Genomic DNA, 142,474 nt, shown 5'->3' on the forward strand with positions numbered 1-142,474 from the left:
TGGAGCTCCACCCCACAACTAAAGCCACATGGAGTAGGATAAGGCACCTCCAAGGCACTGAGGATAAATGCACATGCCCACACTGATGTCGATATCTGGACTGCACTGAACTTTTTTCCTTCTCTTGTTTTGGGTGGATGTCTTTTGATGCATGAATAATCTCTTATTGGTGGATTACTAGCAATTTTTTTCATCATGTTGCTCCGGTTGTTCCAGGAGAATTCCAGCTTCGGTAAGTGAAGGACAAAACATAACATTCTTTTTTTTTTTTTTTTTTTTTTTTTTTTTAGGAGAACAGATTAAAGAAACTGGCATGTTTACTAAAAAAAAGGATCGGAAAAACTAACTGTTGACTAGCCGGGGAGTCTCACTCAGATGCACTGTAAGGGTAAAGGTCAACGCATATTTGCATTAAAGAGCCGCCTCGATCATCGCATGAACACCTGATATATCCTCTGCTTTACTAACAAAGCTGCCGGACTGCGGGCTCTGAGTTTGCAGATTATAACACAGGGCTAACTGTGAGTGGTAAAAATAGCGAGCTCTTGGTCAGATGCTGTCAGGACCTGATGTCAACTGTTTGTCTCATGATGTAACAGGAGAGTTCAGCGGGGCAGACCGAAACGATGTCGGCCCCGGGGACACATTGTGAGCGCTTTGAAGAAGATTTATTTAGATCACAAAATGCGCACAAAACACAGAGAACGAGAGAGAGCGTCACCTACATAAGATGCAGTTTGTGGTTCTGTGCATTTTCTAACTTTGCTTCGTTGATGCTGCAACACTAGCGGGGCAGAGAGCAGTGACAGGGCAAGAAAAGGTCCTGCTCCGATTCCAAGTTATCAATGAAGCTTTAATCAGAAATAGCCAAAGAGGCCCGTAGAAGTTGATCAGACGCAGTGGAGTCTGATCACAATGCAAGGTTACTTCAACCTGACTCAGTTAGCTTCAGTTTGGTGGGACTAGTGGCCTAGTGGTTGGAGAGCTGGGTGTTTGTTGTCCTGGAGAGGAGCCTAGGTAGATGGTTCAAAACCCAGTCTGTCACTCTGAGCAAGACCCTTGACCACATATTGATCCCTAAGGGATGGGTTAAATGTGCAAACTTCCCCTCTATTGGACTATAAAGAGAAATATTCTCATTTCTGCTTTGTCCAGATATGAAATTAGTATGGATCCTCCTAAAATAATAACATCTGAGCCTATTTGGGAGCAAACATGTATCATTTGTGCACAATAACAAAATGCATTTCTTTAAAATGAAATGTGGAGAAATTATATAAGTTGTAGTATGAACTGCATAATCGTTTAAAAAGACAGTGCTGCGTTTAGGGCACGTCCCTCGTAAACATTAGCAACAGCTACTTTCATAAGATATTAGCTGCTATTATGTATTTGTGTATGTGGGAATGGTGTTTGCGTAAAGTGACATAAAGTTAAAACGCCACGACAGAAAGGACGGCCTACAAAGTCTGTCTCTGCCAATAAGAGACGCGCACCGGGCCTGTCGCACCATGCTCAGTCCGCATGCAGCTTCTCCATCGCAGAGCCCACCCCGGCCTGTGGAGCGGATCTGCATTCAGGGACACATGGACTCTCACATGGTCTGCCTGCGGATGCTGATGTAGACTGCTGCGGCTGTGATGCTGCCATGCCTGGCTGTACACGCCCACCCTGCCTGCCCATCCATTCACAGCATGCACAGTGCGAGTCTGGACCAGACGTCTCGATTAGGATCTTAAATGCGGATTATGATTATCAAAAAGTAGCTCCGGGATTTGTCTCTTGTTTGTGTTTTTTCTCTCCCTCTTTTCCTTTCGGATATATGATGTGAGATCCAGGGGACGGATCACCCAGCTCATCTCAGTGCCAGATGGGCTTTCCAAATCCGCAAACTGCATCGAAAGACACGGCCACGGGATTTTCTAACCGCGGTGCAAACGTAGCCTAATACTGCTAAAAAAAACAACAACAACATTAATTCATGTCAAACGCAAAAACAAACAGAGAGCTGAATGGGATATAAAGCGAGGGTGAAAACAACGGCTTAAGTGCGTCGAAAAGACAAACAAAAACAACTGCGTAACAATGTCAAACAGCAGTCAAAGTAACTGGATGACCCTTAGGTCTGTATCTTTCTTTTATTTTTTAATTTTTTTCAAACAATATGCTGGTATCCAGGAAAATGTTTAAAAATCACATGCACACAGCTTGAATGATTAACCATCAACCCTTTTTTTTCCTGCTGTGTCTGTGACTAACCACCGACTCTGGCTGTATGACTGCAGAAGTTGAAGGGAAAAAAAAAACCCCGCATATGTGTCAAAGTCGTGTTCACTGAACTGGATTTAAACCGTAGCTACCGGTGTCTCTTGTATTGAATGACATGTGATGCTTTCACGTACTGCTCGTAGCTGAAAGATCCACGAGTGGCTCCGCGTGGCCGCCCACGTAACATCCTGATGCAAGTGTCTGCACACTGGAGCATTCTGTGTCAATTTGCCAAATTAGTTCATGAAAAAAAAAATAAAATAAATACTCACACCATCCAAATAATGTGTTTTAATTTAGAAAATAAAATTAGAGATCGACACGTTGCAAAGACTGTGTGAAAAAGGTTCCTGGGTGCATAACAGTATGGTTGATAAATTAAAATTTTAGCTGGAATATTTTCACACCTAAATTAAGCTTATGAAAGTTTGTATGTTGAATTAAATTAAATTAAAAGAATATGCAATGGGAACGTTTTTTAATTATATTAAATATTATATTATATAATATTATAAATACTGTAAATTCATTTATTCACATATGTTAATATCAATTCAAGGCAAACAACTAATTTAATTCATTCACTTATTTTTTGAACGAATACAAATATTTTATTTGGCCTACTTTAACAGATCATAACACGATTTCACCATAATAGGAGTATTTTCGACAACCCCTGAACGTAGCCCCGTGACGTCACGCCTGCCTTTCATAGCCAGTCTAAATGGCGACTGCAGCAGATCCGCAGAGCCTGGGGAGCGAAGCGCACGCAAACCTCGTCCGGGTTTGGTTTTAACAACAACCCAGCTCATGCAACGAATAAAGACAGTAAGTAACGCTTCCCGTCGATCCTCCCCGTCGTCATTCGCCCTCCGGGTGGTTTCGCCGCGGGGTTTTCCATCGTTTTGAGCCGTTTTACCGAGCTCGGCTTTGTTGCTCAGCGCCGGACCACGTAGTCAAAAAGCCTTCGCCTGACAACGGCTCCTTTGTTCGCGCTATTACAGCGCCTCTTCTTTCTCCACGATGTCTTCCGTTACCTAATAAAAACGTCTCGAAATAAAACGCCTGCCGTTTAAGGCGGTGGGTGTTTGTTTTTTTCGCCTCTGTATACGGGCCGGTGATAAATTTACACCGAGCTGTGCGCCGTAGCGGCTCGTCGTTATGGTAGCATTCTTGTCGGGTTTTTTTTTTTTCCGCCACCCGCTAACCGACCCGCTCAAGGCCGACGGAGGCGCTGATAACTCCGCGTATGAGCTGTTGTATATTTTATCCGATATGTAAGGATTTCACGTCGCTCAAGTGTTTTAATTCACGTATAATGTCATGTATTTTTTTTATTTCCTGGAATGCAATGGAACAAGGAAACCGGACTGGCCAGCGGCTTTTTACCGGCTAGGGGAGGGGAAAGTCTTTTTTTTTTTCTTTTTTTTTTACGACACCAGTGATGGAAATTCTGTCTCTCTGACGAGTTCCACCTCGTATGGCTCCGATCAGCTAAAGGAACCGGTTCTTTTGGCTCCCAAAGTGCTTTCACATGCATTTAATCCCCCCCTCCCTCCCTCCTCTCTTTATTTTACTGCAGGCACCATACCGGGATACCTAAATAGTTTAATTAACCCGTGAGAATAAATAACAGCCTAAAGCAGCCTACCAGCACAAACCATGTCAATCAGGTTTGACAAAGGCATATCTGGAATAAAAATTAAAAGCATTGATAGGCAAGAATACTAATGAACTAGAACGCATCTATAAAATAAAGATATAACACAGTGGTTGAAATGAGACGTAGTGTGTTGTTGTGTATCTCTACGAATATCGTCTTCATTTATATGAACTTAAATATAAAGGAGAACTTATTTCAACGATTAAAGAGGTCCGTGAACTTTTTTCCACACAAACATTGGTTGAGTATTTGCAAAAATCTTAAAAAGATCCAACTTTTTTTTAGATGTTTCCAACTTTTTCTTCATATGTTGTCGGATTGTACGATCCCCCTTTTTTTTGTTGTCTTCAGCTAAACCATCTAATTAGACCTGCGGCCTAAAAGGTCAAATGATTGCCTGTCTCTGAAAATTAAAGGGACGTGTTTTATTTCCACTCACGACATTTGCTAAGCTTCTCAACTTTTCCTTACCTGACTCCGCCAGATAGATTTGCTCCGCATATCCATCTGGAAACCTTCCGTTGAAGTAATTTTGGGAAGGGGCGAAAATTCTGGTTAGCTGATTGGCCTATGTTGGTGATAGACGGGCCAAATGAACCAATCAGATTCGTCGTCGCTCGTAACAGAGCGACGACGAAAACACAACCACAAGCCAAGCTACTCTTGCTGCTGCAGGTAAAGGCTCGTTAGCTCAGCAAAGAAATACTCTGTAATTCCAATAAAACTTGCTCGATAGCCACGCTAACGCTAGTTTCATCGGCTGAAGCCGCCATGTTGTTTAGACTGAACTGTCGCGCTTCCCGTTGCGTCACACCTCAACCCGCCTCAAAGCCAACGCTGATTGGACGTTCGTTTGGTGAACGGCTCCAAATTTTCTTCAACGGAGAGTATCCAGACTGATCTGCGAGTGAAACCTTGAAAACTCGCGAGATCAGGATGGTCTCACGAGGCTAAACTTTTCCCCCTTTTTCCTTCCTTCTTGTCTTGCAGGTTACACCCAAGTAAAATGGAGGATAGTTTTGATTGTGACTGTGGCGAGCTTGAGCCACCTGATCACTGAGTGAGCGTTTATTCTGAAGACTTAAATAGGCCAGACGCATTTCATTTTTATATATATATATTATATATATATATCAGGAGACTCGACCAGATAAAATAATCGTAATAAAGGAAGAAAAATTGTGCTTTTCTCATGAAGCTGCTCAGGACCAGTCATACACTGAATGTAACTGCACTGTGAGGATGCAACTACAGGCTTTTATAGTTTAATATAATCCCCAGTGCTATTTTAGTTCTGATTTTCCTTTTCCAATTGGCCTCAAAGTCCATTCCATTTTAGTCTATAAGTTATAGAGCTGATCAGATAAAGATATCCTCATACCAAAAGGATTGGAGAAGGAATTTCTGTTTTTTTATTATTATTATTATTATCGCCACCATTAATAAACATGGCAAGAAAATATGATTATATAAAGTCCGATTTCTGAGAGTAACGGCTAGCCAGGGGGGACTTGGTAGTCGTCTGTACAGGGGTAACAGGGTTCAGCCTCTGGAGTGTAGGGGGGGATTCTCTGATAGTCCCTCTGGTGGGCTCGGGCTAGGAGCAGGTCAGAGCGTAGGCAGCAGCCACAGCCTCACAGCAGTCGTCATGGCGGAGAAGTTCGAGTCCCTGATGAACATCCACGGCTTCGACCTGGGCTCCCGCTACATGGACCTGAAGCCTCTGGGCTACGGGGGGAACGGCCTGGTGTTCTCGGCGGTGGACACCGACTGCGACAAGCGCGTGGCGGTGAAGAAAATCATCCTGACCGACCCCCAGAGCGTGAAGCACGCCCTGCGGGAGATCAAGATCATCAGAAGACTGGATCACGACAACATCGTCAAGGTGAGGCGGCTCGTTTCGCGGTCTGCGGCGTATCCGGTGGAGCGTCTTTTTTGTTTTGTTTTTATGTAGTTGAGCGGACGCTGACCTGGTTGGGTTTGCTTTTTATTTACCAACAGGTGTCTGAGACGTTAGGCCCCTGCGGTCGCAGCCTAATGGAGGACGTGGCGTCCCTCACAGAAGTCAACTCGGTCTACATCGTGCAGGAGTACATGGAGACGGACCTTTGTCAGCTGCTGGAGAGGGGCCCCATGTCCGAGGGCCATGCCCGGCTCTTCATGTACCAGCTCCTAAGGGGCCTTAAGTACATCCACTCGGCCAACGTGCTTCACCGTGACCTCAAGCCTGCCAACCTGTTTGTCAACACGGAGGACCTGGTGCTGAAGATCGGGGACTTCGGGTTGGCCCGCATCATGGATCCTCACTACTCTCACAAGGTAGCGCGGTCGTTCCGTGTGAGATACTCTAAGCCGCGTCGCGGTTTGGTTACGGTGCTGCAGGTTGTGCTTCTGCTCGTTCTGCTGTGAGACGAGGACGTTTGAGCTCTGACTGTGTTTTTAACTTGGTGCTCCCCCGGGTGACACGGGCGGAGAGAGAGCAGTCAGTAAATAAGACAGGATGTGGTTCCTTGAGGTGACGTTGCTTCTCAGCAGAGGTGAGGCTGGAAACCGAAAGCTCTGAGAAGGATCTTGGTTCCATTATGCGCTCAAGAGTGAATATAATTAGGTCTGAAACTGGTTTGGACTGGCACATGTGTGATACCTGTTTCTGCCAAAGGGTTTTCTGCAAATAATGAGCAGAATCCAGCATCTTTGGTAAAAAGCTGCCATTAAAAGCTAGATGTTTACACGCCACATGCTAAATGCTCTCTGTACAATCTTGTGTGTGTTGCTATTATCTCCTCTGAATATAAAGCTTAACGTTCACCGCAGCGATCGCAGCCAGGCGAAAGGCTCGCGTCGCCAACACTGTCAGAAAGAATGAGGATTTTCCTGTCGCCGGCCGCACGGCGGTGCGAGGCGAGGGAATCCAGGCCGGATCCGGACCTCCTCCTGGCCCAGATGAAGTCAGCTGCTTACACGTGTCTCAGATTAGTCACCGGCGGGTCTGGAGTGAGCTCACATGGCGCGATCCGTTTGGCTGCCGCGGCTTCGCCCTCAGCCAGGACCCCGCCACATCACACCAGGCGCCCGACACAGACCCGGTCACGCCCGTTTGCCACGACTGGAGACAAAAACGAGCGGCGCTACAGCTGTGCGCTCCGTGTCGTCAGTGCTGACTGGCGTGTTGTGAGTCATTTCCTCGGTGGAGACTGCGTGTCACCGAGCAGCAGGGAAGGAAAGGTGAAAGCTTCAGGCGCTGCACTCAGCCGTAGTGCAGGGCTGCCATTAGGGCGTTTTCTCTGCATAGGAGGGCCTCCTAATGAGAAACATGCATTATAAAGCTGTTCCACTGTAGCCTTTACTGTTTTAGTCCGACGCAGACAATGTGTTCAGAGGGTTGGAACGTCCTCTGTGAACCGCGCTCAGGCCGTTTGACTCACCGTCATCTGATAAGAGTTTGATGCCGAGCTTGTTTTTTCACAATACAGCCAGAGCCTTCACAACAACTCTCTGACACGGTGATTGTGGAGGGATTATAGAGCGTCGTTGCAGGATTCCTCGGAGCAAAAATGCTTTCACAAACACGCCACACACACGTCACGTCACGGTGAGGCGGCGGCTGGGCGCGTATTCAAATGACGCGTCTAAAAACAGAAGCGCTCCTTTTCTAGAGAACCTCGGTTCCTGGTGTCCTTTCTGCGGTTGTGTTCCTTTTGTTTGCCGTAATCCCGGCTGACTTTCAGCGCGAGTGTCGGTTCTGTTTTGAACTATTGTGGAAAGGCAGGCTTGTTGTTCCTGTGCGAGCTTTAAGGTGGGCCCATATATTGGCCCGGGCTCAAGAATGACACCAGTTGGTGTGCGTTCACCCAGTTTCCCCCGACCCCGCGGCCTCCTCCTCTCCCCGGCCGGCTCTTTGTCTGCTTATGGGAGTGAGGAGGGGTGGGTTGCTCAGGGCTTTATTTAAGATTTCCAGTTGTGGCCTGCCCTTCAACAAGAGACTTCAGAGTCCTCCGCCGGTTCTGCTTAGCCCAGCTTTTTGTTGTTTAGAGCTTTAAACGGCTGAAGTTCTGTATCAGCAGCTCTTTGTGCCCTTATAGCGAACAATGATTTGTTTTAACTAAGATCAAAAAGCCTTTAGAATTAAAAACTCCCTCCAGACCCAAAGATAATTTAATACTTTAAGTCAGAGTAGCTCTCCAAAGTAAGTCTGAGGAGTTCTTGGATATTGGGATCATGTGCTAGCTCGATGCTTGGGGGGGTAGAGATAGAAAAAAAGCCTGAGTAATTTGAGACGCTGTAGGAATGACTTCAGTTTTCAGCGTAGAGTTCAGCGAGGTCTCTTCTGCTGCACCAGCTTCCTGAAACTCCAAACCACAGGCCCAGTACAACTCCAACACATATTTGACCCATTTTCTGCGCCAGCAACAGGTTTGTCTGACAGACACGACGCGCCGGCTTTCTGCTCACGGCCTCCTTTACCTCGCTGCCGCAGGAAGGAGAGTAAGCCTGGCGTGTTGCGACGTTGTCCCCTAAAAGTCCCGCTGTGGAGCGGGGGAGTGCTTGGTGGGCTCAGCATAACGAGGCTGATGGAGTCGATAAGGAACTGAGTGGTTTTAGTCTGTGGTTACCGGCACGGTCCAGGAAATGAAGGCAGGCTTGCCAGGGATATTTCTAATTCCTCCGCTTCTACTGGCGTCTGGTTCAACCAGCTCCAGGAAGTCACCGCTCTGGTCTGGACCGGGTTGCTGAGTTCTTCACCAGAGCCACTTGAATGGTTAACAGGCTGAGCGTGTGTTTATGGTGCGTGACCCGCTTCATTACCACAGGCAAATGTTTACCTTAATGTACTTTATCCCTTCATTTATCGGCTAAACTTTAATCTGCTGCTCTCAGTTCAGAGTTCATCCTTGCACAACGGTGAATGAACCTGATCTGCATCCTTCCTGCTGCTCTGCCTGCAGGAGTTTGCAGGTCGGCAGCGGGTTGGTGATTAGGGGCGGCCTGGCCGTGCCTCATGACGCGCTCTAAATCTGGCCGGCCTCTTTCTCAAGCCGCTCCACGACAAACGGATTAGCCGCTTACCTGGAGGAAGGAGGCGCGGCTGCACCTTGTGCCGTTTATAGATGCGCCAGACAAGAGCTGGCCGCGTCCGTACCCTTCAGGATAAAGTGACTTCAGCCATCTGCAGCTAAATTAGGCGAGAAAGAGGAGCCTCGCTCAGCAGTGAGCTGACCAAGTTTGTCCCACCGTGAACTACAGCTGCAGGCGGGGGGGGCAGGTGTCCGTTTACCACGTCCCCCTCCCCCAAAGTAGATCCACTCTCACACACACACACACACACACACACACACACACACACACACACACACACACACACACACAGGGGGACGGTTCACTCTCCTTTGTGTTTAGTGGCTCATTGAACTGACTGTGTTGAGCAGTGTGTGTGTGTGTGTGGGGGGGCTCTCCTGCTCTCAGACTGCTGACATGGCCTCACACGTGCCCCCCCCCCCCCCCCCCCCCCCACCACCACCACCACATATTCCTGCATTTTCCTCTCTGGGTGTGTATCTGACCAGAACAGAGCAGCTCTATTAGGAAGTCGCTCCAAGCTGTTGAGTTCAGACCCGTCCAACAGGCCCAGCTCACACGCTTCCATCACCGTCGTGTTTCTGTCCCACAAGCCAGTGGGAAAGGAGATGACGTTCCTGCCGACGTGTTGGCAGTGATTCATGAACGCTTTCCAAACGAAGCAGAACCCGAGGGTCTAACGTTTCTCCTCTGCCGTCTCTGCACAGGGCCACCTCTCGGAAGGTCTCGTCACAAAGTGGTACCGGTCGCCTCGCCTGCTGCTCTCTCCCAACAACTACACCAAAGCCATCGACCTGTGGGCCGCGGGCTGCATCTTCTCCGAGATGCTGACGGGGAAAACCCTCTTTGCAGGTAACCGATCCGTCCAGCGTTGTGTAGCGCCTGGTGTGTCCAGGGCTGAGGGGGGTAAACGTGTAGAGCAGTTTCTGTTCCCGGGACACGAGCCGACGTTTGTCCGTCTGTTCCAGGAGCCCACGAGCTGGAGCAGATGCAGCTGATCCTGGAGTCCATTCCCGTGCTGCGAGAGGAGGACCGCCAGGAGCTGCACAGCGTCATCCCCGTCTTCCTGCGCAGCGACATGTCGACGCCTCACACGCCGCTGGCCAAGCTGATGCCCGGCGTCAGCCCACAGGGTGAGCGCCGCGCTAGGCACCGAGCCGCAGGCTTCCTCCTCTCGCCTGATTGGTTGGTCTAATTTTTCACCCGTCCTCCGCAGCCCTCGATTTCCTGGAGAAGATCCTCACCTTCAACCCCATGGATCGTCTCACTGCCGAGGAGGCGCTGGCCCACCCCTATATGGCCGACTACTCCTTCCCCCTGGATGAGCCGGTCTCTCTGCACCCCTTTCACATTGAAGACGAAGTAGATGACATCCTTCTCATGGACCAGAGCCACAGCCACACCTGGGACAGGTGTGTTGGCAGACGATGAAAAAAACTCAGTAAATGTGTTTCTAGTCTTGGCACTGATTGAGTGTTGTGCCGCTCCAGGTACCATGAGAGCCAGTTCTCTGAGACCGACTGGCAGTTGCACAGCAACCACGACCCGGATGAGGTTCAGGTCGACCCGAGGGGACTCTCTGACGTCACGGACGAGGAGGAGGTCCAGGTATGTATCTTCACTCTGAGGTGTTTGACGGTGAGAGGCTGTGGGGGGGCGTGGCCTGTGGTTCTGACCGTTTCCCGTCCGTCACCAGGTCGATCCTCGGAAATACGCCGACGGAGACCGGGAGAAGTTCCGGGACGAGCCGTCCTCCTTCGACTACTCGGCGCTGCTCCCCTCGGAGCAGGAGGACCACCACGAGAACAAGTACTGCGACGTCCAGTGCGGCCACACCTGCAACTACAAGGCCGTGTCGCCCTCCTACCTGGACAACCTGATCTGGAGGGACAGCGAGGTGAACCACTACCACGAGCCCAAGCTCATCATCGACCTGTCCAACTGGAAGGAGCAGCAGAGCAAGGAGAAGGCCGACCGCAAGGCCAAGAGCAAGTGCGAGAAGAACGGCCTCATGAAGGCCCAGATCGCGCTGAAGGAGGCCGAGAAGATCATGGGCCCCGCCGAGAAGATCATGGGTCCCGCGGAGAAGGACAGCGAGCAGGAGAAACACCGGGCGGAGCGGCAGCAGAACCAGGGCTTCGACTTCGACTCCTTCATCGCCAGCACCATCAAGCTGAGCCTGCAGCCGGAGCCCTGCCAGGAGGTGGCGCTACTCAGCGAGGTGGGCCTCCTCAACGAGCTCAACTTCTCCGTCTCCCAGCTGGAGGCGCCGCGCTCCGCCTCCATGTCCAAGACCATCAGTCAGGAGAAGGAGGAGAAGTGCCTGGTGAACCTGGCCCAGCTGGGCGGCGGGGGGCTGGGGGTGGTGGCCGGGGACCGCGTCTGGCCCGCCGAGCCCTGGGAGGGCTTCGGCGACGCCGACAGCGGCTGCTTGATAGACGAGGCGTGCTGGGACATCCGCAAGGCCGACCACCTCCAGAAGGAGAGCTCCTACACCAGCTACCTGGACCGCTTCTTCAGCCGCAAAGACGACGGGGGCGGCGAGACCCCGTCGGAGGCGGAGCCCCCGGTGGTCAGAGAGCTGGACGACGGCTTCCTGGACAGTAACTCTGAGATCGTGCTCAATATGCAGCTGGACTCTCTGGCCTTGCCCGTGTTTGACGGCCCCGACGACTTGCCTCTAAAATCCATCCAGGCCTCCCTCTCGCCCTGCCCCGTCAAGTGCTCGCCCCAGATCGCCCACAAGACCTACAGCAGCATCTTCAAGCATCTCAATTAGAGGAGGACCCGCATCTCCCCCCCCGCAGGGCCAGCCCAGGCCCTTCTCTTTCTACTTTTTATTTTAATACGGTGTCATTGTACTTGAATCATTTCATAACGTTTGTTTTTTTTTTATTTTTTTTTGTCTAGTTTTTATTATTTTGTGGCGCTGAGGGGGTGATTTATTACATTTGAAGAGTTTCATCATCACTCTGAGCCTTGATGACTGGGCCTTCCCGGGTCAAAGTCTACGCCCTCGTTGCTAAACTGGCATGTCGTTGCACATGTAAGTACTGTAGGTGGAAGGAAGGGAGGGAGGAGAGAAGTGAAGAAGTGGGAGGAAAGGAGGCTTTGAAGGAAAGACCAGCCGCGGGCTTCAGGCGGCCTGTCCTGGTTGGGCTGCGTAGATCAGGGGGGAAAGGAAAGCAGGTCGGGTGGGTTATCCTTTTTTTGTTTTTATTTTTCTGTTTTTGAGTTGAACGTGTTTCCCTGACATGAAACCTTCCTTAACAATCCTTTCATACTGTAAATCTGACACATGATGCCAGCAAGCAACCATTATCGTAGGCGTTTTAAAATGTAACCGCGTTATCTACCTCAAGGTAACAGCAGTGAGAAGACACTCGGAGCCACACTAGTGCTTTACACACATGACCATCCTCATACCAGGAAACGAAGCGCTCGCCAAGATGAACGCTGTCTCACTTCGGCAGTTCGCACAGTGAGGTGTTTCAGTGGTCACTATTTATTTCTAGCAGACGTGCGATATTTATTTTATGAAACTTTGTTATGTCAAATGTGATTCTTGAAGGTTTGAAGAGCCGAGCAAGACTTCCATTTTCATTTCGGCACTATAAGGATGTGCAAGTGTTGCTTTTTTTTTGTTTTCTAACGTAGGATGCAAATTCACGTGTTTCTGTTCCAAGAGAAGTTTCCTTTTTGTTTTTTATTTCCCCCCCCCCTACCATCTATTCTTCTGGGTATCGTTCTTGTTTTGTTTGTTTTTTTACATATTGGTGCATTCTGTCTTTTGTGGAAAAAACAAACAAACTCCTGTATCATTTTGAAGAAGCGCCTAAAAGTCTTACTATTTTTATTTTTAAAGAAGAAAATCTAAGTGTTAAAAAAAAAAAACATGGAGACAACAGAGAGGTACATTAAAAGCGAAGCCAACGGTGGGTATAAAGTGCGTCAGTTTTAACTGTATGTTCTGTTTGGGTTTTGTTAAATTTTTATGTACTTTTTTTTCCAGGCAAAGCATGACGAATTAGGTTACGGTGTAGCATGTAGAACATTTACGGGCTTTTTTTGTAATTATCGGTTCCCCTGTTCTACAAAATATCTCAAAAATAAAAATTACCGGCAACGGATCGTCTCTTCATTTCCGGACGGGCTCTTCCATTAAAAACGATCTTTATTTTTCAGAAGTGGCGGCATACGGTTTACATGAAAAAGTTACAACACAATCACATCAAACCAGAGTTAAAATAAAGCCATTCACCATAAAGTCATAACCTGGGTTCTGTTTTACTGCAGAGGTAAAATCGGTTCTTATTTACCTCCTGGGTTTACTGACTGGACCAAATGGAAGGACCTGCAACGCTTGTTCTACCTGGAGCAACCGGCTGAAGTTGGTCTCCAGTCATCCTGCTGCGCTCATCCCAGATGCTGCCAAACGAACACTGGAAGCTCGACTACCGTGTTTCTGCTGGATCTAAAAAAAAAAAAAAAAAAATCAATTTCAGGCTGCAGTTTCCATCATAGGGGCTGAATGTCGTTTATTCTTCTGCAGATGTTCTCTTTTGTCTTTGGAGGTTAATACTCAAAATGTGGTAACGACGGTTAATGTAAGGCAAGTTTATTTATAAAGCATTTTCCTTTAATAACTGATGTGGGTCTAAAACTTAAATGTATTAAATCCAATCTACTGAAACTTGCAAGAAACACTGATTTCCTCCATGCACAGAGGAATTCACATTTGCAATTTCATCAACCTTGCATCATATTTGTACAGAAGTAAATAATTGTCCAGAAGCCTGGGGGAGCATAACTGAGTCTTCAAACGCTGTGAGCGTTCGGCGCGATAAAGAAGATGGGACGATGCCAGACTATGTGGTAACATCATCACGCTCTCACGGGCTGTGCTGGCAGTCAGGGTTCACTAACGGTACTGATGTGGAGCTGCTGATAGGGTTTGACCAAATGGGTTTCCACAGGAAGACTAGCCATTTTCACCCTCACAGTAATAGCAGGATTTTATATCCAATTGTGTCCTGAAATGATTTAAACCTAACTTCCACCTGCATTTATGAAACAAAAACCAAAGGTGCAACCTCGCAGCTTCCGTCAGGTGGATGGAAAACCAGGAGATGCTGGTTCACAAGTAGGAAGCAGTGCCTTATGGAGACAAGTCGCAGTAATCCCTTCACAGCAAAATGGGATGCTGGTAAAGTCAAACAGAGGAGGAATATTTTAAGGTGTTGCTGCTAAATAACACAACTGTGGTTTTCTGCTGTCCTGTTTCTTTCTTTCTTTGCTGTATTAGTGTGGAATCTGTGGAGCGTTTTCATACCCTGAGTCTAGATTGAGACGTTTTCAGAGCTTTGCAACCCGGGGCGGCTGAACCTTTCTGCTTCACAGACATCCACAGGGCCTAGTCTGTGCTTCAGTGTGACCTCCGCAGGAAAACTCCAGCCGCCGCACAAAGGGATCTGGATCTGGGTTTCTCCCTGTATAATCAGCCGCAGCTGGCTTTTTGCTCTGCTGCCACTTCCTGCAGGGAGAAATCAGGCCAAAAGACGGCCTGTAATTTTTTCTCGGTGATTTAGCCCTCCCAGAGACTGAGGAGGAGGAGGAGGACTGAGGCGCAACATTCGGGCCTAATGGCAGACTGAGCGACCGAATTACAAATGTAGGTCAGACGCGTCGCTTTCTCTGTAACCAGCACACGTGTCATCTGGCCCCGTCGCTTGCCTCCACAGGTTACCTTGTTCTCTGCTAATTATTAAGACAAGAGCAGGTAGCATGGAATTTATTTGAATTTATTGTACTTTTTCTCTGATCTCTCTTTAATATTTCAATAACTGGTGTTTTTAAGTTTCCAGGGCGCATTTTATCTTGAAAAGGCCAATGCCCCATGAACCGCTCATCTCTAATAAAGGGCTTTCTGCGGCTGGACGTTTCACCTTCCCAGCAGAAGATGGATCTGACATCCGACACTCACCGGACTGACCGATGCTAAAAAGCCAGTGAAAGTGGCAGGAACTCAGCGAAGATCCAAGGAGAACTGTAGATTTAGATTGTAGACGTTTGGGGAACTCTTTTGGGGCTATTTCTAAACAGCTGCAGATTCCGAGACTGCCGCTTCAAGCTATTCTATGGAAGGATGTAGTTATATTTTACTTTTATATTTCACTTCTTTGCTTAGTTTTGGAAGAAAGCTCCTGAAACAATGAGGCTCAGGTCTGCCATGAGCTTGACACTGCTGGAGCGACAGTGCCTCTATCCACAGAGAGGAGAGCTAAATATGCCCACGGACAGTAAGGGTGCTGCTGACAAAGAAAAGCGTCCTCTGCACCAAAATCCTGGAGCAAGCTGAATGCCTTCTGGAGAAAAGTTTTCTGTTTAGATGAGACAGAATTCTTAAAGTGGAGATCAGCAAAGCAAAGGTTGGTGTCCACCATCATGGAAGGGATCACTTCCCAGCTGTCACAGACAAGGGAAGGTGCAGCCTTTGCCCTGAAGGACAGACAACAATCTGCTGCACAGAAATGGGTGCTTGTCTGTGCATGGTCACTGTGGAAAAAAAACGCTCAACAAGCGTTCCAAAAAAAAAATAAAAATAAATAATAGACTGAGGAAAGTTCCCACCATTACAGAAAACCTGGGCCTATAAAACCTTCTCCAGTGTTCAGCTGTGTATGCATCATTTGATCAAATGAAATTGCTGTGTTGTTTTGTTTTCATGTAATCTTTGGTGCACAGACAGTCCCATATATTCACCATGTTCATCATGAAATGTTGCCTTTTTGCGTCACTTTTTCATGAGATTGCTTCGTTGGGAGATTACTAAACTGGATTGGTAAAAAGGAATAAAAGCAAGTCATATATATATATATATATATATATATATATATATATATATATATATATATATATATATATATGTATGCATATATATATATATATATTATATATATATATATATATATATATATATATATATATATATATATATATATATATATATATATATATATATATGCATATATATATATATATATATATATATATATATATATATAGATATATATATATATATATATATATATATATATATATCATATATATATATATATATATATATATATATATATATATATATATATATGCATATATATATATATATATATATATATATATATATATATATATATATATGTATATATATATATATATATATATATATATATATATATATATATATATATATATATATATATATATATATATATATATATATATATATATACTATATATATATATATATATCTATATATAATATATATATATATATATATATATATATATATATATATATATATATATATATATATATATATAATATATATATATATATATACCTGCGACAGGACTGGCGACCTGTCCAGAGTGTACCCCGCCTCCTCGCCAGTGAACGCTGGAGATAGGCACCAGCACCCCCCGCGACCTCATGAGGGATATAAGCGGTTCGGAAAATGGATGGATGGATGGATATATATATATATATATATATATATATATATATATATATATATATATATAAATCGAAGGTGGGAATGGTTTTCTTAGGGTCTAAAGCAGTGGCCCGGGGGCCATTTGTGGTCCATGTGCTGATTTTGTGTGGCCCTCCAACTGAATTTCAAGAAACATTTTATCGACCAGCGCTGGTGGTTTTTTGCAGATAGTTTTAACTAGAGTAAATCTATTATAGACAAATTAAATCTTACAATTGAATGTTTAAATGAATGTTGGGTACAACACAAAACATTTCTCTTTTAATTAGCACACTTTTTACATTCTCTTTAACTTCATAGTAAATAGGGCAACTTTTACTCAAATGCAGACTTTGGTGCATTAAAATCTGATTGGAATTCATTTAAGAATATAGGCTAAATACAGTTTAATATCTTTTCGTAAAATTATCATATTTCTTTGGGCAGGCTTAGTATTTTTGGTTATATTATTTATTTTTATTCATTTTATGGCCCTCAAGCACTTGCGATTTAACAATTTTGGCCCACTGGCTGAAAAGTTTGGATACAGCTTGTCTAAAGAGATGAGGTGATAACAAAAAATTCATTTTTTGCAACCTATTTTCCACTCCTGTCACTCTTAGGGTTAAAGGCCAGGCCTGGAAACTAGCTGAAATGAGCTCTACCAAGTTCACAGCGGAAAGCGCTCAAACATCCTGCAGGAATTATGCCAGACGCTTGTTGACGACTAAAACCTGGATGAGACGCGCCGTGTTAAGGGACACTTACCGTTTGATATCAGAGCCTGTATCTATCATTTTGGAAGTTAGAATGAGAGAAGAAAAACTGCAATAAAGTAGAACAAGTTTACCCAGCTCTTATTTTACATTTTTTATTGAATTAACTGATGCCGTTTGTTGTGTAATCCTTTCATCTTGGGGGGCAAACAGTTTAAATAAGTTACTAAAAGCCCCAAATTAATATGGCATCCCACATCTTTGTCAGTGAACGCACTTCTTCTGAGCAGAACTGTGCTGCAAAAGGGAAAAGCCGTCGCTGTTCTGAAAAGTTTACCTCAGCATCCATCAGCTATCGGCATCCTATCTCATCACTTGTTTGACTGAAGGTCATGAAGGCTATTACATTTGAAGAAAAGCAAAAAAATATCAAAATATGTTATGAAATAATGATTAAAAAAAAAAAAAAGACTTTTGTTCAAGCAAATGCGTGCCACGCTGGGCGGATGGGCCGAAAGTGAAGACAACTCGGTTCTTCGCCAAAACCTGACATGGCTCCTCAGTGTCAGAACATGCGTCCATATTCAGGCCAGAGCTCCAGGTGCTAAAGTTAGAACACAAAGTGCCTTCATAAATAGAGCTCAGCCCTCGGGGTCCTGCTCTTTAACAGCTTTGGCCCCTGCCAGAGCGACACGGCGTCCTGACCACGCTTATATGTCAGGTCCGTGTATCACTTTTTACACCCCTAAGCAGCCCGCGTTTTAACTTCAGCTTCAGGAGTCCATCAGGGCTTCCCAGACTGGGAGGAACCATTAAGGCAGAAGATCTGTCAGAGAGAGCTGAAGCTACAAGGGCTCATATTCTGAACTCCCAACAGCGTACGGATTCAAAAAGAGCAGTAATCAACAACCCCCCAAAAAAATGAGTCAGCTCTTGATTAGGCTCAAGTGCTCTGGAGCCGACGTGACAAACAGCAGCGCCGGCAGTAATTTGTGCCCTCGCTCAATAAAAACATCATAAGAGCTTGTTAATATTCACCATCCCCGTAATAACGCCATGTTCCCCTCCACCTGAAGTGGCCGCAGCTGTTCCTGATCATGCACATTTATTGCTCAGGGGCGTGCAGTTTGCCTGCAGTGTTTTTTTTTTTTTTTGCCAGAACAGGAACATCTTTTCGTTTGTGTGCATAACAAATGGAAGCCACAAAAATATGACATTTGGCTGCGGCGGCCCCGACTGTGCAGCTTGCTCGCACAGTTACTGCTGCTTCGTGTAAACAAGTCATTTAGGTTTTTTTTTGTTTTTTTCTTTTTTTTTCAGAGAGAAACCAAAAAAATAAGAGTACCGACTGAGCAGCTAATCTGAGAACAATACTAGACTTATGTAATTACATAGGTGTTACAGTTTTGTTGCACTACTTTTTATATTCAAACTGTGTGATCAGATCTTGTTTTATATTTATTTCTTACAGTTTTTTTAGTCAGTTTAACGTATTTGGATGGCTCTGAGGCATCCTTAATAGCATTCTTGACTCCACTCTGACTGATTCTGTGGTTTTCCAGTGAAACCAACCAGTTGTTCCAAGATTTAGAAAAAGCGGTGTGAAATATGACAAATGCATGAAGAAATCATAGAATCGGCTTTTGGAAAAGGCTCCGGGAATCTTGTTGGTAATATGGTTGAGCATGAAGAGCTCGCTGAGAAAAGAAAGATGGCTTCTATTTTCAATAATCAATAATCTTTACTGTCCTCATGTTCTACCGTAATGACATTTTGACACCGGCTGGGAATGCACATAGATTACAGAACGCGCAGACACAACAAGACATCAGATTATTTGATTGCACCAAACTTCCTGCGAAGCTTAAAACACGCAAATAGTCCTTAGCATCCAATAAGATTCATGTTTGAGTGCCCCAAAGTGAGACAGCCATCCTTTTACAGACGATGTGGGCTACTACGCAGCTGCATCAGAGACTGAGAACTTAAGAAAACATGCAAATATTATCAAAAATGTAACCTCTGCAGTAAATTGTTGCTGGAGACAAAGACACATGTAGCAGTCAGTTTACAGTGTGCAATTTATTTCAATCTTCCAGTTACTAAAGTGCAATTTGCTCGGATGCCCAAACAAACACTCCCCGAGAAACCAAAGTATGCAAACACACATCAGCATGTGAGAGACGGCGTAAATAAGTCTTAAAATAATAATAATATAGTATTATATTAATAATTTGGAAGCTGCTTGTAATCAAAGTTCTATCTCACAGGCCTAATGCATTTAGGAATATCTGGACCAAGGGTTGAAAGCAAAGCTGTTTTCTAATTGTTGTATTTTTCTAGTTTAGATTTCACTGAGAAAAAAAAATACTTCCAACAAAACCAAGCATCCTTCTTTGGGTCTAACATTATTCAAAAGGATATTCTGGATTTTACCAATAGTGGGGTCACGAGCAGGAAGCGTTTTTACCTGCAGTCGGAAACATCTTCCCTTTGATGAAACAGTGATTCATTTTCCACGTTGAATATATGACTGAATGAAATGTTCTGTTCATATTATAAAAAAAAAACTGTGTAATATTTTAGGAAAAACAGCAACTTGTCTGGTCAACGTGATGCTGTCCCAGTCACAGCTAGACTGGACTCATAATACTGATGATCTATACCAGAAAGGACAGAGCAGACTCTTCCTCCTGAGGAGGCTGGGGTCTTTTGGAGGGAAGGGGGCGCTCCTGATGACCTTTAACTCTGTGGTGGCATCAGCCATCTTCTCTGGTGTGGTCTGTTGGAGCTGCAGCTTATCTGTAGCTGAGAGGAAGCGGCTGGAAAAACTCATTGGGAGAGCCAGCTCTGTCAGGACAGAGGAGGAGAGCTCTGTCAGTGACAGACTGCTGCATCCCAGATGCTCAAAGGAGCGCTTCCACAGGTCCTTCCTCCCAGCTGCTGTTAGACTTTATAACCTCTGCTGCTCTCCACAGACTAAATAACTCTTTTATCATGCTTATGGTTGAACAGGTCCGATCTGATAAACAACCGCATACACTGTCCCCAGATGCTTAGGTAACTTGCACACCCCTTAGCTACTGCGGGATGCTGCTGCACTATCACGCACATTGCATATCATAATACCGTGTATGTAGAGGATGGAGTCTTTTCCACTGTTAAAAACATTTATTTTTTTCCACTGTGCAATATTAATATTTATTTACTCTGGTATTTACTTTTTATCTTCTACTCGTAGTGTTTCTTTAGAGATAGTTTTAGATTAGACGAGTTTGTCCTGTTTTTCTTCTTTCGTTGCTAATAATTGCGTGTGACTGTCCGTGTTCGTCACTGTCACGCCCAAATTTCCCCAATAAAGCAGTTCTTATCTAATCTTTTTTCAAGTGAAGAAAACAAGGACTTTTTGGGAACAGCGAGGGACTCTGTCCGAGTAATGTTGTCTGTGACGTCACGCTGTTATTTCCCAGGTTACACCTCAGCTGCCAGACCTGGCTGACAGAGGTGAGGCCGGGTCAGTCGGCTGGAAAACTGGAAAATACACAACCTGGACTTCTCACCCTTCAGCTTCCGCCGTATCTCACCCTAAGCTCACAACAAAACCCTGCGTGGCCCTGAATAATCACAGCAACAATCCCATATTTCTTTAAAACAGAGCTGACCTTCCACAGGAAGTGGACTTTCCACAGCAACTTATCTCCCCAAATGCACAAATATGGTTTTAGCTTAAAAAAAAAAAACAACTTACAGGACGGATCATAGCGACAATTAGACGTGCTGCCTCACTCATTCATGCACTTTGCCTTCTTCCGTCAACTGCTCATGCTGCCCATAAATTAGTACATGTCCTGGACCAGAGTTCAGCAAGAGAAAGGTTAGCACAACTTGTGCTCCTCCGATGAACACAGATGAGCTCGTGCTTTATAAATCCCACCTGAGATCAGCTATTGGTACCGCATCAGCACTTCCAGAGCATATGACTCCGTGTTCCTGCAGATACTGTACTGCTAAACACAGTTTGTGTGGCATGCGTGTTTGTTTAAAATCCAGATAATGAGTGCTTGTCTCGGACTCTTACTCAGACAGCATGAGGCCAAGGTATGACCGCACATGAGGAGCTTTCATTATTAGAAGCGTCGGTGGCGTGGCGCCTCATGTAAATATGTTATTAGCAGGAAAAAGAAAACATGCAGAGCTTGTTTTCCTCCGCTGTCGTATTTACAGCGACCATCACATCTGTTTCCAGCCCTGGTAGAGAGGCGAGGAAAAGCGCTTACAGTTGGCGGGTCACAGTTCAAGCAGTTTTTAGCATTTTATTATTGCTCTGACTTTAGATTTGGGCATTAAAGGGCCAGCAGCGCTTACATTTTTTTTGTGGTAATTTCCTGTAATCTGACTCAGATGCATGTCTCGCTCCGCTTAGCTCCACTCACATACATCTGGGACCTCTCCATGGGAATTGCCTTTATTGAAGGCTGGGCCTTATCAAAAATCCTTGCATATGATTGGATAAGCCACTTGTCTGTCATCTTTATCGACATGCTATTTCAACCACTCACACCGAAGCTAACCCGTGACGCTGTGAGAGCGACGCAGGGAAAAAAAAACCTTTTTTTTTTTTTTTTTAATGTGTTTGCGGCTCTAGTGGCACGCGTTTTATTGACAGTGAGCTGACAGGAAGAGGGGGGAAGACAGGCGGCAAAGCGCCGCGGGTCAGAGTCGATCCCGGGCCGACCGTGTCGAGGACTAAAGGCCTCCTAATATGGTTCGCGCTAACCGCTAACCGACAAGATGTCCGCTGCGGACGCGCCCTGGAAAACAAAACTTGCCAAATCCGGTCGGGAGAAGGGCAAAAACATCGTTTCCACCAACAAAAGCCTTCAGAGCCGTTCTCTGATGTTCTTTTAAAGAAACAATATTAGGTAGATTGGACAACACGGAAGAAATAGCAGCATCAATGTTAACGCTTGCTTCCTCAACGAGCCGGCATTGCTATCAAAACAGTCTCACGTCACGGTCGCTTCTCCACTACGTCACATCTATGAAACTCCAGCCCTGAGTCCTGATTGGCCAGACAATAAAATTGGTTGTAGAAATCACTTTCTATGGGAGATGTCCCAGATGTATGTGAGTGAAGCTAAGCGGAGCGACATACATCTGGCGGAAGTCAGGTTACATTTCCTGACCTATGACAATAGAAACAAATCTGCCTTGATTGAATCACATGTCCACCCGTGTTTGCCCATTTTCCAGAGTAAAAAAGTGCCAGTGGCCTCGCGTTTATACCAGGGAAACACGCAGTGGTGGATTAATCATAAATAAAAATGCTGTGGTTACAATGATCCTTGAGGAATTGCTTTTTATTATCAGGGATGGTATTCCATACAAGTTCCTTCATTTGTGTTGAGTTTGTCACTTCCTTCTTGTCTTTTCCTCAGATTTTCCACCGATTTATTCCTACATTTTTGCCTTACTTAGTCACCTTCCTTCAGCTTCTCTGACTATTGTTTTTTTTCTGAACTGCACACAGTGTTCTTCACCCCCCCCCCCCCCCCCCCCTCCAGGTTCCCATGCCACTTGTCCATGCCACTGACTGTCAGGGGGAGGAAAAGGGAGGATTTAAGTAACTTTTCACCAGCCATGGTCACAGCTGCCGGATTGGCTGGTCTGATTTTAACACACAACCATCGTATCGGTAGCCATGTGTGTACCAAAATGTTGTTGTTGTTTTTTTTTTTTGTTAGAGGTCACAGGAAATTGGGCATACTGGCGTAAGCAGATAAAAAAAGGAAAGAGAATAACCGTTCTTTACAACCAAGGTCTGCAGAACACAATCTCTGAACAGAAGCAAAAGTATGGGGTAAAAGCGGTTCCATAATAAACTTGTACATAAAAGGATAGTTGTGTCCATATTAGTCAGAAGTTGTGCATAAAAAACATTTGTAAACTCATAATAATTTAAATCACATTCAAAAGATACAACATACAGTTTAAATAGTTACAACTTCAATAACTAATAAATACAAATTTCAAGTTTAAATTTGTGCTTTACTCTTTATGAACACAAACAGCAGCGGCTGCTTGAGAATACGGATTTTTTCTTTGAGAATACGAATTCACAACAGTGGTCTGACGTCACGGTTTCCAAGGCTGGTTAATGGAGCAAAGAGTGCGAAGATAGGAGCCGCGCATGCGCTCTTCAGACTGACCGTCTCTGAATGCAACGCGGCTGCAGCTTCATTCCAGACAGCTCACAGTGGTAAGTTAAACATTCCCTTTTCTGCTGCTGTTGTTCAAAAGTACGTTTTCAGATCGTTTGAGGCGAGAACATTATACTTTTAAGCTTCCCTACGTGGCCTGTTTACAGAGTTAGTGCGTAATAAAAAAAAAAGAGTGATTTATTTGTTTTGTGTTTATCAGGCTGACGCATGTTGCTTTATTAACTCAATAATTGCTGGAATAAATTGTAAATGTCTCCCAAGAATGACAGCATCATAAAATAGGGCTGGACGATAATTTAATAACAATATATATCAGTCGAAAGACGTGTGGCACAATAAGGGGAAAAAAGGGTCGATGAAAGTTGGTTATAGAGACAGTTTTCCTTCCTTCCTCTTAGCCTATATTAGTTGATGCTACAGTCACTGCTTCCTCTCGACCAATCGTAATCGCGGACCCAGGCACGCCGTCACAAAGCTCCGCCCTCTCAAACCACAACACAGAGCATGTGAATATGTCGCAGCAAGGAGCAGCGGAGGAAACGGTCCCAAAACGGGGTTTTACTTGTTCGCCAGCCTGACTGAAATAAACCACAGTGAACTGTAACATTTGCAAGGAACCGGTAAAAACAAAGTCTGGTAACGCAATCAACTTGTTTCATCACGTAAGCCACTCACTGCCGCAGCAGCACGAGCCGTTTTAGCCCCGCGCGGCTCCGCGTCATCTTCTTAGGAATCTTCTGGAAGTTCTTCCAAAACAACGCAGGTATAGCAGCTACTGGGCTCCGTTCTTTGTGATAAAATGACAAAGCGTCCTGGCGGCATAAGGACATCACGCATGCAGTAACGTGCTTCATAGTGATGGACATGAAAAACCTGGCTTCAGACAATTACTCGCCACTCATGATCCGCGATAAAAAAGTTCCGGGCTGCAAGTTTTTCTGTAACAGCGCTGGTCACTTTAGTTTATTCTTTGTCAGTATTTAATAACATCACCCAGGTCTCGTAAGTTAAGTAATTTTTCATTAAAAAAAATCAGTTATAATTAAAAATGTTGGTTAAATAAGAATTAAATTGGGATTGAGTGTTTGTGTGTGATATATTAAAAGTAAGTCATTTAGCAATATTATAAGAGCCAGGTTTTAAATCTTTTTGATAATTATCTATCAATCAATATGCATTTTTTTATCAATAGGCTTTTTTCTATATCGTCCAGCCCTAATATAAAATCTATAAATAAATCTATAAATAAATTCTATAAATGTTTTTCCTATCTAAGTGAGTTTCCTCTGAGTGAGGACACGAAGAATCGAGAGAAGAAAGAGGGAAAGAAAACAATAGTAACAATATATGAAAAAAATACAGATATTTATTTTAGACAAATGTTTTAACTTTGGAACAGAATGAAGGTGTAACATATTCAACAAATTAACAGTTACTAACGTGGTTTAAAACAAAGAAATAACTTCTATTCACATCTTATACAAATAGACAACACCTACAAACATACAATTAAAAATAGTTGGAATGGAAATTAATTTACTGATTATTTTATGTATTTTTCCAGGTAGTGAAAAAAATGAAATGAAGCAGCACGTGTACATGACTAGAACTGATCTACACTAGGTCAGGTGTAGTCATGTTCACTTAAACATGCAGCCAGCTGGAGCAGCTCCCTGACTTCAGCCGCCGGATGGCGTCCTCCTCTGGGTCAACCTCCTCGTCTAGCTGATCACCTGCTGCTATACTAATACTGTGGAGGATGCAGCAGGCGCCGATTACTTTTGGGGCAAACGTCGGGCGGACGTCCAGCACCCTTAAGAAGATGAAACGCCACCGTGTCTTCAGACCACCAAAGACACGCTCAATGATGTTTATCAGCCTTGTCGTGGTGCCTGTTGTAGCGTGCCTCCACTAGACCTGTACCAAATAAAAAATTAACTTGTAATTTAGGTAATATGCTGATATGTCTTAATCTTCTATCCAATTAATATAATCTATGTATCAATTGTGTGTCATTGTTGGCTCTATTTAAGGACAAGAAGGTAAGAGATCTTACTGGCAAGCTGTTTTCCTATAGGATGCACCACAGGCCAGCCAGCAGAGGGTCACCAGCACCTCTATCTCCTGTGGCCATCCATGGACCTTCTGGATGGGCAGCAGCTGAAGGAGGAGAACGATGGTGGACCTGTGTAGCCTGAAGGCTGGTTTCAGGTCCCCTTCATTAAAAAATATTTTGAGGATTGGCACAGAAGTGTTTATCCTCACATATTTTGTTTCTGTTTCTTCCTGTAAATAAAAAATGCCAAGTGTTACCATAATTGTTTTTTTCAATTCTCACCTTTTCACACCATAAAACTATGGTGGTTAACATGCAGATTATTATAGTTCTCAAGAAAGAAAGGGTCAAATGTATAGTAGTAAATGTAACAAATGGCTTCCCTTCTCTGGTATTTCTACCATTTCACTGAAAGAATGAACTGAACTAACTGCACATAATTTATAGATTAATCGCTGTAAAGGTGGACAGACAGAAATACCTTTTCCTTAATGAACAATGTTGTGAAGGTTAGACAAAGTAGCTTAACTCTACTCCCTTTACTGTTACTAATATATAAAAATTGTTTTCATTTTAATTATTTACAGATAGTCACAATTTCAACGTGATCACATGTTTAACATCTTTTGAATGTGATTTAAATTATTATGAGTTTACAAATGTTTGTTATGCACAACTTCTGACTGATATGGACACAACTATCCTTTTATGTACAAATCTATTTAGAAAGCTATCTTACCCCATACAAAAGACTTCAGCAGGTGCCGCTGCTCTTGCCTAAAAAGAAGAAACAGAGGCTTCAGCTCACACAGGCTCATCAAAGTGGACCGTAGCACTTTGGGAAAAATGTCGCCTGGCCCGGCAGGACTCCGTTTGAGCTGCGAAATTCACCTGGTAGGGTCAGAATTTGGTGTAAAACAAGCGTTGATCCGTCCTGACCGCCATCACCAGGTCAGGCTGATGGTGGAAGTGTAACGGTGAAAGCGTCTCGGCCTGCTTTGGGCTCCTTGGTACCAACTGAGCACGGTTTGAATGCCACAGCCTACCAGCGCGTTGCTGCTGCTGCTGACCATCCCTTTACGATCGCAGTGCAGCCGTCTTCTCGTGGTTACTTCCAGCAGCATCTGTGTGGATTACATCACATCAATATGGAGGAAAACCTCTGAGGGACATTGCAGAGGAATTGCTGAATCTAAGCCACAATTGGTCCAACCCAGTACCAGCAAGGTGTACCAAATAAAGCAGCTTGTGAGGGTAGACCGTGATTGAATAGTTCAATGGTTATTTTGCTGCAGATGATCATCAGAAAACAAAAATATGCAGAGAGAAGAGAGCATTTGGCGTGAGTAAATGGAGCTTATTAGCCACATGGATTACAGGAGCTAATGTGAGAAGCTATGGGGTATGGCTCAGCTAAATATCACCTACACTTAGTTACATCACACTCCCACATGGGATAAAATTACTACCAGTTTGCTTTCTGGTGCACTGTGTGGGTGACCTGAGCCGGCCACTTCAGACTGCCGCTCATCCTGCTTCGGGGGATTTCTCCATCGGTACGTGAAAAGGCTCCCAGATGAGAAACGACTCCGGCCTGGAAGCGTTTGGCCGAAAAAGATGAACTCCGGTTTAAACGGCATATTTTTTCGGCTTGAAAGCAGATTTGATTTTATGCGACAGAGCTTATGGAGCCCTCAGAGGTGACGGTGTCTCTGTCGCCAGAAGGCTGGGATTCATCACAGTGTTTTGGAGCTCCAACCCGCTGAATATTAACGCAGAGGAAACACAGCAGTGGAAGCAGACTTCATCTGAGAGACTCACCCACTTGTTTAATTCTGCTTTCAGATGACAGAAATGCACGCTGCTGTGCAGAAAATACTAAAATGTTGAGAAGATCGTTTGTTGTTTGGCTTAAATCTCCTGTAGAAATGACTTGAAATAAACATGAAGATGTTTCAATACATTTCATAAGATTAGTGTAACGTTATGTGTCTCTTTTTCCTGCAGTAAAATAAATGAACAGATAAACAAAGTAACGTTGGTTTTTATTCCCAATCTTCCAATGATCTAAACATTTTTGGGTAAAACTGTAATTCTGTGCACAAATAGTGACAGACTATAGTTTAGGCCAGATTTATAGAGGAAAAATAATATTCATAGAAACAGCAATTGTTCGATTAAATCTAAAATTTTAATTCAATTTCCTTAATATTCGAGTTTGGTTGCATTTAATTACATTTTATTTATATAGCGCCAATCCACAACACATGTCATCTCAAGGCACTAAGTCAAATTATACAGTCAGACTGGTCAGAATTTACTGATCTTAGTTCCATTAAAAGTATTTTATTTATCTGTGAAGAAAACTGTTGAGCAATGAGGAGAAATGAACACAGGTCCTCCCACCAGGTCACACTTTCAGCTTAAAACTTGAACCTTAAGTCCTATAAGTAAGGAAAAAAATAAAATAAAAAACTGAACCTTGCAGACCAGTATTTTCTGCAGAACCACCAGATCTACTTCAATGCTAGAGCCACACGTGGACTTTCCATGTCGCTTCAGTTTGAGTATTCAGTATTTCAAGGAAATTTCAAGCCTGAGAATGTTTAACTTGATGGTGTTCAGAAAAAAAAAGTAGACAAAAGGCAGAAAGGAAACACGGAGACGTGCCGGTTTGCACGGGTGCTGGTGGGCCCCTGAGCAGCTGTGAGCAGAGTTCACAGCTCAGGTGATTCTCAATGATTCACTAACAGTCTCTCCTGCGTATCATTTACCTAAAAATGGGACGATATTTAATGAGTCATCCTAAAATTTGGAACTGTGGACACTGTGGATGCTTCGTGCTCTGAAAAACACCAAGGCAAATGTATTAATGGACATAGGACATTTAACAGTGGTTCTCAAAATTTTATACAATTCTAAAAATGCAAGATTTTTTTTTTTTTGGATGAAAAAAACAATAAATAATTCCTTAAAACCTTTTCTAAACATAAAATTACATTCATCTTGAAAAGTTCAACTGAAAAACAAACACAAATGAGCAAATCTCGAGAAAATACGGTACCACTTAACAAAGAGGCTGACCTCATAAATAGTTTATAGATATGTTATCAATTATATTTGTAGGAGCAAATTATTTTTTGGTAATTGATAAAATATGTATTCTTTGTGGATAGTCGAGTTAAGGTTATTTGTTTAACTTTATTGTTTGATATTTGTATTGAGATTCTGTTTTTTTGGTTAGTTAGTTAGCAATTTGGGTAGATTAAGTTTATAAATAGGCTGTCAGTGGTAGAACCAGCATGCATCTGGTGGGCGTATGTTTTTTTTTTTTTTACCAGAGCAAGAGAAGCAGAGAGGCTAATGTTTGTCCAGTTCTGTTTGCTTGCTTGCAAAGGAGAAATAAACCACACACTAAAGGACTTTACCTGGAAAATTGATTTCTTTTTGCCTGCGTAAATTACTCCATGGTGCATCTGTGTCCCTTGTGGATTTTTTGTGTTGTCAAATTTGGGCCAGAACAATACTGTAAACATAATATATATTATAACTCATTCATAAGTGTTTATTATGGATTTGTTCAGAGCTAAATCTGAGAAATCGGAGGGCTACTGGATACCTCCTCTCCATCTAATGAATGAATGCTTGTACTGAGTCAAAAAGTGTCATGATCCACCGGGTCTGTGTGTTTACAGAGCCTTTGGCTTTGTGTTGTGATTAGTTTGGGATGGGATTTATATTTTTGTTTTTACACTTGAGGTCTTTCCAATATAATACACTCTTTTTTTAAGACTTTTGATTCATACTTCTGTTTTGTTTTCTTTGTCTTTTTTGTAATTTTTGTCTCACTCCTCGGTTTAGGGCTCAGAAGATCGTTTCGCATCCTGTTTAGATGTCTGTATGTTTATTTGATGTCTTCAGGTGCATGCCTTCTGGCGATGAAAGTCATCTGGTGCCAGCGTCACCAATCACCTCCCCAGCAGCTATAAGCCTGTCAGTTCCTCTCATTCCTCACCAGATCCTTCGGTCATCTGCCATTCTTGTAAACTCGTCCTTCTCTTGCTGCCTGTTCCCAGACTGTTGCCCCTGTTTATTGACTTCTCCAGAGTTTTTTTCTCCTATTCCACCAATGTCATCTTCGTTATTTGTTGGTTTTACGTGAATAAATTGCCACCTCGACATGAGGCCGCCATCTTGAAAATGAATGTAGTTCAACAAAGTGCCAATTTATGGGTGTGCGGACTTTTCAACCTGTTTATTTCGGCTTTCTTCTCCATCTCCCTCCTACCGAATGGGTTGTTTTATTTGAGTTGGATTTGAAATGAAACTTTATCCAGTGCAACGTGGGAAAGCAGGAGCATTTTAATGTGGGGAGAATAAAAACAACGACTGACTTAGATCGTAAACGGTAAGCGTCGTCCTTGATGAAGCGTTTCATGAAGCGGCATGGAGGAGGAAAAACCCATCCTAGGAGCTGCTCTGCAGTCAAAGTGTCCTGTTTGTACGTTGCCTAGACTGCGTTGTCTGGCTACTGTGGATCCCGGGAGATCTGCCCCCAACAGTAGACTCTCAAGAGTATGTTTCAGCTGAGAACATTTAGCCGCCATGTACATCAACAGTGCGCACAGTCCGTTTGACTCATACAGGAAAGCAGTCACCTCCGCGTCAGGGATCTGTTCATCTTGGTCTCATCGCTTCTGCTTTCCAAGCGAACAGAGGAGGGGGCAGAGAAGCGCTTTTTTTGTCTGAAAATGCTGGGGTGGTTTGAAATCAGCGAGAGAAATAGAGCCTAAAGATGAAGGCCTGCAGCCTGACAGTGAAGGAGTGCCACTGGACATCCGAGGAGTGCCATCTAGTGGATGCCGACCTGCCTGGAGATTTACAGAGGGACGGCGATTGCTTACCGAACATCTTCAGGTCCAAAAAAGTCAGGTCCCTTGAGAAAAGTGGGACGAGCCCCAGTTATCAGGTTTACTACACAGCCAGGGAGCTTTTCCTGGAAGCGCTGGACAGTGAAGCCATCCAGGAGCTGATGAGGAGACCTGCTGGAGTGAAGGCCGGAGCTCAGCGACTCCCGCCCAGCCTGAGTAAGGAGAGGAGCGCGTGTCTCTCTGACGAGGAGCACAGCGAGGCGCTAACCCTCTTTTCTATTGTCCTGCAGAGTGGCTTGTCTCCTGGGGACAGCCGCGCCTCTGGCTCCGAGCTGACCCTGAACCTGGACGGACAGCAGGGCGTCCTGAAGAGGAACGGCCTCCAGACCCGCCTCCTGTCCCTCACCAGGCTGAGGGACGAGCAGAAGCTGGAGGCCCTGTCCGCCTTCTGCAAGCACTTATCCAGGCGCTACCAGACGCTGCACACTCCCGGACCCAATCTGACCGTGAAGAAGTACAGACTCTCCTACCAGCACAGTCTTTGCTCCCTGCGGCTGGCCCTCCTCTGCGACTCCAGCACTGGCTTCATCTGTAACATGCACCTGTACTGTCCAGAGCAGCTGCAGAGGCGGAGCAACAAGCCTGTAGTCGAGCAGGTGGTCAAACGTCTGGTAGAACCTTTCTGCAGCCAAAGGCCGCTCGTTCAGCTGGACACCTCCGCGCGGACTGAGGGAAGACTCAGAACCGTCCTCTCTGGGTCAGAGGTCAACTTTCACTTTGCACCTTCAGGAAAAATGCCAACTATCCACCCCTCATCATCCTCATCTCCATCACACGCGTCAGAGCTCTGCGGCCACATGCGGGGCTGGAGCGGACCCGCGCTCTTCCCTCTTTCGGACCTAAAAGCACCCGGGGCAGATTGCTTCATGCCGGGCTTCTGGGCGGCCCTTCACGTGGTCTGCATCAACACGTTTGTGCTCCACTCGCTGCAGAACCTTGGCTCGGGGAGGAGCGTTGCGCTGAGCGAGTTCACCAGGGCTCTGGCCTCTCAGCTGGCTGCAGACAGCAGCATGGCCGTGCCCTTTCTGCCACGACTGAACAGCTCCTCCTACCAGGAAGCAACTCATCTCCCTAAGAAAAGGTTGGTCAGCTTTGTGTAATCCTGGTCTTTGAGGAACGGGGGGGGGGAAACATTTCCCCTTTCAGTCATTTATTTTTCATGAGATATCAATTAAAAACTCACTGTTGTACATATTGTAGCACAATCAGCAATATTGTTTCAAAATAACCCTCGTTAAAAAAAATCTGCATTTAAAGTTTTTAGGAATGAAGGTGATACGTCTCAGGAAATACATTTCATTTTATTTCATGTATTTGTTTATTTAACAGGGACGATGCATTTCGTACTGGCGGGGTCTTTCTAAAATCTACAAAATGACCTACATTCATGCATCTCCTTTCATTCTCACACATGCCAAACACATTCACATACTAAAAGATCTATGCTCTCACTCCGTCATTTGCCCATAAATCTTCTCAGTTAGTGCTATTTACAAATCTGTGCATGTTTGGTTACATTTAAACTGAGTCTTCAGGCTCAAAGTGAACACTTTCTACTCTGATATGGATTCCACAACGTTGTACTTTTGAATGAAAAGGAGGACTGACCAGATGCAGTCTTACAGTGTGGTACCACAGATCTGATTTGTGGAACCTCTGGTGACTCTGTTGCTGCTTTGCCTCTGATTAAATGATAAATCATTGGTCACTAGTCTATTGTAATATGTATTTTATTACATTATGTGTAAAGGTGTATTTCCATTTAAAGGTGCATTCCATTTCAGGAACCTTTGCAGAAACCAGGATAGTTTTTCTTTATGCCAACAGCTTGTTCTTTATTTATTTCTCTTCTTCTTCAAAGAGCGCATCTGTGAGGACGCACACTGATGTTGGACAGGAGGTTCTGGCTCACGATCTCCGCTCTAATTCATCCCAAAGCTTGGTAAAGCTGTAAAGTAAAGCAAGCGGCTGTGTGAGCGATATTTATATGCAGGGGAGCTTAAATATGAAAAACCTACCACTGAATCCAAGCAGTGCTTACAGATTCCAGTACTGCAGACATTGCTTTTGCAGTGATGACAGCGATTCAACAAACCTGTACAGCTACTGGCGGGAGATCGGGGGTTCAGGGTAATTAAGTTGTTGGGGGTAAAGGTTCACCCTGGGTCCACCAGATCCTCCAGAGACGCACCCGGTTTGGCAAGCACCCCCAACCGTAGCTGGGTCTGGATGACGGTTGCTTCCAGCGGTACTTCTGTTTTTCCAGGATCCAGAATGAGGAGCTGCTGCAGGGGGTCAGTGAATCCTAATTGCTTTATAGAAATATAGCCTAATTGTGCTGCAACACATAAAAAAACCTTGTTCGTGCTTAGATAAATGGATGAGGGGCATGACTCGAGTTGACAGAAAAGTTCAGATTGTTTCGCTCTATTCGCCAAATTTGCACCGTTTGCATCACAGACCGTTAATTGGCTCCTGGACGTGTATTGTTAATCACTGGCTCCATTCGCCTTGTTGGCGCTCGGTGTGAACGTACCTTAACAGTAAAAACGTCTGTTTATTATTCTAATTTTATTTCCTTTGATTGTTATATGGTCGCAACATTCTTTCGTTATGTGAAGTAATGAAATACCATATAAAGATTGTTATACGGTTGCAAAAATCCTTCCATCATGTGATAGCCTTCCATTAATTGTATTGTTATTTTAGCTCACAGATTTCAAATAATCTCATTGTCATAAACTAAACCCAACAACACAACTAAATTTTCTGATTTACACTCATAAAACCCTGACACACGTTGAACTGACAACCAAAAAAACAACACCTTTGAAATGGGATCTGCAATGTTTTACCAGCAGCTGCTATTCTTTTCCATGTGGGACGAGTTGGTAGCAGAGCAGGGGTTAAACTAAATCGAGCTTTTTCCGACTAACGTTTTCCTCTCAAGAGCTGGACGTATGGCTGCCTGTGCTCTAAAAACACCACCATTGTGTACGTTTCCAACGAGAGAACATGATGATGATTGTTTGGCTGCAGCATGCCGTTTATTTTCTTTTAAACTGCGTGGATGCAGAATGCTGAGAACTAACTTGATGTCTGTTACCGGGCTACCATTTGAACTGTCTGGCCCGGTAAACGAAGGCCACTTTCACCTCAAACGCAAACTGATCACAATTCTGAATGCACAGCATGACTGAAACGTTCTCCGTTTTTTTTGGTGCTGCAGGTCGAACGCCGACGGCTGCGCCCAGATGGCGAAGGACGCACAACACAGCTCGGGCTGGATGCTGCAGAACAAACCAGGAGTGTGTGGGTTAGACAACTCGGGCAACTCGTGCTACTTAAACGCTGTGCTGCAGTGTCTCTGCTCGACCATGCCCCTGGTGGAGCACCTCCTTAATCAGGACACGCGCCAAGAGCTGGCAAAGTACGCTACGCCGCACCCACCATCGCGCCTCTCCGACATCCGGACGCGCTCTCCCGGTGATTTACCCTCCGTGTCCGCGCAGGTGCAAGTGCAGGGTGGCGCAGGTGTTTGTCCGGCTGCTGGAGAAGATGTGGCTGGGGAGCAGCTCCAGCTGTGCCCCCGTGGAAGCCCGGTCCATGCTGGGCTCCATCTACCCCCAGTTCGACAACCACACGCAGCAGGACGCGCAGGAGCTGCTGCTCCATCTTCTCAACGCCCTCCACGAAGACTTGAAAAAGGTGCGTCAACTTCTCTTGTCCACAAGCACCGTTTCCTTCTTGTGTCTGTTAAGATGTTCACAAAAAGTTTCAGAATATCTACTTTTTTTTTATGTTTGTGTTCATTTGGCTGCAAAAAAAAAACAAAACACAGCTGCATTTCTCAGGACAGCAGCCAGGAGAGAGACCGGGCCTAAGCTCCACAGCTGAGTCCACCATCGTCTCAGATCTGTTTGAGGGCCAGCTAAGCTACCTGACCCACTTCCTGCGGTGTGGACACCAGGCGCACAACGCCCAAACCTTCACCGTGTTGTCCCTGCCTATTCCAAAGGGCAACAAGAAGTGCTCCATTCAGGTGAGCTTCAACAGATTCATCGCACGCCACTTTTCTGGATCTTTGACGGCCCGTCGCGGGACATTCTAACCAGCTTAACGTGAAAAAGCTTAACATGGCTTAAGGTAGGGAAAACAACGAGGAATCATCACCAAATTTCGCATGGCCATATCTTGTCATGAAGACTTAAGCCTGTCAATAAAAAATAAACCGAAATCCAACGATTATAGAATATATCTCACATTAAAGTTTTCTTCTTCATTGGCGCCTATGGCGAGAAAAAGGCTTAACGTGAAATACTTAATGTCATATAACGTCCATAATAATTGGACTTTGGTTTCGATTTTTTGACAGTTTTAAGTGGTTATGATAAGCAATATATGAGAGAAATTTGGTGATCACTGAGCGTTGTTTAGGTACATTGAATTGCATTAAGCTTTTTCCTTTCAATAGGCCTCAATGAAGCAGAAATGTTAGATAACGTCCATAATAATTGGACTTTGGGTTTGACATTTTGACAGTTTTATGTGCTTATTAGGAGCAATATGAAAGAGAAATTTGGTGATAATTGATCGTTGATTAGGTACATTAAACCACGTTAAGCCTTTTTCTCGTCATAGGCGCAAATGAAGAAGAAAACGTTAATGTGAGATATCTTCTATAATCGTTGGATTTCGTTTTATTTATTTTTTTGACAGGCTTAAGTCTTCATGACAAGATATGGCCATGCGAAATTTGGTGATGATTCCTCGTTGTTTTCCTACCTTAAGCCACGTTAAGCTTTTTCACGTTAAGTGTTTTAGAATGTCCCCTCGTCGCTGCTGCTGCTTTCTCCGAGAGCTCAACGTTATACCCGGTTGTGCGCAGGATTGCTTATCTCTGTTCTTTGAGGAGACGTTCCTGACCGGGGCCGAGCAGAGCGTCTGCTCAGCCTGCGGGCGCAGAAGGGAAGCGGCAGTTCAAACTCGTTTGGACAAACCTCCGGAGATTCTCGTGTTGCACCTGAAACGGTGGGTGGCGACATCATCTGCTAAGTGAACTTCTTCTTCTGGTCAGTTTAATCCAATTTCTCACGTATCCAATGGACAAAGCACGGCAGCTAAAGGTGGCTGAAATCTTCCCTCACAATCCTTTTGTACGCTCAAGAAATTTGAATATTGCATAGAAGTGCAACATTTCAGAAAGTGATACAGTTAAATGTTTCTAAAAGCTTTTATTTCTTTCAATTTAGATAATTACATCTAACAGGTAAAGAAAACCCAAAATTCAGAGTCTCAAAAAATCAGACATTAGACCAATCAAAAAAAGGGATGTTTTAAGCACAAATGTCAGGCTTCTGAAAAGTATGTCAATTTCTACTCATTCAATACTTGGTTGGGCTCCCCTTGCATGAATTACTGCATTAATGCGCCGTGGCATAGAGGCCGTCAGCCTGTGGATCTATGTAGGTGTGATGGAGGCCCAGGTTGCTTTGACCGCTAACTTCAGGTCATCTGTCTTGTTGGGTCTTGTGTCTCTCATCTTGCTCTAGACAACAGCTCATAGATCTTCTATGGGGTTCAGGTCAGCGGACCAGAACGGTGTCACTGAAGCAGCTTCTGGTACCTTTGGCAGTATGGCCAGGTGTGATGTCCTGCTGGATAATTAAAATCTGCATCTCCAGGCAGCTTGTCTGCAGAGGGAAGCATGAAATGCTCTAGAATGTCCTGGTTGATGGCTGCATTGACCGTTGACCTCAGAAAACCCAGTGGACCAGAATCAGCAGATGACATGACACCCCAAATCATGACCGACCGGGGAAACTTCAGACCCGACTTCAAGGAACATTCTATGCCTCTCCGCTCTTCCTCCAGACTCTGAGACCTTAATTTCTAAATGAAATGCAGAATTTACTTTCATGTGAAACCAGGACTTTGGACCATTGAGCAACAGTCCAGTTCCTTTTCTCCTCAGCCCAGGTAAGATGCCTGTAGCCCATGTGTAGCATTCGTCTCTGAGTAGTAGCTCTGGATGCTCCCCCAAATACTGGAATGGATTTCACTCGACACTCCTCTCAGTACCGCGGTTCTCCATGTTGCTGGTGCTCCTTTTGCAAACACACTTCTTCCTTCCACTCAATTTTAAAGGACAGAGACACCAGATCATTTGGCTTCTGTAACCGCCCTAATGTTTAATAATGTCATGCCTCTTGGTTATGTGTTTTATGTATATAGTTTTGTTGTTTGGATTTGTTGTACGAGTTATGCTGCCGTCTTGGCCAGGTCACCCTTGAAAAAGAGGCTTTTAATCTCAATAAGTTATTAGCCTGGTTAAATAAAGGACACATACCCTTGATTTTCTGTTAACTTGGATCCAGAACTGTGAACCACCAGCTTCTTCAGCCATGACCTTTTGTGGCTTCCCCTCCTTGTGAAGGGTGTCGATGACTGTCTTCTGGACATCTGCTGAGTCAGCAGTCTTCCCAGTGACTGTGTCGCCTACTGACCCACTGAGAGAGACCGATTCGGGTGAGACACCATGAGTGTCTAATGATGAACCTTTTCCACAGTATTCTAGTTCTCTGAGACACTTAATTTGGGGTTTTCATCATCTGTCAGCCATAATCATCAGAATTACAAGAAACAAATGACGCATAATGACTGAGTTGTACTTTCTGAGGCGACTTGTCTCAGAAAATAGTGCACTGTTATGCAATACTCCATTTTTTCTTTTTAGATATAACTGTATAGTTGGACCGCAAATGATATTGCTTGGTATCAAAGATAGTTTGTTTGTGTTTACATTGTCCTTTATATTATCTTACTAAAGAAGATGCAGAAAACGTGATACAAGACTTGATCAGTGTACGTGACAAAAAACAAAACAAAACGCAGGTTTGGTAACCGACCTTCACTGTACAGATGCATTATGCAACAAAGATGCATACATATTTAATGTGCGCTGTTGCTGGTTAGTATTTTACAACGTGCCATTATATCCAAGTACAACAGGGTCAGGATTACAACACGTACATTTAACCAGAGGATGTTATAAATACTGTTAGTGGAAAATACATGCCTTTTTTTTATTAATCCAGTATATTTGTCATCTTGTGTAAAGGTTTGGCTGTAAGGGGAAGAGTCAGGTCAAGCTGTCGGCTAATGTTTCGTTCTCCATGGAGCTCGATGTCGCACCGTTTCTATCCAGCTCAGCGAGGGGCGTGTCCTCGTACCACCTGTATGCTGTCGTGGTGAGTTATCAAACAGGCAGCAATAAGTCGTACCACCTCAGTTATCCTTTGGCAGCTGCTGATGTTTTGATATGCTACGTCAGTGGTGTCCAACGTGTGGATCTGATGCAGCAGGACAGTCTTTGTAATTTTCTTACAATAAGGTTATAAATGTATGGAACTTAAAAGGTGCAAATCCACGTTTTACATTTTTTTTTTTATTTATATGTCAGTAACTCACTCTGGTTGCATACAAAGTTTTTATGAAAGATTATCGCGTCCTGCTTGCGTGTTAGTTATTTTGCCGTTTTACGCTTTGTTTTTGTTTATTTATAATAGCAACGGAAGTACAACACTGCACGTGCGCAGCAGGGCATAAACCAGGAAGCAGCTAACGGCTATTAGCATCTCCCAGCAAAGTGTGGAAACAATGGTCCAAGATCCAATGGGGGGGGACAAACAAAAAGAGTCCAAAAGGAAAAAGACAAGAATAACAATGGGAATACAGTCTGAACGTTGGTGTTCACTGAAGCAGAAGCTAAAGCTAAGCTGCTGGGATGTGACTGCAGAGTCGATTGATGTGAGCAAATGTTCTGATTTATACTGTGATCATAGTAATATATAGTTAAAAACATTATAAATAGATCGATTGATTGGCCCTTACCTTGATGCTGTGTCCTTATTTCGTTTATGAATGGGAAATTAATTTCTCTTTGATGTTCTGATATGAGCCTCAGAGTTGCTGCTAGATCGGTGTATTTAATTAATAACGGTTGGTCATCAATCATGACGAGCGGCCACTTTACCGTGAGGCATTTAAGTGGGTAAGACTCAGTTCGGCATTATTATTCATAGGGCTTTATTAATTTTTATTTCATTAATTATGCTTTCTGATAGTTCTGCAATACTGCCAGCAGATGGCGCCACATTAGTTTATATCTGCTCATCGTGCCCGGTGCTGGGGTTCTCTTTAGGCTCAAAAAGGACTATCAATACACAATCATGGACACTTGGTGTAAATAACCTTATTGTATCATGATCAAACGGTTTTTGGTCTTTTTATTAGGCATATAATGTGGCTATATACCTTTAAATGGAAGGTGTTTGTCATAAGTTTCTGTTCCAACAGCCATGTACTATTTTTGTTTGATACCAACATCATGACAATTTGAGCAGGTAAAATTTATAGAATTTACAATAATAATGTTTTTAATTTGGTGATTCTGGCCCTTGACACCAAAAGTTTGGACAGCACTGCGTTAGACCAGTGATAATAGATGGCACCTAAATATGAATCAACACTAAAAAACTATTAACAATTAACTAAGAAAGTCAGATATTAATGTTAATAAAATAAAATAATAATAATTCTACAGTTTCTATAATAAATGCCCCCCCCCCCCCAAACCAATCCAAACCTGGGGATCAAATATCATGTTTACAGATTTCTCAAGACTTTACAAGGAACCAAAACATTGTCAGGACAAAATCATACATATACATTTTATGAGTTGCGTCCCTCTTAATAAAGTATTTCCTTTGAGTTGGTGTGGAAATAAGATAAAAAAGAATCCCAACAAATGAACTCTTACTTTGTCCCCCTGCAGAACCACACGGGTCACCTGGACATGGGTCACTACACGGCTCTGTGCTACAACTCCCTGCTGGAGACGTGGCACTGCTTTGACGATGCTCTCGTCAGGGAGGTGCAGGAGAGACTCGTGCAGTCGCCCAACGCCTACGTTCTCTTCTACAGCGACAAGCCGTTCTAGCAGCCGAGGATCCCAGGACTCTTCAGGCGTCCATCCTGAAAGAAAAATAATGTCTTGCCAAATAAACGCTGCTTGTTGTCTCAACAGGCTCCTCCACGGCGTGAAGGAAAATTCAGAGCCAACCGAAGTTAAAGCTTTTCTTACTGATCGAGTCGACAAAAAAGGCACAATTTATTTGAAGCCGTTTTAATAAATAGTCATACAAGTTGGCTCGAGGTTAATATAATCATTGTTAAGCAATTTGTATTTAGAGCATTAAGAATTAAAGAATGAATGAAAAAAAAAAAGATAATTTCATGCTAGGCCAAAAAACAAAAAAAGTTCACTCAGAAGTAGCTAAACGCTTTGACTACAGATCTCCGCTCCGTTCAGAAGCAACAACAGTCCCGTTTGCCATTTCTCCCGTAAATCATTTGGTCAGTCAGTCAGTCACAAAACTGATGCACCCAAGTCTTCATGTTGTCAGGCTCAGTAGAAGAAAAAAAACAACAAAAAAAAAAACACAACAAAATATAAAATAAGTGAATAAAATCAAAATAGCTATCCCAGTAAGTCTCCCTCTTCATAGTGTTTGAATATGATAAGTCTGAAGGTCAACCTAACCTTCCAGAAACAGGTTGAGTGTCATTGGCTGGAGTGAGAAGACAGACGAGATCCCAGCATCAGTGTCGCTTTAAAGCTCTACATTAACAACTTAAAGCGGTTGCATATTTAATGTGCAAGAATGTGGTTAATATGAACAAGCAACAGCTAGAGTTCCCTCCAAAACAAACAAACAAAAAAAAAAAAAAAATCAGTCTCTCCCATTGCCTTTAAACAACAGGATACACAGTTAGAGCCCAAAAGCACATGGTCTGTCCTCGTTTCTATGGTCATGTTTTGCTGGCTGCTACTATTAAGCAAAAAAAATTATAATTTGGTCAAGAGACAAAAACCTTTTTGCCTTGAATTATTTACACTGAAACATTTTTTTTAGTGATCCTCAGCACTGCTAAGAACGTACATGCCATCTAACTGTTGATCCCGCGAACGCCGCCCGCTGCCGGCGCAAACCGATCGAGTCGGCTGTCGGCGCTAAAAAACACAACTATGACAAAAGAAGGCAGGTTAATATTTAGTCTGTGGGCGATCAGTAATGTGTACAGGCAGCATCATTTTAACAGCTAAAGGGTCCTCTAGTTGCTGAAGCGTTGCGGTGTGCCTCCACCATTCGCTCGTCGGCATCCCAAAGTCGCTGGCGGCGTCGAGCCCTCCTTGTCCACGCAACACGGCCCACTACCCACACCCTATGAGCGCCGGGCTCTTCCCACAGCTGAGATTTTGTACTGAAAAGAAGCTCTAGCCTTAAGCGACGCTGCTGTGGTGGTGATTTCTACCGCTCGTGTCTCACGCCAGCCGTCACAGGGTGGAGTAAAACAGGATGTAGGCTGCGGACGACTTGACCGAAGACGAGGAGATTTCGGTCACTTCGTGGTCGTCGAACTTGTACCAGCGCTGCTTGGGGGAGTTCTTACAGTAGGCCGTGTAGTGGCCGCCGTCTAGGCCCCCGTAGTGATTCTGCAAGCGGACAGGAAGAGGGTTAATCTCGCTCCCGTCTACAGAAATCCCAAAGCCGCCTGGTCTACTTACAGAGACTCCGTAAAGGTTGTATCGCCTCAGGTTCTGCTTGGGTCCGATGACATACTGAGCCAGGTCCAGGCTGTCGAGCGGAAAATCTACAGACGTCTGTAGCTTTTGCTTCCATCTGCCTTCATAGGAGAACCTGCAGATGGCAGAAATCCAAATTTAAAAAAATAAAAAAAAGACGGGGCCAAATTCCTCACGGCGCTGAGCTGCAGCTGTGACCACGGACCGTTTTAGGTGCACCAGGACGATGGGAGGAACCTTCCAGATCTCCAGCTTCTTGGTGGAATCTCTGTGGGCTTTGCAGTGTCTGCAGAACACCTTGTTGTTGTCGGTGAGCTTTTCTTCTTTGGAGAACAACCTCAGACAGTCCTGCCGACATCACAGCAGCATTAAAAAAAACAAAATCTTTGAATTATTACAAGCCTCGAGTTATTTTGACTGGTTAATTTGTACCCATTTTAGAATTATCCTTTTGTCTCTTCCTACGCCCATTTTGTACCAATTAGTTTACATATGTTATCATAGAAGGGAATTATGTGTTATAATAAAGTATTTTTTGGAATCACAAACAAAAATAGTAATAAAAATACTCAAATATTACATGTAATTAATTCAATTGTAAGTTATTATTAGTAAAGCCACCCTGACAGGTATGAACCAACGCATTGTTGACACAAAACGTCCTACGGATGAAAAATCGTCCCACATTACCAAAGAAATGAAAAGGGGCAAAATGATCAACGGCCAACTTAGACACGTTATAAATCATCGGAAACAGTAGCTGACAGGTTTTTGCGATGAAACGACAAAAAAAAAAAAAATACTTAATTTAAAGGCTTCAACTTTTGTTGTATAATAGAGGAAAAAAACATTAAAAACAAAGAAATGTTGTTAAACTCGTATAAATGCGCGCAAACTTAAAGTAATACTTTGTCAAACTTCTTGTGAATTACATCGATAGCAATGAATCTGGTGGACTGAAAATAAAGTTTCCTTTATTCTTATCCTCTAGTTAAAGCCGTAGGTCAGAAAAAAAGTTACAGAGGATCTCGTTGTACGAAGGCAGCAGTTGATAAAACTTATAAAAATATACTTTACCACAAAGTTAGCGCAGTCGCTAATGATCGAAAAAAATCAGCGATGTCATTAAATCGCAACTGATCAGAGAGGCAACCAAAAGATCCGCTCGACACGGAAGAAGACGCAGAGATTTCCAACCAGTGCTGCTTGTTCTCCACGTGTGAAAATCTGCGGTAATTTCCAGACGCCTGCATCTACGGATGTCAGGCACATTTCTGCTCGGGCACCAAAGACAACTACCCAGGCTTGGCTAAAAGCTCCCCACAGCTCGAAAAGCTATTGTCGGAGCAGAAACTGCACTGCACATAAAGAACAGTAGGTGGCAGCATTACGACGTGGGTTTACTTGTCTTCAGATGGAACTGAGATGAATGAAGTGATGAAAGCCAGTCGGTTTAACCCAAAACCTTGACTAGAAGGCTGAAGATAAGCGCGCGTTACACTTTTCAGCATCACAGTGAGTAAATCGTGCATCCAGGTCTACAAAATAATTACTTTATGGCAGAGAAACTGAAGCTTCGGGCTCCGGCCGGCGTTGTGACTGACCTGCAGGGAGCACTTGCTGGTGGAGGCCAGAGGCAGCGACAGGTACATGAAGGTCTCAAACGTGCGCGACTTGCGGTGGCACGTCAGACACTGCACCGTGGACTTGAACTGGCCCTGGAACAGCGCTACGATGATGGACTCGTTCAGCAGCTTGTGCTTGCTCCAGGCCACGTTAGCCGCGGTCTGGTCGTCCAGATGGTCGTTCTCCTCCTCCTTGTACCGCTTCCTGTTGTCGGCCTGACAACAGAGACGGGCAAAGGCAAAACAGAACTGAGCACAGCAGATTACGAACACGTGCCGTCATTTGTTCATCTAAAGCTGAAGGAAACGATCCGGATAATGACCGGCTTATACCGTGAACTTTACCCCTGCCTGGCCAAAGAGAAAGAGTTCAAAGCGCTGATTTCTTAACAGATCGTCATTCATCAGCTGAAACGTGGTGCGAGATAAAAACGAGGGAATTTCTTGGGTTAAATGGTAAAGAGTGATTAAGTGACCATGATCACAGATAAACGAGCCCCAGAGTCAAAACGTGCACCCAGGCGAGGACTCTGAAGCAACATCTGCACAGAAATAAACGTAAGCTTAGTGAAACATCTGCACGGTGACAGCATGCCGTAATCATCCCTAAAGAAGCCGGGCATACTGACGTGATGTACGCACTACAGGACTGTCTTTGAAAATTATAATATTGTGATAACGTTCTTTATTTTCTGTAATGCAATTAAAAAACATGAAATGTCATACATTCTGGATTCATTACAAATCAACTGAAATATCGCAAGCCTTTTATTGTTTTAATATCACTGATTACAGCGTACAGCTGAAGAAAGCTCAAAAATCCTATCTCAAAATATTAGAATATTTCCTCAGACCAAGTAAAAAAAAAAATAACATCAAAACAAAATCAAATATTTGAAAATGTCCATTAATGCACTCAGTACTTGGTTGGGAATCCTTTTGCACAGATTACTGCATCAATGCGGCGTGGCATGGAGGCAATCAGCCTGTGGCATTGCTGAGGTGTTATGGATGCCCAGGATGCTTCAATAGCGGCCTTTAGCTCACGGCATGTGATGTACGCACTATATTCCCAGCAGTCTATGCTCACCTACCCACATAATGGAAATCAGGTATAATCTCCTCCGAGGCCACAGGTGCATAAAACCAAGCGCCTAGGCCTGCAGACCGGCTCTACGGACCTCTGGGAGAGAACGGGTCGCTCTCAGGGGCTCAGCGATTGCCGCGCTTCTCCGTCTGGCAATCTGATGGATGAGTGTGGGCTTGGAGAACAGTGCCGGTCTGACTATATTATCCATGCCAAGAGTAAAGTTTGCTGGTAGGGGGGTTCTGGTGTGAGGTTGTTTTTCAGAAGCTGGGCTCTGAATGCTTCAGCAAGATCCTTACAGGCATGGATGAGAGTTTGGAGTGGATGACCTTGACACAGAGTCCTGACCTCAACCTGGTTGAAACAGCTCTGGGATGAATTAGAGCAGAAGACTGAGAGCCAGGCCTTCTCGTCCAGCGTCAGTGTCTGTCCTCACGAATGCTCTTAAGTCATGGCAGGCGCCACGTTTCTGCGTTTTGGCCAGGCAGTGTGCGGAAGCTGCATCTACATGCAGACCATCAATCCCACTATGAAAGGCTGGAAAATATGCAGCGCCTTGCAAAAGTAGTCTTACCCCTTGAACATTTTTAGATTTTGTCACAAAAGCACAAACCTCCATTTAGTTTATTTAGATTTTATATGAGCGATCAACCCAAAGTAGTTTAGAAGTGTCAGAAAAGTGCAGCATGACTCTCATCTCACGATAAAATCCAGAGCAACCAAATGCGTTCAGAAATCACCTAACCAGTAAACAGATTTCAGCTGCGTGTACTTTAAACTCTGAACAAATCCTTTGGTTCTGCCAAGGCCCTCAGAGGTGTGTTAGAGATCGTTTATGAGCTGCGAGGCTACCAGGATACGGTAGTCCACCTGAACGGACATGATGGGTGTAAAAGTGTTGTCTTTATCAAAAAGCTGAGAGATTGTTCAATTGCTGATGGAAACCCAGGTTTTCCCTCTGCAGTTTGCCAGCAGCCATGTGGGGGAAAGCACATGGAAGAAGATGAAGAGACTAGAAACGTTCAATTTCTGAAGAAATTGAAGAAGGCGCCCGCCTGGTGGTGCGCGTAACCGTCAAAGCCAAAGCTTCTGAGTTCCTTGGTAGTAGGCTCTTATTGCTTGGAGATTTTAAATCAAATCTTCTGAGTGAAAAGGATTTGTCTTCATCAAAACCAGCCGACAGGAGAAGGTCTGAACGAAGCAGCATGGAAAATTGGTGTTATTAAAAAACGATTAAATACTTCAATGTAGCATTAAAAAATGAAATATGTGAATAAAAATGTTAAAGGCTTCAATAAATGGTGAAATGTATTGATTTAAATTCAAAAATACTTATTTAAAGCCAAAGGAAAATTAAATGTTGGGTAAAAATGTAAACCAACCTCTGAAATTGCCATACCGGGTTTCGATACTGCAACCTCTTGATTGGTAGCAAAACACCTAACGCCCTGTACCAAAGACCAGTGCCATGGATAGCTCTGAATTATGGAGAGGTCAATTGTGTTGAAGAAGTGGTTTCTGGTTAATTTTGTCGCCAGGGTAACTGGAAATGGCATCAAGTACAAAAAGCCCGCTTCACAGCGTTGAGACAAACGTTTTGATGTATAGTATGTGGGGGTTGACCCTACGGTTCGGCCTGTATTAACGGTGATGGACCCTTATTAGGTGGATAGTATTAGGCTTCCCATGCATTTTCAATGCATAGGCGGGCGCCTTATTAGAAAAGAGCGAGCCTCCCGCGTTGTTATGAAAGTAATCAGGAATGCCCAAAGTGGTGCAGAGCCGCTGTAGGACGGCGTTCAAACCCTTCCCTACTATGCACCGTCTTCTGTTGGTCTGTAACGTTATACATTCAAGTTTCTGACTGCTACGCTACAAAACATGACCAAGTTCAAGGAGTAGAAGTACTTTTGCAAGGCGGTTCAAGTGGTATGTTATTCACAAGATCATCAAAAAGTGTTTTTAAATTATTCCAAGTGTGGAGAAGGGCTGAATGGACCGTGGACAGGGCCAACGTGACGGCGGAGGGGTTTGAACGACACACAGAAGGAATTTGCTGCAACGGCGACTGGGTTATGAGCCTTTCGCTCGTCCTGGCCCTCGCCCGGACTCCAAATGAATAGAACAAGTCGGATCAAATAACAAGTTCTGATGGATTTATGAGGTAAATAAAATAAACAGCTTTAGGAATTTCTTTTTGTTTGCACACGAAGCGATGGGCATGTTTCGGGTCTACATGCGCAGAGGGTTCTGAAGTCAAACCAGACAGAGGCAAACACAGCAGGAGGACCAGAGGACGCACAGCAGCTAGTTACTTACTCGCTACATTGCCATCAAAATGATACCAGTGGGGGAAAAAAAAACAAAAAAAACAGACAGACAGAAAATGATAGTCGACTAAGGTAAAACTGGCAAAAAGTAGCAGAAGGTAAACCGGGATTTAACGTTTTATCTTTGGAACAGCGTAACCCGGAGGCGCCCTACCTTGTTGAGGTCTTCGTGGAGCCCGTCCATCAGGAAGAGCAGCAGCTCCTGGGAGTCCTGCTGGTCGTAGCCCGCAAACTGATCGTTGATCTTCCCTATGGTGTTCTTGAAGTCCCGCGGGCTGATGCACTTGTACAGGCCCGCCCACAGGGCTTTCATGATCACCCCGAACTCCTCTGCGACCTCGCCTTTATGGCCGAGGATGTTGGACCTGCCGGAGAGAGGTGACGGTGGGATTGTGGTCGCGTGGTTTCACACCGAATCACGGGGGGCTCCCGCCTATTTGAGGCCTCACCTGTTGATGTCGCTAAGGTAGCCGTTGTTGTTAAAGTAATCGGCCATGCCCGGCGTGTTGCACAGGCACTGCAGGATGGAGTTCATGTAGCAGGTGTTCCCCAGGTTACGCAGACCGGTCAGCGACGCGCCCAGACCTCCGAACGACGGGTTCAGGTTGCGAATCTTAGCTGCAGACGGCCGCGCACTCTCCACTTTAGAATAAACCTTTACGCTGGGAGGTCTGGGGGGTGGAACGAGCACAGGGAAAGATGGATTTAACAGAGAGTAGACCGTATATGCAACCAGTCAACGTCTGTACAACAAAAAGCTGATTAAAACCGCATCCAGGTCGGGTTTGGAGTAACCATCGAGGTATTTTTGGTCATTACCGCGTAATATGCTAGAAAGCTGCGCACCTCTCTGGTATCGCTTATAAAACAGCTGCCATCCATTTTTGTTTGTCATCTCATATCTAACTCAGTATGCAATCACATCAACGTAGACAGCATAAATCACATCAACGTAGACAGCAGTTTTTATCTTTTGTGATCCCGTAGAGCATTCATCTAACAATATAGTACTTGTTTAAATTAAACAGATGTTTAAACTCCCCAATAATTCTTCATACATGGAAGAAAATTGGTCTGTATATTGTTGAAGCCCACCACTTATTGATGGTTGCATTCATCCTTTTAAAGCAGTGAGCTGCTGTTTGGATTAAATACAACTCAGTTTACCTCACCATATGGAATAAATAATGCAAACTGCAAAGTAAATCTAACTAGAATAATGTTTTATGAACTATCTTTGGGCATATATGGTCAGTTTTGAACGGTAACACCAACAAATTCACTCTGGTACATGATGTGAAGTAAAATAATGATTAAAAATATTCTGCCATAATCTGACAGGACAAATTTGATCTGGAATCCCAAAACTGTCACTTTTTTCCCCCCGAAGTCTTTTAAAATTTACAAAGTTTATGAAGTTTTCTTTTGTTTTGTTAAAAGAACATGAAACATTTTTCTAATAAAAAATAAATAAATCTAAACTAGAAATCTGGTCAAATTCGATCCGAAGACAAAATGTATTAATCTTTATTGGGCAAATTAAGCCCAAAGTGCAACAATCATGTTAGAAACGTAAAGTCTCCTTTATAAAACAGCCAATTTAGCACAAACTGGCTAAATCTTTTACCATGAGGGTGTGAGCTTTTCTTACTTGGTGTCTCTGTTGACGGTGGGTGTGACAGCAGCAGCAGCGGCGGCGGCAGGAGCAGCGGCCTTCTTCTGGGTCTCCTCCCTCAGTTCCTGGCTGATGTCCGGTGAGGAGTAGGAGCGCTTCAGCTTGGACTGCTCTCGCTCTCGCTCCTGGCTGGTGTCGGGCTCGGCGGGCCTGTGTGACCTGGGCTTGGCGGTGGGCGGGGTGGAGGGTGGGGTCTGAGGGACGGTGACCTCGGGGGGGTAAAGGTGGACGCGGTTTGTAGGGGAGTGGTAGTATCGGTAGGTGCCCGTCACTATGTCCAGGAACTAATCGGAAACAGGGGAAAAAGTTAACTTACGATTACATAAATAGGGATTTTATTTGACGGCATGTTTGAACTATAAATATCTGACACCTTCATCCAACCGTCGGGGAGGCCTGGCACACTCCTGCCCATCTCCTCACTCCTTGCTCTGGTCAGCGGCTCCCTCTGTGAACCAGACAGACAGTCGTTTTGCACAGCTGGAGAAAACGTCGAGCCTTCCCCAGAGAGGTCTATAAACTCCAGGAGAGCAACCATGACTTACCCAGGAGGTCACAAAGCTCATAACCTGGAGCTCTATGGCCATTTTGGGTCACGCAGCAGGACAATGATCCAACAAACACCAGCAAATCTACCTCCACATGACTCCAATGAAGCAAAACGACGGCTTTAAAATGGCCTAGTCAAAGCCCGGGCGGGAACGTCTCACCTTGATTTCGCTGACGATGTGGTTGGGAGCCGGGGAATCCAGGGACATGCTCTTTGAAGGCGTGTCGGGGTTTTGTTCTTTCCCCCTCCTCTCGCCGTCATCCCACGCTTTGTTCTCCTTGTCCTCCTCCTCCTCCGCCGCCTTCTGCCTCTCCAGCCTCTTCTTCTCCTGGTGCCTTTTCTCCTCCTCCTCCTCCTCCTTCCTCCTCCTCTCGCTCTCCTCCCTCTCCTTCTGCTCCTTCTCCCGCCTCTCCTCCTCCGAGCGGCGCTCCTGGTTGCGCCGGTCCTGCTCCTGCCGCGCCTTCTCCCTGGCGGCCACCACCTCGGAGTGGATCTGCTGCTGTTCGTCTTTGGACAGAGAGTTGCCGGCGCTGAGGGGAGGCTTGGCGGAGCGGTCGGGGATGAAGGGGCCGTTCTGGCCGCTCTTGGTCTGGTCGGACGCCGGCACCGACGGTTTCTTGGCTCGGTCGAACTGCAACGGACAGCGTGAGGAAGAAACGACTGAATTCAAATTCAGATTCACTTTATTAGCCATTTGCAGTTTTACCTGCATTGGAAAAAAATGTGCAAGTATCTCAGAGTGCAGAGTCAACGTAAACACATCAGAGGACACAACATAGAAAACAGAGATACAAAGCCACATGAAGCCTCAATATTAAAAAAAAAATGCCCATATAAAAGTAAAAATACTGTACAATAAAATCCATACATACATACATACAAGTGCCTAGTTTAAGATGCTTTGTTCAAAGCAATCACAGCTTGTGGGAAGAAGCTGTGTAAATGGCGATCAGTAGTACATTTTGCAGAACGATACCTTCTCCCTGAGGGAAGCATCTCAAAGAAAGCCCTTGCTGGATGGCCTGAGGCATCATTAGCCAGCTGTAAAGCTCGATTCAATACTCTAGCCTTATATGTGAACTCAAGGAGCGGAAGAGTGCAGCCAATAATTCTGCTGGCTGAGCAAACCACTTTATTCAAGGCCTTCTTCTCTTTTTGAATGAGATTACCAAACCACACAGTAATACAACTGGTTAGGACACTCTCAATTACACAATAGTAAAAATTCAATAAAATCTTAGTATTCTGAGTAAACTCTCGAAGCCTACGTAAAAAGAAAAGGCGCTGTCTCGCTTTCTTAGCAATATTAGTCGTATTAGAGCTCCAATTCAAGTCATGAGAAAGAGTCACACCCAAAAATTTACATTTCTTAATAATCTGCACATCAGAATCATGAATAGCAATAGGTGACTGAATCCTATTGTGACAAAAATCAATAACAAGTTCACATGTTTTTGAAGTGTTCAAAAGAAAGTTATTTTCATTACTCCATTGAACAACATTCTCCACCTCCTCGCGATAATGAGATTCATCGAGAGTCAGAGCGACAGTCGGGTGAATGTTTGGTTCCTGGATCGGTGGGTTACCTGGGGGAACGTTCTGGCTGTTGCAGGCGACTGGCTGGCAGCGGGATCCTTCTTATTCAGGTCTAACCCGGGAGTCGCGGAGCCTGTGATGGGGGTGTCGACGGCATCCGGCAACCTGTCGGCTACCGCGGAGGTCTTGGACGCCGGCGGCTCAGCGGGTGAGACGCCGTTCACCAGAGCAGGAGCTGGTGGCTCTTGAGGCTCAGATGAAACCTCGGGCTCAGGCTGAGCTGGAGTCGGAGGCTTCGGTTCCTCCAAAGACGGGTAGCTGAAGTTCACTGTTTAAAACAGGATATTTAAAACAGACGACTGTTGCAACAATAACAAAGTCACAACTTTTAAACAACATTAGCCCCGACTGACTTCTTATCTGGTTCTATAAAAGAACTGGTTTGGTTTTCCAACCACAGCTCCAGGCGGACTGCTAAAACTCAGCGACTACTGATATAAAAAATAGAAAGTGGGGAGAGCAGGGACGTGTTATCTCAAGGCCAAACCAGGACGATTTAACCTGACGCTGTGCGTTTCTACCGCTCAAACACCAACTCCTGACTTTTAAATATGACGCTCACATTTTGACCATTGATCGCCACAAATCCTCCCACCTCCTGACCAAAGCCACTATGTCCTTCGCCCCAGGGGAGAGTTGATACTAAGAGACTAACTTGAGGTACCGGTGCTGAGAAAGGACGAGCACTGTGGCGTCATTTGTAAAAGACGCAATGTAAGCCATGTTTATTTTGACAATCCAGATTTTGTAAAAAGGAATTCATTTGTATTCATCCAAGCTTCACGCGGCAAAGCTCTACAGCTGCATTAAACTAAACTACATTTAACTCCAGTGAAGTATGGCAGCAGCACATCGAATGACTGAAATGATCTATTATCAATATTTAGATGAGACTGAACCCAAACGCAGAATTATTTTTGAATTTTTTATTACATTAAATTACATTTGAGGAATTATTTGGGCCAGCATGTGAATTAAGTCTCTAACCTGGTGATTTGTCCCACTAATGAGGTACTACCTTAAACTGGTGAAGGTTTTAGAATCAACACTGAAGTTCAGTCATTTCTCTAACGGCCTGTTTCTAAACCAAATGAGGACTTTGAGTAACACACTAAACAAACACATAATAAATGTTCTTAAAGCTGTGCTGCTGCTTCAAAGCACAAATGCGTTAAACAAGCTTCGATTTGTACACGTCAGGGTCGTTGAGGGATGGCGATACTCACGCTGAGGGAGGCTGTTGATGATGGTTTGCCTCGGGGGTCGGACTTTAGCGTTGGTCGTATACATCGGGTAAAACAGCAGCCAGTTCTCGTAGCCGCCCTCCAGTACCAGTGGTTCGCTCCGCATAATGGTCAGGCTGTCCCACTGCCAAGTGTTGGGAAAAACGTTGGTGTCAACATGACGAGTCTCCTCGTTTCCTGCACGAGGCAGAGCGTGACGCACAAGGCGACAAAGGCACCATTACCTTAAAGATGGCATCCTTCAGACTCTGCAAGGTGGTGCCTAATTTAAGGTCCGAGGCAGAACTAAACCAGTCCAGCAGAACCACATAATCCACAAGTCCTCGCCTTTTCCACAGATCTTTGGACGCGTCGGGCAACTTCGCCTCGATCTGATTCACAGTGATCCTGGAAAGGTTCGACGAGATCGGTCAAAGCCATGTTCTGATTGGATAAGACATTTTTCCCTCCGCTGTCCAACTCAAACTGAACGAACATTAAAACAATGTATGACAGAAACATATGTCTTTATAGAAATGCTGAAACAAAGTAAACATACATCTTTACACTTAGATGTTTGCTTTACCCAGCGGGCATTATAAGATGACTAGATTTTAATAAACTGAATCAAGTTCGCCTTTTTAAACTGATTTGATTAAACGTTTGTGAACTGGACCTCTTTTTCTTGCACAGGCCCCTGAGCTGGCATTTTGTTGGGCAGACCGCCTCTAGGTAAATAAACCGAACTGTGGCGCCTCACCCTGGGCTGATGGCCTCCTCTGGCACACTGACGCAGGTCTGCGTTGGGACCTGAATGTGAGACTCCTCGAAGTCTCTGAGGCTGCGGGCGTCCATGACAAGTAGTGAGATGCTCTGGTCCTTCATCATGTTGAAAAGTTTCTCAGCCGTGACGCCACCTGCTGGCTGCGCAGCTAAAAGGGAACAAAACAATTTCATTTAGGCTATACAAACAACCCGGAGAAGACACACACGTCTTTTGTTAGTCTTGTTTTGTGTAATGTACCTTTAGTGATGACACTCTTCAGCTCATTCTGCTCTCCTTTCACCTGACACATGCACACAAAAGCAGTGCACATCAATAAACAAACTTTTTTTAATGTCGTTTTGACTCAGTGATGTTGTTTGAACAGCTACTGATTCACTGATATATCCACCTTCTTGCTGTCCTTCTTGTTTATCGTTGAGGCTTTTGGAGAGTTTCGACCGTCTTTCTCTCTCACTTCCTCCCTTTTCTTCTTCTCCTCTAACCGCTCCTTTTCCTCAAGTTGTTTCCGCACCTCAACTTCCTCGTACCTGTTTGAAAGGCAAATGTCACTAGACTCCACCCAAAACCACGCCCGTGCCACTTTAAAGCACATGCGTGACCAGATTATGCACAACCTAAAGCCTCTAACCTGAGTTTAAGGCTTTCAGACAGCTTCTCGGCTTCTTCGATGGCTTTCTTAAAGCTATTTGCTCCAAGCATAGTCATGTAATAATCCTAAACAATTCATAATAGAAAAAAAATAAGCATTACTCTGCATATTACCATTACTAGACATCACTATTATTAAATGAGTCGTTTCATATGAATAATATCATACCGGCTGCTGCTTGAAGTCTGGCCTTTTCTTTATGATGTCATAAACCGTTAAATACTTCATGTACAGCACGTAAGCTTTCTCCTCATCCCTGTCCAGACGACACTCCTCTGCCGCCTTGAAGAGTTTGCAGGCACTCTGAACATAGCTGCAGCACAGAAAAGCAAACCAAGTTTGACAAATAACATTTTGTCCATGTTTTTTTTTTTATCTCCCTCCTTACAGGAACAACATATTAAATTACATATTAAATTAGAATTAAAACCGATTAAAACTTAATTTATGTTAGTAGTTCTATAAGAAATTTTATTATTTAGGTCATTTTCAATAGATATACACATGGGGACAGATATACACATGGGGACAGAAAGCAATAAGGTGTGTATTGAAGATAATAACTTGGTGTAAGGGTTTAGAAAGATAAACCAGCATAAAATGGGAAAATGTATAGGTAAATATTAGTAACTGTTACTTCTAACTGCCACTTTGATTTAGATTTTTTTTTAATGACAGTAGGACTCTAAAGTCTCAAGTGTTTAGGGGTAGGAGTTTATAAGTTCTCACTTCTTCCTACCCCATTTTGAGCATGATATGTTAACTGAAACAAAAATCTGTATTTTCTCTTCTTTCTTATGCACTTCTTGTTACTGTGCACTATTTTATTTTTATATTTGTATCATGTTCATGTTCGAATAAAAAAAAAAAAAAAAAAAAAAAAAAAAAAAAAAAAAAAAAAAAAAAAATCGAATTTAGGGCTGTGCGATAAATTTTATTGATTAATTCAAATGTGCAATTTATGAAGATTACATTTTTTGGGGGAAAAAAAAGAAAAATCATTGAATATATGTTTAGGAAAAAATATTGAGGAAACGTTTTCGTGATGCACAGCCACACCAAAATAAAAGCTGCCACACCTTCAGAATCAATTAAAAAATATGAAGAACAATATAAAAAAATCATGAAATGTTACAATTTACTTTATTTTGAAGAAACTACTCCTCCGGCTCTTGTCTGTCTCACTGCAAAGCTCCTGCTGAATGAAGTTACTAGAGGCTACTGCACTGACTTCAGTTAACAAAGGAAAACTAGAGACGACAGTCCAGAGTTCCCTACCTAGTGACTCATATTCGGAGACTTTTCAGTTCCTCTAGTAACTTTTATTAAGAAAAAGTGACTAGAAATCAAATCTAGTGACTTTTTTTTTTCTATGTTTTTGCCGATTTAGCAGCTTTATTTGAAAACACAAATCTGTCTACTGTTACTGTATGGTGACAACTGCTGGAGCTGTGTGGGGACTTCCTATTCCCTCAGCGCTGTCTCACAGGCACAGGGAGCTGCTGTGTGAGTTTTGTGAAAAGGCAAATTATTGCACTATTAATCACAATAGGGACATTCATCTTTGTTCAAGAGGAACCTTTTATTTATTTTAAGGTTTGCATTTCAAACCCAATAGGGAAATTCATCTTGGTTTGTTAATTTTTTGTGCGTGTCAAATAAAAACAAAGTTTATTTGAATGAATTCCTTGCTGATTCTATATTTTTTAAGAAAAAAAACCCCCATTAAAATCGTAAATCGGATGCATTGTGAAAACAATCAAATTTTATTTTAGGCCATATCACCCAGCCCTAGCTTCATTAATACAGTTCAAAAAGTAAACCCAATTAAATTTACATGTAAAAAATACTTAATTAATTAAAATTATTATTAATAATAATATACATTGTTTCTGAGCGATTTCTGTAATTGTGTTTTTCAGAGAATTATGAACTTTATTATCTGTTCCTTTCAGAAATGTTATGGCCAACATAATCAAGGGAAGGCTGCCGACTGGACAGTCGTCCTGCAGACAACCACTGAAACTGTCCAAAGGAAGGTTTAGCAGTAAAAGGTCATTGCCAAAGAAGATGGCTGTTCCCAAAATAAATTATCTAACCATATTAATGGAAAATTAAGCAGAAAGAAAAACTCTGGTGATAATAAAAACAAAAAGGATGTGAAAAAAAGTCTGGGAGCCGTAACATCTGCTGCTGTGGGTCTACCATGTTCTATCAGGTTCAAATTCAGCTCACTCGTCTACCAGGAAATTTTAGAGCACTTCCTGCTCTCCTCTTCTGAAACGCTTCATGGGGATTCTGGCTTTATTTTCCTGTTTCTTTTTTTGGAACCCAAATGGAAGAGCCATATGCGACACAACATAGTTAGAAAGTTGAAAATCACCATTAATGCCATCTGGGCTTCCTTATCACCCCAGCAGAGTCCAAGACTGATCGCCTCCATCCTACCCTTGCATTTATGTACCAGTTTGTGCGAGAAATCCTTGTATACCGTAATTAATTCAGATGCAGTTCACGCACATCAGACCTATCTGATGTGTACAAGATACCTGGGAATTGTTTTAAAAGTATATCAATATCAGCCCTTTTCCATCTCCTGCAATATTAAATAGCTCTCTGGGGGAAAAAATTGCTTCCTCATGTAATATAAACTATTTTGTTTTTCATTTATCACACTGGGCTGGAAAAAAAGTACAGATCATTACCTTCTGGTGCTCGTCTTGTCAGGTTTGATCTCAGCTTTTTTGTTGAGCTCACCGAGGGATGTGGATAAATACAACTCTTTGGCCCCTGTGGATACTGCAGGCATCTTGGCAGACGATGAGTTCAGAGCTTACGGGCTGATCACCAGTCAGTGTTGCCTTGCACAAGCTCTGTTCATCTCTAAAAAGAGACACATTGGAAGGAGAAATAAAGGGGAGGCGTCGTTAGCCTTCGTGTTGAGACAGGAGTTAGCCCACACTTCAATATGCCATCGGGAAAACCAAAAAGCAACAACACGCGTTTCAGGAATAACAACTTAGATTTCAGGTGTTTACGTTGAGACAAATGCGGAAGCGGTTTTAAACCACCGTAAAATGTTGCTTTCACTATCATCCTGTTAGCCAGGTTTAGTTAGCCTGGGACTGGAGTTAGCTATCAACAGTTCTGACAACAACACCAAGTTGTTTTCGCTAACGTTAGCCAAGACGACTTCCTCTGAGAATATGGTCGAGCCTGAGGTGACGGACCACTACGGAGGCCTAACGCTGGAAATAGCACGTACCGCCTGCTTTCTTTGCGTATAAACAGCTTAGACAGTAAAATGTGAACTTGGCTTTGTTGTTCCTAGTTAGCTACCTAGCTACGTTAGCATGTTGCGTCCTGGAATAACGCACTTCTATGAGCTCCTGCTGCTCTGACATTCACAGCTACACCTGTCTTTAACGCGATATCTACATGCTTTCACGTTATATTTCAAACACATACGCGGTAACAGCTGTTTATTATCATTTTACTCCAACACAACATTACCTTACTCTGGTTCGGCGATTACATTTACGCTACTTTTTTGACAGCTGATTTCTTGTTCCGCTTCCTGCTCCTTCTTCTGCTGTTTCTTCTTCGTCATCATAGCCACTGCTGTTGGTAAACTTCAATAATCAGTTTAGCAGCTCAATACCGCCACCTATTGGCATGGAGTGTAAATAATAAGGGGGGGGGGGATACATCTGTTCTAATGTCATTAGTTGATTGGTTTTGTTAGACATCACGTCATAAAAATGTGTCTCATATGTGTGTCATCGGAACAAAAATGACACATGCTAAATAAAATGTAATAATTTTATTTTTATTTTTATTACTACTAATAATTAGTAATGTAATAAAATACTGTGCGGCAGAAAACTCATCCTACAGAAAAGGTGAAATCTCAGAGGATGAAACCTGTTTAACCCAAAGCTCCTCTATGATATCTGCGTCATGTAAACTTGATGAATACAGAGGAGATTCCCTTTATCTATCTTTTATTATTTAATTCATATTATAAAGTAATTAGACCTTTATTTTTTTATTTTATCCAAGATGCAGTAATCCTTACAAATGTTATTTTTTTTCCTTTGAACGTTAGTGTTGAAGTTTGTTACTATTCCAATGGCTCTGTAATGTTTTTTTTCCCTATGTTCTGTTCCTCTGTAATGTTTTTCTGTTCATATATATATATATATATATATATATATATATATATATATATATATATATATATATATATATATATATATATATATATATATATATATATATATATATATATATATATATATATATGTTGTATTTATTTACTTTTGAAGTAGCCTATCGCAGGCCAAACCTATTCATTAATTTCTACACACATTTTAATGTTACAGTTTCATTAAGGACAGATAACATTATTTTAAGCTTTTCTTAGATTGTTTAACAAATCCTGGTAGTTGAATTTAGAAACTTATTCAAATGTATTTATTTTGTATGAACTGACCCCTAAAGAATTGTGTCTGAATTACCATTTCCCTGTTATCTCTGTTCATCTTTCATTTTAAGTTCTGATATCATTATTTTCTGGTGGAATATTTTTCTTGAAGTACATTTGTAGAAAGCTTTCCAGATCAGTGTTCCAGCAACTTAATGTCAGAGTCAAGAAAAGCAAAAATGTTACTTTGCTCTAAAAATGTAACTAAAATAAAATAATAAAATTGGGGGATTAAAATGTATTTCTTCTATTTTTAGTGAAACAAGGAAAGAGTTTTATTTTCTGAAATGTCATCATTTTTTAAACAGATGTTTTGTTGTTAAAAAAGATAAGAAACAGGGAAATATGATTTCCTTTTAAAGTTATTACTTATGTTTTATCTCCTAAATCACAACTGATTACAATAAAGAGTGAGTCTTTTGAGGTAATAATTATCACACCTTTAATTAAGAGAATCACTACAGTCAGTCGCTATGGTTACCTGTTTTCATTCATATCAGCTTGGCTTGTCCACTAATACATTAAAGGGAAAAACACCACTGTCATCCATAAATAAGAAAACCGGAAAAAGAAACATATGAAACATATCAATATTTTTATGTGACTTTTGTTTAAAACAAATCCTTCAGGAAGTGAATAAATTCTGATTATATACTGAAAGGGAAAGTGGTTTATCATCTGCATTCTCTTAAAAAGAAGAGTTCAGTCTAAAAATGGGTCCAATATTACAAAGAAGTATTGCCATGTTTACCTGTTAAACTCAACAAAAGCAACAACAAATTTTATCACACATTTAGAAATGGTGTGCTACCAACATAGTGACAAAAATATGTTTTTTGCTGATATTTTATTGCATTTTCTACAGAGCTTGGCCTGCTTTTTTGTATTGTTTGTTTTTTGTTTGTTTTTTCCACTGACATTTGCCGGGCTTCGTAATATTCTGATTTATTTCAAGAACACCAAATGGAGTGAACCGAGTCATGAACTCTTCTGGTGGACTTGGACCCAAGCACAGAGATAAGAACTTCCGGGCCTGAATGATGAACACGTCACTTAAATGATACTCATCTTTATTTGTCATAGCCATGTACATTCCAGTGAATCATGTCCTCCGCATGTCACCCATCCCCCAGGGAGCAGTGGGCTGCCACTGTGGGCCACATTCTGAGGCTGACCGTCTTGCTCAAGAAGCCAGAGTGGCAGTGTGTGGGAGTTAAACCCAGAACCCTCCAGGATGAAAGCACATTGCTCTAAGCACTAGGCCACCACTCCCAAAACCTGAAGATGAACCTGTCTGACAAAATGAGGTAAGCTAAAAGATCTAAAAAAAGACATTCATCATGCTTGTGTCTAAAGAAAGTCAAGAACAGATAAAAACAAAACGAAAACATCGACATCTATCTTCCAAAAAGGCTATCACCAACAAATGGAGAAAATCTCGAACAACAGTAAAGTTTCCCAGCACAGAATTGGTCAGGGTATCAAAATAACAACAACTCTTCCAGGGTCTCTAGAAGAACATCTCAAGCCTTTTTAGGCTCATTACCAATTCTCGATAAATGCTGGTATATGGTATTGGTATTGATACCCAGAGTGGTTCAACCAGCTGATGATAACTTTGTGTTGCATTTCCAGGTTGGTTTGCATAGCTTTTTTTCACTTTGTAAACAAAACTCTAATTTAAAACAACACATGTAATGCCTCTGGGACATTGGCGGTGACCAACAACGGGGTGGGCTCTTCTTTCTCAGAAATCTGAAATCTTTCAGTGTCTGCCATCAGTTTCTGCACATTTCCACGACGGCTGTGGCCAGCGCTGCGTTCTTTGGGTCTGGATAAGCTGATCAGAAAGTGTGCGCCTGTGACGGGTGGTGTGGCGGACTCTGTGGAGAAGAGGATGAGGCGTCTGACGCTGCGGACCGCCATCAACTAAAGAAAGACACGCCCTGAACGAAGCTCAGAGAGGCAGCCGCAGAAACAGGTGCATCTCTCTGAGAGGTTCAGCAGATCTTTCCTTCCTGCTGCAATAAGACTGTACAACACCTCCTGCTGACCATTTATAAATATTACAAGTATTACTGATATGATACTGTGTTTTCAGTGTATATCTTGTGTGTCTGTTTTTGTAATGTTTAGGTGCTACCTGAAATATGAATTTCCCCTGTGGCTTATTTTTTATGTATTTATTTGAATCCATCTATGTATTTACAAAGGTAATATTTGTCTGATATAAAAATGTGTATTATTTCAGAAAAATAATATTAGTATTAGTATTAAAAGACATAACACAGAACCAATTTGTTATGATGATATGCTTGACAGTTTGACAGAAACCGCAACTGATGGACCAATTTGTAGATTTTATTTTTACCTTTACAGTTTTACTTTAACAATTATTTAGAAATGAAGGTGCTTCACATTTAGCTTGAGCCGTATTGAAACAGTTTTTAATCTGCTCGATCAGGGGTCGGCGACCTGCTGTTCCGTGGCCCTTTGGTTCGCTTAAAATAGTAAACGATAAAAGATTGTCCTGTTTGTTCTGCGCCCCCATTAAAAACTAGCGCCACCCTGGTAAATTTGGTTTGGAGCCACCATTGCCAGTATTTGGTGGTGTTGAACACACCTTTTCAGATAATTTCACCTAATACAGAAACGTTGCATTGAAGTAATTAACTATTCACGTTTTTATTTGTATTTTGTCCTAATTACCACTAAAACTGACACGTAAAAGGAAACCAGGGTCCCTCTGTGAATTTATTATTATCATTTTTTTTTTTTTTTTTTACTTTTTCCTGAATCATCAAGCTTGTATGGACACTTCTTTTTTCATAGGGGCCGATATCGCACTGATTTTATCAATTTATTTGAATAAAACCACCAAAGTAAGGCCCAACGCAGAGCACTTTGTCTTTGATGTCAGCGGTTCATCCTCTGTTGCGCAATTATGATCCAGTCTGCTTTCATCATGCTCGGACTCTCAGACACGAAGCTACAAAAGGGTAAAGGTACAATAGTCGCAGTGTGCTCGACTTCACGCTCAACACTTGTTTGAATATTTATGAGCAGGCAGCGTGACCTGACTTCTGTGCAATCAAAAAAGTCCCTGTCAAAGTTATCGCTCCGAATCAGAGACCTTCTTTGATTCGGATTCAGAGACAAACTTTATTCATGTTCAATGTGTTAAATAGACCGTTTAACCTAACATTTACCTTTTGTTCACCAGAAACTCAGACTGAGGGCCCACAAACGTGGACATCTTTCTTTCTTTCTTTTCTTTTCTTTTTCAAAAGGTGACCTATGCTCCAAAATCTGTTTTTTATCTTTATTGGTTCCCCGCTCCCCCAGAAGACATTTATAATGCAAGGCAAATCAAAGATTGAGCCTTAAGAAAAAACACATTTTCCTTTCAGTTAGGTGAGTAAAGGGAAAATATAGCAAAAATAAAAATAAGAAAAAGGAAAAGAGATTTGTTAAGAGAAAGCTTTCCGAAGACAACATCAGATGTTTTGATAGATCCGTAGTTTCGGTGATGACGAATGAGGACGCAGGTTTTAGTTGCCAGTGCAAACATCCTCCTGAGTGATTTTCCCCCCAAAGGACTGTTTGCTTGGCGTCGAACGAGGCCCCAGATTAAACACTAATGAGATCATGTAAGAGGTATCACATGTCAGGCACAAAGCCCTGTAGATAAGCCAGTGTGTGAACAGTCCAGGTGATACTGCCGCTTTTGTCATGCAGCTTAAAGGCCAGCAATAAGTTGTGACATGTGATGGTTTTGGTCTGGTCATGTTTGGACCATTAACTGTGTGTTTATTCTTTGTTCCTTTTTTTTTTTTTTTTTTTTTTTTTTACATAATGTCGCCTGCATTTCCCTTTTGTGTGGATTGAACAATCGTCAGTCCTTACACATAAGGGCTTGCTCAAACAATAATCTTCGGAAAATGGGTTTAGGCCAGATAAGAAATTGTGTGGATGTTAGCTGTTTTCATTTTTTTTTTGGCAATATACATGTTTGTGAGTGGATTCTTTGCTTCAAGTTTCAGGCTGTTTTGCTAATATAGAATAATGACAACTGTCTTTAGGTGCATGTTTGCCATAAACTACAGTACTGCATACAGTAAAGCATTAAAAGTCTGTCTGAAATGTAAAAAAAAACACCAGACTAGGTCAAGACTGTCACATTAGTCCAAAACCTTTATTAGGAAAGGTTTTTACCTTTTAATGAAATAAATAATGTTTTTATTTCTTTTTGAACCTAGGAATGGGTAGAGCCGTTCCGAGGTTCAAATCCCGGCCCGTGGACCTTTGTCTTATGTCTTCCCTGTCTCTCTAAACCCCATTCCCTGTCAGCCGACTGTCACATAAAGGCCACTGGTGCCCAAAGAAACGCTCATCTCAAAAAAGTTTTCTTTCGCTTTAAGGTGGCAATCTTTGAAGTTAAAATTTGTTTTTAGGTAACAAAAAAGGAAAAAAATGGAGGAAACCTTTAAAGGGAGAAACACTTTTCACAGCACCGTCCATTCTGTGCATTCTTTTAACTTGGTTTTGCCAGCAATTTTAATTTAATTCTGTAAATATTTGTCTGAGATTACATTTTGAAAGTAATCCGAACACACGCTTCATCACTCACAGCGGAAACGCACTTATATAGGTACAAATGTGAGACGCCTGGATGACAGAAAGCACACACGAAGGGCATCTGTTTGATGGTGGCGTCACTAATTCTGGGCGTGTTCCTCCCAACGAGGTCTATATAGTCCTGCGGCCCGTCGACACTGAATCCATCCCTGCAGCCGGTTGTGGCACCGCTCGCTTAAAGAGAGCTCTCGTCTCTACGAAAATGCAGGCTGAGGAATACAATCGCAGAGGTAATTACAGGCGATCTCTCGCTGCGCGCAAGCGGCTTGGCTTCGGCTGCGCTTCGCTGTAAATAAACACGCACATTTGAGTTGAAATGGGAGAGCGGCGTGACTGCGGTTGTTTGTTGATGTGCAGGCAAAGAGCTGGTGGACTACATCACAAAGTACCTGAGCTCCATCAGGGAGAGGAGAGTGATCCCGGACGTGAAGCCGGGCTACATGAGGAAGCTGCTTCCCGAAGCTGCGCCGACTGAACCGGAGGACTGGGAGAACATCTTCAGCGACGTTGAGAAAGTCATCATGCCTGGGGTGAATTCCTGCTACCACACATCATACCAACAAATGTAAAAAAAAAAAAAAACATCCCTATATGTTTTGTGTTCAGCTGTTCAACCATTTTCTTCCGTTTCTGTCCAGGTGGTTCACTGGCAGAGCCCTCACATGCACGCCTACTACCCCAGTCTGACTTCGTGGCCCTCCATGTTGGGCGACATGTTGGCAGATGCCATCAACTGCGTGGGATTTACTTGGGTAAGTGTGCAACTCAAACACACACCCGGAGCGTCACTTCCATTAAAACGTCACCCTGAGCTTTTTCCTCAAACACAGGCCTCCAGCCCGGCCTGCACAGAGCTGGAGATGAACGTGATGGACTGGCTGTGTAAAGCGCTGGGGCTTCCCTTTTTCTTCCTGCATCATCATCCCGACAGCAGAGGCGGAGGCCTGCTGCAGGTCTGCAACAGCGGGTTTTTTTTTTTATATCTGAAACCCTCACTTTTAGCCAGGGGGGCTCATTACTTTTCCCCTTCCGTCTAACACTTAGAGCACAGTGAGCGAGGGGACGCTAGTCGCTCTCCTGGCTGCCAGGAAGGACAAAATCCTGCAGCTGAAGGCCGAGCTGGACCAGGAGGTGGACGACTCGGTCCTCAACTCAACGCTGGTGGCCTACGCTTCGGATCAGGTCAGCGTTGGCCTCCTCTCCGTCGGCAGCTGTCCCCCCCCCCCCCCCCCCCCCCCCCCCCTTCTGTCTGTTGACACAAACCAGGATTTGATTTGTAGCTGCTCTTCCAGGCCCATTCGTCGGTCGAGAAGGCGGGTCTGATCGCGCTGGTGAAGATCAGGTTTCTGCCCGCTGACGAGAAGCTCTCCCTGAGAGGAGAAGCTCTGAAGCAAGCCATTCAAGAGGACAGGAGGCGGGGCCTGGTTCCCTTCATGGTAGCTGTGGTCGAAACGTTTTTTGGTGTTGAAGCTTTTTTTTAATGACTGCTGATGAGACAGATCATCTGGTGTTTTATGCGTTTAACCTGTTTGGAGTGTTTTAAATTCTTTCAGTAGCACGGCACATTGTTTAGAGGTTGTTTTGCTCTTGGTAAGAAAAATGCAAACAGGAAAAGCTTCATGATTACTGTGCATTACACGCAGTCAAGTGCACTGGAGCAAAATCCTGCAATGTTACTTTTGGCACCGTTTTAAGCAGTTGGTCTTCAAATATCTGTGGTTTCTATAAAACATGAAACCATTAGCCGGTAAATGAATATGATTTCTTTAGCAACTACACATTTAATTTGCATGGTATATTTAGGAATAACCTTGTGTGAGTTTTATAAAAGCAACTTCAGCCTTGGATCCTATACCTAAAAGTGTACCCAAGGAAAAAAAGTATACCTTTGAGGCTGTATAAGAAATATCTATTGGAATATGAAATTACGTCAATATCTAGAGAGGCGTTGGAATCATTTGTCACTGTGAAAAGCAAATTTATTTAACATGCAACAGGCTTCTATTTTAGTTTTTTTCCCCCACAAATGACTGCGGGGGCACACATGAAAAAAAGCACCTCTTTAAGTTTGCAGATGATGCAGTAATAAATCATTCACTACAGGGTGAAAAGGTTCATCATGGGGCCACTGGTAGACTGCTTTGGGGATATGCGCGACAATCATTTCCCAGAGTAAAATGTGGACAAAACCAAAGGTGGAGCCCGTTGACTTTTAGAAATCCTCCTCTTTAGGTCCTCCAGCTATAATCACGAGGAGACCTCTGTCCTGGATGGACAACAATTTTAATGCATTCTGCAAGAAATCAAAGATTTACAGCGTTTGATATAGACAAAACTATTGTGAAATATAACCCAGTGGTTGTATTTTACAGATCATTTATGGAGTTTGAATTAATTTGCCTTGCTATCATGCTATGGTACCCTCTGTTGTAAATACATCCCACAACCGTTCTTGTTAGAAATGTGCCAATGACGAACCTTTTTGGACAGAAAAGTCAGTTTTAGCCCGCAAACAACCATCCTTCAAAGGAGAAATTGGCTCGTTCTTCACATAATATCAAAAATATATTGACTTTTTTTTTATTGTTTGAGTTGTTTTTGAATTTTGTATTCATCCCTTTTCCTGATGAATACAAGAGAAATTTAGAAAGTTAGAAATTATGTAAATTAACATCACAGACATTTCCTGCCTCATCTCCCCTGTGATTTGGGTTCTCTCCTGTTCAGCTGTGTTCCACTCTGGGGACCACAGGAGTGTGTGCGTTCGACAAGCTCTCCGAACTGGGTCCAGTCTGTGAGGCTCCAAACTTTCCTACCTAACATGTCACTGATGGAACAGAATATGTGAAAAGATTGTGTCATTACATCATTTGCAGAAATACAAATAGGAACCACATTTATTTTTCTTTTTTTACAGGCGAGGAAGAGGGACTCTGGCTTCATGTCGATGCTGCGTATGCCGGCTCAGCCTACTTCTGTCCTGAGCTACGCTGGTCCCTGGAAGGCATCGAGTTCGCACACTCTTTTGTTTTTAATCCCTCTAAGTGGATGATGGTTCACTTCGACTGCACTGCTTTCTGGTGAGACATAGATGTAGCTCACCTTGCAGAGTCGAATGAGCATAACGCTGTAATAAAAAACATAATGTGGATGTTTGTGTGAAAATTGGCTGATTTGGACACTTAAATAGAGTGATTGACGTTTTCAGGGTAAAGGATAAATATAAGCTCCAGCAGACCTTCAGTGTCGATCCCGTTTACCTCAGACATGAGAACTCACAGGCAGCCACAGACTTTATGGTACCAGAATCACCAACTTTTTATTTTTTTTCTCACAAAATCAAAAGTCCAACAACTTCTTCATCCGGTAATACTTCTCTTTCCCTGACGCCCAGCACTGGCAGATTCCTCTCAGCCGCCGTTTCCGATCCCTGAAGCTTTGGTTTGTCATGCGTTCCTTTGGGCTGAAAAATCTCCAGGCTCACATCAGACATGCAAGTGACCTTTTATTGTGAATCATTTTAAAACAATTATCCTATATTACACTGAATCCCTCAGTGTTAAACTAGCAAGCCAGTGACGTTGCGAGAGTGTATTGTTCTCTGCTTTAGGGGATCGAGATGGCGAAACTCCTGGAGTCTCACATAAGGAGTGACCCAAATTTCGAGGTTCCTGCTGAGAGACATCTCGGCTTGGTGGTTTTCTGCCTGAAAGTAAGTAGCATGACATAAAACTATAAATATGTGTTAATATGTGTTATCTTTTGTTTGACACAATATGTCCCTTGGTTAATTATTGCTGAGAAGTAAAAATTGTCCCAGTCACACCTTGGTCGAAAGGTCGAGCCTTACTGCTTAAAATAGATTAAGCTCATCTGCTACTTCTATTACACATACGAATGTTTTATTGCATCATTCTAGGCAGGAAACACTTTGACCCAGGAGCTGCTGAGGAGACTGACCCGTTCCGGCACCATGTACCTCATCCCCGCAGAAATCCAGACAAAACGCATCATTCGATTCACAGTGACCTCACAGTTCACCACAGCGGAGGACATTCTTAAGGACTGGGCCGTTATTTCTAAAACCGCGAGCGCTCTTCTTGCTGAGAAGCACGGCTTAAATAACGCCAACCTGCTGAGATCTGGCACGGAAAAGGCCACGGGGAAAGAGGAAAATCCAGATCAGCCACTGGATGCGTTGGCGGATGAAAAAGAAGACGTGGTCACCCAGTTAGAAAAGGCTCACGTAGACTTGTGGATTGACAAAGCTTGGAATCGACCCAGAAGACCCATGCGCTCTCTGAGCTGCAGCAGCGAGCCCCTGCCTTATTGGGCGCTCTTTAGCTTTGACTGTGAAACAACGCCTGGTCTTCAGGAGGGATCAGATGGCGTCCCAGTGCCAGAATCTGGCTCTCTGTCAGCCATTACAACGATACCTTCAAATCATCCGGGGAAACAGGCCCTGAAAAAGCTTACAAAGTTCTACAGCATGCCCAGTTTCTGCAACCAGTGGGCCCAGTGCAGTCGGCACCAGCTGAGCTGCCCTCTGAAGGTCACACACGGCGGTCAAAAACCCTTCTCCTCCGCCTGCAGGAGAATGAACTGCATGCCCTCTTCTCCCGCTGCAAACACAGCACCCTCTACCTCCCAGCTGGAAGGCGCAAGTGGCGCTGAACTCCAACAGCTCTCAAGCAATCAATGAACAGCAATTCAAAGTCTGCTAAGAGCTTTAACCTTCGACAATCTCAACAAAATGTCATGTTTGCACATTTTGTGTTCACTTAGTTTCTATGTACAATAAAAAAGTACTCTTTCACCATCTCTGAGTTTTTCTTCTGCACTGAGTCACGTATGGAGCGATTGCTGCCATGGATCATAAACTTATATGCTTTTTGTTTTTTCGTTATTACAGAAAGTACTCCTGACTCTGTGGTCCTGTGCTTTGCCTTGTGTTTAACTGAAGCTAGGATGAAGCTGTTGCTGCAACTTATCATGTGTACTCTCTTTATTTCTTTGCACCATAGAAAGTTCTTTGGGTTCATTGCTTCTTAGTTAAGCCAGTTTTTTTTTTCCCCCCCTGGACTGAGTCATGAATGGAACCTCTGCTGCCATTAATCATATACTGTATACTCGGTTTTTATCATGATAGGAAGCACACCTTGCTCAATGCTACTATTTATGTTGGTTTTTATTTGACTGGAGCGATAAGTGGAGCTATTGCTGATATAAACCTTGTACAACTGCTTTTCTATATGACTGGAAAGTACTTCTGGCTTAGTCCTTGTGTGTTCAGCTCGGTTGTTCTTTTCTGGACTAAGCCACTGAACAATAACTATATTTACTCTCTTTTTTTGTTACTATGGAAGGTATACCTGACTTTGCAGTACTGTATCTGGTTGTGTGTCGTTTTTTTTTTTTTTTTTTTTTTTTTTACTGAATCATTGATGGGGCAATTGCTGCCATTGACTGTGTGTACCAACTTTTTTTTTCTTTAACACAGAAAGTACTCCTTGCTCTGTCATTTTGTGTTCAGCTGTATGTCTTCCCTGAAAAGAATCATTAGTGAGCTGTTTCTGTGTTTTATGTTTTTTTTTTCTCCCCCATAAAAATAAGCTCCTGGCTCCGTGATTCTGTGTCTCCCTCCTGTCTTCTCAACACCCAGTCAGTCGCTGCAGATGGACCCTCATACTGAGCCCAGTTCTGCTGGAACTTTCTGTTTGTTTTGCAAATTGCCTTGAGGTGGCATCTGTTGTGAATTGGGGAAATGAATAAAACTAAAATGAAAATTAAATAAGAACCCAGTTTATTAAAAACAAGCTTTTATTTATGCAAGAATTATATATAATAAACTATTATCTATGAAATAATTTCCTTAGTATCAAATGGGCTTCATAAAAAAGCCCAAAGTACAAGTAATTCTGCATTATTTTGCCTCCAGCATTTCCTAAAGCACATACAACTGTCATTCAGCAAGCTTTTCTATCTCATTCAGAGCTTAAGTGTTCCCTCTGTGATGGCGGTGAATATCTCCTGAGTCATAGGTACGTAGCCTTTACTGTCATCCAGGAAGAACAAAGGGTCCGTGATGATAGCGGGGTTGAAACCCTCCTCAGCCAGCTTCACCTTTAGCTGCTTATATGTTCCAGTCAACGCCATAACATCCTGTGTCAGAAACACATTTTTACGCCGTTTTACTTGCCATCATGACATTTTTCGGTTGATTTTTTTCAAATGTTTAGCTTTCACTTTACATTACGTTACCTGTATGCGTATGAAACGTGGCCTCGCGTAGCTGGGCAGGTAGTTTTTGACATGCTGATGTATGGTTTTACCATCAAACTCCATGTTTTTTCTCAGCTTCAGTACCGCCATTCCAATTCTTCCTTCGTGCCCTAATCAACATAAAAAGATGACTTACTTTTACATTTTTACAAAATTATTTCTCCAAAACAAGAAGTATGGTACATTTTTGAGATATTCTCAGAAGTCAAGTCCAATTTTTTTTTTTTTTACTTTCTCATTTCTTCATTTGCTGTGTAACATCAAAGATAAATAACTAATGGGCATTTGGAAGTTCTAATAAACAGATCATGTTTCATGAACTATTTTGTTTGGAAAATATATATTCTTCATATAAAAATCTACATTTCTATTTACAAAGCTCTGAGTACTAATGACTCCATGATTACCTGGCACCTTCACGCCATAAACATTAGCCTCTTCAACAAAATCCACTGTCAGTAAATGATCGGCCACCTCTGTGGTTGCCACGTTTTCTCCTTTCCACCTGCAGAACATGACAGTACAGCAAGAGCACATGGAGAATTTAGCTACAGTTTATTTCTAAAGTAGCAGAAATTGGTAGACTACATAAAAAAATGCATAATGCCAAAACTATCACTATACCTGAAGACTACTTAATAAGACAGAGAGTCGAACACTTAAAGGGATGGTTAGGATTTTTTTTTTTTAATTGGGGTTCTGCTGGCCTTTACATGTCATGAACTTATGTAACTTTTGCATCTATTTGTGTTTCAACCAACTTAAAAAGTGGGGAAATAATCTGTGATCAATTTTGTTGTGATCTCTTTACTGAGAAAATCCTAAAGATTAGAGGATCAGTTTGTACATCCATATCAACTCCAGAACCAAAGCTGTATCCAACTGGAACTTAACTTGACAAAATGTCCTGATTCAGCCAAATAAAACACAAAAGCTTAGAGGAGATCATTCAGCAGCTAAGTTCCTCCTCCTGCTGCCTTGATGTTCTACCCACAGTTTTCTTTAAGAAAGTTTTGCCTGTCATAGCGTCTGATTTGACTCAGATAATAAACACGTCCTTTCTGTCAGGTGTTTTCCCCCAGTCCCTAAAAGCAGCAATCATCAAACCACTGCTGAAAAAGAACAATTTAGACAAACTACTACTCCAGAACTACAGGCCTGTCTCAAATCTCCCCTTTATCAGCAAGATAAAAAAAAGCTGTGTATTTCAACAATTAAACACCTTCTTAACTACGACCAGCCGATTTGACGTTTTCCAGTCAGGCTTCCATGCTCACCACAGTACAGAGACCGCCCTTATTAAGGTGTTTAATCACATCCATATAAATACAGACTGTGGAAGAACCACCGTGCTGGTACTATTGGACCTTAGTGCAGCATTTGATACTGTCGATCACTCCATTCTGTTAGAACGCCTGGAGAACTGGGTCGGCCTTTCTCTCAACTGGTTTAAATCCTACTTAAAGGACAAGGACTTTTTTGTATCAGTAGGTAACTTTACATCAAAGATTACAAAAATCACATGTGGGGTTCCCCAAGGGTCCATCCTGGGTCCCCTCCTATTCAATATCTACATGCTCCCCCTAGCTCAGATAATAAAAAATAACAACATCAGCTACCATAACTATGCAGACGACACACAGCTTTACATCACCATGTCACCAGGTGACTATGAACCAATTCAGGCACTGAGTAAATGCCTAGAAGAAATCAATACGTGGATGTGCCAACATTTTCTTCAGTTGAATAAAAACAAAACAGAAGTAATAATATTTGGACCAATAGAGGAGAGATCAAAAGTTAGCACACAGCTTCAGTCGCTTCAGCTAAAAACCACTGATCAGGCCTGAAACCTGGGTGTAGTGATGGACTCAGACCTGAACCTTCAAAAGCATCTAAAGACAGTTACAAGGTCAGCTTTCTATCACCGGAGGAACATTTCTAAGATTAAAGAACTGATGTCTCAGCAAGATCTGGAAAAACTAATCCATGCGTTTATTTTTAGTCGAATTGATTACTGCAACGGTGTTTTCACAGGTCTGCCTAAAAAGTCAGTCAGACAGCTGCAGCTGATCCAGAACGCTGCTGCCCGCGTCCTCACTAAGACTAAGAAAGTAGAGCACATAACCCCAGTTCTAAAGTCCTTACACTGACTCCCTGTATCTCAGAGAATAGACTTTAAAATACTTCTGTTACTCTATAAATCCCTAAATGGCTTAGCTCCTAAATACATCACAGACTTGTTATCAGCGTATAAACCCTCCAGACCACTAAGGTCTTCTGGCTCCAGCCTGCTCTGCATACCTAGAACCAGAACCAAACATGGAGAAGCAGCATTTAGTTCCTATGCTCCGCTTATCTGTAACAAACTCCCAGAAAAATTTAAAAGTGATGGAAGCCTGAGTTCCTTTAAATTTAGATTAAAAACACATTTGTTTAGGATTGCCTTCGACTGTTCTAGTTAAACTGTTTTACTGAAACATCATTAGTTCAAGTTTTTAGTCAAACTGTTTTTATTTTTGCTTTTAGTTTCTATTCTCCCATGTTCTATTCTGTTTTTACGTTTTATTCCAACTTGCTTCTATTCAGTTTTATTTTCCTATATTTTAATCATATAAAACACTTTGTATAGCACATTTCAGTCTCTGTACTGAAATGTGCTATACAAATAAATTTGCCTTCCATTGCCTTATAAACCTATAATGTCATTTCCAGTGTCCCTAAACGTCTGCTCCTTTGTCAGTTCTGTCTGCTAAAAAAACATCATCAGCTGAAATACCTTGGTCAAGCCACACAAAAAAATAAATAAAAATAAAAGTACACCAACTGACTACATTTTGACTGGCTAATTAAAACTTCTCATCATAATTTACTGCTACATTTGTTTATTATATTCTGACCAGGACGGCTCATCGTGTAAAAACAGAGCATGTAATGCAAGACTATGCTGTTATGATCTGCACAAAAAACTTTGATACACATTAAGAGGAAGCTATACATTTTACAATAAGAGGAATGTGTAAGGACCCCAAATGACCGCAGGCAATAAGAGCTGTCTAAAACAAAGGTGACGTCAATGCAAAGGTAAATTAAACATTGCTCGCATGCACATTTTTGAAGTATGACTTGTTGTTGTTGTTTATTTGCTGCTGTGGTATTAGCAACTCTCTGACCTGATATTAGCATTAGCGTAGCCCTCTCGAAAGAATCCAGAATATCACTTTCAGAAAATACCTGTCATTTATTAACACTGTTTCATTTTCAAAGTGGAGATAAAGGACAGGAATTTTTTGCTGTACATCCAGCTGTGACCTTTCAGGCTTAACACTAAAACCTTTTGTTACGCTGAAGTCGTTTACCGTACGTGTTCACACGTGTAAGACCAAAAGCAGTACAGGCCAAAATGGGGGTTTAAGAGGCTTTGATAATGAAATCCTGATGTATTTTGATGAAAACATATCAAGTTATTAAGTAACATCTAACAAGTTTGTTTTCAACTTTGATGACCCGAATATGTTTTGAGTAATTTCAGTGCATTAGAATAGCTGGGAATTTATATTTATAATGTACAAGCAGGGCTACGCGAGCTTTAAATGTCATTAAACAAAACAGGGCAACTATTTTGGTCTATTTAATTCTGTTTTCAGAGGCTCCATGTCTTGACTAAGTGTCAAGCTTCTCAGATTCTTTAGCTTGTCCCATCCACTGACCTGAAGGTGTCTCCAATGCGGTCCTGAAAGTAGACAAACCCCTCCTTGTCCACCCTCAAAAGGTCGCCGGTGTTAAAGTAGAGGTCTCCCTGCACAAAGACGTCTTTCAGCTTCTTCTTCTCTGTCTGTTGTTTGTTCTTAGCATAGCCAGAGAAGGGGTTTCTATTTCCAATCTTTCCCACCAGCAGACCGGTCTCTCCTTGGAGTTAGAGAAGCACGAGTGATGAGCTTTGAAAGGGACAAGCGAGAACATTCGATTTAGACGGGGAGGACTCACCTTTAGGGACTTCGATGCAAAATCCTCTGGAGTCTCTCACTGGCTCCTCTTTCTCTGTGTCATACCTTATAAAGGCATATGGACATGACATCTGAAAAGGAGTAGGGGATTAAGATAAGTAAAATACAACATGGGGATTTGAGAGCATTCTGAATTTAAATTATGATGCAGCCAGTAATGATCAAATTGAGACAAACCAATCTCAATTAATCACGATTCTCGCTCACTTTGTAGAGAAAATGCTCTCTGCCAATGGCTCCAATTTTTCCGACGTAGTTGACGAAGCCAATGTTTGACTCGGTTGCTCCGTAGCATTCACAGACGCGAATGTTTCCAAATCGCTCCAGGAAATCAGCCCAGGTGTCTGGCCTGATCCCATTCCCCAAAGCCAGTCTCACTTTATGATCCTTGTCGTTCTCTTTCTGGAAGGAGGAACGGAGAGGTGAGACAGGAATAAAAAAAAAGGATTTAAGAGCCGGGTGTCAGGCTGATGTAAGACAACAGTTAAATTTGTCAGTTTAGAGGCTTGTCAAATTTATTGCTGTTTGGCTTGGCAGGCGCAAATAGGAAATGTGGTAGTACGCGAGCAAACAACCGTAAAAGAACGCAGCATAATGTGTCGCCCGAAGAAAAACAGAGATTTTCTCTTCTAGCTCATCTTACGACAACTTAACCCATCAGCATCATGCAATCGTTGGTTCAAAACTCACAACTATAATCAACAGATGAGAAACCAAAACCGGACCTATGATCACCCCTCCAACACGGTGTATGTGCAAACCACCTCACTGGGGATGTACAAGTGTATATTAAATGAGCATATGCATTGATTCTTTGAAAAAAAAAAAAAAAACATTTGCTTCCTTGAATGTTTCTAAAGCTTTTAGTTGTCCATCTCATTTATATGTTTCAGATCATCAAACAAATCTAAAAATCAGACAAAAACAACCTAGCCCTAGGAGAAAAAGCCGATAATAAACCTAATACCTAAGGATTAAACCGCTTGTGACTCCCTCGCCAATAACAATTTTGGCCCACGTTGCACAATCGTCTTAATTCAGCCACATTTGTGGTCACGCATGGCGATGGGGCTTCAATCTAGACTTTTACTTCACAACCTTTGTTTTCTTTTTATTTATTTAGCCATCTAGATGTGACTCCTCGTCTGCATTAGATATCCATGCCGTTGCAGGATAAAATGATGGCTGCAGGTTTTCAATCACAATTTTCTTTCAGAGGGCAAAATTCATGGTTTCAGCAACTAAAGTAAACTGTTCACGGAGTGGAGCAGAAAATCAGCCCTAGACCATCAAACCACCACCTCTATGTTTGACTGCGTGGCTCTATTTCTCTGAACTGCTGGGTTATTCCTGACGCCCAATGTAACAGCTTCCACACCTTTCAAAATGTTCTTTTTGTCTTGTCAGTTCACTACTTTCTTCTGGGGATCAATCAACGTGGTTTTTGGCATTTATGAGAAAATGTCTTGGGACTCCTTCATACTGTTAAATTACACATATTGACCCTAACTAAGGCGAGTGAGCTGTTTGGTTCTTTTGGTTGTGTTCTTGTTTTTGAGTCAAAAAAAGCACAAAAAGAAGAAATATGAAAGAAGACGGATACTGTCTCACATACTGTTTTTTATCTTCACATAACTGTCTGCCTCTGCAGGAAGTTTCTTCCTGTTGAAAGAGAGTCGTTCCCCACTGTCGCCCCATGCTTCCTCAGGGAGAGGAAATGACTGGAAAGTGATTAGCTGGACAGTGTAACTCAGCTGTTGTTTGTAAACTGGATTTGACTGCATTTCATCTATTATTATTAACCAGTATCAAATTTGACCGATGTATGACTTGATTGTACGGATTTTTCTGTATAACTCGAAATTAAGTATCTTGAAAGTACTTTTTGTTATCAATCAGTACAGTATAAATAAACCGGTACTACTTTTTTTATGCTATATATTTCAGCACACTCGATAGGTCTGCCTTTTTTGTCTAAATCCTTTAAAAAAAAAACACAGTGAGCGCTGAAGAAGCATGATTCTTCACTGCGTCTTGTGCATATAGTTACTTTATTCAAAAAGTAGATGAAAAAACACTTATTAAATATTAAGGCCATGGTTAAACGTTTTCAAGAAGGTTTGATAAGCCAGTTTATGTTTTCTATGATTGGAAATGTTTTTTTTTTTTAAAAAGAGTTTGTATTCCAAATTTTTTCTTTCAGTTGTCCTGGTGGACAGCTGTCCACAACAATTAATATGGACTGAACTGCTTGAGCATAATGTAGTCTAAATCCAACAGAATTAATAACAGTTTAAAGGATTTGTAATGCAAATAGATGTGATATCAAACGTAAGCTTTACCTTTGGTGTGTTGCAAAGGTAACGCATGATCTCTCCTATGTACTGAATGACGGTCACATTGTGCTTCCTGCAGTCATTCCAGAAGTTGGAAACCGAGAATTTCCGTCTCAAAACCACAGTGAGGCCTGGAAAAGGAAGATGCACAAATCTCAGCGGAAAATGAGATATTGAGGTTACCTGTTTGCACATTTGTAAACTGAGCGTCGAATTTTTGAAATACAAAGATTAGAAGCTAGGTTCTGAGGCCACGCGCCTCTATTGGTTTAACCTGCCGTAAACTTCATATCATCACTGACACACAGGGACGGACTGGGACTGAAAAACACCCCTGGACTTTCCCCTGGACAGGCCCACCACTGACCAGCCAGTACAACAGCAGCCAACAGGATTGTCTTTATATCGATTTTTTTTTTTCCAAATGCACATTTTGATGTCCGCAAGAAAAAAAACCCCAAAAAAAACAACTTATGCCCAAATCCCGTGCATGTCCGCTCTTGCCCGAACCTTCACCGACTGAACCAACAGCCCACTGACTAAAAAAGTAAACATTTTTCAACATCATCATCCAAATTCAGATGAAAGCTCTCAGACGACTTACCTAGAACTGTGGTTCTGGTGAAATCAATTTCCCTCTCTGTCCCTCAACAAGAGCAGCCTGTAGATGCTAACCAAGGCCAACCTGACCCTGTTGCTTTTGCTGCGTGTCGATAACTTATAGGAATACCCAGGCAAAATTTGCTGCTGGAGATTATGATATATTTAGGCGATTTTTAAGAGAATTTATTATCTTTTAGCTTGTTCTCAATTCCCCCCCCCCCCCCCCCCCCCCCCCTCCCTACCATTGCTCTGGCTACTAATGGCTCACTCATCTACTCTTTATCACATTTCACACTAGTTTTAACTCCGATTGACTCAGCCTCCAGATCATGGACAATAGAAGTGGGGATGCTTTCTTTATGAAGGTTCTACCTGTGAGATTAAATCAGTTTCTAACAACGAGAGAAAGAGACTAGCTATCAGCTGGAAGATTCATGGCATTTGTTGCTTTAACGGACAATCAGCCCGCTGTCCCATTTAGCCACTGACGTCAGCCTTTGTTTCCACCTCTTTTCCACAATGCCAGGCTCACTCACGCTGCAGACGACACAGACACATGCACGCAGTCTTTGCCTGCTTTTAAAGGGGCCCCATCCTCCGCTGTTGGCCGGTAAGAATCGGCCATTTTAACTTTTTTGGTCAATGCACCTGGCAGGCCGGCAGAACCTGGACTAGAAGACCGTTCTGGAGAAGTCCAGTCCGCCCCTGTCGACGTGTATGGTTCACGTCTCTCATGGATTACCTTTGTCTATGGCTCCACAGAGTCCCATCAGAAACCCAGCTGTGTGGTAGAGAGGTAGGTATAAGTAGAGAACATCGCTGGAGTGCACACCAGCAAAAGACAGGAGAGTAGTCGCCATCCATACCCTCTCCTGGTTAACTATTGCTGCCTTGGGAAGTCCTGAAAGATAACGTCGCCTTTTACACGTCGTTCAAGGCCACAGGATACACAATAGATCGAACGGGTCAAGGTTGGATAAAGCCGGCTGATTACCCGTGGTCCCTGACGTGTAGATGTACAGCGCAGGACTTTTGAGGTCGACATTGGCCCTCAGCTGCGGCGGCAGGGGCTCGTCCGAAGCCTTCTCAAACTTATCAGAGAGGCTTTCCATTCCTTCTACGTCACTGTGATCGCTGAGGATAAAGACATGGGTGCCCTGCTCCCTCAAAGCAGGCAAAATCTCCTTTACGGCATCTCGTAGGTCTGAGAGAAAGAAACATTTTTTTTACTATTAGTGGTCTGGAAAATTATAGGATAAAATTCTCAGAAAAGTTTTGAAAAAAATCTAAATAATGCCAACACAGTATAATCTAAAGTTTTTTTGATTTACAGTGTGTGAGACAGAGTGGGCAGCAAAAAGGAAATTGAACCACAGACAGGACATTTTTGTCCATATAAATGATTTATTACAGTTGGTATTTAATTTAACCAGTGCCACACATAGTGCTGTATAATATCTCTTTGTTAGCATTTTTTTTGTTTTAACACATTCAATGGAGAGGAATACATTGTTATTGGCTTGTATTGCTAAAAGTAGTTAGTAACATCAAAGCTAAGTGTCTGACAACACTAGTTTTCCAGCTTGCTACTAGAACCAGCCTAAAGCTCGGATTTCTGAAACAAATCAAAAGCACCTTCATTCCAGTTTCAGCCACCCATTATAAAAGCCCTTAAATTCTGAGCTGGTTTATAGTTTTGTGTGCTATCCCAATATTTTTAGTAGTCCCCATCTAGCCACACCTTCCAAAACCTTCTGGGGCACCCCCCTGCTTTTGTGGTGTTTTCTAAAGCAGTGATCGTCAAACTTTTTCTGACAAGAACCACCAAAGTAAGTAAAACGCATCTTAAAAAAATTATAGAAAACAATGTGTTGTTTAATGCCATGGCATGGCAAACTTGAAAAAACAAAAACACTTCTTGAAAATGTTAACTTTATCTCACTGGCAGGGCCCCTCACTATATTGTTTACTTACTTTTATTTATCTTTATTTAATTGTTGTAACAGACCTCATATTACATATACTTGAATGTACTTTTGTACTACTGTACATTTGTTGAGAACAAATAATAATTAAAAAAGGTTGGAAAATCCGATATAGCCGCCTTGGAATTAATATAAAGTGTTCCTGTTTATATGGACGTCATGTCTCAATAAATGAATCACACATTGTACCATATAAATGTTGTAAACGTGTTACAGTGTCTGAATGGTCAAAATTCAGCAGTAAGTCTGGTTACTGAATATCTTCTCTAGGATATAATCTGGACTCCTGTCTTTTCAGCATGGAACCGGAACAAGGGTTAATGCTTAATTGTCATTCCCAGATCCAGGAGCTGACGTCACAGGACAATTGGACGCGTCACAAGTAGCTAATTACCACCAGAGACTGCAGTCAAGTGAGCCAACACTTGGAAAAATACACGGTCCAGCCAGCTGACGTTTGCTCTGTTGTAAAGATTAGATTTACACATACATGGTGCATTAATTCAATTGAGTTTTATTTATATAGCACCAAGTCATGATACATGTTATCTCAAGGCTTTTTCCAAAGTCAAATTCAATCAGATTATACAGATTAGATCAGATTATACAGATTGGCCAAAAAGTTTTCCATCTAAGGAAATCTTTTTGCCTTATGGTAATAAAGCAGCAGGGATAGTTTTGCAGGGAAAAAGATAAATATTAAGTCAACAGTAGAAGCATAATCCTTGGAAAATATATATTTAGACATTTGTCTCATTTTCATTCATTTATTTCTCCAGGATCCTAATGCTGAGTATTATAAGGAACTTTGACTTGGCCTTTCTCCAAAACTCTACCGTAAATTTATGAAATATTTATTCTACCCTTTGACCCTTTAACATAATATGAAGATAATTTGTTGTCAACTGACGCCCCACCCCCCAGAAAAAAAGGAGTATGTGTCTGAAAAGTAATAGTTTTTTTTCATTAATATAGAGTTTCTGGGAGTTATACGTCTCCTTTTGTCTTAATTTCTATCTTTTTCGCCTGTATGTCCACTCCTGCTGCTTTATTACCGTAATGCACCATGTATGCGCGACGCTGATCTTTACAACAGAGCGAACGCCGGCCGGCTTGACCGCTGTCACCACTACAGTTCGTCTCTCCTCAGCAACCCGCACTGGTTTGTCTCAAAACAAAAAGCCTACGATCGGTCATAGCATCAGCCCTAGCTGAGTTAGACGCTCTAAAACTGATTTGTAAAACAATAAAATAAAAAAATAAAAATGTATTTGGGGGGGGGGGGTGTCCCTCATATCTGCGCGACTCACGTGACTAATAAAAGTAACGGGGAGACAAAAGACAGCCAATTCATGCAACAAAAAAAATGCTCCAAACGCGCCCAGCTCACCGGCACCGACGATGAGGACCTTGGCGTCGCAGCAGGAGAAGCAGTGCAGCAGAGACTTGGACCTGATGTTGTAGTTGAGGAGCGCCGCCACGCAGCCCAGCTTGGCCAGAGCCAGCCAGACCCACACGAAGTGCGGCTCGTTGCCCAGGAACAGCGCCGCCGTGTCGCCCTCCTTCAGCCGGCCATGCGTCTGCAGAGCTCTGGCGATTTTGTTGCTCTCCTTGTCGGCCTGGCTGTAGGTGTATGAGCTCTCCTCGAAGATCAGGAACGTCTTTTGCGGATGCTTCGCCACTTTCTCCAGGAAGGAATCGAGGATGCTGGAGAAGCTCTTCTTGATTTTGCTCAGTCGCACGCCGATGCGAATCGCAGTCAGTGCGTAATTTAGATCGCTCATAAAATATGGATTTCGAAGATAGACTAGCAGTATTGCCAAAACGGTAAATAGGATGTATGCAATCATTGTGATCCGGGCTGCTGTCTCTGCGCTGTAGGTTAAGAGAGGTCCTTCAGTGATAAGTACAAAAATTTCGGATTCGTTTACGCCTCCTGAACTTTGCCCAACTTCCCCCTCTTCTGGTTGTAAAAGAAAAGGGCCCACATATGTTTTCCATTCGCTAAACTTTGCGGACGGGGAGAGCAAGTGTTCCCAGGGTCCTATGCTCCAAGAGTTCACCACATCCAGTTAGGCTTAAACTTCAGATTTGTATCTGAAGGTGTCAAAATGAGGGTTTTTGACACCAACTGAAGCCTACAGAGATGTGAAAGTGAGAGGTACTCAAGCTGAAGGACTCTGTCCTGAATGACTGTACACATCCCCATCACCTTTTTACTACTGATTCTTGTCTATGGTTTGTACTGATTTGTCAGATTATTATTATTTTTTTTTGTTGATATATTTAATACAGGAAACCACGACACCCAGCAACTCATTTGATGAGACTGAATTAATAACAATCACCAGCTTTTGAAACTAAAGGATCATATGCACTGAGGGACACACACACACACACACACACACACACACACACACACACACACACACACACACACACACACACACACACACACCTATACAAATATACTCTCTATGTGTCATACTAAATCAGGTGGAGTTTAAACTCCAGCAACCCCTTGAAGTCCCAGGACACAACTTGATTTGCTGACCAATGGGTGTCGGCTTGTGGCCTTCATCAGGGTCATTGGCCATAAGCCGTGACGCGTCGTCTAACAAATAAAGTTGTTGCCTAGTACTTCAAGCGTCGCTGGAGTCTTCACTTTTATTATTATTATTATTTATTTATTTTCACAAATCAAAATAGAAACTCAGAATACATCAATAAAATAAGAAATGTGATGGAGTGTGACAGAAACCCTTATACCAAAGTCCATACCCCTAAAACAACAAAGCATCAGGCAGCTCACATTATGAAAGACATTTCACTCGGGAGAGAAAACAGAAAAGACATGTAGACTCTTATTTTATTTTATTGATCCAAAAAGGACAGTGATGTATGAGTCTACAAATATTGACTCCCTGAAATCTGAAAGCTAAAATGTAAAAATCAGATTTCAGGGAGTCAATATTTGTAGAATCATACATCACTGTCCTTTTTGGATCACAGTATTTTTTTCAAAAACTTTCGACCATTTATTTCTGAAAATTCCAAATATTTTCCATATTCATTCCTTAGTTTTGCACCACGATGCCGAAAAAAAAATTGCACTTGAGTTTTAATACTTAATGGTAAATGAAAAGCTAAATCTTGTCTAGTATTATAAGAATGCACTTGGCAGTTCTTAACAAAATAATTCTTGAAACAGACTGACCTTGTTTTATCATAAAAACAAAAAGGTACATGTTTGATAAGTATTCATTTCATAAATATTCAACAGCTGTAATCTGGAGAAAAGATATTTCACCAGATATTTGACCTGCTACGTGCAGCTCGTGCCAGAAACTTTTGTATCTGTGATGTTAAAATCAGACTGATCTCCTGTTTTAACTTCACAAAACTATTTGTATTCATTAAATTATATGTAAAGAGAAGAAAGTAGTCCCTTCTATTCAAGGGACTACAGGTGGAAATTGGTATAATATGTCCCCGTACAAATAAATAAAATCATCATCATCAAATGTCAGAATAATGGGGAGTGTGTGTGTGTTTTCTAACATTTTTTAAACTCAGAAATGTGACATTCTCACCCATTTTGGGAAAAGGATCAGCTAATGTTCCTTCAGTAGTTCCACATAAAACAGTTTCTTTTATGGAATCAAATGTATTTTGTGAACTAATGGCCTGTGCTTCATTCACTGTTGGAATGTTGTTCTACGGCTTTCAGGCATCTCCAATTTCATCCACATGTATCCATGGCAGTCATAGCCCAACACATTTTAGACTGAAAAAAAAAAAAAAAGCAGGACGTCTCAAGTGTATTTGTAAACCTTTTCTGTTGCTTTCGGCGTAATGCCGCGCACAAATAAGACTCTTTTACTGTCTCACGCTTTTCTTCTGGTGTTGATCCACACACTTCTGTTTGCCTCCTTCATGAACTGTGTGACGGCGACGCCTTCCCATGGTTACGTTTAATTAGCATATAATGGTTTCAACAGATGAATGCGGTAGCTGCAGGCATCTGGAAACGGTATCCAGGGATGAATCAGATCTGCAGGCGCCCACAATTTCCTTTCTGATATTTTGGCTAATTTCCTTTGATTTTTTTTCCATGTTTTCACGTACGGAGGCAGTGTGGTTTGAGGCGTTGCCTCAAAATACAACCATCTGCCTCTCCAGGTAGTTGAACCCCATCCAAAAATAGCTCGGTTTGTGCCAGAATCGGTTACGGAGCACAGCTTGGCTCGTTGCATGTCTGTTCTCACCTAGGGAGAGTGGTGCAAACATGCAGAGGCAAGGTATCTCAGAGTCTCCGGGTGGCCAGGATGAATGCTCAATTCACTTCCTACATCTGAACTATGATCTTGGAACATCAAAGATAAAGGCAAGGCACATTTATTTATATGGTACATTTCAGTAGAAAGACAATTCAATGTGCTTTACATGATTACTGTAAAATATAGGAAAATAAAACTGAGTAAAAGCAAGTTAGAATAAAAATGTAGGAACAAAATAAAACAGGGGAAAATAGAAACTAAAAGCAAACATTAAAAACAGTTGGACTACAAAGTTGAACTAATGATGTTTCGGTAAAACAGTTTAACTAGAACAGTTGAAGGCAATCCTAAACAAATGTGTTTTTAATCTTGATTTAAAGGAACTCAGGCTTTCAGCACTTTTACAGTTTTCTGGAAGTTTGTTCCTGATAAGTGGAGCATAGGAACTAAAAAAGCACATAGATTGCAACCTATTGACAAACAACAAAAAAAGGATATTTCTTACACTAATAGTTTCCTTTTTCGTGGAAATCTTATGCATCAAGTATTATGCATTGCATTAAAACTGCTGAAAGCTAACTGTACTTTTTAATTACCTTTACATTGAAACATTTCTTGATTCTTCAGCAGTTTTGGCAAAAGGTATTTAGAGCCACAGTGGAGGATCCAAAGAGCCATATGTGACACTGGAGCTTTTTAAAACTGCAACAGCAAGCAATAAGAAGTCAGGAAGTTAGTGACCAGATTTTTAATACTATAGTTAAGTGCTCATGTTTCTTTGTTCAAGTTAAATAACAAGCTGCAGCATTCTCAGCTATCTGTAAACACTATAGAAATGATCGATGCTGGCCAACATGTAAGGAATTTAAGTATTTCAAGGATCCAAGCCTGGATAAATGTTCCATTTCTGACTATAATCATAGACAATTCAAAATTTTGACATTTTTGGACCACAGCATCTGAAGAACAAACTGCTTAGCCTATCACCTGCTAGATGGCATTCATTTGGCGTCGTCTTCGGCTAGGACATGTCATTCTTCTTCTTTCAACGTTTCCCTTCCAGGAGTTGCCACAGCGAGTCATCTGCAGTGCATCTTCTGTCAAACCAACTACCTTCATGTCCTCCGTACGTCTCATTAAAAAAAAAGGTTAAAAAATAAAACACCTGGACTTCTATTCTGAAGCTGAAGACGTTTCGCTTCCCATCCAGGAAGCTTTCTCAATTCAAAATGTCTGGAGTAGTGTGGAGTTCCAAGCTTTATAACATACATCTCCTCTTTGGTCTTCCTCCAGGCCTCCCGCCTATCTGTTCCAGCCTTGGCGTCCTTCTGCTGAGGTACCTCACCCTCCTCTGTACATCTTCAAACCATCTCAGACAAGTTCAAAATCTTATGTAATAAAGCGATGGAGAAAAATCCATATACTGCCTGTACTAACTCTTGTCTATATACCGTACAAAAGCAGGAATTGCTGCAAAAAGGATGTTGTTGAGCGAAAACCTCGTAATACCGTTGTAATTAAAAGTCAAAGTAAATGTATTGAAAAGATTTCCCTTCTCTTTTCTTTGAACAGCATTTTCTGTGTCACATTTTCTGACTCTAGTTGTAGGAGCAATAGTTTCATACGTTCAAATCAAATCAAAAAGATTTGATACCATTTGCAGTTTCATTAGCAATGCATCATTCCTGCTCGTCAAACTAAATGTTTTTTAAATACACCTTAGGCACGTCTCGGGTTTCCTTCATCCTTTAAACTGTGTCACGCACAGCTGCATTGGCTCCATCTTGTGTTCTCTTCCATGTCTTTCACTTTTGACATCTTGTCATTGGGTCCTGAGAAGCAAACCCTTCTGAAAGCCTACACAATTTACTGTGATAATGAGTCACATCTTTGGCAGTTTAACTTAATATTCACTGATACTGGCAGATATCAATTTAAATCACAGACCCCATCTTTAGCATTTTGTAGCTCACAAACCATCACTGAGATCTTAAAAGAGAAAATCTAAAAGCCATATGGTTAGTTTTGGTTTTCTTGAGAAGAAAACTATATCTTAGACAAAACCAAAACATATTGTTCATATTTTGTCTTAGCTGTTGCAGGATCAGAGGCGTTTCTGGCATTAAGTGGGGCACCAAAACTCAACACCTATGAGCAGCAGCTATTTTTTTTGTGATGCATACAACCTGATTTTGATCAATTTAAAACTAAACAAACCCGTTCGGATAAACCAACACAATAGAAATGCCATTTTATATAAGCTAAATGTTATTACATTTTTATACATAAAATTACAAATAAAGGCTGTGACAAAGTGGATGAGAACACCATTTGCCTCAGTTTATATATTTTTAGGTATATTGATTTAGCCACATTTTATGTAGTCTATAGTCTACAAACGTATACCGTCCCGAGTTTGTATATGTTTTTCTACAGATTTACTATAACACCTCGGTTTAAATAAGTTCACAGTTCCAGTTTGTATTTATTGTTTGATCATTTAATGTGTGCATTTTATTTTGCTGAACTTATCTGTGTTTCAGGAGGAAGAGTTACCTCACTTCCTGTAATTATAGCTTCCTGCTTAGAGCCGAGGTCACAGGACGGGACCTGGTGAAGATGGGGGAAAGACAACTATTTCAATTTGATGCAGTCAAATTTAGGCATTGGGTAAAATGATTGTGTGTGGATTTAATTTTAAACTTTTATAGTCATACTCAAAAAGATGTTGCTAAAGCGCATTGAAAAAAAAAACAATAGTGAGTTTAAGCAGAAACTGTTTTAGGGGTACCTGTTTATGGAGGAGTCCATCGGAGGCCATTTTGTCTGCCTGGAAATCAGGGTATTTAAGCAGAAAAATTTGAAATGTTCAGGAGGGAGCAGAAAACCAGATATGTGTAGCTGAGTGCCATGTTAACCTCACAGTTATTTTTCTATTTTTGGGGGGATTTTTTGGCCAGGCTAATCTCACAAAGGATCCCTCATATTGCTCATTAACAAAATATTCACATCAATCCAGAGCTAGCAAGGACAGCCAACACTAGATGATGTTAATTTAGAAGTACTGGCCTAATCCTGCTTAGCTCTGAAGGCCCATTTTTACCCCGGTTTAAGATTTGACAGTAAATGAGAACTCATTGATCAGAGGTAAACATTGTAATATGCATATTTAATTCATTAGGAATTCCCAACGGAGACAGAAGAAGAGACAGTCAACAATCTTACATCCCTTTAGCTCTCCCATATGAATACAACTAAGATATTTATTTTCCTCAACAATGGTCGTACACCATCCGGCAGAACTTAAACATGTGTGCAATTCCAGTATTTTGATTGGACGATCTGAGCTTGGGGCCGCATGATCTGTGCCCCACGGCTGTCTACGGAAATCCTGTTGGGCATTCGCACTGCGACTTCAGATGTTGAAACATTGGTGGGCCGGCCCCAATATCAAGGCGCCTCAAGAGGATTTAGGCTACTGAGCTCGTCAGTATTCTGGCCAACTTAGACATATATAGACACAAATGTTTCTAACAGAATTTTATTGGTAAGGGAATATATATATATATATATATATATATATATATATATATTTTTTTTTTTTTACAATATTACTCCTGATTATTGTGAACATAGAGCTCCACAGCGACATCTGGTGGGGCGAGGCCCCACTGGCCTCAAATGCAGAGACGCCACAGTACAGTATTCACCACATTCCGTGATTAAAATTATGGTAGTGTCTCTGAGCTGGAAATTATCTATTAAAAAGAAAGCGAAAGGAAGAAAGAAGACACTTGGAGAGGCCCTCGCCTGGCCAGTGAAGCTCCTCACAACTTGACGTGTCCTGACAGGATGGAGCTGTAGATCTCAGCTGTCAGCGGTACGTAGCTACTAACGCGATCATCGAGGATGTAAAGAGGCTCCTGGATCTGTTCTGGATCGAACCCTTGCTCCACGAGCTTCACTTTCATCTGCTTAAAAGTACCCGTGACCTCCACTGCACTCTGAATCAAAAGGAGAAGAGCGAGCGCACGTCAACGAGCCTGATCGCAGCTTGGCATTTAGAGCGGTGTAACTGTGTGCATTCAGATCTACCGATATCAAAGCACATTGAAGCCCGTTTCAACCAAATTACCTGCAGCCTTATAAAGCGAGGCCGTGCATATGAAGGCAGGTAGCTAACCACGTGGTCATGCAGTTTGCTTCCGTCAAACTGTGCATCTCTCTTCAACGTCGCAGCTGCCATTCCTACGCGCCCCTCATGGCCTAAATGAAAGTGAAATGACACAATTTAAAAACAAAAATCTAACTGATTGTTGCTCACATCCTGCTATAGACTAAATTATACCAAACAGATTGACTGGGTGAGCTTTACCTGGCACTTGGACTCCATAAACGTTGGCCTCTTGCAGACAGTCACTCATCGAGAGGATGTCGGACACCTCCGTCGTCGCGACATTCTCACCTTTCCACCTGCGGGCTCAAAATAGGTTACAATTTCAAATCAACTCCTGTCATTTCATTACTATTTTTCGTGGCTTAAACAACCTTTAAAATATAAAATAAAAGCTCATGCAGCGTGTGGCAGAAAGATAATATCTGTCTTTGGGGGAAAAAGACTGCACCCCTCAAAAAAAATCTATACTGGATTGTTGCCTGCCATGTGCAGAAACACAACAAAAAAAAAGTAAAAATAAAACATTTTATTGATCTGGTGGTTTTTTTTATATGATAACCTATTAGTGGAGTAGATATACTCAAATCCACATCTTAGTTTGTTTATTCATAATTGCATTTCCCCAAAAAAGAATGCCAAACAGAGAGTGCTCTTTACTATTTAATCTACTCCATGACAGGACACCCTGCTGTTTTTTTTTTTTTTTTTCAAATTCAATAAAGTCATGTGTTTTAACTCCAAACAGCAAGAAGTCTCATTTGGGCTTATTAAAGTCCACGCTGTGAGGAAATGCTGTGTCATGTTGACTTTAGCACAAAAAAACACACTGATGAAATCGTTGTGAGAAGGGCGGTACCTGAAGGTGTCCCCAACACGGTCCTGAAAGTAAATGAAGTTGTCTTTATCGATCCTCATGAGGTCACCGGTGTTGAAGTACAGATCTCCTTTTTTGAGGACGTTGCGCAGCTTTTTCCTCTCCGTCTGTTCTTCATTCTCGGCATATCCGACGAAAGGAGCAATGTCTGTGATCTTTGACACCAGCAGTCCTGTTTCACCTACAACAAAACGCCAAGTTCAGCTTAAAAACATATAAAAAAAACCAAAAAAAAAACGAAGATGTATTTACTCTTCACCTTTCAAGGCCTCGACGCAGAGGCCGCTAGCGTCTCGGATCGGTTCGTCGCGCTCTGTGTCGTACTTCACAAGTATGTAGGGGAACAACTTCTGCAAAGAGCATTGACAGTCGAGTCCGGTCAGAAAATTGGAATTTCAACCGGGGTCAGAAAGGCGTCATGCGCAGCACAGCTGGCTGCTGTCCTATCTATCTGTGTCAGATCTCTCTCCCACAGACTGTAGCTGGCAGCTGTTTTAGCTTCCGAACAAATATTTATGCCACTGCATGTAAGAGCCATTCGAGTGAAATAAGTCAATTCAAATTGTGACAGGTGAGCGGCAGCTTTAGCCCGGGGGCAGTCATATTTTCTGTTGACTGCGTTATACCAAGCTACATCGTGCTGGATCGTGTCATGTTATGCACGTAATAATTGTTTTGGAGCTGGTCCGTCAATGTGACGTTAGACAGTCTGGAAAAGCAATAAATAGATCACTGCTGATACAAAAGGACTGAAGTGTGGTTTGGAGCAAGTTTCGGACGGACATATAGATCATCCACGTTTAATCTACGACAACCGTAGTTTTGCTGCAAAATTAGTTCACAGTTGCACAATGTCCTTCCAGCTCTGGAGTGCTGCTCATATTTTAGTGCACAACATAAAGACAAAGGAATGCATAAACAAGCTCCAGACACAATGACAGACAGGGTGAAAATGGATCCAAAACAAGGTGAAGTTTCAGCAATTCAAATGATTCAACCATTATACCCACAATCATCATATAGTACACATACAGCCAATTGACGTCTACATATACTTCTTGGAGCAGTACACTAGAGGGCAGCCACAGGACCTAGTAAGAAGCTGTGTTCACATGCCCAATGATTCTGGATACTCCAAAGCCAAAATTTTGCTTCAAGAGCATTTTAACTGTTCACTAAAAATAATGGCTACATACATAGATAAAGTTTTATTCTGGTTTACTTTAAAATCAGAAGACAAAGTAATGGCTCTGAGCATGAAATGGATGTTCCTGCCAATATGCAAACGATCATCAAGAAACCGCCCTTTAAACTGCAAGACAAATGGAGAATTTACAGGAGGAACTCAGAAGGAGAGCCACCTTTAGTGACATTGTTCAGTTTATGGAAAGGCAAGTGAAGATCGCCAGTGATCCACTCTTTGTCAGGAAAAACATGTTTGATTGTTTTTTGTTGCTGTCTGGAGATCCTGGAGTCTGTGTTTTAACCTGAGATCCTTGTCTCTGTTAATGGTTCAGTATTTATGTTAATATATATTCTGGTATCTGTTGGATTTGGTTTCTGTCTGGTTAGCTTATGTTATTTTAGTAGATCTTCATTTTCTGCTTGCCTTTTTTTAGTTCAGCTTTTGTTCTGCAGCTATACTATTAGTGTACTAGTGTATTATTGTACTGTTAGATGTAGTTTGTTTATGGTAAATGGTAAATGGACTGAACTTATATAGCGCTTTTCCAGTCATGCTGACCACCCAAAGCGCTGTACACTAGAGCCACATTCACCCAATCACACTCTGTTACGGCCCCCCCCTTTTTGTGAGGAGGGGAGTAACACGACAACCACAACAATTTGACAGAGTCCAGGTGAATGTTGTAAAAAGGAGGGATTTATTGATGACAAAAATCCCGAGAAGGCTCACACAAACTGTGGGGGGAGAAAGGGGTGGTTAGGTGGTGCCAAATCAAAGAAAATAATAAAACAAAACAGGGCCTAACTACCATCTGGGCTAAAGAAACAAAAGAAAACAAAAACCCTGTCTATCTAATCTAACAAAAGTTTCCACCAAAACTTTACATGGGTGGCACCCACCTACTTGCCTAGTGTATCTAACAGAAAAACAAACATCTACGTGATGAAATGTACAGGGTACCCCAAACTTACCTCACCCTCTAACTCCCACCACAAACCTTCACACAAAGAGCAAACAACACAAGCGTCAGGTAACAAAGCCAGATTGGATCTCTAGCTCTCCCCAGCTGAGCTGCTTAAATAAGGCCTCCCTGGATGCTGATTGGCCCATGGTTGGTGAGAATCAATCAAGGGAGATTGACACCAGCTTTCCCCAGTACCTGTGAAGAGACAAAGGGGGAGGGGAAAGAGAAACAGCCTGCAGGCATGTAACACCCCCACCCTTATAAGTCCAAACATAAATGTTTGGAATACTCAAGGTAAAAAAAAAAAAAAAAACAGGCTCAAAAAGCACGTGACAAAGCATCTGCCAATACATTCTCAGACCCCTTTTTATGGCAGATCTTCAGGTTGTACTCCTGAATGATCAAAGCCCACCGCATAAGTCTTTGATTTTGATTATACATCCTGGAAAGAAAGACAAGTGGGTTATGGTCTGTGAAGACAGTGATTGGTTCTACACTCAAGCCAAGGTAAGCTTCAAAATGCTGTAAGGCCAAGAGTAGTGCAAGCGCTTCCTTCTCAATGGTAGAATATCTACCTTGATGAAGATTAAACTTCCTTGAGAAGTAGCTTACGGGATGCTCTATTCCGTCTTTATCATCCTGCAGAAGGACAGCTCCTACCCCAACAGCACTGGCATCTATGTCCAGTTTAAATGGCAGACTAAAATTTGGGGCGGAAAGAACAGGAGAACACGAGAGCAATCCTTTTAGATGTTCAAAAGCATGCTGACATTCATCAGACCAAGTAAAAGTTGTAGAAGGTCTGGTCAAAGTGGTTAAAGGAGCAGCTACCATAGAAAAGTTTTTACAAAACCGACGGTAGAATCCTGCCATTCCCAGGAATCGACGGAGCTCCCTCCTGCTTGAAGGAACAGGAAAGTCCGAAATTACTTTGACTTTTGCATCCACAGGACACACTTTTCCTCCACCAACCTGTTGACCCAGATAGACAATGGTACCTTTACCAAACTCGCACTTTGAAAGATTGAGCGTCAGGGACGCAGCTGAAAGACGTTTGAAGACCTCAAGCAAAACAGAAAGATGGGTAGACCAGTCGTTTGAATATACCACAATGTCATCTAGATATACCCGGCAGTTTGACACATCTCCCAATACTCTATTTACAAGCCTTTGAAATGTAGCCGGTGCATTACATAGCCCAAAAGGCATCACTGTGTACTGAAGAAAACAGTCCGGTGTAACAAAAGCTGAGATATCAGAGGCCTGTTTGGTTAGAGGTACTTGCCAATACCCTTTCAGCATGTCAAGTTTAGTGACAAATCTTGCTGGTCCGATTTCATCAATACAGTCTTCAATGAGGGGTAACGGGTGTGCATCAAGGACTGTGACAGAATTCACCTTACGAAAGTCCGTGCAGAACCTTGGACTTCCATCAGCCTTCATGTCTAATAGACATGGGGAACTCCATGGGCTGCAACTCTGAATGGCAAGTCCATTTTTAATAAGGTACTCCACTTCCTTTTTTATGACCTCCCTCTTTGTGGCATTGACACGATATGCTCTCTGCTTTATAGGTGCAGGATTGGAAAGAACAATGTCATGGGACACCACATTAGTCTTGGTAGGAACATCCCCAAACAGACATTGGAAGTCTGATATGAGTTTTGTGATGTCCTCCACTTGGTCACTCGATAAATGTGACAAATAGTCAGGCAAGTTAGCCAGTATTTCACTATTACTAAGCCTTGCAACTTGTGGAGGATCTTTGCGTGTTACTATATCCTCCTCAGCCGACTTTGACACACAGGTTACAGGGGAAATGGTTTCAACCCGATTCTGGGTTGCTTGGTCGGTCTCTCTTGAATGATACAGTTTTATCATATTGACATGACAAAGCCTGGTCTTGCGGCGGCGATCAGGAGTTTGAACAATGTAATTTGTTTCACTAAGTTTCTTTTCTACCACATATGGCCCAGAGAACTTTGTTTCCAGAGACGAGCCAGGGATGGGCAGCAAGATCAAAACCTTATCACCAGGGTTGAACTCACGAGTGACTGCTTTCTGGTCATAATGTCGTTTCATTTTGACCTGCTTTGAAGCCAAGGCTTTCTGCGCAAGTGCGCAAGCTGTCTGAAGGCGCTCTCTCATCTTTGAAACATACTCTGTAATACTTTTTACAGAGTGAGAGGATGAGATTAGTTGGTCTTTAAGGACATTTAAAGGTCCCCTGACCTCATGTCCAAACACAAGTCCAGCAGGACTACAACCTAAAGTGTCCTGCACTGTTCCACGCACGGCAAACAATAGAAATGGGATACCTTCATCCCAGTCTTTCTCTGTATCCATACAGTATTTTCTCAGCATCGCTTTTAAGGTCTGGTGAAACCTTTCAAGTGCACCTTGGCTTTCAGGGTGGTAAGAGCTTGAGGTGACATGCTCTACACCCAACTGTTTTAGTGCCTGGGCAAAGGTTCTAGACTTAAAGTTTGTGCCCTGGTCTGTTTGGACAACTTTGGGAAGACCAAACACTGAGAAAAACTTTACCAGAGCTTTGGTAATCATGGGAGCTGTGATCCTCCGCAGGGGCACGGCTTCAGGAAACCTGGTGGAAGCACACATTATAGTCAAGATGAACTGGTTTCCACTTCTAGACTTTGGCAAAGGCCCCACACAATCTACAATCACCCTTCCAAATGGTTCACCCACAACTGGAATTGGGGACAAAGGAGCAGGAGGTATAACCTGGTTTGGCTTGCCTGCAACCTGGCAGACATGGCAAGTACGACAATAAAGTGAAACATCAGATTTGAGACCTGGCCAAAAGAAGTGTTTAAGAACTTTGCTATACATTTTATTTATACCCAGATGCCCCGACAGTGGGTGATCGTGTGCTAATGCTAGCACCTGCATGCGATACCTTGTTGGCACAACCACCTGATAAACAGTACTCCAGTCTTCCAAGTTTTCACCAGCCCAGCGTCGCAACAAGAGACCATCATCAACCATATATGCCACCTTCTTCCCCTGGGCTTCCTCCTGGGTAAGAACAGAAGAATGACATTTCAACAGAGTCATGTCCTGTTTTTGAGCAGCAATGAATTCCTCCCTGGAAGCTGGTAATTTCATCATCTCTGGACCTGGAAGAGGAAATACTTTTTTAGATTTGTTGAGTTCAGTCTCCGATCCGGCTGATTGAGTCTGCTCTGTAGCAAGAAAAGAGTCAGACAAATCAAGATTGTATTTCTTTGACTGGGCCCGCGTAACCACACAAGCAGGAAAAATGTCAGGCATTGGTTCAAAGACCACACTTGTGTCAGGTGTGTCCAACACCTCAGGCACAGGCAATACCTTTCCACCTGCCAAGTCATTCCCTAGAATGAGATCAATCCCCTTTATGGGCAAGGTGGGAAGAACAGCAACCCTGCAAAAACCACTCACAAGAGATGAGTCAAGGTAGATATTATGCAGTGGTGCAGATACAAAGGTCATTCCAATACCTTGAACAACCACTCTGGACTGACAAGATGACATGACAGGCAAAGACAAGATACCCTCCCGAATGATTGTCTGGGACCCACCGGTGTCCCTCAGGATTATGACTTGTCGGCCATCCTTTGGATCCCCTGTTAAAGAAACAAGACCCTGGGTAACAAAAGGTATGAAACAGGGATCTAGTTCATTCTCATTTTTAGCAGTTTGGTTGCTGGAGTGCGACACATTTTTAAGCAACCCAACACCTTTTGTCTGTGTTGCCAAAGCTTTGCTCTTTAATGAAAGGCAGTCAGCAATGACATGGCCTTTTTTATGACAGTAAAAACACTCCCTTACCTCACGTGGAGAAAGAGATTGCTGCTTAGCCTTAGCTTCTGACTGAGTGGGGTCAGTTTTTTGTTGACGAATATTCAAAACTTTATCTGAACGAGGTACAGACACAAATACATTCTTATGAGTCAACATAAACTCATCAGCGAAAATGGCTGCTTTCGATAAAGAGGCCACCTTTTGCTCATTCAGGAAAACCACCATTCTGTCAGGCAATGTGTTCTTGAAATCCTCCAACAGAATTAGTTGGCGAAGGGATTCAAAGTCATCTTTAACCTCACTTGCAGCACACCATTTATCAAAAAGTAGCCCCTTCTCACGTGCAAACTCCACATAGGTCTGGCCACTAGACCTCTTATGGTTCCTGAACTTTTGCCTGTAAGCTTCAGGTACAAGTTCGTAAGCACGTAAGATTGACTTTTTCAGCACCTCATACTTCATGCCCTCCTCTGTTGACAGGGATGAAACAACCTCCTGTGCTTTACCTATGAGCTTGCACTGCAATAGAACAGCCCACATCTCCTTTGGCCACTCCAGTGCCACCGCAATCCTCTCAAATGCATTGAAATAAGAGTCCACTTCTGACTCCCTAAACACAGGCACCAAAGCAATATTCTTGCTGACATCAAACTTGTGTTTGTCCGACACCACCTGTGGAGAATCAAAGTTCACAGATGAACGAGGAGGCGAGGTGCCACGTGAAAGTCTTAGAGCTTCCACCTCTAGCTGTTTCAACTTAATCTCTTTTTCAGCTTCAATTTCCAACTTGCGCATTTCAAGTTTGAAATCAAACTCAGCTTTTCTTACCAACTCCCTCTCCTTTGCCTCCAGCTGTAGGCGAGCCAGCCGAACCTTGAGTCTGGCATGACCATTGGAGCCACTGAGCTCTGGTGACACTGGATCGAACCGTGGTAAAGTCGCAGGGGGCGCCTGTGGCTCTGCCAACCCCCTTGGTGGCGTTGCCATTACAGCCACTCTATCTTTTGAAGGAGGGAATCCTAAATCAACAGAAGAAACATCACAAACATCTACATCCAGTTTACTTGGGTCCACGAGGACTTTGATCTCAACCAGCTTTTGAACAACAATGTTCTTAATTTCAGCTTTTGAAAAGTGTTTTTTCACTGAAATGTCAAAATGCTCAGCCAGACATAACAAGTCGTCCTTACGACACAATTCCAGCTGTTCATGGCTAGGAGCCTGTACAAAGTCCTCTAAGCTGAAGCTCATTTCTAAACAGACACAAAGATCTCTCAACTTATTATGGATGTCTACAGCTCAGGGAAAATGGTTTCTCCCGGACGAGCCCCCACTTGTTACGGCCCCCCCCCTTTTTGTGAGGAGGGGAGTAACACGACAACCACAACAATTTGACAGAGTCCAGGTGAATGTTGTAAAAAGGAGGGATTTATTGATGACAAAAATCCCGAGAAGGCTCACACAAACTGTGGGGGGAGAAAGGGGTGGTTAGGTGGTGCCAAATCAAAGAAAATAATAAAACAAAACAGGGCCTAACTACCATCTGGGCTAAAGAAACAAAAGAAAACAAAAACCCTGTCTATCTAATCTAACAAAAGTTTCCACCAAAACTTTACATGGGTGGCACCCACCTACTTGCCTAGTGTATCTAACAGAAAAACAAACATCTACGTGATGAAATGTACAGGGTACCCCAAACTTACCTCACCCTCTAACTCCCACCACAAACCTTCACACAAAGAGCAAACAACACAAGCGTCAGGTAACAAAGCCAGATTGGATCTCTAGCTCTCCCCAGCTGGGCTGCTTAAATAAGGCCTCCCTGGATGCTGATTGGCCCATGGTTGGTGAGAATCAATCAAGGGAGATTGACACCAGCTTTCCCCAGTACCTGTGAAGAGACAAAGGGGGAGGGGAAAGAGAAACAGCCTGCAGGCATGTAACACACTCACTAACACACAGACATTTATACACCGATACGCAGCTCGGTAGGCAACTTAGGGTTAAGTGCCTTGCCCAGGGGCACATCAACACGTGACAAGGGGAAACTGGAATCCAACCCACAACCTTCGGATTGCAATATGACTACTCAACCCATCAAGTCACAGTCGCCCACAGTTGTCTTTATTGTTTCTGTAGTTCAGTGATGCCTGTTCCATGTTAGTTTAGTTAGATTCTTCCCCATGTCTGGCCATTATCTTGTTCTCTTAGACTCTGTTATTTTCCTGCTCTTGCCAATTCATTGTCCCCGTTTTTCCTGCAGCCGAATTGTCTCACTCAGTTCACCTGTGCCTCATCATCCACCTATTGTTCCCTCCGTCTCTTCCTCTATAAACTTAGCCCACTCTGTCACACACGCTGTCAGGTCTACCATCGTCATTCTGTGCTGAAGCACTTATGTACAGGTTGAATATCACTGGGAAACGAACAAGCATCCTTTTGCGGACAACGGGTCAAGAAAGAGTGGCTGGAAGCAACACTGTATCGGGTTTTTCGAAATTGTTGGGCTGAAAGAAAACAACTTTTTGTGAATTACCTGATTTATTCACACAGAGAAGCATGCCAGTCCATTGTAGTAACATTCCTCGCCAAGTAGACCTTAAAAGATGGCCACACCTGAAAGGGTTGAAGATTACAGAGATCAAAGCTGGAGTCTATTTACTCATCGGGACCAGTGTTCCTAACGCACTGGAGCCTTGGAATCTCCTCCAGTCAAAATTGTGGGCCATATACTGTTAAGAAAATCCTTGGACGGACATTGCATGTACCTGTTACAGGTGATTGGGTCAATACAAGAGATCTGCAGTCAACGGCCATTGTTAATCACGATAACAGGATTTCTGTGTCAAGACTTGATGATTTGTAGCAACAGCAACTTAAGATTAAATTTCCTCAATGTTCTCAAGATAAACAGCCTGGATGGTCACAGGAAGATAATCAGTTTATGGAGTTGGTCACCGAATCAGTTAAGTAAAAGGACGGGCATTATGTGATTTCTTTGCCTTTGAGGCATAAGGATTTGAACATGCCTCACAACAAGAAAGTGGCTGAACAGCGTGAAACGCAGAAGGAAGCTTATCAAAGATCATCAGTTCTACTCTGACTACAATGACTTCACGAATGACATCATTTCCAAGGGTCATGCTGAGAGAGTTTCAAAGGAATATCTTGATCGGTGCGATAGGAGGGTTTGGTATATACCATACCATGGAGTACAACATCGTCAGAAGAAGAAAAACTAATAGTTGTCTTTGACTACGGTGCAACATTTAAGAGGAAAATCTGTGTACACTCAACACAGGGTCCCAATCTCATCAGTCGATTGATTGACATCATTACCAGATTAGGAATGGAGCCTGTTGTCATCATGGCGGACATTGAGGCCATGTTTCATGAGATCCCACTACCACCAACTGACTCAGATCTGTTGAGATCATGATCAGGATCTGGTGGAGTATAGGATGGCGACACACCTTCTTGGAGTTACATCATGTACAAACGGTGCTTGTTTTGCACTGAGAAAATGTGCAGAGGACAATCTAAAGCTGTTTCGCTCAAGTGTCTTGATGCTCTGCTGCCCAATATTTATGTGGATGACTGCTTGGTTTCTGTGAGCTCAGAAGAGGAAGCAGTCTCATTATATCAAGGACTCCATGCTCTTTGCAATGAAGGAGGATTCCAACTTCTCAAATGGATAATAACCAACACAGTGTTCTTGTTGCTCTACCACAGTCCACAGAGATGAAGAACCTGGAGATGGATAATGATGATTTTCCAATGGAGCGTGTGATGGGTGGACAGTGGTGTGTACAATCACATCTACTGAAATTCAAAATCATTCTCAAAGACAGACAAGTGAACGGCAGCTTTAGCACCTGGGTGGGGTGTGTGTTGATGTGGGCATGTGTCTGTGTGTCATAATATATGTTGTCAGGCAGACTGTTTTTTCCATGGATGAGTTAGTGGGTGTGCCTAGGGGTAGTCATGTTTTCTTCAATTCCAACAGTAGTTTTGCCTTCGCAGTTATTCACCCCTAACCCCTTCCTTACAAGACAAGACAAGTCCGCACCACCATGTTTTTCCGTGCATGGTAGTGGGGACTGTAGTCATTGGGCAAGAGGCGAGGTACACCCTTGATGCTTAAGAAGAAGAAACTTGTGATGCTTAGTATTGATGAAATTCAATAGGAGAGAAGATACACATGGCCTTATGGGCATAATGTGGTCCCACTACCACTATCATTTAAGTATTTTTACAAGATGGAGAAGGGATCGTGAACAGCTCTGCTGTATCCAAACAGGGGGACACAGGTTCTGCTGACACACTTACTAGCATGGCTAACAGTTTTCTGATGCCTTTTGGTAAATACTTTCTGCCTAATCTGCACTCTGCTAAGTGTCACCAGTAGTCATTCAATTTACAACAAAAGATGTGTTATTAATTTCATTTTAACTCTCATAGGTTTACTATTGTCTCCTCTAAAATAATCACTTATAACGTATGAGCATTTCATGCTTGGCATTTTTGTACTTCAGCTTCATGTTGTGGTTCCATATTTGTTAATACATACGACATCTTAACTGAATGGTTTTCAGCGTTTGTTCTTGTGTTTTAGTAATGAGCCCTTAAGAGGAAACAAGCTCACGTGACAATTTTAGACTTATAAATAAAAGCATTTTTTTCTTTCATTTTACCCAAATAAATTCTCCAAACCTAAAACATGACAGTGACAATGGTGATACGTTAAGTTAAAAAAACAGACTGATAATTGTTTCTGTCTAAACTGCATATTGTCGATTTAAACACCAGACGTGCACTGGATGTTCTCATTCTTACCTTGTGAATAAAGTGAACTCGTCCAACAGCTCCCATTTTCCCTGCGTAGTTGAGAAATCCTACATTTCCCTCAGTGGAGGCATAAAACTCCAAAATCTGGATGTTTCCAAAGCGATTGAGAAACTCTTTCCAGACTTCTGCTCGGAGACCATTGCCAATGGCCAGTCTTACTTTATGGTCTTTGTCATTGTCTTTCTGCAGGGATATGCAAAATAAAATAAAAAAAAAATTATTAAGGAGTTTGCAAACTGTAAATGTAATATAAAGTTTCTTAAACATTTTAACTCAGATTTCAAGACTTTGTTCAGTAGTTTGTATAACATTTTACAAAACCTTCACCTAGAACAGGGGTTCCCAAAGTAGGGGTTGTGAGATGATTTGATGTTGACATGCTAAAAAGATTTAATGTTTCCTTATTTATGAAACCAATACCAAAGTATGCTGGTGAAGATTCTCAGTCATCCAGGTCATGGTCATTCCAAAAAAAGTAAAATACAAAGCAACTGGACTTGTTTTCTGTAGTTGAAGACGTTTCGCTTCCTCTCAATCCAAAAAGTCTGGAGTAATGTGGAGTATCAAGCTTTATACTACTGCCTAACAAAGGCCTTGTAATGGCTTAAATAACATGCAAATTCAACCGAAAAAAAGAGGGGTGGACCTGTTTTGGTTGAACTTGCATGTTATCTAAGCCATGTACGTATGCCTTTGCACATGATGCATGTAATCTTGTAAATAGACCACAAGGTGTATGGAGAAAAAGGTTTTTTTTTTTGCAGTTTCTGGGGCAATGTGGCACAGAAGTTAGGGAGTTTGTCTTGCAATTGGCGGGTTGCCGGTTTGATCCCCCGCACTGACTGTCTCTGTCGTTGTGTCCTTGGGCAAGATACTTCACCCACATTGCCTGCTGGCGGTGGTGAGAGGATCTGGTGGTGCTGGTGCATGGCAGCCTCACCAGTCTGCCCCAGGGCACCTGTAGCTACTAACATAGCTCACCACCATCAGGGTGTGAATGTGTGTGTGAATGGGTGACTGACTGAACTGTAGTGTAAAGCGCTTTGGAGGTCATCAAGACTAGTTAAAGCGCTATACAAGTACAAGCCATTTACCATTTTATAGGTTGGTTTATAAAATCATTTAAATTACGACACTGACTGCTTGCTGCCATCATCACAGTACGTGATGAGGTAAAAGGGGAAGGTTTTTATGGCAGGGCCTTCCAGACCCCTTAGCCCCAAAGTCTACCAACAGGTTATGTAGAACTTGACTGTGGGGTGTGGGGGGCAAGCAGAGGGGAGCGAGTATTTACGACAGTGCTATTTTCAAAAAGGTCCTGTAGGGAGCGTGCCACTCGAAAATTACTTAGTATGGCTTTAAAGACCATATTAGTAGACCAAAAAGTAGTGACCCAGCCCTTCATTGATTGTGTTCATTTACTCAATACTCAGTACACCCAGCAGCAAAATCATGGTAAGTAAAATGTTTAAAAGTGGCAAATCCACATACAGCATGTTTTTTAAACACAAATCATTCTTAAAATGATCAGCATTTATCCAACATTATTAGATTTTGTTCCTTTGGAAAATTAAAGGTGACAAAGGAAGCTTGGAAAACATTTTTCCATGCTCGGTTTTATTTTATTTTTTCAGATTAATCTAGACCTGGAAAATTGGTCAAAAGAAGATTTTATACTTTCCCCACTTCTTGACACCGAGTAGGAACACTGGAAGTTTGATAATCAAAAATGGCGATTCTGTGGATCCCTTAGCTACGTTCTTAAGGTGCGCTCACACCGAACGCGGTTGAGGTGGGGTGAGCGAGTGATTTACCTATTATTCCTAAGCAAAAGGCGCGATCACGAGTGGTGAAGCGGCCCGCGATGCGATCCGCACTGAACAATCAAAGCGTTGACCTTCGCTGTTGTATATTAAACATTTTAACTTTCCTGTCAAATCGCATTGCGGCTTCCCCTTTTAAGTGACTTTATTGGTAAAATCCCGGTCCGCCCTGTTGAGCTGAACAGACAAGCAGATAGAAGCTCCTCCTATTCGGGGACGCGGTGAAGCGCAGCGAAGCCGGTGTCGTCGTTTTGACATGCGAAATGCACAGCGGTCGACACTGTGCGGTACACGTGGAAATTTTGCAGGAACCGCGTTCGGTGTGAACGCACCATTAGAATGAATCAAGCACAGGTTAGTTTTCATGCTTTCCTATGTGATTCCAAATAATGTTTTTAATTAAAACTTATCACATTTTCTCTACATCTGAGAAATAATTAAGATCACTTGGCACAAGCAAAAATATGTTCATTCCCAGACCTCTGTCCCATGTGACTTAAACAGCATGACCACTAACTTAAACTGTATAGTAGCACGGGAAGATGTGTCTGCTCGGTTACTTGATATGTCCTCCAAAGTAAAGGCCAGCATCTATTCCGAGAGGTGACCAGATAAAGACATCACCTCCTGCGTCACGTGCACAGTGCAAACTGAGACCGCACTTCATGTGATGCAACCAGATACGCTGAATGGCATACGTGCAGAAGCTATGTTTACAGTACTACTAAATACAAATCAACATTTGAACGATCATGCTGACATTTAAAAAAAAAAAAAAAAAAAAAGGTCTGACTGTCATGCTGCTTTAAAAAAAAAAATAAAGCGGGTGAAGACTGGAATGCGTTAGTGAAGATTTGTTGATTTCTATTTCGGAGCTCCAGCTGTACCGTGCGTTGGGAATGTACAGATTTGGCAACTGCTGCAACTCGCTGCAGCCGGTTTGCAGCCCTCCGCCTCTGCAGCTGTCTTTCGCAGAAAGTTTTACAGTAGTTAAAATCGGCAGGAGGGAGGGGAGTATGTAGGATATCCTGCCAAAAGATCCTGTGTGAACTTGCAGTTGCAACGGTAAGTAAAACAGGCGTTAAAAGCATTAAACGTTGGAGGTTTGACCGATATATGAACTCGGCAATATGTTCCAACAAAAGCCTCCAGGTTAAATCTAAGTTACAGGGCAAAATTATAGTTAATCTGATATTAACTAGATATATGTTTTTTTTTGTTTAAAGTTAACACACAGTGAGGCTTTCTAACAAGACTCATTCTAAAAATGTGCTACTTAAGCATCTTTGCTTAAGTAGAACAAAAAGGCTGACCTTTAATGGCTGACGATCCAAAAGCCACACGCTCAAGATTCTTCTTTGAACCTTTCTGTCAACACGTGGAAATAAAGAAACCTGGAACCATCATTCTCAGGGATAAAAAGTGATCAACACAGCAGGACTGGCTCGTCCAGTTAAAGTGCAAACAGAACAGCTCTTTTATGGGAAGAATACAGAACTCTGTAAATGGTTTAAACCAATCTGGTTTACACTTTTCTGTCCGACATTTGCGGCGGACCACCGCAGCATATTCTGCATTGGGTGCTTAAATACCAGGAAGGTGAAAACACAAAGAAATTGTCAGTTATTAAAATGTTTTTATCTGAAGCATATAGTAAAAAAAACTCAGCAAAGGTTTGACACAGGGCCTGTCAAATGCCTCACAACAAACCTGATAAAGGTTAGGAAAATGTGCTTTTTATGCATGAATTCACCAACTCTTGTAATCACATTTATTTATTTTAAAACTACTACCTGTAACAAGCAAACCCGCAGCATTTTTTTTTTCTTTCTTTTATGATCATGCTTGTTTATGATCATATGTTATAATCGATTTTGATCAAGTTTAAACAAAGTTAAACTCAGAGAAAAATCTGAGTGGGCAGTCCGAATCTCAGACAAAGTAAAACGTGTGTCAGCCAGGAAAAGCTAAAACGGGTTATTTGAAAGGTGATTTGTAACTTGTCAACACACGACTAGGTTAGGAAACTTTTTTTAACTGTTCACAGCCCAGAGGCATGCTGCTTAGGTAAAAAACCCAAACTAAGTGAAGAAGCATTAAACTTTAAAAATCTCCAGAGAGCCCGGAGAAACCCTGCTCAGTACCACTTTAAGGAATAGTCTGGGTCCTTGGAAACAGCGCGTGAAGAACTAAGACACTACCCTTAACTTTATTGTATATTTTAATAGCAACTTTTTTTATAATTTTATTTTACCTTTGGGGTGCAACAGAGGTAGCGCATCACTTCTCCAATATACTGAACAACAGTCACGTTGTATTTCCTGCAGTCGTCCCAGAACTGAGAGGCAGAAAACTTTCTTTTTAGAACTATAGTTGACCCTTTAAAGTAGAACATGAAAGAAGACAATATCACAAGGTGATAAATGACCATTACATTTCTTGTAAATTGAAAAAGAGTCGTTTATCAACATCAAAAGCTCCTGGCAAAGGTAGACCAACAGAAAGTAGAGCATCATTGTGCAGTGGAAGAAGAGGGACGTATGCTTTAAATTTATTTATTTTTTCAAACAAATGAAGATATTTGAAAAGTGTGGTGTGAATTTGTATTGTGAATTTCTGGGTTGGAACTTTTCCTCCCAGCAGGGGAACAACCATAACCGTGCGGCCAGGTTTAGATCAAAGCGTATTCCTGGGGCGCAGTGGCCTAGTCAAAGGCCAGACCTGAAAATTGCTCTTACTTTGTTGTTGGTCTTTCACATAAAATCCCAAAAAGATGACACTGAGAATGCAGATGTGTTAATAATTCTGAATACTTTTGCAAGGCACCTTTACCTAAGCTTTGCAGCATCTCCCACTTCTTTGCATGAGTACAATTATCAGCCAACAGAATCGCGATTATTCTGCGCAGCATCAATTGTAACTAAACAGGAGCATCACGCAAAATGCTTGCACACATATAGACACTTGTTGCGCAACCTTTCGCCTAGTTAGGGAAAACGCAGCCAGAAAGGATCTGTACGGATTATTGGTTCCTTGTGACAAAAGATTCTTTCACCGGGACTGAACAACAGCGGGATAAACAGAGGGCAGAGAAGGATCTTTTCTGTGCAGTGTGCAAAGAAAAAAAGACAAAAAGCTATGTGCAGTTTGCATTCTTCTTATAGCAATAAGGTAAAAAGGTAAAAAAAAAAAAGTCTTAAAGTATCCTTAGCCATAAATATCCAAATCTGATACGCCATCTACAGTTAAATAGATTTTTCTAAAAAGAAATGAGATTGTTTGTCAAGGTGAAAGAGTGATTATATCCTGTAATATGCAACCACAGCTTTTAACGTGCAGCTGTGCTTTTAACACAGCTTCAGACATGTAAAAGTTAATCTTTGAATAAGAGTAGTTTAAACGTCTACCTGGCATAACCGCAGAAGTATGAAACATTTTGCCAAGTGCAAAGAAATAACGGATATGAGCCTGAGATTTTTACGCAAAAATCTTACGATTATCAAGTTTGAAAATGCGCAAGATACATAAAGTCGATGGCCATAATTTCCAAGATTGTGCTTCTTTCCCTCTTTTGTACAGCAAATCCGCCCTCAAGCTAAACCCATCAATTTGTTTTTCTAAGACGCCAGAATGGCAGTGGAGTTAAATAAGACACACACACAAAAAAAAACAAAAAAAAAACAGGATGGTTAGGTAGGGAGGGGGACTGTTGTGGTAAAAACAAAACATGTTTTAAAAGCTTATTCATTTTCTTCATCTCACTTATTTAACTTGGCTATCCTGCCTTTTTGTTGAACTTATCGCATAGTGTAAAAAAAAGAAAAAAAAAAAGAAAAGCTGACACGTGAAATGCAAAGAATCTAACACAGTTTATTTTCGAAATAAAACCCAGCCACTGTTAACAACTATTAATGCTCTCACCTGTTTCGATGCAGCCCAAAAACCCGACGACAAACCCTGCTGTGTGGTAAAGAGGCAGATTGACGTACACTACATCCTTGGATGTTACACCGTACGTAGATACAACGGCCAGAGCTGACAGGAGGCGATTCTGGTCGACCAAAGCTGCCTTAGGGAGACCTGAAGCACAGCATTGCATTCAAGTAATCTTCGAAGGCTTCACTTTCGCACCTCGTGGGTAAAGATTACCTCAAAATACTGGAAACGGCTACGCTACCGGTAGTGCCGGAGGTGTATATGTAGACGGCAGGACTTCTGAGCGTGACACGGGACCTGAGCGATGGGGGGAGCGCCGTGTCCGAGGCCGCCTCCACTTTATCCGAGAAGCTCTCGATTCCTGGAGTGTCGCAGCGTTGGGCCCACAGGAGGACGGTGACTCCCTGCTCCATCAGTGAGGGCAGCACGTCCTCCACCGCCTCTTTTAGCTCTGCAAGAAGAGCATTAATAGTCACAGCAGACACACACACAGACACGGGTGATAGAGGAAAAGTCAAGCACGGCATTGTTCAAGCAGACGGCGAGCAGGCGGGTGTTGGTTGACAACTATATCAATAATACTGTACGTGGACATAACTGGGACTTTAAACAAATTCCCATGCTAACTGCATGGATGGATGGATGGATGGATGGATGGATGGATGGATGGATACTGTGTCTCTTATGGAATTTCATCCATGCTTTTGCGATTCTGCTGCCAGGCACAGCAAATCTTTCCTGTTCTTGGGGTCATCTCATTGTTGCCACTTTAGTGCCTATTTTGTTAATTTCATTAACACTGAGATAGATAGATAGATAGATAGATAGATAGATAGATAGATAGATAGATAGATAGATAGATAGATAGATAGATAGATAGATAGATAGATAGATAGATAGATAGATAGATAGATAGATAGATAGATAGATAGATAGATAGATAGATAGATAGATAGATAGATAGATAGATAGATAGATAGATAGATAGATAGATAGATAGATAGATAGATAGATAGATAGACTGCAATTTTGTTTTCCAAGCTGAAAAATGCAACTGAATAAGTGAAAATATTCAGCTGTTGGGTCTATTGACCCACCTGTGTGGGTATGAAGGGTTCAGGTTCATCATGTGTAAAGCGGTGGGTGATGGGGAGGTATCCAGTTAAATAAACCTTTCCTATTTAATAACAACACCGCCCCAACTGGGTTATTCCAGCTGCAACTGATCAGCCGGTGAAATTACACCTGTACCGAACCATCGTCCGGTGATTTATTTTTTTATTTTATTTTTTCATACCTGCAGCTGCTATCAGCACCTTGGCCTTGCAGCAGTTGAAGCAGTGCAGCAGAGACTTGCTGCGGATGTTGTAGTTGAGGAGAGCGACGGGGGAGCCAAGCTTGGCCAGAGCCAGCCAGGTAAACAAGAAGCCGGGCTCGTTGCCCATGAAGAGGGCGGCGCTGACTCCGGCCTCGTACCCGCGCTGAGACCGCAGCGCGTTGGCTATCCTGTTGCTCGCCCTGTCCGCGTCTGCGTACGTGTAGGCCTCGTCTCCAAACACTATGAAGGGTTTGTCCGGGAGCGCGGCGCTCCGCTCCAAGAAGCGGTCCAGGGCGAAGAAGGGAGGTCTCCTTCTGCGGATCGCTACGTACTTGAACAAAATCCGCAAGAAAACCCCGACGTGTCGGAGATCCGTCCACAGATAGGGGAAGCAGGTTTTCAGGGCGAGTGGGAGGATGAGAGCGCCCGCTAAAATGGTTGAAATAAAATAAATCTCCATGGTGAACTTTTCCCCACAACTTCACCCCGCGCAGCCCTGGAAAAACGCACAAAGCAAAGGGAGGAACGGGGCTCAGCGGGGCGGAGCAATTTTCTGAAATATGTGTTGTAAGTTGTGGGATAAACGGGAAACTTTCAAAAACATCCGTCTTTAGAGACAAATGCATTGGATGCGCGTGTAAAAGACAAAGCCACAACAGTTTAGTTTTATTTATATACCTCCAAATTCCCAGCACGAGGGCACTCAGGTTAAAAGAGGTTAATCTCCTTAAGTTGATGCAGCCTGCAGCTCGTCTATGGTCAGCTGAGTGAGTGAGTGAATGTCTTCTCAAAAAAAAAAAAAAGACATTTAGGTGACCAGAATTATTGATAGAGAATAACAGTACTTAGGTTTCAGAAGGGTTGGGTTTATTGGGCTCCAAATGTATGGCGTAACATAGCAGTCAGTGAGACATTCAGCGTTTAAACGTCAAACATGCGCGCGCTCAACTCTGGGGAAAAAACTCTTCTCAACCCACTGTCCCCGCGCTCGGCTCACGCGCGGCTCTGCACTCGTGCTCGACCTGCTCCTTCCACGATCAACACCAGTTGTGCGCTTGCTGGATTCTGTCTCTCTGTGCTCGCGACTTTAAAAACTATCCACATGATCAGCAAATCACAGACAGGCGTTTTGATCCAATCACACTATTGCTTGCAAATACTGCACTCGGATGGATTAAATCCAAATGCTGCCGCTTATGGCAGAAATTACTAAACATAACGGCGGGGTTGAAAATAAATAAATAAATAAATAAGCAGTTGAATGTTTTAGCCTAAAATATTAAGTTTAAAAATTTATTTAGACTAAAATATTTCCTTCAGCTACTAAGTGAGGTGTGAAAAATGCTGTTGTCTCTCTTTTTTTCCAGCTTCTGATAGGTGATGCAAACGTTTCTTGCGATCATAATCATCATCATCATCATTATTTAAAGAGCACTTTAACACCCAGCCAGAGGTAAAACAAAACAAAAAAAGTGCTGAGCATCATAAATACATCAGATAAGAGATAACATCTAATAAAATGACTGGGCTAAACACCCAACAATGTAAAACAAATACAATACCAACAATAACAATATTATTAACAACAACAATAATAATATATTTGATATAAAACAAAATAGAACCAGCCAGCAGAGCAGATAACGAGTAACAAGAAAAGTTGAGAAAGATAAGATCTCAATAAGGTTTAAAACTGGACAGCGAAGGGGCCTGTCAGATGTACAAAGATGAGTCTTTCTATAACTTAGGGGGCCCCAATAGAGAAGGCCCTGTCCCCTCTAACCTTCTCCTCAGAGCTGTGAATGACCATGAGGAGTTGGTCTGCAGATGTGAGTGACCTCGCGGGGGTGTAAAAGGTGCAAGAGAAGCTCATTTAAGTAAGGTGGGCAAAGCTGTTTAAAACCTTAAAGACAAACAGAAGTTCTTAAAACTGAACTCTCAGATAAACAGACAACCAGTGAAAGGAGGCCAGGATGGGGTAATGTGCTCTCTTTGATGTTTTTCCATTAAAAAGGTGTACAGCAGCGTTTGAACCAGCTGCCGTTTAAGTGAAGACTGACCGATTCAGAGACAAAGTGAATTACAGTAATCCAGCCATGATGAAATGAAGGCTTGGGATGGTGTTTCTATATTGTTGCCTTGAAAGAATAGATTTCTACCTTTGTTTTGTTCCTTAAATGATAAAAATTACTTCACTGAGGTCCTCTTTTGACTGTCAAGTTTAAAATCCCCATCCATTTTAATATCAAAGTTCATCAATGTGGGCTAAACATTAATTGCCAGGGGGGTCTAAAATCAACAGGATCAACCCAGTTCTTTGGATGTTTCAACTGGTATCTTTGACAACTCGTGATTTGCAAAGAGAAAGTATTTGATCCAAAAAAAGGTTAAACAACAAAACTGAACTTCTATTCTGAAGCTGAAGACATTTCACTTCCCATCCAGGAAGCTTTCTCAATTAAAAATATCTGGAGTCATGTGGAGTCCCGAGCTTTATAGACCTGCAGGCCAGGGGCCCGTTCTTCGTACGTCGCTAACTCAGTTAGCAGGATTTGATTGTTGACGATTTGGCATGATCTTGGATCGTTTGATTCTTCGAAAGACATCCTGGACTTGTTGTCATAGCAACATGTGCACCAGTTTTAGGCTGCTCGCGAGCAGGGTTATTTCATGTAAACAGGATTAGATCGCATCTGTATAAGCGGAGGAGATAGGGAAGTTTGTCGTAGCCATGTCAATTTTTACGACAGCAACCTGTTGCGGAAGGTGCAAGAATAATTCGCCGAGCCTTTCGGATTAATCGCGCCTTGCGAGACAGACAGGATCCTTTAGTGCAGCGCGACAATGTAATTGTAGAGAGATATTGTTTTTTTCGTGAGGGTGTTATTTACATAATTCATTTGTTGGAACCACACTAAGTGTTCAGCATGGAGGAGTCGGGCTTTGATAACTGCGCAGACTGTGTGCATTGCCCTCAGATTCTTTGCGAGTGGCACTTTTCTGTACACTATTAGCGATGCAGAGAACTTGGTGAAGAGTGCTGTCTGTCGTGCCATTCGCAAAGTGTACCTGGCACTGAAGCAGTTTTTAGGGGGTTTTGTGGCATTTCCAAGACACTTAAGACCCCAGGTTGTAAAGCAGAAATTTTTTTGGTATTGCAGGTACATTTAGAATTGTTAATGAGATGCAATCATGACCATGCCAAAACGTATGACCTACAGTATGTGTCCTTCAGGCTTCCCTAATGTGATTGGTGCCATAGACTGCACACACATCCCCATCAAGGCCCCACCAGGCCCAAATGAAGGGGATTTTGTAAACCGAAAGGGGGTTCACAGTGTAAATGTGCAGGTAAGTTACTGTCCAATTTATAATTTTCCAGATTAGCATTATTTTTTTGAAAAAGGAATGGAATCAAAAGTTATGCAGTTGACTGACTAGAATATCTTAGATGGTGTGTAACTCTACGCATGTGATCACAAATGTGGAGGCAAAATGGCCAGGATCAGTGCAAGACTCAAGGAGTCACATTTATGTACATCATTTGAACGTGGTAAAGGAACAGTAATGGAGCTTAAGCGAAAATTCAAACTGAAGAAACTCTATTGCCTACTTCCATCAATCAAAGACTCATCCTCCTCCGACGCAAGCCAATCAGCTTTGAACTGCTCCTCCTAGAAGCCAATCAGCATCCTGGGTTCATCTCAAAAGAACTCCACATCCTCGTCTCGGCCTTCTCCTCAGCAAGCAAGCGGTGGCTGCGCATGTTTGGTTTGGACTCTGATGACCGGATTCAACCCACCTCCATCCCCTTCTCCACCATCGTAGCAAGCTTCGCCTGACTTTCTTACGGTCCTCCTTCAACCTCGTCCCTATCAGAGTGTAATTCCTCCAGGACTCTTATGGATTTCCCAGTCACTCCTTAAAACGGTCCGGCAGAAGACCGCCATGTTGGGCCTGGTTCTGCCAGAGGTTTCTTCCCAAAGGGGAGTTTTTCCTCTCCACAGTCGCTTCATGCTTGCTCATCATGGACAGTTCATGCAAACCTGTGTTTATCAAGTTGGACATCTAGCTCAAACAGATCATCATATGGACTGAACAAACTTTATTTATCTCCACTCCTCCACCAGTTTCAGGCCTGGGGGGAAATATCCCTATTCTCATACGCCTGCTTATGCATATTGAAGTATAATTCAGCGTGAATTTTTCCTGCCGAGGTCTGAGTGCCAAACTCTTAAAATATTGTATCAATAAAATTCTTCTAATTGCCTTTTCTTTCTGTGTGAGTTTTTCAGATTGAAATGTCAGGTTTACAGTATTAAACACACTTATGCTGAACCTAACAAAACTGCATTTTCCATTACAGGGGATTTTGACGGGATCCTGCTTGGAGACGGGGGCTATGCCTGCAGGCAGTATTTTATGACGCCCTTCCCTGACCCATACCCTGGACCACAAACCCGATACAATGCTGCTCTAGCCAGGACAAGGGCACGCATTGAGATGGCCTTTGGAAAACTGAAGGAAAGATTTCAGTGTCTGAAAAGTCTGAGGGTTGCACCTGACAGGTGCCTGTGACATTATTGTTGCATGTGTCATATTGCACAACATTGGCACCATCAGAAAGGAGAGGATCCCTGTGGTGGGGGTGCAGCCTGATGATGACGACCTCCAGCCAGTGCACTTGGACCAACCTAGTGGCAGAGCTGCACGGGACATAATTGTAGAACACAATTTTTTAATCTTTAATAAAAGACAAGATAAATATGCTTCTATGCTTCTTAAGTTCCTGTATTTTTATTTGAGCGATTATTCTTTATGGAGAACAGCCAGGAAGTAATCTTTTGCCTGCAATAAGAGGTAGTTATGTAAAGTCAGCAATACTACTATGTGTCAAATGGTACATTTGCACTTACTCTGAAGTTCCTTTTGAAGCAATTTGATCTGGAGTACAATTTTTCTCTTTCTCAAGTTGTCAAGATTAATTTCTCCTCTTAATTTGCATTTTTCAACTCCAAATACTCAATTTTTTGGTGAAGATGCCTTTTATAGAGGGAACGGATGTCAGCCTGTGTCATTTTGTGAAAGAAAAAGACAGTCAAAACATGCCTCATGCAACAAAAGTAAAAAAGTAAAAGTACAACACTGTCCACCTCTGTATCAGCTCTTTGTGCAGACTCTTCTTCAAGCCTTTCTGTTGGCCTTTCTCCAGCTATGGACTCCTGAAACTCACAATGCAGACACAATAGGTACACAAGTATATATAAATTAATCTAAAGTTATTTATGCCCTTACAGGTTCTTCCTCCAAAGGACAGTCGTCTGGGAGGGTTTCTTCACTGTCCTGTGCAATGGAAATAAATGGGTATTACAAAGTGTTACATTTTCTTCCCTTTTATGCAAGTTGGAAAAAGTACGCAACTTATTGCATATGCCTCAGCCACCACTTGCTTGGGAACAGGTAAAAGTCCTGGTGTATTTTGTAAAACTGCACAAAGGGGGGTAGGGACTGTGATTAGAATTAACTCCACTGTGAAAAGTATAATGTGATTGTTAACTCATATAAACATATTTTAGATTAACAAAGTTTCGAAGTTTGCACTTTCACAAATGGTTAAAAATAATGTACCAGCCATTTGGATTATACTTCATTTAGTTCAGCAGCAAATAATGTTACAGTTTACTAAAAGAATTAAAAGCTAATTTAGCCTACCATTTAACCCAAGGGCCAGCTCTTCTGCTGGGGTATACTGTGGTGGTGCAGGACCTCCACCTGTTTTTTTTTATTTTCAGCCATTTTTGGCTGTTAGAAACAGACAAACATAATTTAACAGTGGCTTTTTAATAGGAAAAAGTTGCTTTTTAAAATACAGTATAATAATTAAATGCTACCATTTTGGAGAATATTCTTGTATTTGACTTTTACTTGTTCCCATGTTCAATTGGGTCTTGTGGAGGCTCTGAGATGAAAAAAACAAACAAACAAAGCAAATATGAAATTATTAAAATGCAAAAATTCATACTGTAGAAAGTGATAGAAACATCTAGCACAAACAGTATTTACGCATTAATTTGTCTGCTACTTTTTGCCAGCCCTCTCTCCTGGCTTTAGCAGACTTTGTGGTGTTACCTGTCGTTTTAATTAACCACTCAAATTCAGCATAACCTTCCATTAAAAGCTCGTGTTCTGCCTGTGAACAGAGAAAACTGTGGGCGTTCTTTGCTGAACAGCCAATAGCAGCGCTGCTGATCATTGTTTCTACTATCGATACATTTCCCCTTTTAAACAAACGCATGAACGCGCAGTTATCTCAGATAACTCAATCCAGCCATACTAATCGTAAACAACAGGTGTGTTCGAAGAACCCAATTAGCCGGATCAGGATTAGCCAGATGAAATCATCTTGGATGTTTCATTTGATCTCGGATGTTTTAAGCAAACGTACGAAGAACGGACCCCAGGCCTCATTGGATCTTAGATTCACATGCAAATTCACCTGGAACTGGTCCCTCCAACAATGAAGAGTTGTTATGCTCATCGTTTGCCTGGCTCACAGGAGGAATGTTGTGGTCACATGTGTGGAAGTGTAGGAATCGCTGTGTTGTAAGTTTTTGAAAGTTGAAACCTGAGCCCTCCCCCTTTGTTTAAAGTTGTTTTTTTTCTTGCTTTAGCAATTCCTGCTAAGTTTCACCTCCATGCATGTGAGTAGGCATGAGCATATGCCCACATGCATGGAGTAATGATGGGCTTACATGTAATGATGGGAAACTGGTTTCATTAAATGGGGATGCAATAATATGTATGAGGGTACTAATAGCAAGAGGTTTACACCAAATGGCAATGCATGGGTGCAAAGTGGGGATAAAAACCAGCAAAAAGCCATATTGACCCATCCAGGTATATTCTGTGTGTATAAAATCCCAACATTTATGCATAGTGTATTGTAGTATTATTCCCTGACTCACCCTGGATATGAGCAGAGATCAAAGATACTGTATGTTATCCATAGTCCAGCTGCAGCAGTATCTTATGTACTTTTGGACTAAAATGATGAGATGGTAAGTAATCTGTTAGTGTCAAACTAAAATTGCGTTCAGTTAGATGATAATAAATCCTGCGGGTTAATCGTACATGAGTTAAATTCAGGGACGCTGCACTCAAAACCATCCATAATTCTGGGACAAATGGACACATTCGCTCTCTTTCCGTGGATGTGGCATTAGCCTTAACTGCTGATTCCAGTAGTTTCTCCATTCACACACTCCCTGTGATGACGATGCAAGCATCACGTACACCCCAGCAGATGCTGATGTACCCATTGACCTGCACTGTGTAACACCTGCATAAGTCACTGCACTGTTTATATAAGCTGTGTGTTTATCTACTTTTTATGTTGTTCTTTAACTAGTCCGACTGCAATGATAAGTTCACCCCCAAATTAATTCACAAAACGTAAGAAACATTTGTGCTTGGATGATATTTTTTGTGTTTATTTTCCATTCAAGTCATTCAGCATTTTAAGGAAAATACACTTCTGAGTCGAGCAACAAGTTGAGAATTTGAGTTGCACCTACGAAAAACTTGCTCTACGCCAGGGATTCCTAAAGTTTAGTGCGTGCACCACTGGGGGGGTGCGCAAGCTGAAAAATGTAATGGCAGTCTCACAGTTTTTTCCCCCACATCATAATGACGTGCAAATAAATATTTCCTTTGTAAAAATTTGAATCAAAAACTGTGAATTTGATAAATAAATAAAATGTATTCACAATAAAATCTCTTTGTTTAGAACAAGTCTTCTTCTACGCTTCATTTTAAGATGAAATATAGAAGTTATCTTCTCCTACGCATTGTACCGTATATGCACACCTAGCTTGTGACCTCTACTTCACTCACTCTCGCAAATATGCTCAATTGGCTGAAATCGGGGAAACTGTCATGCAGGTGAGAAATCAAAAATCAAAATTAGTGATGGAAGGAGAAGAGGAACTAAGAGAGAGAGAGAGAGAGAGGAATCAGAGGCAACAGAGGAGAGAATTGCAACGGACACAGAAGGGGGTGGGCAGCTACGCTACGCTAATTGAAAACAGCTTATTCTCCTATTAACTGTAGTTCTGACCTTCTGGTACTGCTCAAAGGTGCTGCTTAGCACTACCTATGAGTAAGAACCCCGCTAAAGCAATCTGCTTATGTCTGCTCCGGACATGCTATAAATGACTGATTTGTGATGGATGCTCCCCTTCAGAGTGGTCTTTATCGGAGAGTACCTCAAGTGGAGAGTATGGAATGGCCTGCCTCTAGTCCTGACCCAAATCCCATTCAACGCTTGTTGTTGTCAGCCTGGGTGTGCTGTTTGTGCACCAACCCAACCAATGTTGGCTGACTTGAGACAAACGCTTGTGGAACAATGGGATGCTGTCCCACAGCAGTGTGTGACCAAGATGGTGATCAGCGGAAAGTGCCAGGTTGTTACGGTTATGTACCGTTCCTCCTCGCACCGTTGAGCCCCCCGTTTGTTCAATGAATGCATTGTTAAAATTGCCAATATCTCTTGTTTCTTAAAACTTAAGTCATTCGATACAGTAAAAGACAACAAACAGGAGTCAATAGGAGACTAGGCTGTTTGGCATTGGCATAGAGGACTAGGCTAGTTTTTCAGGGCTGGAACCCACAAATACTCAACTCTGCTGCTCAATCTTAAGATGTACTTTCCTTACAAATGTGGCACCTTTTAAAGGCAGAGTCAGCACTTTTTCAGGAAATGTAAGTAAGAAACACTCGAGTCCTTTTTTGAATAACCGTACATGCGCAATACGGTCTTACCTGCTCTTCCACTCCTCAGGGGAATCAAGTGGAAAAAAAAAAAAAAATCTCCTAAATCCACTCTGGTCTTATTTCTTTCTACTGAGACATTCCTCTCCTTCTCATAAACATGAACGCGGTTTGCTTCTTGTGAATCCCAGCCATTTTCAAAGTGAGAGCAGCGGAGCTACAATGAACGGCTAACACCGAAGCTAACCGGGTGCATAAACACTAGAAGTGATCATGCACAGCCAGCAAGCGGAAAATTGAGACTGTAATGTTCAGCGACGTAGGACCAAATTTGGCCAAATGGTTGCGTCCATCAGAGGAGCACAGTTATGGAACACACTGCCAGCTCATGTTAGGGTCTGTGCAACCTATACGTTTTAAAATCTCCTTGAAACATTGGTTGAAAACTAACCAGACATGTGTTCACAGGTGAATTGATCTGTTTCCCTGGGCCTGTTAACCTAATTTTATTGTGATTTTATGTTATTGCCATCTTATCTGTTTGCGTCCACTCTGTTCTCTCCCATGGTGTCTTGTTTAATGTTCACTGTTCTTCCCTGCCTGAGGACAGCGGATGCAAATTAGCTGTTGTGCTACTTCTGCCATGTTTACATTGATGCTTTAAGCTGACATGTTGATGAATGTGCATTGTCCTAATTCAAATAAATAAATAAATAAATAACTTAACAAAGAATGTGCATGATTAGTCAGAGTTTTAGACAGACCTGCAGCTCTCAAAGAAATCTAATTTCTAACCTCCTTTTTGTGGCTACATAATGTATTGACTACTGTCAGGATGGAAGGGCCATGACAAAAAGTGTTTCTGAACAGGATGACCAACCTTAGCTATAACTGAAAATATTCAGGCTTTCCCAACATCAATTATCAATATCAATGATTGATATTAAGCGCTGTTATAGCAAATAAATAATTAACGAAACACACTTGCTTTTTGTGCTAAGGTTATTCATAAGAATAATTACAATAATAATAATAATATTAAATCATTAAAATGTCACTAGAAGGTGATGGTGTATATGAAATGCATGGTGCATCTTCATCTTCATGGTAATGTACCCTTTGAACCTTGGGAACCAGCCAAGTTTTTTTTTTTTTTTTTTTTTTTTTTTTTTTCAGAGGGCAAGAAAATATCAGAAGTCACTGAGGTCTGCTGGTAGGAGGGGTGGTTGTGAAACGCCTGTGAGCACAGTCCAGGGAAGCATGTGCTGTGGAAGCCTGTGCAAAGCTCTCTATCTCTGCGATTGTATATATCAGCTCCCTGCTCAAACTGCTCAAACGCTTCTCACTTCCAAACTCCCGACAGCGTGATTAAATAATGCTATGAAGCCACCTCGATGCAAAACACACCACAAAGCCTATAGAATGTCATCAATCAAAGAGGGAACAGGCACAAACCGGTTTAAACCAGCTGCTGTATCTTAGACTAAGTCTTTTCAAAACAATATTGTGTTTTATTGATTTTCATGAATGGGGAATTATACGTTTTTTTAGCGTTATTCATAGTCTGTTTCAGGGGGGAGAAAACTTAAGACCCAAAAGAAAACCCTGAAGGACAGAAACAAAGACAATCTTTCAGTTTTATGCACATTGCAATTAAGCTTAATTTAAAAATGTACTTCGCCACTTGCAAAACATCCTTATGCGCCCTATAGGCGCACCCCGTTTTCAGGTTTCTTTGAAGCTTTGGTCGCCAAAAGCCCGGTTGATAAGAATTTGCTGGCGTAAGGGATTGTGTTTCAGAAACGCTTTTTCTCAAGTCACGTTGCCTCACAACATGGAAAGCGACCAATGACCTCAGAGACACGTAGTCTCTGCGCCTATAAAGTCAGCCGCGAACTGAAGCGTCTCCCTTCAAGAGCAAACAGAGAAAGGGAGAGATAGTGAAAGAGTGAGAGAGAGAGTTGGACCCTTTGCATCCCTTTGGTGTCGCTCATTATTTCTGTGGACAATGCTGCGAGTCAGATGTCTGAGAGGAGGTAGCAGAGGGGCCGAGGCTGCCCATCTGATCGGAGCCATGGTTGGTATTATGTTTTTTTTTTTTGTTTGTTTCTTAGCAAAAAAAAAAAAAGAAAGAAAAAAGAAAAAAAAAGAAAGAAAGAATGAAAAGAAAAGAAAAACAATCATGCTTTTATTTTGTTTCACTGATCTTTTGTTTCGATGAAAACACAAGTCTTTTAAAGTGAATAAAGACATTTGGTTCGACTTTTTCTTCAGTACACGTTACTTGATTTGGTTAAATTCAACTTAATTGATTTATGGATTTGCTGGCTGTCTGCTTAGGCCGTTTAGATGTCCGAAAATGCAAAACAGAACAAAAAAAGGCACTGATTACCTTTTTAAAAAAAGAAAGAGTTAAAGAAAAGCGATTGGATTTTTCTGAGCGGTGCAGGGTACTTGGGTTTTTCCCCTTCATTTTATTTAGTCCGTGATTGACAGCGCACAGCTGTTTGGCCGCAGGTGGCTCTCAAACTCAGTGACTCCGGAGTTGGTTAGAAGCCAGAGGGACCAATCCAGTAACCTCTATCTTTAAGAGATATGGCTTCTTAATAACGCGTGTACTTTGGCACCCAACCAAACTACCCTACTGAGCACATTTTTCTTTCAAGTCTGGGAGAAGTTCCGAGGTTACTGTATTTATTTCGACACTTTTCCCTCTCTAGGCTTGTTTTATTTAATTTTTTTTTCAACAAAAAGTTGTATTCATCTTTCTTGCACAGAAAAAAAAAATTCTAATGCATTTATTAATTATGTGCATTCTTGAAATAACAGGCTTCTTTGTGTTTTTGACCCCAAAAAAAAAAAAAAAAAAAAAAAAAATCTGATAAATGGTGCATTTTACACAAAAAGCCATTTTTTTCACCAATAGGCAAAGACTGATTCATTCTCTTCCTGCTCAGCTTGGCCGGTCAGTTGCAGGTTGGGTGCAGAGGACCTTTCAGAGCACTTCGAGTGCGGCAGCCGCTCACCAGCATGCAGCTGAAGAGGACCCCATCGCTGAGCCCGTTCAGCAGGAGTGCCCCGTCTGCAGCTACAACGAATGGGACCCCCTGGAGGAGGTGATCGTGGGGCGAGCCGAGAACGCCCACGTGCCTCCCTTCTCTGTGGAAGTGAAGGTAAGTGTCTCATCCCTGACCCGCCTGGTGGTAAAGGTGTGACAGTGGAGGTTTTCACTCTGTGCCGTCTTGTCAGGCCAACACGTACGAGAAGTACTGGCCTTTCTACGAGAAGCACGGCGGGCAGTCCTTTCCTGCGAACCACTTGAAAAAAGCTGTTGCTGAGATTGAAGAAATGTGCAGTATCCTGCGTCACGAGGGCGTGGTCGTGAGGAGGCCGGAGCCCATCGACTGGTCCGTTGAGTACAAAACTCCAGATTTCACGTCAACAGGTGATAAAAGTTGTATAACTGTGTAATAAGTTACAAAAAGAGAGATAATTCAGTTTTTTTTTTCTGAGAATCCAGTCAGAATTCTGATTCCTCTGTACGTTTTTTTTCTTCTGCGGCCCTGATAATAATTCAGTAATAAGCTGAGTGGCACAGGCCTTGTTTTTATCTCCCGCTAAGTGTGCATTGTTGAAAATATTGCAGGAATGTATGCAGCCATGCCGAGAGACATCCTCATGGTGGTGGGAAATGAAATTATCGAAGCTCCCATGGCCTGGAGGGCCCGCTTCTTTGAGTACCGTGCCTACAGGCCTTTGATCAAGGAATACTTTAGAAAAGGTGCAAAATGGACCACCGCTCCCAAACCCACCATGGCTGATGATCTGTACGACCAGGTGAGGCTCTCAGACAGCAGCAGTGAGGCAGCGTTGTAGGCCTACCTGTATAGATGAGCACATTAAATCTTTGTTTTCTGCTGTCAACCAGGACTACCCCATCCGCACCGTGGAGGACAGACACAAGCTGGCAGCCCAAGGGAAGTTTGTAACCACAGAGTATGAGCCCTGCTTCGATGCGGCTGATTTCATTCGAGCCGGGAGGGACCTTTTCGTCCAGAGGAGTCAGGTGCGAAGCTCGGCTCTCACACCACGGAGCAACTGGTTCAGAATCACAGCGAGGGTTAAGTCACGAGTCTCTTTCTGCATACTGGTCCCACTTCAGGTTACGAACTACATGGGGATCGAGTGGATGAGGCGCCACCTGGGCCCAGATTACAAGGTGCACATCATCTCGTTCAAGGACCCCAACCCAATGCACATCGATGCCACTTTCAACATCATCGGCCCCGGGTTGGTGTTGTCGAACCCGGATCGCCCGTGCCGCCAGGTATTTTCAGACAGGATGCTCTGCTGTCCTCTTCTGGATGTGAAAGAAACTGTTCTCTATGTTCACCGCTGCTTTGTGCTTTTTTTTGTTTTGTTTTGTTTTCTCCCTGTACCTCAGATTGACATGTTCAAGAAAGCTGGCTGGACTGTTGTTAAACCCCCGACACCTTTGATTCCTGATGGTGCGTACTTTAACCGAAGCCTCTTTTGATTAAAAAGCAAGAATTAAGAATAATCTTTATTAAATTTTTTCCCAGACCACCCACTGTGGATGTCCTCCAAATGGCTGTCCATGAATGTCCTGATGCTGGATGAGAAGCGCGTCATGGTTGACGCCAATGAAGACACCATACATAAAATGTTTGAAAGCCTTGGTGAGCGCAGCACTTTGAAGTTATTCCAGTTTGGATTCATTTCAGCGTTATATCTGCAAGATAATAAACATGCATGATACATACAAATATATATTTTGTGCTTTGAGCAGGTATCAAGACCATAAAGGTGAACATTCGCCATGCCAACTCTCTCGGTGGCGGCTTCCACTGCTGGACAACCGACGTCCGCCGCCGTGGTACCCTGCAGTCCTACTTCCACTAGCCTCGCCAGAAATAGGCAGTTTCTATTGAGCTTTAAAACGTAAAGCTTCAATCAGGAAGCCTCTTAGATAATTGAACGCCACTAAAAAGGGTCGGAGCTTACGTCCGATCGAATCCGCTGTGTGCAAATTTGGAACCCCATCTTGGGAAATGTGTTCAAACCCGTGTGAAGCGAATGACCGTAGGGTGGCTTTTCCTTGGCGCCACCAAAAGCTTAACTCTGTGTTGCGTCTTTGTGACTTAATTGGACATTTGTGAATGGTTTTGACCTGCTGGACATTGGAGTGGCTTTGCAAACAGCTTTGTTGAGAGATTAACAGCACACATATACTGGACAGTAAGAGTCTTTGGTTTATTTCACATATAAATCTCAATATTAACTGCATTTCTGGCCTGGCAGTCGTGAAGCTTATCCATCTGAAATCCGATGCTTTGAGGACAAGGTACGATTTTGGTATGTCACCAAACTTGGGCACAGGAGGTTTCAAGCTACCTCTACTTGAACACTCGGGGTGCTTTTCCTTATCCAGACTCCTATTTCCTTGCGTCCTTACTACAACGGAAGATCTCCTCCTGCCATTAGGTGTAGGTGTCTGGAGCAAATGTCTCCTATCGTACATCTCTTCTTCCTTTAGCATCCTCAGCAGGTGCAAAAAAAGGAGGAACCTTTGTAGAAGAACCAAGGAAACTGCATCACGAAAAGCACCTTGAGAAATGACAGTTCTACCTTTTTTTTTTCTTCCATTTTTTTATATAAAGAAACATATATACAACTTTTAGGTAGGTCATAAAAACATCGATGAAACATTGATTAAAAATGGAAAACCTCTGCTTATATTTTTACAACTCTTTTTATTGGATTACCCAGCAATGAATGTTTTTATATATTTTCGTAAAAAAGAAAAATCTATGAGGTCCATATCAGATTTTGTCTACCTTTTCTCCTCTGCTGTCTTCTCCTCTTGTTGCATATCTGGGCCAGTTACAGCACGTGTCTTTCCCGCCGAGTTCATCTTTGTTTGAAGTTTAGCAAACAAAGTGAAAGTGCATTATGGTAGTTATTTCAAGTTTTATGATTCCTGCGCTGCTTATAAAGTTGAATGTCTTAAACGGCTTAAAATAGTTCTGAGGCGATGAATTCAAGGGAAAATTCAGTTCAGCGGAATGATGCCAGTGATGTTTTGTAGTATGTCTTGTCATTAAAATGTAATTAAAAAGACCCGACTTTCATTGCTTTGGCTCTGGGTTTCTTTTCAAAATGAGGTTGAATTTATTTTTGTGAAAGGGAAAATAATAGATGATTACCTAAAGGCCTGGGGCTGGAGCAAGAAATGGCCCTGGCATTTTTTTGGTCAATGGCGGCCCACCATTAGTTACACGATATGCAGAGAAAAACAAAGTACCAGAGGATGTACACAGTAACCTACATGGAGGAGACTAACCGTGTTAGAAATGTATTGGCTTTCACTACACAGCTTTGATTTGGGCAGAGATGGCCACAGTTCCCATCCTTTAGTGGCTGTGGTTGTCAAAGAAAGAGGTCTTTTCAGTCTATAATGAAGTATATTTTTAATATAAATAAGACAATTAGGCCAGCAGTAAGGCAAAACATCCATGTTCAATGAAATGTGGCGCCCTAAAGTATGAAACACGATGAGAGAAAAGGGGGAGATGCAAAGACAGGCCGACAAAGAAAACAAAAGGGAGCAAAGATCAGTTAAAATATATTAATTAATATAATATATGATTTTTTTAGTTTATTTTTTACCCAAAAACTGTCCTCAACCAAGAGTAGCATTACTTCAACATTTATTTACTCAAGTAAAAGTAGCCAACCAAGAAATTATTCATAAAGTATTTGTTAAAAAGGCACCTAAAGTACTGAGTAACTGATCCAAACATCTGATTTCATATTTGATAATTATCTAATCAAATAGACAAAATATAAAGGTGTGTGCAAATTCTGGTATTTAAAAAAAAAAAAAAACATTCATGCAGAAGAAACGCGTTTCTTAAACATTTTTCTATTCAAAATAAAAACTTTTGAAACCAATCCTTACAGTAGGTAATGTGTATTTGTTACAGTATATTAGGGGTCACCAACATGGTGCCTGTGGGCACCAAGTAGCCTCCGAGGACCACATGTGGTGCCCACAAGCCTGCTTATAAAAAGCACAATCCACCAGTGATTTGCATCTAAAACTTTATTTTATTCCGTTACTCTTCCTGTTTATTCACACTTGCATTTCTAAAGGTTTAAAAATGACATTATCTATAACAAAGCATGAAAAATGTGTTTATTTTACATAAAGTTAAGGTGGACTCTGACTCTTCTAGTTCAATGGTCAGTACTGGTAGCCCTTCGTATGACTCAACACCAGTGAAGTAGCTCTCAGTTTCAAAAAGATTGGTGACCCCTGGTGTATATTCACTGTATAGAATAGAATATTTTATTTGTCACCGTAGCAAAATTTCTCTTTGGCTACTCCGGTTCACATTACAGTTCACATTACATACAATGAAGGCAAAAACTGACAAACAGGCAATGAACTACGTTTATTATTGTTTATGTTTTTAGCATTCAGGAGAGTCACAGATAACATCCAGTGAGGTAGTATGGTGCTTATTGAACAGTGAGGATCTGAGGCTTTGTCCACAGCACTGTGCATTTAGATATTCAGAGATAATGGTGTGCAGTAGGCAGTAACATTTAGGTGATGGTAATTTATGACGGGCTAGTAACAGTAGTGGTGATTAAAGCGTTAGACTGCAGTCTCCCATCAGGGGGACGATTACCCTCACAACTCTTGGGAAGAAGCTGTTTCTAAGTTTATTTGTTTTGGCTTTGATGCTTCTGAAGCATTTATCTGATGGGAGAGAGGCAAACAGTGCATTGCTTGGGTGGGTGGGATCAGTGGAGATGCGTCTGGCCCTTCTTTGGACTCGTTCTGCATAGATTGAGTCTACCAGGTTCTGCAACAGCTTTTTCTCCTGTCGCCATCAGACTGTTAAACTGCTGAACTATAAACTGGACTCTGCACCACATTTGCACATTTTGCATCATTGCATCTCTATCTAGCATTACAAATTCTGCCGAACTTAGTTTCTAAATGCACTCTTGCACAAATGCACATACAAATGGGTTTTAAACTACTCACCTGTACACTGTGATCGCGCACTGTCTCTTTCTCCTGCATTGTTTACATTGCAATTATTTACATTTCAATTGTTTGCTTTTAATCACTGCTGCACTTTAGACTGTAATTTACAAGCTGTATGCAACGAAATTTCGTTCTGTACGCACTCTGTGCATACAAAATGACAAATAAAATTATCTAAGTATAAGTCTAAGATCCTGCAGACGGCATCCCACTACTGGATGGCTCAGTAGATAAGATAGAAAATAACAATAGAACAACAAAGCTTATGTTCAAACAAGAAGTCTCACTCTAACATAAATGTAGGTGTGTCTCTCTGGGGCATTTTTGGTTAAAACAAGTCAGTTTTTAATTCAGTGAAGTTACTCGTGGCCAGTAGAGCAGCCAGAACTGTTACTCAAGTAAGGGTAATGATACTTTACGTTAATATTACTAAAGTAAGCTACAGTAAAACTCCTAAAAAGCAAATTTTTCTCAAAAGGTTACTTAAGTACATTTAATTACTAGCTACCTCTGCAGATGATTAATCACCCATTGTGGCAAAGTAATGTTTCGCTAATATGAGTTATAAACTGAAGAAAGCCCTGTGACAAACAGGAGAGGTTTCAGGAAAAATAAGAGTACAAGTAAGAAAACAGTAGATCAAGGGTAGTGCAGTAGCAGGGTTGATCAGAAACCTCCCAAAGTTAAAACCAGGACAGTGAAAGAAGACATTTAAATGCAATCCTGAGTCACAAATGAACCCAAAGTACGGGTGTAACTTTGCTTACGGCGCATAGAGTTAAATCCGTGGATGTCAACACTTGTTATATTGAATAAAACTGTTCTAGGAACCAAAACTCTTTTATCAGGATCATCATTAAGCACATACCAGGACGAGATAAGAGGAGAGAAAACGCACAATGCATTGAACACCCCCGAGCAGCATGGCTTCATTGGTTACTAGGTATGTTTCTCATCTAAGTTACAAACCATCGTTTTTTTTGGAACACAGCGTACAATAAGACCACGTTAAAATGTCAGCAAAGACACATCAACCTTGGTACCAACCTGTTTTACTTGACTGTGAAGTGCTTATTTAATTTACAGCTTCAGATTATGCTGTATTGTCATAAAATGTTGATGTATGGATAACCTGACAGTTGTATGGATGCCCGTGTGATAAATGCAAAGGTAAACATTCATCATATGAGCAGCTATCCAGAGACCGTTCCCAGGACACGCTAAGAGTTCGGCAGAGCTGTCTCCCCCCCCCTTGAACCTTTGCTGTCTGTTTGGAATAAGCCTTAAAACCCATCAGCCTTCAGACGCTTTCCTCTATTCATACCTCCGAGGGCCGTTCAATAACAGCAACTCAGATATCTTCCAGCTGTTTAACTTTGTTCGTATGGAAACAAAATGTGCTGGATGGGATTTGTAATATTTTCTTTCTGTAATGAAACTATTTTTTTTTTATGTAGGAATCTGATTTTAAGAGATGTCACGCCTCAGTGGGACCTCTTTGATTAAGTAAAACATAAAATATGTCACATGAATGAGGCTACCGATTAAAAAAAAACATGGCTGCCATGCAATCTGAGAAACCGAGGGAATCATTGATTTTTCAAAGATGAAAAGGACAACACAGACTTATCTATCAGTCTGCTTTCTAGTTCTTTGTTAAATGTGATTATCAAGACAGAGAGAAATGATTATGTTAAAGCTCTGAAGTGCCACAAACACTGTAGAATAACCTGTGCAGAGATATATGATATTAAAATCACAGTTGAACTGAAAAACACAGTTTGAGAGAAAATGTATACAAAGTTATACAAATGCTGAGCAGGGAGGTTTATGACTTTGGTGCCCCCTAGTGGACAGGTTGAGTAACGCACCACATTACACAAAATATTGCATTACGTTAAATACACTGCTCAAAAAAAAAATTAAGGGCACACTTGGAGTTACATTGTGTTGTTTACATGTTCCCTTTATATTTTTTTCAGCAGTATAGTTTCATTCAGAATGATAAAGAGTATTAAAATCAAACAAGATCAGCTAGTTTGCCTGGATCGAAACAATTTGTATCCATGAAATTATGAATCAATTTCTTCCATCCAAGGAAGTCATTACTGCTCGATTATGCCATGCTAAACTACCTCCGCAAAAGCCTATTTGATGAATCCGCTTTATTTGTGTACAGAAATAATTTCTAGGGTAGTATTACCAGACACTGTCATTGATGTGATATCTTTGGAAAATTCAACCAAGGGCCCAGAAAATAAATACAAATCTGGTATGTTTGAATTTTTTTTTACCCCTTTATTCATGTTGAATCACATCTTAATTCCAGAAATGATATCTATCTATCTATCTATCTATCTATCTATCTATCTATCTATCTATCTATCTATCTATCTATCTATCTATCTATCTATCTATCTATCTATCTATCTATCTATCTATCTATCTATCTATCTATCTATCTATCTATCTATCTATCTATCTATCTATCTATCTATCTATCTATCTATCTATCTATCTATCTATCTATCTATCTATCTATCTATCTATCTATCTATGAAAGCAACAGACTTTAGAACATTATGAAATTCAAAGAAAGCGAAACATTTTCCAAAAGTCTCAATCAACACTACTCTGAAAGACTCTGTTTTACCCTGGATTGGGTAGAAAAGGAGCATCCGCCAAAGTTGTTTCCTCGTTGCAGGCAGGTTGGGGTTGTTTGTGGGGCTAAAAGGGTTTCCAGCAGAGAAACAGCTCCTCACAGCTTGGATGAGGAGAACTCTGGTCTCTTCATCCATTTACTTTGACCGATGTGGCCCACGTTTTCTGCATAGATCATCTTTTTGGGACAAAGTGCTCACAGAAAACCCTTGGCAAATCTGATTTTGGCTTATTTATGCGTTACACTTTTAAGATAGTTAGGATTGCTGTCTCTAAAATATGAAATTTGCCCTTTAGTCGATTAGCAACAACAACAAAAAAACACCTTTGTAGTGGATCGACATTAGTTTTTTGGAACGCATTGAAAATAGAAGTTTAGAAACATACGTTTCTGAAGTCAAAGAAATGTTTAGATTAGCTAGCATTTACATCATTTTTTACAGTGTTTTCAACATGTTTACTTTCTTTTTGTAAATGACTTCAATTCATAAAACCTACCCTTACAATAAAAATGTCTGCATTCTCACTCAAGCATTAATGCTGTCACAACTTGTTTCAGTCTCAATATCAGCATCCATCAGGGCTGGTGGATTATCTGTCATATTCTAGATCACACATACAAGGTTAAACTACTTGCAAATATAACACTCCCTCAGTCTGAGTCCTATCCTTCATGGGAAAAAGTCCATCCGACGGAATGAAAACGCTTCACACCGTAATCTGTCCACGGTCTCTTCCCCAGCGTGATGTCTATTAAAGCCAATAAATTACATTGAAAGACGCTTCTTTGCACAAGCCTTTGTGGTTATTGATGCCTGTCCTTATGACACCCCTTTACATCAGTGGTCTGGACGTTCATTGCGCAGAAACACCAGGACTTTCTATTAAAATTCACACATTGGTGGTTTAGAGTTTTTTTTTTAATATCTATACTTTTTTTGAATAATGATAATTGTACAATTGTTAAATATATACACTTGGGAACCCCCATCTTGCAATGAATAACCATTAGCTGTTTGTCTAAACAGAGGTGGCTTGTAGGCGGCCTCGCCCGCAGGTAAGATACTGACTACTATGTACAGCGCCACAGACCCAGACGGAAAAGCTATGCTTTAAAACGAGGTCAGATAGGAGGAATTAGGACCAGACAGGGATGCAATCTGGACTAATCGAAGGGGCCCGATGAAAAACATGCTGCATCACAACGAGACCATAAAGAAATAATAAAAATAAATGTGTGGGATGAGGAAAGTTCGTTTAGGACCCATGTTACTCAAAAGGTTCAACCAAGAATTTATTCATGCAATCATTTAGTCGCGATCATCGTTACTTCCTTTAGAGAGCCGAACATGGGAGGCTTTACACGTTCACTTTAAAGGCCGGCACCTATTTGGTGCCTCAGGAATGTAATTCAACCCCCCCCCCCACCCCCACCACCCCCCCAAGCCATTTTAAAATGACCAGACGGACAAAGAGAAAGCACGAGACTTTGGACTGTACGGGACATGCCCTGCGTATCGTGCGGCTAAAAGATGCCGTCAGACGGCAACCCAAACATAAACAAATAACTGTCCTGCACAGACCCTGCCGAAGAATGCAGCTGCACAAAGTACAGCGATAATGGCTGATAGCTAAACACACGTAGGTGACAGGAGAGCAAAGAAGGCACCAGTAAACGTGTCATCTCCTCTTGAATAATGCAGCCAGCTGCACTGTAAGCTAACCGGTGGGGGGGGGGGGGGGGGGGGGAGTACGACCTGCTGATGGAGTCATTTATGACCCTCGCTTGTCAAACCCCTTTATCTAACATTTATTTAACATCTATATTGTTTGTTTAAGCTGGAGTGTTTTCTGTTTTATAGAAGCAGTAAATCACATGAGGCTGGTATTTTTTCCGCGGCTTTAATGCCGGCTGAAAGCTCGGGCTTGTTCTGAAACGCTCCGTCTGATGGGGGTCATGTGATGCGTTGCTTTAAGCAGCAAAAAAAAAAAAAAAAAAAAAAAGCAGAAAGAAAACAACAACCAAAAAACATCGCCGTTGGCTCAAAAACGGAGCGTTTTCAATAAATGACGCCGGAGACCGGGAATAGCAGGCACTGGTGCACAGCTCGGCGAGGTTTTTAGCCTCCCGTAGCTCCTTCGGCTTGACACATAAAGGTCAGTTTACGTGTCATGGGAAGGAAACATGTGATGATGGTTAATCCCACTTTGACTTTGAGGTCTATGGACTACAAAAGAAAAGAAAAAACACATTACTCGAAGTCAAGGTTCTGAGTTTTAAAAGATGGGTAGCTTACAGAGTGGAGGAAGGCCTCTGGTGTAAAGTTGTTCATTTATGCAAATGTTTCTTTGGGCTTATAGAATTTAGTTTTGGAGGATTTCTTTAACCTTTTTTTTAATGTCCTTTTCTTAAGCTCTTTTATCAGCCTAATCTTTTTCAACATTATTTACAACTGATGTTTGTCCTCCATAACCAAACTCTATTAACAACATAATACAGACCCATCAAGTCACATTTATGGACATATGGTCAAATCGCATCATTAGCACACACCTTCTCAGCTTTGCCGAAAACCTTTCGCCCATCCCTTAGGCAGCAGTTAGCTGCCTCTGTACGGCTAAGTGTCTTGCTCAGGAACCCAATGTGGCAGCCTGTGAGCGTCGAACCAGCAACCTTGCTGCCTCTCCAGGATGCAAGCAGCCTGTTCTCTAACCACGAGTCCACCACTCCCCATGACGATGCATGATGCTACCACTCCCCATAATTCATAGTTAGGATGCTGTCCTTGGGATGCAAGCACTGATGACGATGGCCAACATGGGCTAAACTTCAATTTTAAGTTCAACCGACCACAGGACATGTCTCTTAAGATGAGAGTCTCTTGGATGCATTTGCAAGCGGTAACCTGTTTTTTTTTTTTTTAAATGCTGCTTTGTGAGCAATGTCTTGTTCTTCTCTGGGTTGGCTTCTAGCCTCTGTTGCTAAAGGCCTCGTTGGATGATGACCCTGTTTGGACAGCCTCGGCCAGCATTTTCAGAAGGTCTTTTGCCATTGTTCTGTTGTTGAAATGCATATTTCGAACTAAAACATAATCCTCTCTGGAGACCCTGTCTCAATCCTGAAGGGTATGATGAAAGGACGTCCCCTTGCTGTTTAGTTTTGCATACGACCGGTTGAACCGAGGAACATGCAACCCTCAGACATCTGGCCGTGAAGACGGTTGATCCCATTTTGACTTTGAAGAGCTGGAGCGCGGAAGAAAGGACGAATTATTTAGAGGGTTCAAAAATATTTGTCACTGGTCGCAGAACGTTTAGAACATTTTGTTTCCTGGCATAAATAGATTATGAAATGCATAAATAGATCTCGCATCACCCCTTTTAATGAGTTCACATATTTTCTTTAAGTTCTTTTTTCAGCAGCATCTTTTTTAGCTTCATTCATGGTTATTTTGTGCCCTCCAAAAGCCAAGCCCCAGAATTTATGCAAAACTGCTGTGTCCATCAAGATTGACATGGCCTTTTTTTTGTTTTTGGCAAATCAACAATAACATCAAGTGTATAAGAAACTCTGTATTGCATGCAGCCCAAAGCTGTACATGAGTATAGATGGATAGTTTCCTAATTTATACTTCTTCTGTACAGCAGGCCTCCTGGACGCCTCCCTTTGGAGGATTTCCAGAAACATCCCACTGTGAGGAGACTGCTGGGGAACACCCAGGACTGGCTGGAGGGGCTAAATATCCTGTCTGGCCTAGGAACACATTGGGATCCCCCCACAATGAGCTGCAGCGTGTCCCCAGGGAGAGGGAAATGTCTGGGGGGTTTCTCTCCTGGACCCGTTACCACCGTCTCCCCATTCCCTTTCTATAAACGTCAGCCGGTGGCCCCTTCGTCCCAGCTTGCTCTTCTGATCTGCGCCCAGATGCTTGTAGCTCAGCCACCTGAAATGAAATGACAGCATTTAATAGCAATTCAGATATATATATATATCGCTGGGATTTCATGTAAGATCTTATTCCAGTTCAGATCCTGTATGATTGTTCAAGCCATTTTTTCCTAAAACCAATCGATGCCCTACATCTGCCATCGCGGCCCTCCTGGATGACTCAGCGACCAACAAGGAGAACTCACCTTAACATACGCGTGACCTTAACGGGGATTTTAGCAACATTCGATATGCGGTAATCTCTGGCCATACAATGGTAAATTAAAAGGTTGTAATCTTGTAAAGTTAAAAACAACAGGACACGACGGCTTTCCTAAACCGTCGTTGGGTTGGGAATAATCCAGGGTCGTTGTCTTGATGCGGTAAAACAAGATGATCCGTATCAGCTGAACATGAACACCTCTGAGTTCATGTTAGAGCAGACTGGGCTTTTTTGAGGACGCTCAGGTCCGTCGGCGTTTGCAGCAAGATGCTACTTTTCTAACTCTGTTGTGGAGAGACTTCATCTGTTGGGGTAGCAAGCATCAGGGCCCATAACTTAGGCTAAACATGCTGTTAAAGAAGGCCGGCTCTGTTCTGGGGACTCTTCTAGAACCTCTGGAGATGATTGTGCAATTCAAAATGTCTGGAGTAGTGTGGCGTTCCAAACTATAAAACAGGTTTATAAAGCTTGCGACTTCATGTTACTCCAAACATTTTGAATTGACGAAGCTTCCTGGATGGGGAGCAAAACCTCTTCAGCTTCAGAATCGAAGTCCAGCTGTTGTTATTTTAACCTTTTTTTTGGATTGGTCTTTCAAAGCTATTTTTGGCACTAGCTGCTATTTAATTAATGTTCAGACCATTCACTTAAAATCTCCAAAATTTCTAGTTTCAGAGGAATGTTAACTGTGAAGCCACTTAACTCTGATCTAGTGATTGTTCAGTCATACAATATGTCCCTTAACTCAGGGGATTAACAAGAAAAGTAAGTAAACGAGATATTTTTAGACACTTTGTTACTAGCTTTCTATCACAGAGACAACTTGTCTTTCTCCAGTTTTACCAGATTTCTTTCTCACTTGTCGTGTAAATTATTTTTCACATCTTTTTCATCTGCTGTAGATAGTTTTATTTTTGGTCTCTGACTTCCTTTTTTGCCCTGCACTTGTTCCGTTTACACCTATCTTGTCATAAACTGGTACAAGGATTGAAGATGTAGTTTTTGAAAAAGCTGCCAAGGTCCAAAGAAAAAAGAAAAGAAAAAAAACCTTCAGAAAAATAGGGCTCAACTCCAGAATACGACAGAATAAAGTCTGGGTTCCCAAAAGCTATTTATAAAGTAGGATTTGGTGCTAGTACTAATAGTAGTGATATCATGTTTAACACATTCTGAAACTTGACAACAACACTTCTATTACATGAGATCCTGGACAAATTAGTCTTCAGATCCCAAACCAAAAAAGCACCCATCATCAAAGCTCTTTGAGCAAAAAAGAAAAAATATACTCCAAGAAATTCTTGAATGTGTTATTTTCAGCTTTCAGAGCAAGTGATATTTAATGCTACTGGATCTTATTATAAAAGTTTGCAGCAATTTGGAGTTTTTATTATTACGGTTACTTTAAAACACAATACTAATATAATAAATCTTATGATAATCATTGCAACTGGTGATTATTTCATCCTGAATGCACAGTAATGACAGGGAATATAATAATAATAATAATAATAATAATAATAATAATAATAATATACACATTCAGGTAAAATTTGTTTTTATTTATATATATTTGGCAGCACTGGAGTGCACTGATTTACAATGTGATTTTAAAATATATATATATATATTTTTCTAACTCATAATTGCTGTGATGTAACAGGCCAAATTAGCAAATCTGCTAACTCAAAAATATCACTTAAAAAGACCAATACATAAAGCTGTCTTCAAATATACATCTGTGTTTTTGAAAAACAGTATCTCATGGGGGAAAAGGTCACCGTGCGTTTGCTGACTGATTACATTTCTAAAGATCTACAAAGTGCGCCTCCTCTTTGCGGCGGATAAATGTGCGCAAACCTCATCAGATGCGCGTTTTACAGCTTGGGTGGAAGGAGGAAAAGCAGAGACACGCAAAGCGGCGTACCTGCAGCCAGCTCAGGGGACGGTGGGTGAAAAAACGCTCTTCCTGCTTTCAAAGTTCCCACGGCACGCGGGGGGAACCGCCCAGCGTTGCCGAGCGCGCGCCCCATTGGCTGCGCGCGCCTCATTTGCATTAACGTCAGCAAAGGCTGTAGGTCAATCCTTGCGGGTGCTTTTATTGGATGTGCCGCTGTCAAGCAGTGCTGAAGAATTGGAAGGGCAAACGCCAGAAAAAAAAAGGCAGAGAAAAGACAAACATTAAAATCAGCATTATGTAGCTCGATCCCGCCTCACGTCCGCTCGCGTCAAGCTGAAATAAATCCTGCCGTCGCCGATTTTAACATCTGAAACTTGTGGACACAGAGCGAGGGATTTTTTTATTTTTTTTTTGGTGTGTGTTCCTCTCTTTTTTTTTTTTACTGATTTTTTTTTTCCTCTGAGTGTCTCACTCTCTTTCTCAAGCGATTGCATTCTCCAGATGTGGTACCTCTCCAGATTACAATCAAACAGCCTCCGCGTCCGCTTCTGCCAAGCGCCGAGCATGAGAGGAAAAACCGCGGCGCCCGCGGCGAGCTGCAGCCGGGTTTGGACCTCTTAAATCAGGCGGATCATCCTCCGCCGGGGAGCGGATGCCTGAATGGAGACTGCGAGCCATCCACCGGGATCTCCCCGCTTCCTAAATTGGTGAATTTGCGGGCTGACAAATGGAGCGCTCCGTCGGGCTGCGTGGCCTTGTGTTTCACCGAGGGTGTTTGGCATGGGAGCGACTGACCAGAATAACACTCCGCAGTGGGAATATTTCAGCCTGTTGATGATGAGCCGCTCTGGACTGGAGCAAAGTGTCGTGAGAATCGCTTTTCTGGCCCGTGTGCTGAGCTGAAGTGGGCAACAACCAGACTGTTGGAGATTTTTTTTTCTTTTCTTTTTTTTTAAAGGGCAATATTTTTTTTGATGGCTCCGAGGCGGAGGAGGACGGATACGCAAGAAACCTTGGACACAAAAAATGGATAAAACTCATGCGTAAAGCTGGAGAGGGCAGGGGGCGGGGGGCTCTCAGGCCTACTTGATAGCGGTGAAGTTGAGGGGGGGTGTGTGGAGGGGGGGAGGGAGGAAGAGGAGGAGGAGGAGGGCGGATTGAGAAAATTTGTGATGTGGTACGAGAAGAGTAGCCGGAGTGAGGGGTGAGAGCCGGGGTGGAGATCATAGCGGCTGAAGAGTAACGGAACCCAAGTTTTCCAGGACGAGACGGCTGCTGTCATTAAAGCTCTCCAATTAACTTCAAGTGAAAAAAAACACACACACAGAGGAAATCAGCTTCCTGGTTGAGGGGAGGGAGGGAGGGAGGGAGAGGGGGGGTACATAGATATTTTATTCATGCCTTATGTTGGAGCGACTGGAGAACCGGCTTTCCTGTGGCCTAGATGTTACATATGTTCACACACGCACATGCATTTGTTAAAAAAAAAAAAAAGAAAGGAAAAAACGTATACATATTTTTGGAGAGAAATTCTAACCTTTTTTTTTTTTTTTTTTTTGGAGGAAAAGTGGACCCTCACAAACACGAATGACACTCTTGTAGTCTCAAAGTAACGCACTTGTGCAAAAAAAAAAAAAAGAAAGGAAAAAAAAAAGACAAAGAGGCCGAAGTGGGTTTGAAGCATGGGCTGTGCTTCAAGTATTCATATCTCTGATAGGGTGGTCTACCAAAGTGGAAAAGAGTCTGAGGATTCCCCCTCACCCCAGCAGACTAATACAACTCAGCATCAAGGAAATCCTGCCTCCGGACTACCCCTAAAACCCCCTAGCTGCAAGGTGAGAGAACCTACATTCATTAAGCCTACAGACAGGAGAGCTTCTGTGAGTGTGAGACCTTAGGAAGTTTGCTCCTATATGTGTGTATATGTATGGATATATATGTATGGATATATGTGTGTTAACAACTGTTGAGTTGTCCAGTTTCTGTTTTAGAAAAAGGCAACACGAGTTTCTGTGCCGAAGGGACAATGACAGCCATGGCTGCAAAACCACAGGAAGGATATTCTAGGAACAAATAAGGGATCCAGTGGCTCGTTCGCTTTGCACGTGACTTACTGTCGCTTTTTTGCGTGACTCTGTGCTTTACTTAGACCCTTTTTCAAAACTTCGGAGAAACATAAAACCCCCCCGTTTGACGTCTCAGAAGAAACGGGCCGAAGTTGCGGGCTCGTTTTAGGCCTTTTCCTCCGACCCGTGCTGTTGTTTTCTTTGTGTTTTCAGGAGGATCCAAACCATTGTTACCTGGGTCTTCTTTTTTTTGTTTGTTTTCATGCCTGACACGTATCCTCTTAACATTTAGAGCAGCGTGGAGCGACATCTGAGCTGAAAGCACGGACGTCTTTCCTCAAAACATGGTTGTCTTTCAGCTGATGCACCTTTTGGCCTCTGATTCACCTCTCTGCCAGCTATGCTGTCTCTCTATGGGCCGTTCTCCATCCACACAGGGAAATAAGGTTGCTGTTGCTGTTGTATTGTTGTGTTTTTAACGACTGAGCAGCAAAACGTGTGTACCGCCTAACGAAGATTTAGATATTTTTGGACGCGTCCTCGTTGCGGAAGATGTCGCACGTGTCCATCAAAATAGCCGAAAGTCAGATTTATTTAAGAAAAAGCGTGTCACTTTCCCAGGGGGATTGGGGGGGCTACCAATAGCTGGCTTGAAATGTGCTGGGGGAGCAGGGAACATTATCCCGCTCAATGGAAACTCTGTAATTAGGCATTATAAGACCGAGAGCTGGAATCGCGTCTGTAGACTAGAGGGAGAGCGGTGATATTTTCAGGCTAAAGTCAAATCTAGCCTGTAGCCTCTTAGCCAAAACGCCCGCTTCTCCGTGGAATCACTAAGGTGTCTCTGGCCGACATCAGCCATGTTGGACGGGCTCTGTTCGGGCCGGGCTTTGCTGGCGAACGTCACCGCAGGGTACAGGGAGAAGTCGCGTAGCAGATGCCCCCTACGTCAGGACAGCCCACTGTGCCTTTGATTGAATTAGCTCCCTGATTGAGTTAGACTAATGGTATACACAACTCCACCAGCTGGAAATGGTTAATCCCTGTCCTGTAAGGTGTCATTTTTAACATCCTCTCAGTTATTTTTCTTCTTTTTTTTTCCCCCCACCCCCAAACGAGAAGAGAGGTACATGATGCACCATGCAGGAAATCCAGATGCCGTCGCTCTCGTTACAAAACCAAAAGGGGAAAAAGAAAAGAATAATAAAAACACGTCCGTCAGCACTCTGTGGCGTCCGGGCCTTTAGCGACGCTGCTGACGTCCGCTTCAGCTCTTTTTTGATTCTCCTTTTTTAAAAGCCATCGATGGCGGCCATCGATCGTTGTGGAATTGTTTGGCCGTGCCACACTTCGGCATGAATTTAATAACGTCGCCGGAGAAGCACTCGCCGTGTTATGGGACCGCCGGACAGATGGCACAATGCAGCAGGTTTCCCGCCAGGGGACGGCGGAAAAGACATCTATACTGAATATTAGATTAACTGCGTTGTTGAATATTGAATGTGCTGATTTCTATTTTTTTTTTTTTTTGTTTTTATTTTTTTTCCAAATTTTGCATAAAACTATTGCCGCAACTATTTAGCAGATTTATCAGCATCGAGGACGATTAGTGCCCCCAATTTAGAGCGTGTCACATTCACGTGTTAATTACTACGGGTGATGTTTTTAGCACCCGTGTGCACGTCTATAGCTGTAAGAATAATTCACACTCGCGCAGCTGGCAGGATCAGCGTTAAGGAGCGTGAATGTAGCGCGTTTAGAAGAAATGAATTTGCCAAACTTTAAGGTTGTGGCGACTCATGGCGTGCACTTTGATTTTTTTTTGGGGTTTTTTTTTTGGTATTCTGGGAGAGAAGGCGACAGGGAGATGACATGTGCAGGCGCCTGCAGTGTGAGAAAGATTCAATAGAAGTTTGGGAGTGTGATGTGAGTCTTTGTCAAGGGTACGTTACCATCTGTGCTGCTCTGGTGATGATAAGGCTCAAGTACAAGGTCCTGTGATAGTGGGCTTTTTCCCCCCCTTTGTGTGTGTGTGTGTGTGTGTGTGTGTGTGTGTGTTGGGCCAAACAGACAGACAGAGAAAGACCTCAGCCAAACACAACACCATTTATCTGGCCTTGACTTTTCCAGTCGGATTGCCTCCGCTTAAGGAAAGTTGGTCTCCTGCCTGAACGGCTAATGTAGAATCAGCTTTACCGTTTCTCCCTTGTGTGAACGACAGAGGTCAAAGAAAGGTGTGAAGTTTACAAGTATCTTAGTTCTGAGGGCCTTCCCTGCTTGACGCCGGATATCAGCTTAACGGATTTTTCCGTAGTTTGTGTTGTAGATTCATGGTAATGCAGAGTTTTGTTCTTATTCAATCTTGAGGGCAGCATTTCACTTTTATTTCTTTTTTTTATTTCGTTACACCAAAGATGAAGATCTCCCCAGTTATTTGCCTTGTAGGCACTGAATAAAATATTTCTGGCTACTGTCAGGGTGACGGTAGAAACACATTGTACATTTTAGGAGCTCTCCTACACACGTTTCAAATATTTCTTTTTAATAGTATTTGATGATTTATTCATGATAAAACTAACCCTAACAGTAGCTGGAAAGCACACCCCGCAGCACCGCGGCACGCAGCGTCTTACAACGGTCCTCAGCTTGCGCACAGAAAGGACGGGTCACATTGAAGTTTGTTGAGACAACACAGATCACTGGACCCGAACTGCAGCCGTTTTTTTTATTTTTTCTGTTGTTTGTTTGTTTAAGAATAAGAAATGTAAAGAGAACAAAAGTGAGAAGGTTTGGAGGTACCTGGCCCACCGAGTGGTGAGCATTTGCACTGATTTACAGTCTGTTCCCTCAGGTTTAATAATCCATAGGTGTTTATTGGTTCACATGCGTCCTGGTTCAGTACATAACTCAGGGTGCTTTGGAGACGGCTCCTTATGGGTAAACAAATGGCAGTTCACAAGTAAAGGAGGAGTGGTGGACACTGCGTCCTGGAAAGGGCGCAAGTTCCCCGGTTTGAATCCCACAGACTGCCATTCTGAGCCCCTGAGCAAGACCCCCAGCCCCCGATTGCTCCCCAGACGCCACACAGTGGCAGCCCACTGCACCTTAAGACACGGGTGAAAAGCAGAGGACACACTAGTGCATTGTAATGTAAATAGCAATTGCAAATTCGGTTTATTATTGTTATCGTATGGTTATTAAAATATAGATTTTGGCTCACGTATTTTGCTCAGAAAATAATTATCACAGAAACAAGGAGAGAAAAATAAATCACCTTTGCTGGTGAGGTCCCTGTACGGTAGCTGGAGATAGCAAGGCAGGATTTATGTGCTGTGGAATTCACTTTAAAAAGAAATGGGGGAAAAAAAAAATCTGAATTATGTATCCGGTTGTTATGTCTTAATGTGAAAATTATCTTTGTTACAAAAACAGAGCGAAAAATAGACTGTACCTTTGAATTAATTTGGCCTTAATCTCTGGCAAAACAGGCAGTAGAAAACATGTTTTGCAAGCTAGTAGATAAAAATGACACCAGTTGCAGGAACATAGAATAAATACACAGTGTATGATATCAATGTAGTGTTTTATGACCAATGAGATTTCCATACCCCCCCCCCCCTCTCAACTTCCACTATGTTGCCAAATACCCAGCCTCTGTGAACTGCTGACTATAAACAAGCAGGTGGGCCTTTAGCTGCCCAGGAATAGGTTCTTCCCCATCGTCCTTGCATTAGTTTGGTGTGGAGTGCTTTACAGAGTTTTTTTTAAATTTTATTTAGTAATTCTATGCCGTGCCACTTAAAAGCATTAGAAATATACACAAGCTTTTGAGACTGAGAGGGGTGCATGCGACCGACACACTCTTTGCAAGTGAGCGCTGTAGGTGAGGGTTCAGCATGAAGGCATGTGCCGTTGCAGACCAATTTTACAAAACATTTTTACATTTTTACAAAAGCCCTTATCTGTTTCCGATCAAACAGTCGATCGCTGTTCAGTGAAGCTAGAAATCTGAATAATCTTTACCTTTTAGCCATCTCTAAGCCATAACTCATTACTCAGAGCTCCGCCATTTATCCCTCCTGAACCCAAAGGTGACAAGGAAGGAAAAGTTTGTTCTTTACCAGGTGGAAACCCTGAAATACCGCCAACTCTGTACCTCAAAACGGAGCAAGACATTTGATGCATCTCACTTTTTAAGAGTATGTAGCAGGTTAGGATAGTCTTTTGACCTGGGCAGCCACTCTGCGTTTGTCAAGCTTTCTCTACCAGCATGTCTGCCCGTTTCCTCTGGTGTGTGTGTGTGTGTGTGTGTGTGTGTGTGTGTGTGTGTGTGTTTAGTCTAAACTGAGAGTCATCGGGTAATTTATTCCAGACGAGGCCAACGGCATTGCATGGTGATGAATTAATCCACTGTGCTTTTTCTGCTGGCTGCAGACACGCAAACTTAGATTGGTTCTTTTCTTTCCCGCCTTTCATTTGAGTGTCAGATAACCCCCCCCCCCTCCCAAGGCTCTGTTCGGATTTTTACCTTGCCTTGTGTTGCTTTTGTTCTTGAATTTTCCTGTTCAGTTTTTTTTTTCAAGGTTGATACAGTAATTCCCTCTTAAGCTCCAGCTGTTCTAAAAGTTCAGGTTGTGTAGGCGGGTAGTATGTATGGCTGTAAGAGCAGCTTCCCTTTGCGGACACATGTATGTCCCAACGCTCGGTGGTTCTCGCAGGCCTTGTCGTCTTTGTTTTTGCAGTTGTTGTATGGATCAAGTGATGACCTGTGCTCCTCTATGTTGATCAAAGATGTCAGCAGTATATAAAGCACTCACTGATTGTTTATAGCTCTTTATATGTGCACTGAAGGCTTGCCCACTTCAGCTGCTGACATGATCAGTTCTACTTGTACCAGGTTTTTTTTTTTTTTTTAAAGATTTAGGAAATGCTTAAAATAAGAATGATACCTAACTGGTTGGTTGTAGTGTAGCTGGAGGGTGAATATTTATTCATTAGTTTCATATAAACATATTTTGAAAAAAAAAACAACAACAACAACACAATTACCACAATCCCGGCATGACATTTGGTGCCTATTTAGATTATTAACAGTATCATATTCAAAAATGTATTCAGATTTGCAGCAATTATAAACTTTACAGTTGAAGCTGTTTGTAGAAAAAAAAATTGCTAAAAAAAAAGCTATTTTGTCATAGTTTAGTTTATGGATGTACCTCTCATGCTTTAATGGCTTGACTGATTTCTGGTTTTCTTTGAGGTCTGACCGGCCGACACGATTTTTCTTTCCAAGGCATATTCCACAAACTTGTTTGTGTAATTTGTATATTAATTCAATCGTTACATGCAAAAACTATTTTTAATGCAGTACTTTGAATACAATTGAGAATTTCATTATTTCAAGATTATCATTTGTACATCAAAGTGCATAGTTCTAACTTTTATTTGTCTTTTTTTTTCAGATTTACTAAACTCAAAAACAAACTGCATTACAGAACATGCAGTTCATTTATGCATTTGCACACCGGAAAGAGTAAGAGTTTTAAGTTTTGATGTGATTAATGGACAGGATAAAAATCAGATTTTTTTTAATTAACTTTTTTAAGTATTAGACCTGCCAATCATCAGTCAGACTGATTTGTTTATTTATTCAGTATTTGATTTATTTAGTAGTTAATTTTTATCGCGACAACTGTAATGGCGATCTTCTTTGAGCTTGTTCGGGCAGCAACTGCAGCTTTGTGCTCATTGTCGCTCACTTGCGTTTGCGCCGTTGGGATTTCTGGCATGTACTCTTGCGTAAATGCTCCATATTTCGAGTCAAGTGGTCTGTAGAAGAACCTTTAATTGGAGCCTGTGTGTTTTGGAATAACTCAAATGTATGTATAAAAATAAAAATAAAAAAAACTCTTTAAATTTTGTATCTAAGCTAGTTAGCAGTGTGTGTCCCTTATTGAGCTTTTAGTTACAAAACAATTTTTATTCTATAAAATTTAGCTACAAAGCAGACTAAACAGATGTATATCTGACCTATAGCGACCTGCTTAATTTCCAGCGTATGAAGGACTAAACATAAAAAGCGGAGCTTAAAGCAGTACAACTGATCCTTATAGATAACATCCCATTGAGGTGGGAGGGCGTGTGAAGCTGAGTGTAGTGAACAATTGAAGTTCTTTTTAATGACAGACGCTCATCTACACAAATTCGAACAGCCTAATGACAGTTAAGGGGATTTTTATTTTTGATTGGTTGTCTTCATTTGACTCATCAGCGTAACAATGTTACCAAGTTTAATACCCATACAGAATACAATTTACAAGATAAATAAAATCTATTTAGTCAAAAGGTTCAATGCAAAGGTTATGGAGTCCAACTAAGCTTTATTATTATTTTTCATGAGAAAGTAAAATAGCCTAACTTGACCAGTTGAATATGTGTCTCTGGAAGATAAGAATGGATTCTCCTATCCGTTCTCCCATTCCCCTTCAATATGCTATATTGAAAAGCTGGTCAAAAGTGGGATTCAGGTGGGGCGATGTGGCTTCTGTCCTGGTTGTGTAACAGTGGACCAGATCTTTATCCCACTGAGATTGCTGAGGGGGTCATAGGAGGTTTACCAGCTGGCCTACATGTGTTTGTTTGTGGATCTGAAAAAGGCTTATGACCATCTTCTTTGAGGTATTAGGTCAGGGTGGTGCAGAGGTATGGATGGCTTTTAATTGGTAATTCCATAAGAAAAGCAAAAGCAGTTTTAGTATTCTCGTCACAACCTCAATTCTGTCCATTCAGGTTGGGGTCCACCAGTGCCGCTCCTTGTCTCCAATCCCATTTGTAGCGATCATTGACAGGATCTCAAGGTTCAGTTGTGGAAAGAAGGAGATGTTGTTTGGGAACTTCAAAAGATAATTGCCTCAGATCAGATGTTTGCCTTTTTGCAGATGATGTGGTTCTGTTAGTTTCTTCAGCCCGTGACCTTCTGCATGCACAGCCAGATGTGAAGTGGCCCTTCTTACTTTGAGGCTATGGTTCTCAAAACACATAAAGGTGAATCGCTTCCTGTGGGCGCAATCTCTTCGTGTCTTGTTCTTGCAAGTGACGAGAGGATAAAGTGGGAGATGGAAAAGACAGATTGGTACCTCCTCTGCAGGAACGTAAGCACAGCTCTGGTCTGCCATGGTGAAGAAAGAGCTAAACAAATGTTCTGACCAATGTTTCATTTGGGGGAGGCCCCAGGGCAGACTCACAGGATGCTGGAGAGGCTATACCTAGGAATTGTTTGTGATTCTCCAGACTGTGCATGAGCGTGTTCATTGGGAGAGGACTATCTTGGTTTGTTTGCTTTCTGTCCTAGACCTCTCACACCTACAACCTGATTTGGATAAGCAGAAGAGGTTGGATGTATTGATAAATGGATAGAGAGATAGATGGAAGTTTAGATATTATTCTTTCTATGAGGTCTGCCTGTATTGCGCTGAATAAAAAAAAGTTCCCTGCCTTAACAAGCACTTTCTATTAAGGAAGATCAAGTGTCAAGTGAAGCAGATTGCTGCCAACCACAGATTTACCTGATCAGGTGTGACCAATGATGTTGGTCTGCCCCAATCTGTCTAACTTTAGTTGGCCATCTCACTCCACCTGTTTTAAACCGGCTGTAAAGAAGAGGTGCGTGAAGACAGACAAAGAACAGTGCTGTGGTACTGTAATAGCTACAAACTGTGACATCACATGCAGATAGTCGTATAGCACTACGCGTGACAGGAAAACCATACTTACTGAAGAATACTTTTATTTTATTAGGACTTAATGGATCCATTTTACGGAGATATGTCCAAGTTTTAATGACATGAAAATAAACTTTGCAAACCTTTTGACTTCTGGTTTTGAAACATGTCTATTATAATATGTTTCATTTGGCCAACTGTCTGTATTTGTCTCTCCTTCAGAGTGTTTGCAGGGGCAAAACGGGGAGGGGAGGGGGGGCAGAAAAGGGGCAATTTTTTCTGCCTTGTCATTTATCTCCACTGGCACATGAGCAGAAGGAGTTGAGAGGAAGCAAGATGGGGGCCCAGGGAGTGACCACACTCCATTGATTGATGTAACGGAGCTTATCTCACTTGTTTGTACATGAGACGTCCAAGAGATGAAAGCTGAATATTTCACACTGGCATTAATACATTTTATTTCCCAGAACTCCTCTGTTCAATAGGCGACTTTTGTTGACAGAGAGAGTCATGTTAGTATAACCCGATGCATGCCTCTGTCACCCCAAGTGTGGATAAAGTGGGTCTCTTTATCTCAACGCGCTTGCTCACTTGTGGGGTACCGACTAGTTGAGTGCGCTTACAAAACAGGATCCTCCCACTGTTTCCTGAACTAGGTCTTGACAAATATGGCCACATTCAAAGCTTCTGCTTCCCTTCCAGGTTAAGAATTTAGTATCATAAGGTCATCATGTGATAGATTCATGAGATTACTGAAATGGTATTCTTCCAAAACAAGACACTACAAGTGTTTGCTTTGTAGAGGCGCTGTCAGTTCGAGTTCATAGGCTCGCTGGAGTGCACGCCAGATCAGCACTAAAACCAGACGGGTTGCACAGTTCATGGCTATGAAATGGCAGTAAGACAGCTCTCACCAACGAAGGGGTCTTGTGTTCAACCATTGCCAGGGCAACATCATCATAAAATAATAATTTGGTCGTTTAGTCTGCAGGTTCGGGACTTTTTGGGTTTTCTTGGGAATGATTAACTGCACTAACTTTTATCATCTATTTATCTGAACTTAGACAAGGCAAGTTTATGCGTATGGTACATTTTAGTAACAAGACAATTCAAGACAAGTCCTGTTCATCAACAGAACATGAGAAAAGAAAACATTACAGAGGAATGCACATTGCATGGGAATAGTAGCAGCAGGTTATGATGTAAGACAAGTTGGACTACAAACTTCAACATTAACATTGAAGGGCAACTCTAAACTAATAGGTTTTAAACCTTGATTTGAAGGAATTTGTTGCTCTACTTTCTTAGTCTTAGTGATCGTTTTTTCTTTTTGTTTTTGGCAGACCTGTGAAGACACCATCTCAGTAATCAGTTTGACTAAAGATAAACGCATGGATTAGTTTTTCCAGATCCTGCTGAGACGTTGGTCCCTTAATCCTGGAAATATTCTGCAGGTGATAGAAGGTCAACTTTGTAATTGTGTTTAGATGCCTTTGAAAATTAAGGTCTGAGTCCATCACTACACCTAGATTTCGGGCCTGATCAGTGGTTACTAGCTGAAGTAGCTTAAGCTGTGTGCTAAATTTTATTCACTCTTCCATTGGTCAAAAATATTTACGTCAGTTTGGTTTTGATTAAGATGTAGAAAATGTTGGCACATCCATGCAATCATTTCTTTTAAGCATTTACTCAATGCTTGAAGGGGTTCTAGTCACCTGGTGACATGGTGATGTAGACCTTTGTGTTGCCCACATAGTTATGGTAGCTGATGTTGTTTTTTATTATCTGAGCTAGAGGGAGCATGTAGATACTGAATAGGAGGGCACCCAGGATGGACCCTTGGGGAACCCCACATGTGATTTTTGTGGTCTTTGATGTAAAGTTACCTACTGACCCAAAGAAGTCCCTGTTCTTTAAGTAATGCTGTACCAGTGAGGCCGGCCCAGTTTTCTAGGCGCTCTAACAGAATGGAGCAATCAACAGAATCGAATGCTGCATTAAGGTCCAGAAGTACCAGCAATGTGGTTCTTTCACGATCTGCATTGATATAGGTGTCATTGAACACCTTGACAAGGGCGGTCTATTACAAACCCTTTAAACCTCATAGCCACAGCTCTTTATTTTCTGTCTTAACAGAACAATAGTTTGTAATGAATAACACTGAGCTCTTCATTGCTTCAAGTTAGTATGTGGTTTAGTTCATGTGTCTCCGACTCTTTTAGTGTTGACAAAGGGTAACTAAAAGACTGGTTTAATACTTTGGACTGGCTGGCAAATTGTCAAATATGTATCAGTTTTAAGTTTACTTTCAAACTTTCCCGAAAACAATTTGATCAACAAAGCAATAATTTAAACAACTTTGTAATATGGAGCTTAAACCGAGAGGAAATGTTTCTTTTTTTCTAATTTGAAGGGGACATATCATGATTTTAAGTCCTTCCTTGTCACCTTGAAATAATTCAGTTGCTGTCTATATAAAGTGGAACTGCAATGCTTTGGTCCGAATTACTCGTTAATTTTACCCCACATTCCCCCTTTTTTTTATCCCTTTTCTGAGGTGTGTCTTGTTTTGGTGCTGTCTCTTTAAATGCCCCGCCCTCCTCCAGGTCAGAGTGTTCCACTCCACCCTGTTAGGCCATTTTTGTAGCATGTTGGGCGCGGTGTAATGAACCAAATTGTTTTGACTTATCCACTTTATTTTTTGACACCCTGCAGCTTGGACTACAAAATTGCTCAGAGAAATAATAATGGTGGATTTGTGAAATTTGTAAGCCTGAAGTCCATGACTTTGTTTAGCAGCTCAGCAGCAAATACTGTGATGTAAGTGATAGAGAACAAAGAGAGACCCGAATGGCTTGAAAGATCTGACCCAAACAGAATATAAAGACATCTACGCAGCACCTGAACAGACTACATTCAACTTTTCTGCATTTCTACAGACTCCAA

At 42.2% G+C, this 142,474-nt stretch overlaps 8 protein-coding genes and 1 long non-coding RNA gene across 12 annotated transcripts in view; 6 read left to right on the forward strand and 3 right to left on the reverse strand.

Annotated features, from left to right (window-relative positions):
* The first annotated feature begins 20 nt into the window (after positions 1-20).
* mapk6 (mitogen-activated protein kinase 6) lies at positions 21-13,134 on the forward strand. 2 transcript variants are annotated; one of them, XM_012851172.3, is made up of 8 exons: positions 21-232; positions 4,922-5,816; positions 5,933-6,250; positions 9,715-9,859; positions 9,976-10,140; positions 10,224-10,419; positions 10,498-10,615; positions 10,704-13,134. In XM_012851172.3, exons 2-8 carry the CDS (start codon positions 5,580-5,582, stop codon positions 11,784-11,786), a joined length of 2,262 nt encoding a protein of 753 aa, XP_012706626.2. In that variant the 5' UTR covers positions 21-232; positions 4,922-5,579; the 3' UTR covers positions 11,787-13,134. The 2 variants fall into 2 exon arrangements, with proteins under 2 accessions (XP_012706626.2, XP_012706625.2); XM_012851171.3 differs by lacking the exon at positions 21-232 and adding an exon at positions 2,959-3,096.
* A 17,140-nt stretch (positions 13,135-30,274) lies between these two features.
* On the forward strand, positions 30,275-40,239 carry LOC105916610. Its single transcript, XM_012851177.3, has 7 exons — positions 30,275-31,547; positions 33,696-33,896; positions 33,979-34,174; positions 34,308-34,508; positions 35,355-35,497; positions 37,587-37,716; positions 39,303-40,239. Exons 1-7 carry the CDS (start codon positions 30,331-30,333, stop codon positions 39,465-39,467), a joined length of 2,253 nt encoding a protein of 750 aa, XP_012706631.3. The 5' UTR covers positions 30,275-30,330; the 3' UTR covers positions 39,468-40,239.
* usp8 (ubiquitin specific peptidase 8) lies at positions 39,638-56,244 on the reverse strand. 2 transcript variants are annotated; one of them, XM_021309822.2, is made up of 19 exons: positions 56,155-56,244; positions 55,342-55,519; positions 52,805-52,949; positions 52,616-52,701; positions 52,376-52,514; positions 52,225-52,267; positions 51,961-52,132; positions 51,446-51,608; positions 51,204-51,345; positions 49,968-50,245; positions 48,542-49,012; positions 48,205-48,279; positions 47,808-48,115; positions 46,606-46,827; positions 46,311-46,521; positions 42,719-42,955; positions 41,320-41,462; positions 41,097-41,229; positions 39,638-41,024 (listed from the first exon to the last, which is right to left on the reverse strand). In XM_021309822.2, exons 2-19 carry the CDS (start codon positions 55,443-55,445, stop codon positions 40,866-40,868), a joined length of 3,231 nt encoding a protein of 1,076 aa, XP_021165497.2. In that variant the 5' UTR covers positions 55,446-55,519; positions 56,155-56,244; the 3' UTR covers positions 39,638-40,865. The 2 variants fall into 2 exon arrangements, with proteins under 2 accessions (XP_021165497.2, XP_012706629.2); XM_012851175.3 differs by having other exon boundaries at positions 56,150-56,238.
* A 5,669-nt stretch (positions 56,245-61,913) lies between these two features.
* On the forward strand, positions 61,914-67,340 carry hdc (histidine decarboxylase). The gene is made up of 12 exons (XM_012851178.3): positions 61,914-61,990; positions 62,118-62,290; positions 62,399-62,512; positions 62,591-62,713; positions 62,805-62,942; positions 63,053-63,196; positions 64,488-64,554; positions 64,678-64,840; positions 64,969-65,059; positions 65,155-65,253; positions 65,371-65,472; positions 65,680-67,340. The coding sequence occupies exons 1-12, from the start codon at positions 61,963-61,965 to the stop codon at positions 66,460-66,462; spliced, it is 2,025 nt and encodes a 674-aa protein (XP_012706632.2). The 5' UTR covers positions 61,914-61,962; the 3' UTR covers positions 66,463-67,340.
* Positions 67,341-67,562: 222 nt separating this feature from the next.
* LOC105916612 (very long-chain acyl-CoA synthetase) lies at positions 67,563-79,173 on the reverse strand. The gene is made up of 10 exons (XM_012851179.3): positions 78,364-79,173; positions 75,983-76,192; positions 75,731-75,889; positions 74,392-74,516; positions 72,257-72,451; positions 72,030-72,120; positions 71,753-71,951; positions 68,450-68,547; positions 68,022-68,152; positions 67,563-67,922 (listed from the first exon to the last, which is right to left on the reverse strand). The coding sequence occupies exons 1-10, from the start codon at positions 78,821-78,823 to the stop codon at positions 67,749-67,751; spliced, it is 1,842 nt and encodes a 613-aa protein (XP_012706633.2). The 5' UTR covers positions 78,824-79,173; the 3' UTR covers positions 67,563-67,748.
* A 4,562-nt stretch (positions 79,174-83,735) lies between these two features.
* On the reverse strand, positions 83,736-104,783 carry LOC105916613 (very long-chain acyl-CoA synthetase). 2 transcript variants are annotated; one of them, XM_021309823.2, is made up of 11 exons: positions 104,160-104,778; positions 103,104-103,313; positions 102,848-103,006; positions 101,181-101,305; positions 97,092-97,286; positions 86,564-86,654; positions 86,287-86,485; positions 85,629-85,726; positions 85,389-85,519; positions 85,064-85,257; positions 83,736-83,863 (listed from the first exon to the last, which is right to left on the reverse strand). In XM_021309823.2, the coding sequence occupies exons 1-10, from the start codon at positions 104,638-104,640 to the stop codon at positions 85,081-85,083; spliced, it is 1,866 nt and encodes a 621-aa protein (XP_021165498.2). In that variant the 5' UTR covers positions 104,641-104,778; the 3' UTR covers positions 83,736-83,863; positions 85,064-85,080. The 2 variants fall into 2 exon arrangements, with proteins under 2 accessions (XP_021165498.2, XP_035992232.1); XM_036136339.1 differs by lacking the exons at positions 83,736-83,863; positions 97,092-97,286 and having other exon boundaries at positions 84,872-85,257; positions 104,160-104,783.
* On the forward strand, positions 99,289-109,273 carry LOC105916597. The gene is made up of 3 exons (XR_004930922.1): positions 99,289-99,991; positions 107,416-107,531; positions 108,547-109,273. It is a non-coding gene; the product is annotated as an uncharacterized LOC105916597 (long non-coding RNA).
* Positions 109,274-114,856: 5,583 nt separating this feature from the next.
* On the forward strand, positions 114,857-119,101 carry gatm (glycine amidinotransferase (L-arginine:glycine amidinotransferase)). The gene is made up of 9 exons (XM_012851181.3): positions 114,857-115,026; positions 115,907-116,122; positions 116,199-116,394; positions 116,596-116,786; positions 116,878-117,015; positions 117,112-117,276; positions 117,394-117,457; positions 117,533-117,649; positions 117,760-119,101. The coding sequence occupies exons 1-9, from the start codon at positions 114,958-114,960 to the stop codon at positions 117,870-117,872; spliced, it is 1,269 nt and encodes a 422-aa protein (XP_012706635.1). The 5' UTR covers positions 114,857-114,957; the 3' UTR covers positions 117,873-119,101.
* An 11,750-nt stretch (positions 119,102-130,851) lies between these two features.
* pde8a (phosphodiesterase 8A) overlaps positions 130,852-142,474 on the forward strand; it is a 72,663-nt gene continuing 61,040 nt past the window's right edge. Inside the window, exon 1 of the mRNA XM_036136340.1 lies at positions 130,852-131,576. Coding sequence (XP_035992233.1) covers positions 131,424-131,576 — 153 coding nt within the window. The 5' untranslated portion in view covers positions 130,852-131,423. The remainder of the gene's footprint in view (positions 131,577-142,474) is intronic.

The sequence above is a fragment of the Fundulus heteroclitus genome, chromosome 4 (assembly GCF_011125445.2).
Source record: "Fundulus heteroclitus isolate FHET01 chromosome 4, MU-UCD_Fhet_4.1, whole genome shotgun sequence".
In the NCBI taxonomy this organism is placed as follows: domain Eukaryota; kingdom Metazoa; phylum Chordata; class Actinopteri; order Cyprinodontiformes; family Fundulidae; genus Fundulus; species Fundulus heteroclitus.

Coding starts and splice junctions, on each gene's coding strand:
- hdc (XM_012851178.3), top strand. CDS start 61,963: ATGCAGGCTGAGGAATACAATCGCAGAG. Junction 61,991..62,117: donor TGAGGAATACAATCGCAGAG/GTAATTACAGGC, acceptor GTTGATGTGCAG/GCAAAGAGCTGGTGGACTAC. Junction 65,254..65,370: donor TCCAGGCTCACATCAGACAT/GCAAGTGACCTT, acceptor TCTCTGCTTTAG/GGGATCGAGATGGCGAAACT.
- mapk6 (XM_012851172.3), top strand. CDS start 5,580: ATGGCGGAGAAGTTCGAGTCCCTGATGAACATCCACGGCTTCGACCTG. Junction 9,860..9,975: donor GGGGAAAACCCTCTTTGCAG/GTAACCGATCCG, acceptor CGTCTGTTCCAG/GAGCCCACGAGCTGGAGCAG. Junction 10,616..10,703: donor CGGACGAGGAGGAGGTCCAG/GTATGTATCTTC, acceptor GTCCGTCACCAG/GTCGATCCTCGGAAATACGC.
- usp8 (XM_021309822.2), bottom strand. CDS start 55,445: ATGCCTGCAGTATCCACAGGGGCCAAAGAGTTGTATTTATCCACATCC. Junction 52,515..52,615: donor TCTGAAAGCCTTAAACTCAG/GTTAGAGGCTTT, acceptor CCTTTCAAACAG/GTACGAGGAAGTTGAGGTGC. Junction 51,609..51,960: donor GAGGAGGCCATCAGCCCAGG/GTGAGGCGCCAC, acceptor GAACCTTTCCAG/GATCACTGTGAATCAGATCG.
- LOC105916612 (XM_012851179.3), bottom strand. CDS start 78,823: ATGATTGCATACATCCTATTTACCGTTTTGGCAATACTGCTAGTCTAT. Junction 76,193..78,363: donor GGTCCTCATCGTCGGTGCCG/GTGAGCTGGGCG, acceptor TCTTTCTCTCAG/ACCTACGAGATGCCGTAAAG. Junction 68,153..68,449: donor TTATGGCGTGAAGGTGCCAG/GTAATCATGGAG, acceptor TATGTTGATTAG/GGCACGAAGGAAGAATTGGA.
- LOC105916613 (XM_021309823.2), bottom strand. CDS start 104,640: ATGGAGATTTATTTTATTTCAACCATTTTAGCGGGCGCTCTCATCCTC. Junction 103,314..104,159: donor GGTGCTGATAGCAGCTGCAG/GTATGAAAAAAT, acceptor CTCTTCTTGCAG/AGCTAAAAGAGGCGGTGGAG. Junction 103,007..103,103: donor ATACACCTCCGGCACTACCG/GTAGCGTAGCCG, acceptor GCTGTGCTTCAG/GTCTCCCTAAGGCAGCTTTG.
- LOC105916610 (XM_012851177.3), top strand. CDS start 30,331: ATGAAGGCCTGCAGCCTGACAGTGAAGGAGTGCCACTGGACATCCGAG. Junction 34,175..34,307: donor TCCACGAAGACTTGAAAAAG/GTGCGTCAACTT, acceptor AACAAAACACAG/CTGCATTTCTCAGGACAGCA. Junction 34,509..35,354: donor ACAAGAAGTGCTCCATTCAG/GTGAGCTTCAAC, acceptor GGTTGTGCGCAG/GATTGCTTATCTCTGTTCTT.
- gatm (XM_012851181.3), top strand. CDS start 114,958: ATGCTGCGAGTCAGATGTCTGAGAGGAGGTAGCAGAGGGGCCGAGGCT. Junction 115,027..115,906: donor CCCATCTGATCGGAGCCATG/GTTGGTATTATG, acceptor CTTCCTGCTCAG/CTTGGCCGGTCAGTTGCAGG. Junction 117,016..117,111: donor TTTTCGTCCAGAGGAGTCAG/GTGCGAAGCTCG, acceptor GTCCCACTTCAG/GTTACGAACTACATGGGGAT.